Genomic DNA, 144,179 nt, shown 5'->3' with positions numbered 1-144,179 from the left:
AGAATCTTATATATTGCTGGTAAAACATGTTTTGGTTTAGTACTTTGTAACAAAATAGACTCAAACAAATTTAGATCTCTATCAAAAGATTGGTTTAAGGGAGTAGAGGACAGGAATGACATTACTTGCTGATATTCCAACCATTGCATAAGTGAGGGCTGTTGTGTAGAAATTAAATTCATTATGGATGGAAGTTTGCCCTGACAGAGAATCTGGCTCACTCTTTGGTGAGACTCCTTGTTCCATATTAAAAACTGTAACCGATCTACTGCAGGTGGAAATTGAGGATTGCCAAATAATGGTGTCATGGGTCCTACTTGCGAAGAAAGCCCTAACCTCGAAATCATTTAATACCAAATGCTTAATAAATGAGATATAAGAAAAGAAGAGAGCATGTCTTATTGAGTACCGCGGGAAGATAGGTTTAACCAAGGAAGTGCCTTAAGATCAAACTGATTCAACCCCTGTTCTATTGATACCTATTGTTTGGTATCTGAATGGTGAAACCAGTTCACTAATCTAGTCAGAACTGCCGCAACATAGTAATAATATAGATCCGGTACACCCGCTCCTCCTTTCACTTTAGGTAATGTTAATGTTTTCCTATTTAATCTAGGTCTCTTGTGCCCCCATATAAACTTTGTAAAAGCAGATTGTAAAATCGAAAAAAAAGATCTAGGAACAGGAACAGGGATAGTTTGAAAAAGGTACAGAAAGCGGGGTACTATGTCCATTTTCAGTGTGTTAATCCTCCCGAACCAGGAATATAGATTAGAATCATATTTTTTTAAGATCTTGAAGAGTACGTTGCATAAGAGGGATATAATTTGTCGAATATAAATGGGTCGGGTCTGAAGGAATATTAATTCCTAAATATTTTAATGTAGATGAGCAGAATCTAAACTAAAAATTATTCTTCATTGTTGTCACTTGGTGTGATGAAAGTGACACATTAAGAATTTCTGATTTTGATACATTTACCTTAAAATTTACCTTAAAATTACTCAGCACTCCAAAACGCTGAAAATCAGATAAAATAGAAGGAATAGAGATACGTGGGTTGGTAACGTAAAGTTATGCCCTGTACACGCGACCGGTTTTGCCGTCGGAATGAGCTCCGAAGGTTTCTCCGATGGAACTCTGACGGAATTCCATTCAAGCGGTTTTGCCTACACATAGTCAACCCAAATTCCGACCAAAGTCCGACCGTCCAGAGCGCAGTGACGTACAACACTTATGATGAGACTAGAAAAAGGAAGTTCAATAGCCAGTAGCCAATAGCTTCCGTCTCGTACTTGCTTCACAGCATGCGTCGTTTTTGGTCCGTTGGAACAGCATACAGACGAGTGGTTTTCCCGACAGGAATTGGTTCCATCGGAAAAATTTAGAACATGTTTCATTTCTAGGTCCGTCAGAATTTTCGAAAAAATCATCAGCGAACAGGACAAGTTTTATTTCCTGCTGATCTATCTTTATGCCAGTGATAGAAGGATTCTGTCTATTTTATTTTTTTTGCTTGCTATTGCTAAATGCTCCATTACTAGAACATAAAGCAAAGGAGGCAGAGGGCATCCCTGGCAAGTACCATTTTGTATAGAAAAACTTGTAGTCAATGATCCACTAATCCTTATTCTAGCCTTGGGTTTAGAATATAGCACTAAGATCTTATAAAGCAAATTTGGGCCCATCCCTATTTGCCTCAAGGAATGCTCGAGGAAAGACCATCTGACTCAATCAAAAGCCTTCTCTGTGTCAACCGAGAGAAGGCATGCTGGTATTCTAGCTGTTTGGGCATAGCCCATAAGCAAGAGCATTTTTATTGTGTTATCACGTGTTTCTCTTCCTTGAACAAATCCAGTTTGGTCTAGATTGGAGACGTGACGCAATCAGTTTGGCGTAAATTTTCATGTCTATTCCAATTAAAGATATTGGACGATAAGGCTTGAACATAGTGTCAAGTCTTTATCAGGTTTAGGAATCAAAGTAATATTTTTGAGTCGGAAATAGGTTAGTGGAGGAGATGCAATTAAATACCTGGAGCATAAATGGGGACAAATATTCTTTAAACGTTTTATAAAATTTTGAACTTGCACAATTTCAAACCAGCATTTCAGTCCGACTTCAGGGGGCGATTTGATAGACATCTGTGCAGGTTCATGCACAGATGTCTATTGAAATCGCCCCCGAAGTTGCCAAAAGTAGTACAAGAACTACTTTTGGGAATCGTTGCGGCACTGCAAAGTCGGCATCACACCAATATGGACGGTGCCGTTGCCGGTAATAGGCTCTGATTTGGATGCTATTTGACATGTCAGATTGCATGCCAAATCGGCCACTGTGTGAAAGAGGGCTTCTTGTCAAATCTTAATTGAAGAACCAATCCTTTGCCCCGTGGCTCTCGCGCAAACACAGGGGGTTGTCGGATGATACGTCCCCCTTGACGACCCACGCACTTAAGACTTAGGACCGCGTCAACCGGATGCGGGACCTGGCCCCCTCTTTGTCCCTGCTGGCGCCATTAGGTGGATTCCTCTGGTTCCCTCCAGGGGAACACATGGCTTTCTTTGGATCTTGGTTGGACGACGGGAATGCTAGCTGTGGGAAATTATCGAGGAATGGCAAACTGATACCCTTCAAGTCCCTGACTGCTAGATCCTGAGGACATCAAATGAACTTTTGGAGGTACAGGCAACTGCACCATTTTTTCGAGGTGCACGGCAGCTCCATAAGAGACATTACATCACTTACACACTTTGAAGGCCTATTCATAGCAGAAGAACCAATCCCACACATGGTCTCAGAACTTTACCAACTACTGGGGTCCACATCCTCGGCCTCCAAGCCCATATACATCCAGGCCTGGGAGACAGACCTAGGTCTGGAATTTACTAGGCCTCAGCTGACACACTTATACCCGCTTACCCATTTAAGCTCTGTAGACTCTAAAATACAAGAGACGAACTACAAGATACTGTCACGCTGGTACAGGGTGCCTACCGATCTGACATTCCCCTTTCCCCAGTCCATTTTCTCCTACACATTCCTCCCATGCCTATACGTCGCTATAAAAAGAGTGCGCTGCCCCACTTGTTGAATGCAGTCAAGAGACTATGATTTACTGGAAGAAAGCACAGGTTTTGAGCAGGGAGGAGTGGGTACGCAAAGTGAATGAAATCAGAGAGGCAGAGGATTGGATTGCTACGTGTAAGAGCACCAGAGATAAGTTTGATACCACGTGGTCCTTGTGGATGGACCATTTTTCTGGTCCCACCCACGTTCCTTCGAGCCTGGATATGGCACTGCTAGAACTAGTGGAGCCAGCTCTTGGCCACCGCGACCGACCACAGTAGTAGAGGAATGCATTCCCCCTAGACCTGAGCATTAACAAAGAACATTGTATATCCCTGTTTTGGTGAAATCCGCGGATGCCCGGCGGGTAGACGCCCGGTGCGAGTGCTGGAGACTCTCAAGAGCTTATAGGTATGATCCTGATCCCTCTCCTCTATCTATCCTCACTGCTTTCTCTTTTCTCCCCCCTTTATTTTCTCCTATCCCTCTCTTACTCTCCTCTCTAGCTCTGTGCTCTTTTTTTTTTCTTTTTTTTTTCTCTCTTCTCTAAATGGTAATATTGCATTGGGACCTGCATAGCATGCCCCCTTTGTTGTTGTTGTTATAGCTGATAAGAACTACCAAGTTTCCCTGCTGGACAGTGGGCTACCAAGTGGGTAGCAGTAGTGTTCCGCCCCCCACTGGAGTTCTGGAGGGGCTCAGACATGGTTTGGGCCTAGGCAAAATACTGGAGGAGGTCAGTTAGAGGTCCTGGTTACCCCCCTCTCCCGGTGTGGGGCTCGGGCTGGGCGGCGTCAGGGTCAACCCAGACCCCCTCATTAGCTGAGGCCAATATGGGGCAGGAGGGCGGTTCTGTGTTTGGCAGCCTGCCCTGTCGGCCAACACGTGGTTGTCGGTTGAAACCCTGAGCCTGCTATAAGCAACAGGCTGGTGACAACACAGGGGACATATACCCTCTAAATAAGAGAAACTCCCCTCATACTGTACCTATTTCTGTATGTTACCTTTTCTTTTTATTTTATAATGAAACGATAATATCTGTGTCACCATTACACTACTACTGCAAATGTAAGTCAAGATGTGACCAAACTTAATAAATAAACTTTATAAAAAAAAAAAAAAAAAAACTTAATTGAAGGAGTTGAAGTTAGAAGCTGAAAAGTTACTATTCACAGCTGCACCAGCCCAGATAGCATGGATAACTTGCCACAAATTTGTGGCAGTGTTGAATTGTTAGTCTTGTTATCTTACTGCACTTTAACACTGGCAAGTTGTACACTTGCAGAGCACTTGAAGCATAAGTTCTTGTTGACACTTTTCTAAACTGTAGTAAAATTCCAGAGGCAAGTCTCTAGCGAGAGCAAAGTTACAGTGATGAGTCTACAGCAAGAGCTTTGCAAATCTACAACATGAAAATTCAGCCACAGTGACCCCTGTGGTAGGATGACTATTGCACAACATAACAGAACTTGCAGCAGAATTGCAGAATGTTAGCAAAGAAAGTTGATCTGGAGTCATGCAATGTGAATTTGCTGCAATTGTGAAACAAACATGTAAAGCCTGGCAAGTGTAGCAATTGCTTGCTAGCTGGGAGATTTAGCATGCTCCAGTTTTTTTGGCCAAAACATGAATGAAACTGTAAAGCCTCCTACACACACTGCAATTGTTGGCGGGGGATTGTGTGATGACAGACTGTTGGCCTAAAAGCTGACTGTTAGTACGCTCCTTCAGACAATTGTTGTCCAACTTTCGGCCAACAAATGTTGTAAGGCAGGCTAGTACATTTTTCGGCGGGCAGCAGTCTGTTGTCAGATTTTCTTACCTTCTGTACACAAATCCGTCACAAAAAAGTCCAAAGTACAAACACGCATGCTCGGAATCAATGCTCACCAAACACGACATTAGCAGAAGGTGCCCAAATGGTGGCACTTAAGAGCTGAAATTCCACATAGTACGTCACTACGTTCGTGTTTGTTGGCTGACAATTATATGCCGTTAGTATGCAAAACAAGATCCAGGAACACGCTCTTTTGACAAAAGTCTGACGCTCGGTTGGCCAACAATACCGTCATGTGTACGAGGCTTAAGGGACACTTACAGTTTCATTCATTTTTTTGGTCCAAAAACTTTTTTTGATTCAAACATTCTGAAAACGACTATTAAACATACATCCATGAGCTATACTTGAAATATGTTTAGTATAACAAGCTACAAGATAATTATTTCATTTTTTCTAAACGTACTTCATCAGAACATTTCTGCCTTTTGAGGTTTAAATGCCCTGCTGAAATGTTCATGTTAGATTATCTCATATTTTTTAACTGACTGTCACTTTCTCATTAGGAAAATGTGAAATTAAAAATGAGAGTACTTGGAAAGCACTTTATCTTTATGGCTCTATGAAGTCTGCCAAGTACTAATTTGTCTTTCTTATGATTAACAGCAACGCACGAGCCACAAACCCAAGAACAGAGTTGGCTCTAGGACATTATGTAGATACTAAATAGTTAAAACAAATACTTTTCCATCAGTAGATCATATACATTTTTCTAATGCTAACTGAATATTTCAGTTGTCTCTTTAACTCATTGAAGATAAATAGAATGACAGAGAAAAATGTCTAAAAATAAAATGTCACTTAACACTAGAAACGTGTTAATGACCACAATGATGAAGTACTTCACTCTGAAACCAAGGATAAATCGTTTTAGATCTGGCACTGTCCTTTGTACAGCTGCCTTTACTATTACATGCTAATACCATGAAGAGAGGAGAGACATTTCCCTAATCAGGCAGCTAGTATGGCATCACGAAAAAAGGTTTTTAAGGTATTACTAAATACAAGCATTGATGAATATACTGTTTATGCTCAGTTCAGTACTCTGCATGCATCAGTGTAATTCCTTTTACTATTCAAGCATATGTAGTATTGTTGAAGGCAGTGTTAATTTAGTTGACAAAAATATTTTTGTCATCATTTTTCGGCAGATGAGTGGTTTCAGTGACGAAAACTAAGCGAATATAAAATTTGAGTTAAAGGGGTTGTAAAGGTAAAAATTTTTTCACCTTAATGCATTCTATGCATTAAGGTGAAAAAACTTCTGACAATACCGCCGCCCCCAGCCCCCCCGTTTTACTTACCTGACGCCTCGAAAGTCAGCTTCGCGTTCCCGACAGCTATTCCTCCGCTCACCCTGGCCGCTGATTGGCTACAGTGGATGGATTGGAAGCAGCGCAGCCATTGGCTCGCGCTGCTGTCAATCACATCCAATGACGCGGCGCGCTGGGGGGCGGGGCCGAGTGATACAGTGAGTGGCTATAGCCGCCGGCTGTATCACGGGAGCGCGCCCGCAAGCACTAACCACCATGCGAGGGAGCTCGCATTAAGGTGGTTAATGCTTGCGGGGAGGAGCTGAAACAGCCGCCGAGGGACCCCAGAAGACCAGGTTCGGGGCCACTCTGTGCAGAACGAGCTGCACAGTGAAGGTAAGTATAACATGTTTGTTATTTTAAAAAAAAAAAAATTTACCTTTACAACCCCTTTAAGTCAATTGACGAAAACTATGACAAAAATCAATTCCAATTTTCAAACAGAACAAAAATGTGACAAAGGGACATTTACCCACTTGAATGTGCCCTTTCCTCAGAGCTCTGCCTGTCCCCTGACAAGCTGACAGGCTCCCTCTGTCTGCCTGGCTGCTTGGGAGTTCTGGAACAATGCCCTGCAAACCACGTGGTGAGTGTTTCCCCTCCCAGCAAGGTAGTAGTGCTTAGCACTGTGTAAAATAACAGCCTCCCCAGACCAGTTCTCTGCCCTGTGTACTCCCTCACTCTCATTTACTTCCTTATCCCCACTACATGTTATTGGATTTTTACTCCAGGAGTAGATGAGTTTGTGAAATTCCAGAGAAAAAGTAGAACTATAGGCAAAATGTTTTTTTCATTTTTCATTTTGGATGCAATGCAGGGTTATAACCCCTTTTTTTTCATGGGGGAGATTTCCCTTCACATCCTGTCCCATAGCCAAACATGAAGTGAGAGGAAATCCCTGCACATTAAGGGAATTCCTTGGAGCCCCCCATGTCACCAGAACTAGTGTCCCCATTGGAATATTTCCCCTCTATTATTTTTCTGGGGACAACACAAAATTGTGAATTTTCTTTTACTTTCACTTTCAGTGATAATGGTAAACAAGACAAATAGAGACAGTGAAGCTACCTAATGTAATAAAAACCTGACCATTCTATCCAAAACTTAAAAAAAAAAAGTTTTGCCTTTAGTTATACTTTAACGGTGACGGTGGGGTGGTTCGGCTCTCGTTCTGGGACGCCCAACTCGTGGGGGCGCGCAGCGCAGTGATCGCGGCCACACCATGTTGCTAGGACACGGTGCGACCCCGATCTCTGTAAAGAGCCGCATGTGATCGGCTGTGTCCAATCACAGCTGGTCACATGTAAACACGGTGATGCCAGTAATCAGCTCTCCTCGCCTCACACTGACAGAGTGTGTGGCGAGGAGAGCCGATCAGCGGCATCTCCATGCAGGGGGACATCTACACATGTAATCAGGACACTGATCATCAGTGCTCTGATTACAATATAGTGTCAACAGTGTCACCAATCAGTGCCCACCATTGCCCACCAGTGCCAGCAATCAGTGCCCACCAGTGTCAGCAATCAGTGCCCACAACTGCCCACAAGTGCCACCAATCATTGCCCATTAGCGATTCCAGTCAGTGCTGGCTATCAGTGCTGCCCATCAATGTCCATCACTGCTGTCGATCAATGCCCATCAGTGTCGCTCATCAGTGTCACCCTTCAATGCCCATCAGTGCCCATCAATACCACCTATCCGTGCCTCCTATCAGTGCCCATCAGTGCCGCCTATTAGTTCCCATCAGTGCCACCTAACAGTGCCCATCAGTGCCGCCTATCAGTGCTCATCAGTGCCACATATCAGTGCCACCTATCAGTGCCCATAAGTGTGGCATATTAGTGCCTCCTCATCAGTGCCACCTAATCAGTGCTCATAAGTGCCACCTCATCAGTGCCCATAAGCAACACCTCATCAATGCCCACCAGTTCAGCCTATCAGTGCCCATCAGTGCCGCCTCATCAGTGCACATCAGTGAAGAAAAATTACTTAGTTACAAAATTTACTGACAGAAACTAAAGTAAAGAAATTTTTTTTTTCAAAACTTTTGGTCTTTTTTTTTTTTAGTAAAAAACAAAAAACCCAGCAGTGATTAAATACCACCAAAAGAAATCTCTATTTGTGTGAGGAAAATTATAAAAAAATTGTTTGGTTACAGTGTAGCATGACCGTGCAATTGTCATTCAAAGTGCGACAGCGCTGAAAGCTGAAAAATGACTTAGGCAGGAAGAGGGTGTAAGTGCCCTGAAAGCAAGTGTTTAAATAATGCATTAAAATTTAACAAAAATCATTCGATTTTAGTCAACTAAAATGTACTGGAGGTTTTAGTCGACTAAAATATGACTAAATCTAAAATAATTTGGATGACTAAAATACGGTTAAAACTAAAATGGCATTTTAGTCAAAAGACTATGACTAAAACTAAATCGAAATTTGACATCAAAATTAACACTGGTTGAAGGCACTGATAGTTTGCTGCTGAGCAGGAACATACCTGAACATGTTCATCAAACCCTGACATCTGAATTCTCAATAATATGAATGCAGCACTCAAGAAGCCAGCAATGAATACACCATGACCACAATTTTAGTTACACCTTCTCATTATCGCAAACAACCAAATAGTGAAAATCAATGCATTAGGCAAGCATGGGTGGCCAAATAAAGTTGTTCAACCAAATATTTTGAGGATGACAAAGCATGATCTACACACCAGGTTGCAATAAGGTTTGTGGGGGGCCCCTGAACAAAAAATATTGTGCGGAAGCCCCAACCCCTCTTGGATGGAGGGAAATGAAAAAAGGTAGGCTGATGAGGATAGAGCCAGTAATTAATATTCTTGTCGTAGGTACATGACCCTCTGTCCAATTTACTGAAATAGTTGAGACATCTTAAAACCTTGTGAGCTTGAGACTGTACAGGTGTGGAGCTTGCCTGGTTGAATTAGGAGAGTGGTCAGAAAATTTGTGTTTTTAAGGGCATGTTTTAATAGTGACCAGGGGGAGGGGACGACTTGTGATAAGATGCAACACACTGGCATTCATGGCATAAATAGGCAGCATGTTGGCAGTTGTGGCTATATGTGAGCAACACATTGGGAAAACATTTGCTGCATCCTATCAACCACAACACAACATTTGGAATACTATGTTTAACGCAACCCTAAAATATTTAGCAAGCTTGTGTTACAGTATATATACAATATGGTAAAATTCAGTTACACATGATATACATCATTTTGCTCAAAGTCACAACCTATCTAGGCAACTATAATAAAATACAAAAAGTAATACTACTAACTAAACTTAGTTTATTACAGTATAATTTATCAGAAATACATAAAATAGAACATTACGCAAGGTCACTTAGTTTGAAGTCCATGATGGCATTTTGTTCTCTCCTGCTCTGGCATTGATGCATAATTAAAAGCTCCTGTTATGCTTCCATTGCCAATTAAATCTCCCAGTCTCAGTGGCTTGCGGTTGACTTGCTGCTTACTCCCTGGCAAGACTCCAGAAGGGGGAGGAAAAGTCTATGTACAGGGTGGTTGTTGACAAAAATTAAAGGCATGAGTGTTGCTTGAGCTGGGCATCCAGGGCATGTGTCACACATTTGTCTGTGAGTGCCCTGGTTCCAATGCTGAAATCTACTGCTTCTGCCCTCACATGCTGGCCTGCCCGCCGCCTGTCAGAACTGTAGCACAGAGCTGAGGGAAGTGCTCTGAATCTCCTCCCATGCTCTCTGCTACAGGTCCGTGAGCCAGAGGGTGAGCCAGCAGCTGACAAAGCACACAAATAAAAGAAATAGATGCAGGGGGTTGCAGAGTCTAGGGATTTGTAATTTGTATTATTTGTAAGAGGACAAAAGGAGCAGTGTTGAAGAGAGCTGTAGGTGGATAAAAAGTGGAAGTACAGCGAGGAGCTGGGGGAGGACAATAGAAGTACAGAGAGGATCAGGAAAAGAGTAATAGTAGGGGTACAAAGAGGACCTTGGAGGGGGAATAGAGAAGCAATAAAGAAGGGTGCTAGTGAAGGAAAAGAGGAAGACAAGGTTTAGCTGGAGTATGGCAAGAGGAGACACAGGTGTGCGAGGGTTAGATAAGCAGAGGAGTACAGAAGGATATTACAGGCAGACAGGAGGAGAGATAGAGGAAGACAGGAGAAATAGTACAGTAGAGTGCTGAAGGAGCATATGAAGATAGGTGCAAAGGGAATCCAGAAGTGGACAAGAGCAGAAGTACAGAAAGTAGCTGGAGATTGATAAACGTAAAGTGGGGAGCTCGAAGAGGGCAATAGGAGGAGTACAGAGAAGAGTTGAAGAAGGAAAACAGGACGGGTACAGAGGGAAGCCATGATGGACAAAAAGGCCAGTACATAGGAGGCCTTGGAGGCTGATAAAAAGAGCAGTATGCACTCTGGAAGTGGATGTCAGAAACAGTAAAAGACACTGGAGGTAGTTCAGGGGAGCAGCATAGAGGGTAAGAAGAGCAGTACAGGTGAGTAGAGTGAGGCCATGTTAAAGGTGGATGAGAAGTTTGTGGGACTAGAAATAGCGTTGGCATTTCAGACAGGTGCAGTGCAGAGGTTGCAGAGAGTTTGGAGGGTGAGCAGGAGGTGGATGAGAGGAGGACTAGAGGAGATGCACTAGATGTACAGTATATGAGCGCAGCATACTTAAGTTGGATGTGAACAGCAGTACATGGGTAATGCTAATGATAGATTAAGAAAGCAATATATTACGGGTGTTGGAGGCACCCCCTTTCTCTAATTCAAAGAAAGGGAGTGAAAGATGGTTTAGCAGGTCAGCACCAGCACATTACCATATTATACACTGCCGGTCATAGTATATGACCAATTATACCAAGACAGATCACAATTCAGCCGGTTCTGCAGGCCCTTCACTATTACTAGTAAACATCATCTTTGTAATGTCACCCTTTCCTGGCTGGTTGGCTGTATTAGCAAGTGACACAAATATGGTAGTCCTTAGCAACGGCAATATAACTTCCTCTGGACATAATTCAGCTTGTTAGACTCTGTACTGTATCTTCTCTAACTTCAGTCCCCTAGTTGTAAGCCTTGCTCTTTTGATACGCCATGCATGCACTCCTTTAGAGTGACTTCAGACCAGGTAGTAGGACAAACCAATAAGGAGCTTTTACTGACATAGTAGCAAATATTATTATTATTATACAGGATTTATATAGTGCCAATAGTTTTCGCAACGTTTTACAACATGAGGGCAGACAGTACAGTTACATAACAATTCAATACAGGAGGAGTCAGAGGGCCCTGCTTGTTAGAGCTTACAATCTAAAAGAATTAACACTTAACAAATAACAATAACACACAGTCAGCGAGGGGAAATCTGACAGCAAGCAAGGGGAAATCTGCCCAACAGGCGCACAGATGGCAATAAAAACATGTTAGAAGTTGTATTCTGACTCTGTTCCATTCAAAACAAAATTAAAGGCTGGTTCATACCATGGCATTGCAGTAACCCACACTTTACCAGGTGCTTTACTAAAGCTAATAGCATAATCATTATTCACATTAAACGGCAGGTACCCACAAAAACTGTTTCAGTTACTGGCAGATGCTATAAAGTTAAAAAACCCAACAGTTTTATATCTCTCTGGACTCTTGATGAGGTCTTTGCACCTTTGTCTCTGGAGCTACACATCTGCAGTGGCAAACAAGAGAGGTTCCAGCACTTCCTGTTTGGTTCTCCATTTATTACTGTAAGTGGAAGGAACATCTTTGTCACATCCTAGCGCTTGCTTCTTAACTTTACACAATATTAATATTGTTAACTGTTAATTATTAACTCAGATCAGCAGCATTACTTAGGATAATTGGTTACTTTATTAATTAAATCCTAAGTTTGGGTAAAGTGATTGTAAATTAAATTTAAAAAAAATCAAAAATAAATAACAGGTTTATACTTACCTGCTCTGTGCAATGGAGATGCACAGAGCTACCCAAAAACTCCTGTAGCGCCCTGGTGTTTAGTAAGGGAGCTCCTTGCCAAATTCCTTTTCAGGAGTAGTTACAGTAGTTAATTATTAGAGATCCATTGACTTCTCCCTAAGTTTGGCCTGGTTGTACTTTCCTCTTCTACCACCAGGTGGCCGGGCACTTAGCTTGAGAAGGATGACTCAAGGTCAGGTTATGGTTATATGGGGTATCTCAGCCAGTGGGCAGGGATTTTGTTGAATCCTCTGGCCTGCTGGAAGAGCCTATATATTCGGGTGAGGTCAGGTGATCCAGGTTCTTGTGTGCCACCCAGACCGCCGTCTGGGTGGACGTGTGTCGTCTGTCCCGGGCTGCTAGCTCGGAGATTGGTCCTATCCGGGGGCATCAGGCTGCCAGGCTGAGGGCCTTTCCAGAAGTAAGAGGGCAGCGCGGAGTTGGGACTGCAGCTTGAAGTCCAACCAAAAGTGACAGTTCTGCCGGCCGGAGAACCTGTCGTGATCGGAGGTAGAAGGGAAGCTGTCGCCACTAAGGGACCAATCGCCTTTACCAGGGATCACAGTGAGTAACTGAAGCAAGTACAGGAGCAGTATTCTCACCAAACAGGCACAGTGGAGAATTGGAAACTTCAGGCGGTGATCAAGTCAGGGACCCAACCAGCAGAGGTGATGCTTGCAGAGCAGCCTTGTGTGTCAAGCTAGGGATGAAGCATGAAGGTATCTGAAGTGCCAAGCTAGGGACCCAGCAGGGAAGCGTGGGTGATGCTTAAGGGTGATACCACCTTAAAAGCCTTGAGGAGGTCACTGGATTCAGAGTCAGTGAATAAGAGGGTCTAGTGAGAGACTGGGAGCTCAAGGGGCTGAAGAACTACAAGGAGAAGTTGTAGTTCAGCTGAGAGAATTGTTACTTTGAGTTAGGAACTGTTTAAGTACTGGTGCCATAGGAGACAGCAATCTTGCATGTGCAGAAGTGGCCCCTTGCTGGGGCCTTTCCCTGTACAGCTGTCCTCCTGTGGGAGCCTCGGAGTCTGCCATTTGAAATACTTAAGGGTGTTCTGGCCTTAACCCTCTTTCCCTTGCAAAATATAAAAAGAACTGTCAAAGAAATAAAACCTCTTTTACATCCAAGAAGTGTCTGGCACCCAGTGATTTTTACCACCTTTGCACCCACTATACCTCACAACCTTCCACATATTGAAGGATGACAGCTATCTTTGGCCTTGAAGGTTTGCATTAGACTGGAAGAGGTCAGAGATTCTGCTACACTCCTCTTCTTGGGTCCCCCACCGGCGCTCCTGCCCTCCTCTTCCCTGTCTGCATCCTATGGGGGCACTCATGCAGCCTCGTTGCTGAGCCTCGCTACCTGCATCTATTCACACAGACAACGGGACTCGCCCCCATCCCCCACTTCCTTGTCACTAGCTTTGATTGACAGTGGCAGGAGCCAATGGCTCCTGCTGCCTCAGCAAAGTCTGAGAGGCCAGTAGGAGGAGACAAGAGCTGCAGACATGCACAGTGCTGAACCAAATGGGGGGGGGGGGTTGAAGGGGGATACTAAAGCCTAAACATTTTTTACCTTTACCTCCATTCATAGTTGGCTTTTTACTGATGGAAGCTATAGCACGACTGGCTTACTTGCCAGTGATGTCTGGCTAATTCTCCTCTCCATCCTTGGCTGACATAATCCAATGACATAAACATACACACTTAGGTAATCTGCTCTTCAAAAAATTGTAAACATTTTTTTTTTAATAATAAATATGTATTTACCTGCTCTGTGGAATGTTTTTTTTTTCAGAGCAGTCCCGATCTATCTTCTGTGGTCCTCTGCCAGGGCTCCTAGCTCCACCTCTTTGGCAAGTGCCCCCATAGGAGGCTATCTATGGGGACACTTGTGCATGCCCCATCCTGAGCTGTGCTGCCCACGTCTATAGACACAAATGCATAGTTCAGCTTCGACCCCCCGCTCTCTTGTTACAAGATTTGATTGATAGCAGCAGGAGCCAATGGCTCCTGCTGCTATCAATCTGCCCTGTGAGGAGGGAGCCGAGAAAACTGCTGCTCTCACGCACAGCGATGGATCGAGTTCGGGCTCAAGTAAGTATAAGGGAGGGGCTTGGGGGAATCCTGTGGTACAGAAGCTTTTTTTACCTTAATGCAGAAAATGTATTAAGGTAAAAAATCTTAAGCCTTTAGAATCACTTTAAGGCCGGGTTCACGCTGCCGTGCAGATCAGTTCACAGCAGGGGTCCGATGCGTCACTGTTCTCCGTTTCAGTGATGAATCAGGCCCAAATTTTTGGCTAGATTCAAACCTGAAACAGACCAGAAGACGCACAGGACTCTCCTGCAAACAGCTCCGCAGCTGCCCCGTAGCTGTGTGACCCGGCTCTATTGAAAGCCGGTCACAGTCTCCTGACATTCAAATTGGATGCGGTGAAACACACATCCAATTCGAACTAGTGTGAACCCAGCCTCAATGTTTATGCCAAAATATGCCAAAAAAAAACATCCTATGCAGTCAGATTGCATCTGTCTTTGACCTTTATTTTCTTTGTATTGCAGAGATCCATTTATGGTGTACACCACAATCCACTCTGCTGATAGCTGATTTGTATAAAATACATATACAAATGCTGCAAGTAAAATCGTATTAATGCATAAAACCCTTTACCCAGAAGAAGCCTTAGCAAATCACCATATTCCTAATATTAATGCTTCTGTAAAGCTTTCAGGGGTGCGTGACCTCTGATTCTGCCAAAAAGCTTTAATTTGGAAAAATGCCTGTCAGCGACAATATAAAATACTGCTGCTATGGTAACTTGAGTTAGCTCTAGTTATAAGTAGCAATAAAAATGATAATGAATATGCTATAACTCATTACTTGTATTATTTAATGAGATTTTGTATACTTGCCCTACAGACAAAATGGCCTTTTGTTAATGATAAAGCAGGGCAAGACAGACTGGCATCAGCCTAATGCAGGAATAAAATCATACATTGTGGGATCTGTAAAGTGTAAAGTTTCCAAAGTCTTCTGCAGTGTTCTATTAATATCCATCTACTGGCATTGATTCTAATGTGCACACTAATGGCTCACGCACACTGGGTGTCAAAAATGCCACTTTTGTAGATGTTTGATGATTTTTTTTCTGCCTCTAAACGCCCCTCTATGTTAGTCTATGTGTCTAAATGCTAGGTGTTAAAGCTTGATGCACCTGAACAGATGTGAATGCGCTTAAATAAGTTTGCAAAACATGGCTATAGGCGTGTTTTTAAAGGAGAAGTAAAGCCAAAACTGACATCACAGAGCTGGCCTAGGCTGGGGAAAGATTGCAACAATATGGTTGGGATCCGCCCACAACCCTGAACCGACACCTGGCTCAGTCGCTAACGCCCCCTCCACAGTCCGCTACTCAAGTGAGCATAGGGAGGAGGGGGGGCAGAGCATACAGTGGTGACCAACACCATCTTTCTACTACTCATGCAGCTCCAAGAAGCGATTGATCAACGGTGTTTGATTGCTCAGGTCTCAGTCTTATGCCCTGTACACATGGTCGGATTTTCCGATGGAAAATGTGTGATAGGACCTTGTTGTCGGAAATTCTGACCATGTGTAGGCTCCATCACACATTTTCCATCGGATTTTCCGACACACAAAGTTTGAGAGCAGGATATAAAATTTTCCGACAACAAAATGTCGGAAATTCCGATCGTGTGTACACAAATCCGACGGACAAAGTGCCACGCATGCTCAGAATAAAAAAAGAGATGAAAGCTATTGGCCACTGCCTCGTTTATAGTCCTGACATACGTGTTTTACGTCACCGCGTTTAGAACGATCGGATTTTCCGACAAATTTGTGTGACCGTGTGTATGCAAGACAAGTTTGAGCCAACATCCGTCGGAAAAAATCTATGGTCCGACTGTGTGTACGGGGCATTAGAGCCAGCGTGGAACAGATGCAGCATTGGACTGATGCTGCATCCATCTAGGTAAGTATGATTCTTGAAAAAAAAAATAACAAAAAAAGTCTCTTTTAAAGCTGTCCCCCCCAGACACCTAGCATCGTTTCAACGTTTTTTTTTTCAGCCAAAGTATACATGAAAAGTAAGCAACTGGAACCCCAGTAAAAAATGTAAATTTTACTTATCAATGGAAAACCTGAGCATGGGACAGTCCACACAACTGCCTTGATTAAATAAATTCACTTCAAAAGACCCCCACCACATCAGAGGTACCCCCATCTTGTCAGAGACCCCCTATTATGTCAGAGGCCCCTCCATCCATCCCCCTATAACATCAGAGTTCCCCAACACCATAGTTACAAATGATGCTGTGTTTACTGCCTTAGAGCAGTTGTTATAGAGCTGGTGGCGGACCTGCCTGCATCATGGCAGCTTGTGATTCTGATCCAGGGCAAACTCACACGCAGAACCCTGAATGAGAAACACTGCTCTAAGCCCCATAGCAGAGCATGTGTAACAGCACAGGGGCAGAGTATTGTCTGACTGTGCAGAAATGTATCCAGGCCATAGAATTTGCCAAATCAGGATAAAATGGAGAAAGGACTGGAAATGGATTCCAAGAAAAAGAATGATGTGGTGTTAGTAGGGCGCCGTGGAGAATGGTGCTGACAGTGGAAGGGGGTTAAAAAGTTATACTTAAATAGTGCAAATGCTGGAGCTCAACTGTACACTTCAAAATCCTTTATTGTTTAAGTTCATGTTTAAAGGGGTTGTAAAGGTATAAATTTTTTCACCTTAATGCATTCTATGCATTAAGGTGAAAAAACTTTTGAAAATACCGCCGCCCCCAGCCCCCCCGTTTAACTTACCTGACACCTTGAAACTCGGCCGCTCGCTCCCGACCTCCATTCAGTCGATCAGCCTGGTCGCTGATTGGCTATAGTGGATGGATTGAAAGCAGCGCAGCCAATGACGCGGCGTGCCGGGGGCGGGGCCGAGTGATACAGCGAGCGGCTATAGCCGCCGGCTGTATCACGGGAGCGCGCCCGCAATAACGAACCACCATGCGAGAGAGCTCTCATTAAGGTGGTTAGTTATTGCGGGGAGGAGCTGAGACAGCCACCGAGGGACCCCAGAAGAGCAGGTTCGGGGCCACTCTGTGCAGAACGAGCTGCACAGTGAAGGTAAGTATAACATGTTTCTTATTTTTTAAAAAAAAACAATTTACCTTTACAACCCCTTTAAGACGGTGGTACAAAAGTTAATGCATTTTGGCTAGGTAGCCTTATGCCGCGTACACACAAGTGGACTTTATGGCAGACTTTGTCCTGCAGACTTTTCGACGGACTTTATGACAGATTTTCCGAATGAACGGACTTGCCTACACACAATCAACCAAAGTCCGATGGATTCGTACGTGATGAAGTACGACTGGACTAAAACAAGGAAGTTCATAGCCAGTAGCCAATAGCTACCCTAGCGTCGGTTTTTGTCCGTCGGACTAGCATACAGACGAGCGGACTTTTCGACCGGACTCCAGTCCGTCAGACAGATTTGAAACATGTTTCATTTCTAGGTCCGTCAAACTTTTGAGAAAAAAAAGTCAGCTGGAGCCCACACACGATCGAATTGTCCGACGGACTCCGGTTCGCCGGACCAAGTATGCCGTAAAGTCCGGTCGTGTGTACGCGGCATTAGTTATACTTGGGCTGCTTAGTGAAAATGTGATAGCTATTGTACCACCATCTTAACCATGGACTTTTAGCAAGAAAGGATTTTGAAGTGTACAGTTGAGCTCCAACATTTGCACTATTTCAGTACGACTTTTTAAAAGTCTATGAAAGCCATTTATTTGCTGCAGTATTAGCTATTGTTTTAGCAGGACTTCCAATTTTAGAACTCGAGAAGGAGGGAGGATACCTTAGGGAGGAAGAAGACCACTGCAAAATGTAGGTGTGGTTAAATTACACTCAAATATGGGGCATGGCTTTGAGCCTGCGCACAGCAGATATCACACACCTATGCGGCATTCCTTGTACTCAGAAAGTATTCTTTATTTACAGTGGAACAAATAAGAATCTTACAGACCTACATTTTCTTTAGCACAAAGGAACGCTTTCATTACACATGCCTTTCTGTCTGACGGACAACTGACACTTTGATCCTACATTAAAGAAGAACTTAATTAAAATAGGTGGGGACTACATAGAAACCAGCAACTGTTCAGACAAAAACCACCATGGTCAGTACAGGAGTATGTAATGTGCAGCACATATTAAAGTGTGCAGCAGTCAGGACTATATAGCATAAATCACAAGACACACAGTGATCATAAGAAGAAGGTGTGTTATCAGTACAGATAAGCATATTTATGATACAACACAGGCACAAGGGAACTTATTGTTCTAATACAGAGTGGATGGGAGTATTTTATACAAGTGGCTTAACAACCACTTTAACTGAAACTGCCTATGGCTTCTTAGGTATGTTTCTGAATCATTGTGATAGACAGAGTATCTCAGTCCTATTGTTATTATCTCACATGCACAGTGCCACATAGCTAGGTCTGTGCTACTGGATCAGTGTGATCGCTTTCCAGTATATTAGTATATGAACCAGGTTAGGCATCCGATGGCCACTTCACTTTAGAGGGACAGAGTTCCAGTGCTGTAGAGGGACAGTGTTCCGTATGAGAAGCTGTGTTCCAAGCTGGTTGGACAACAGTTGAAGGGTCTCCCCATCACTGCTGATCTTGTCTTTAGGTCTCCGATACAAAGACGGACATAGCATTGTGATCACCCTCAGAAGCCTTTGTAACTGGACTTTGCTGCAACATTTATCTGGAGGTAGCTCTCTAAATAACAATATATACCTGGGTACACATGCACTATTCTATCAGGACTCTTATCAGGTCCTTTGCTGATAATACCTGTTTGTACAATGGATGTATGTGCTATTATTAATCGTTTTCTTATATAAAGCTTGTTTTATTCCCATACTGGAGTGCATATTTATACTTATGGTTAATGTTATATGCTGGTTGCAGAAGTTCCTCTGCTCCAAATGACTTTAATTAGGTTACTGGTTAATTTCCCAGGAAGGGAATCCCTTCTGTACACAGAGAACCTGTTCTGGGTGGAGGCACTGCCAACTTTATTGTAGTCAGGTGCTGCTTCAGCTGGCAAAGCGGCTGTACTGTGGGCTCTGCCACTGCAGAGAAGAGAGAGGCACAGCTGTGGGTTCTGTGTGAAGATCCACCACACTTACTTCTGCCCCCTCCCTCCCTCTTGGCAGCAGTGACTTGAGCCAGTCTTGGCAGAAAGAAGGCTCTGTGATGATAATACTGTTGCAATGTGAGCTGGGATTTGTAGTTATAAAGAGTTCTGCACAGTACAAATGGATGAGGGTTTGGACTTAATTAGCTAGACTTCCAGGTCAAGGCTGAGGAGGATGAACACAGGGCTTTCCCATGCAAATCAAGGAGAGATCGGGAAGAGAGCAGGACAGTGGAGGCAGAGCAAGGAGTGGAAGGTCGGTAGCTTGAGCCGGATGACAAAGAGAGAGTGAGGTGAGACTGAGCCACTATAAGGCCCTTTTTTCCCGTGTCAATATCTGAAAATTATAGAGCTATGACTTGTTTGCTGATGGACTGAGCCACCGCTAGAATACAGTCCATGATGTGCTAAGGACCAGACTCACCCCCAGACAACCTAGAGTGATCAGGCACCTAACCAGATGGATCACTGGCGCTGTGTCGCTGGGTCTAGTGAGAAGACATTTCAGCTATGACCCTATTGCTTGTAGAGACTGAGCCCTTAGGGACTAACTACTAAAAAATTCTTTATGGCTCTATTACTGCCTGTAGGCCTGTATGCCTAATTGTGACTGTTCTCATGTGCACAATGGAATAAAAAAATGGGGAAAAAATTGCGCAAAGATCAAGACTAAAGAGTGGTTGTGAAACTGATTTCCAACCACTCAATGGTTCGGGAGCTGCAATTATTGTGTACAACATCAATACAAGGAAATTAGTGGAAAAAATTAAAAAATCGCGCTACCCACATAAAGTTATATTAATCTTAAAAAACATAACATAAACAAAAATAAGAAATTGAAAAATAAAAAAATGCACCAGTGCACTGTGGAGTAAAGTCCATAAATTATAAAAATTGTTATCCTCAAAAATCTGTGGAAAAAGAAAAACTGTGTAGAATCCACCACCAATTTAGCAGGAATGCGCCCTTACCAGAACATCATGATCCCCCATTACAGAGGATCAGAGAGAGCATGTATTAGGCCATAAATAAGCTCCACGGGACAGCAGGCACAATCACAGATACTGGAACACCAAAGGGAATTGAGTTGGAGGGATCATCTACAGCTTCTATGCTTGCATGAGTTCATCCCCAAGAGGAGCCGCTTGGCATGACGGGTTCTCTGTTCTGCCTTGACTCTGAACGGCTCCATCCCCTCTGACACACCTAGTTAGATGGGATGCTGCAGACACCTTATTTTGAACTCATTACTAGGTCTTTGTGATTTTCTACAATTACGGCTGGTGGTGAGGGCTTAGCTTCCTTTCGCTGCTGTAGGTCTGCTGGTTCCACAAGCTTGTGCTCTGCTCTTGCTGCACTGACTTAGTAGCCATGCCATACTTTGAGCACTGTTTGCACTTTGATTACAAAAATATTGCATGTTGGTATTTTTCACTGTAGAGGATAGCACAACTATTGTTTCGCTGTTTTTTGTTTATTGATTGTGTTAACACAAGTTATAGCAGCAGCTTTACAATCATTTTGACTTTTTGATTTATTTTTCATCACTGTGGAAAAGCACTAATTGGAGGTGGCGCAGCTCATACATATTTTATATTGGCATATATAGTGTATATACTATGTAAAGCAGCAGCTTCCTCGTTTGGGATAGGATTGGTTTCAGTCATAGCACTGATATACTTGTTGGGAGCAATATGGAAATTTTTTATTTTATTAAAAATCGGAATAATAATTTAAAGGTATTGTTCAAAAAGCAATCACAATGAACCAAATATAGATTTGGAGCAAGGATTTAAACAACTGAAGTATGCTATGGAAAAACAGGTCAGAACTTGGTGGAATATTGCGGTCTTGGAGCAATGCATTCAGAGCAATATAACACCAAGAAAACTCAGATGAGACCCCCAAGGATGGTATGGACCAAAAGGATCTTATGGATGAATGGTACACACTTTTTACCCAAAGTGAACACAAACTGTTAGAAATTATCCTTCATAGAAGAAGAGTAAAACTGGCACTGTTGGAAAGCCACATTACAGAACTGAAATAAAAAAATTGTACCTTTCATAGACACCAAAGAATATAAAGATAATTCTAAACAATTGGAAGAATTTTTAACCAAAGTGGATGCAGAAACTAAAAATACAAAATTAAAGACATTTCAGAGAGATGTAAAAGATTACAAGGACAACAATGTGGCAGGATGAGCAGGAAACAGCCCCTCTAGAGAATTTTCCATCAATGTGGACACCAGACCCAGTACGGGTAAAGAAAAAACAAAGGAGGATTCAAAGGAAGTTAAATATAGAAATCAGGGGGCCCACAATGCCCCACACACCAATCACAACCCTATTTTTAACAAGAAAATAGAAATCCACAAGGTACATCCAATTATAGAGTACTGGTCCACAATAGATATTCATCATTGAGAAATACTGCACCAAGTACATACAGAGAAGAGAACCAGATGTACTATAACAACTATCCACCCAATAGACCCCCGAGAGGAAGACCGAGAGGAGAATATGGAGGATACAGAAATCCACCAAATCAGAGTCCCCCATACCAGGAGGTGGGAGGGTGGCAAAAGTGGAGAGAACCATATAGGATCTACCAGAACTCCAGGGGATACCCAAGGTATCCAGAAAACCAAGGAGGGAAAAAAAAAGGTAAAGGGAAGGTTAAGAGAGGGTGTTTTTAATCTTAGTAGTGACACACTCACACAAGAACTAGAGATCCCCCGATAAAATGTTAGATACATTTGAAACTTATATTGATTTGCAGAAATCCATACGTAAACTTAATTTAAAAAAGCATTTCTCCCTACAGAGGGAACAACTGCAAATATCAGTGGAAACACAATTTGTTCATACTGGCTAAAAAACAAGTCTACATTCAATCCCAAATCAAAAGGACACCAATACGTGGAGGTGTTTAAAAGTATGGTGGTACAGGACATTAGATTACAGAATATAAAAAAACCTAGACAAAATAATAATATAGAGAAAGGCATAAGAACATTAGCAAAAAGGAGGAAAGTTGTCATTTTGGACAAACAAGATTCTGATACAGAGATGATAAGAATTTTAGGGGAAGAAGGGACATATAAAAAATGAAAAGGGCATCCCAGTAAAAAGTTAAAAGAAAAACTAGTGTAATTGGTGAGGAGAGGAGAAACTAGTAAGGTCCTGAATAAAAAAGACGCAAAATATTTCACTCCTAAGGCCCCACGTATACCTACTATTTATCAAGTACCAAAGTAAGCCGCCAGGAAGACCAATTAGTGGAATAGATTCCTTATACACCTGAATAGGGGAGTATATTGATATTTAATTAAACCCCTGGTTAGGAATAGCCCCTCATGTATGAAAGATAGTAAAGACGTTATTGCTTAACTTCAGAATGTGTGCGTTAATAACAACAGTATATTGGTCAGTAGATATTGAATCCCTCTATACCAACAAAAACAAGAGGGTGCACTTAAAGCAGTAATATGGGCCTTCAAAGAACAATCGAAATCTTAAAAGAACTCAGAGGAAGCTTCTTATTGAGGCCTTGGATATGGGCATGGGCAACAATTACTTCTGGTAGTTGTCAAGGTCTCCCAGAACAGGGGATCGAGAGGTGAATTCACTTTTTTCAACATCGCATGTGACATTTGGATCAAATGAGTCACGTGATCCAAATATTGCATGCAATATTATTTAATGAATTGAGCTCTCTGTGAGTAGCAGGAGAAATTGGCTGTCAGTCAAATCCTGTGAGAAGAAGGTGGAGGTGTGTGGCCGAGCCGCACTGTGTGTGTCTCTGGAGTGCACCTGCATGGGTGCCCCCTTACCAGCAGAGAAGGAGGGGCAAAGAGCACCATCAGATACTCCAGGAGCTGAGATAACAAACCACTCTGTGCAATATCGCTGCACAGAGTAAGTAAGTACCATATAACATCTTTTTTTATTTTAGCTTAAAAAAAATTTAACTTTTAGTATCAGTTTAAGCATTATAACTGATGTAAAATTCTACCTTTTGATGGCTAATATATTTTGGGATGGAAGCTTTCCAAAATACTCTCCTTAAGAAAACTGGGTGTTTTTAAAGCTTACATCAAAAAAAATATTAATTTACTCAACAAAAATGAATGCCTTCATTTTTACATCACTGATAAAAAAATTTTCAGAAAATTAAATGACACTCTCACCCCATCTTAATCACCATATTATTTGATTTTGAGAGAAATACAAGCTTTCAGGTCCCAGTGTTTGATAACAGATTTTAGGATTTCTAGATGGGGGATGTCTTGTTTGCTGTTACTGGTTATATAACCTTTCATTACTCTGTCCAAAATGAAAAAAAAAAGTTCAGCCTTTAGTTCTACTTTAATGTCTAACATAGCAACTTACTTGGTGGTAGTAAAGCAATCTTAATTATAATATGCTATGCTGTTTCTTATGGTGTTAAGGGGAACCTCTCTGTGTTACTACATGGGTCCAGGACGAAATAGAAAGATACAATTTCACAATATTACAAAAACTCCCCTTTGTGATGTATTCCAGTCAAAAAGTAAAAATGATATTGGATTTTCACTTTGCCTGAAACTGCCTATAATTCTATTACAAGCCAGATTAACTCTGATAGAGAGTGCAATTCTTTTTTTTTTTTTTTTTTCACAAGAAAAAGAGAGTGCAATTCTAATTTCCAATACTTATCGGATATATCTTCCCTCTTGAAAAGCCGCCTTTGTGCTTAATGCTTGTTTGTACAAGAGAAGAGAATGATTGAACAGCTTTATGTGCACTACAGCTACAGACCTAGAAAATCAGAAGCACAGGTGGGCTGTTGCTGTTACCAGGTAAGACTGTTTATCTAATTCACTTTAAAAAGCTTAAGAAGACAACATTCAGTGCCACAAACTTAAACAAACTGAAACAGTTGGCTTCACAAACTCTTGTTTGCAAAGGATCAGAATGTTTTCCTGTAAACATAAATTCAAGTTTCACATTTGCGTATTAAATTTGGACATTTACTGGGAGCTATTGCAAGGCTTAAGGTGCAAACAAACCGCTTGGTGTGCATATATACAAGAACTAAAGTAACACGGTGTACAGATCACAACAAGGATCCTATAGATTAGAAATATAGAAGTTGCCATTGCTGAATTTTTTGAAGGTGCATTTTTAGGCTTTCAGATCCTTTTTTTTTTTTTTTTTTTTTTTTTTTACTGTTCTGAATACAGTCAATTGCTTTAAATAGGCCTGTACACAAGGGCACGGAAATGTCTGCAAACTAGCATCACATTTACAGTAAAAAAAAAAAAAATACAAAAATGTAAATAAGGTCTCATGTGCATGGGTTTAAAAAACCCATTTCAAAGCGTTTTTTTGTTTACAAATCTGAATGCAAGTGAGCAGGGCTCACAGGTCCTCTTCACATGGCCGATACTTGCAACCAGGACCCACCTACATACAGGGTCTTCAGGGCACCATGCATTGCTCTCCGCCCAAACCCACACTTTGTTCACATGCACAGATGCAGGTTCTAGACCTGCCCAGAGTGCTTCTCACATAGGCCTATGTTTTCTGTGGTCCAGATAGAGATTTCAGGAGTCCATCTGAACACCTAATGCCTGTGAAACATGGGGGGCTGGGTCACATAATGCATGGTATATGAGGGGGTTTTCTCTCACTGTCAGACGACGGACTCCTTTTCCACCATCATCACCCACTCCCGAGCTGACCAGGCTTGCACCAATAAATACACATACCATATATACTCGAGTATAAGCCGAGTTTTTCAGCACAATTTTTTGTGTTGAAAGTGCCCCCCTTGGCATATACTCGAGTCACTGTCGTCTGCCTACCTGATCAGCGTGTCATGCAGTCAGATGGCAGCCATTCCAGTGTACAAAAGCTGCGCCTCCTCCTCCTCCTCGTCTGTGATAGGGGAACACTCAGTTTCCCAGCAGTGAGTCAGTGTTCAGTGTTCCGCCTATCATGGACGTCCTCTCGTCCTCATCCCACGGACGAGGATGAGAGGATGTCCGTGATAGGAGGAACACTGAAAAATGACTGCTGGGAAACTGAGTGTTCCGCCTATCACGGACGAGGACAAGGAGGAGGCGCGGCTTTTGTACACTGGAATGGCCGCCGTCTGACTGCATGACACCGAGATCAGCTATGCAGATCAGCACAGGGAGGCTGCAATTAACACAGGGAGGCATGCAGATGCAGATCGGCACAGGGAGGCTGCAATTAACACAGGGAGGCATGCAGATGCAGATCGGCACAGGGAGGCTATGCATATCGGCACAGGGAGGCTGCAATGGACACAGGGGACACAGGTAGGCAATGCAGATCGGCACAGGGAGGCTGCAATGGACACAGGTAGGTGATGCAGATCAGCACAGGGAGGCTGCAATGGACACAGGTAGGCCATGCAGATCGGCACAGGTAGGCTGCAATGGACACAGTGAGGTAGGCAGATTGGCACAGGGAGGCATGCAATGGACACTGAGGTATGCAGTGGACACTGAGGTCTGCAATGGACACTAAGGCATGCAATGGACCCTGAGGTATGCAATGGGCACTGAGGTATGCAATGGACACTGAGGCATGCAATGGACACTGAGGCATGCAATGGACACTGGGGTATGCAATGGACACTGAGGTATGCAATGGACACTGAGGTATGCAGCTGCAGATGGGCATTGTTGACCCTCTTTTCCACTTACAGTAGTCGTTGCATTTCTCACCCTCGACTTATACTCAAGTCAATGTTTTCCCAGTTTTTTGTGGTAAATTAGGCGCCTCGGCTTATACTCGGGATGGCTTATACTCGAGTATATACGGTAACTCTTCTCCCCAGGAATTGGCTGTGCACTGTACACCATTCTACATTTTTTTTAGTAGAATATCGCATAGAGGCTTCTGGTTGTCAAAGTAACACCTTTACTTAATAAAATTAGTCATAAACATTTTGTCCTAATGGCATTGATAGTTTCCAGAAGCTGGCAAAAGTGTTCCATAGACCAGTCACATTATTTGGTGGAGGGAGGGAGTATTGCAGTACTTGCTTATATCATCAAAGTCCTTCTTTATGAGTGTAAACTACTGTATACTGCAAAAAGTGCATCTGGATATTGAAGGAAAAAAACCAGGAGGGTATAGAACTAAAATTGTAAGCATTTAAAAGGCAAGAATTTTACTGATCGATTATGCAGAAACTTTTGTGCCAGAAAAACCTTGCCTATATGATGAGTAAAATTCTTATGGCTGTGTGCATGTAGCCTCTCTGGTCAGTATTTGCTGAATTTTTTATACGCATATAAGTGTATGGAAGTTTCTGCATCTGTAGCACACTCTAGTGTGTGCTACTAGTGTTTAGAGCAGTGGCGGCCTGTCCATACGGGGCGCAGGGCCGCCACCCCCCTAATCCATGCACCCAGCCCCTAGTCTACATGCAGGGTACTAGACGCATGGATTCCAATGTTTTTTTTTTCCTTTTAAGCACATGTTGTGTGACAATAGAGAATTAATATTCGCTATTGTTCTGATTCTTCTCCCGGCCAATCAGGAAGCGGGTCCTGAGACCCGATCGTCCGGGAGTCCTAAATGGGTCTCGGAACCCACTTCCTGTTTGGCCAGGAGGAGAAGCAACAGCCCCGGAGCGAGGACTAGCTGGAGCACGGAGCAACAGCCCTACCCCGGATCCTGGTCATCTGCCTCCTAAGGTAAGGAGGCCTCTGATCATCTCCTTCCCAACTGTCTCCCACGGGGGGGGTGTTTGCAGCCTTCACATGCATCTCCTGCGGGGGGGGGTTATGGCGGCCTTCCTGTCTGCCTCCCATGGTGGGCTTGCTGCCTTCCTGTCCATCTCACATGGGGGGGTCGCCGCCTTCCCATCTTCTCGTCTGTCTTCTGGGGGGTGGGGGTAGGGTTGCGTTGGTTTGCGCCCCCCCAAATATTGAGCACCAGCCGCCACTGATTGAGAGTAGGAAAAAGAATATTCTGGCAAGAAATAGCCTATGTCATTGAATTTGGTCAGGGTTACAAGAAGCCAGGGCTGGAAGACTCATCCTGGCAGCTCTCTGGTGCCTCCCCTTGGTGTGTGGAAGGTTTGGGAACCTTCTAGAACTAGGGGGCGGGGATTAGGAGGAGCTGCCATGAATATTTCTGGGCCCTCAGCCAATCCCCAGAGATGGGCTGGCAGGGGCCTGAGACAACCTTATAAATAGACATGGGCCATTCCAGCAGGGAAGTCGGTGGAAGATGAAGAAGCAGATCTGAGAAGAGGCTATTATGGCCTTTGAGGGACCCCTTACCGAGGGGGGGGGGGGTCCTACATCGGGCCAGGTGCTCAGGAAAGCTGGCCTGGAAGGATCCTAATACAGGAGGCAGTGGAAGGATTCATGCCGGAGAGGCAGCAGGAAGGAGCAAAGACTGCGAGTAGATCAGCACGGTGCAGGGACAGACAAGGGGAGAGACTGCCCTCTGCAGAAGGCCTCTTATGAAGACCACTTAGTGCCAAGTCTTCATCTAACCTTTCCCTGGGAGGTCTCCATTTGTGTGAGCCAATAAAACTGAGGAAGATCAGCCAGGCATGGCTTGTGGCAGCCAGGTGGGTTAGCATTTTTCTGAAAGCAAGTCGAGCTGGAATCAGTGGCCACAGGGAAGCAGGGGGAATACCATGCTGGTCACTCACATTACTACTTTGTCAGTTGTGACAGTGACAGTTCCTGCCTGTAATGGGCCTTTGATGAACTAGTAACATCCTGTTTCTCGCAGGAGTGAACAGAAGGTGCTGTGCACTGGAAAACCAAGCTTGTGCAGGAGGAAAGGAAGAAGAGGACTTTTTGTAAATAGGGAGGAAGTGTCCCTTTGTTCATAGTTCTGGATATTTTTCAAGATGGGAAACCCATAATACCCTACCCCGTCCAAGTTATCAACCCCTAATAAAACATTAAAAACAAGCCCAGGGACTGTTTTCTTTGTTGGAATGTAAGAAGGAAATACTATGTGACTGGCTATGCACCAGTGGGGACCCGGGACATTAGCGACTCCTATACACATGTATAAGCACTCACTTATACAGACCATCATTTTTTTTCGCAGGAACATAATGCCGGAAAGATAAGGTGTTAATACATAAGTACCATGTGAAAGGATCCTTAAGGCAGTGTTCAAGCCCTCCCACTGGAAAAATTGAAATTCAGCAGATACACACTGTAGCTACTGAATTTTAATATTAGGACACTTACCTGTCCTGGAATCCAGCAATGTCGGCACCCCAGCCGATGTTTTCATCGGCTCTCGGGTGCTGACGCCGCCATAACCTGTAAGGGAAGCCTTTCTAGTTCACAGCCAATTCCATACAGCGCATGCGTGAAGTGCGCTGCGCTTTCTGAATAGCCCGGCGGTGGAGAAGGAGGATGGGGGCCGAACTTCTAACGTACCTCGCCGTGGCGAGGTCCGACAGAAGTGTGGATGGGTACCTGTCAAAAACAGGTACCCACTTTCCCCTGAAAGGTGCTAAATGTGGCACTGGACTGGAGGGGGGAGGAGACAGATAAGCGGAGCTTCCACTTTTGGTCGGAACTCTGCTTTAACTTTCCTGCTTCACATAATGAGCCACAGACTGAGAACAAAAATATACTGTATGTCAGGTGTCAGCTAGCTGAAAAAATAAAGCCTGAGTACATACAGTATAGATTGTGTCTGCAAGCTGGACTGTTTGTGTGTGAACAAACTGCAACTATATAGTTATGAAAATAGAAAACTGCTGTTTGCATAAATGCAAATCTCTTATGCTCTCCAGAAAATATTTATTCAGTTTGTTTTTTTACTGTGTTGGCTTTAATGACCATGAAGATATGGATGCATATACAGTTTGAGTCAGCAGGGAACAGCACGGTAGCCTACCCTTTGGAAAACAGCTATATCATACATCACTGCCTATTACTTTAATACCTTATCAGATCAGTCCAAATTATATCTCCTATTTACTTTATTTATCACATCTGCATTACTGTAGTAAGCTTTGTCCCCCCCCACACACACACTTTGTACTGCCCTACCATAAGTGTTAATTTTTTGTAATGTTATTTGTTGGTGCTACAGCCAAGTATTGTGTATTGCTTAACCACTTAAGCACCAAGCCTCTTTCTGAGATTTGGTGTTTACAAGTTAAAAACAATTTTTTTTGCTAGAAAATTACTTAGAACCCCCAAACATTATATATATTTTTTTCTAACACCCTAGAGAATAAAATGGCGGTCATTGCAATACTTTTTGTAAGACCATATTTGCACAGCGGTCTTACAAGCGCACTTTTTTTGGAAAAAATTCACTTTTTTGAATAAAAAAAATAAAACAGTAAAGTTAGCCCAATTTTTTTATATTGTGAAAGATAATGTTAAGCCGAGTAAATTGATACCAAACATGTCATGCTTCAAAGTTGCGCCCACTCGTTTTTCTGTTAAAAAAAAAAAAAAAGTTGCACCTGCTCGTGGAATGGTGACAAACTTTTACCCCTAAAAATCTCCATAGGCGACATTTAAAAAATTCTACAGGTTGCGTGTTTTAAATTACAGAGGAGGCCTAGGGCTAGAATTATTTCTCTCGCTCTAACGATCGCGGCGATACCTCACATGTGTGGTTTGAATATCGTTTTCATATGCGGGCGCTGCTCACGTATTGCGTTCGCTTCTGCACGCGGGACGGGGTGTGTTTAAAAATTTTAAAGAAAATTTTCTTATTTATTTTACCTTTTATTTTTAATTTTTACGCTGTACTTTTAACTATGAGATCTGGGGTCAAAAAGACCTCAGATCTCATATTTACACTAAAATGCAATACATTTTTTTTTATGTCATTTAAAAAAAATAAAATAAAAAATGTTCCTTTAAGAGCATTGGGCGGAAGTGATGTTTTGATGTCGCTTCTGCCCTGCAATGATATGGAGACGGGTGGGGGCCATCTTCCCCTCACTCATCTCCATGTCAGACTGGGGAGAGGATCCGATTGCCTCCACTGCTACCGATGGCTCCGGTAAGCAGCGGAGGGCACCGGAGAGAGAGCGGCGGGAGAGGGGCCCCTCTCCCGCCGATTAAAGTGATCTTGTGGTGAATCCGCCGCAGAGACCACTTTTATCTTGAAGCAGACTGCCCGCTGAAGAAGAGGATACCGGGGTTATGGCAGCTAGCTGCTACCATAACAACGGTGTTCCTCTTCAAAGTAGCAACGTAAAACTGTCCGGAAGTGGTTAATGACCTTCGGGGGTTAGTGGTTAGGTAGTTATATCAGCACATGCCCTAACCCCAAGGTGCTTAGGGCATGTGCAGACCAGCTGGGGAGTGGTCTTCAATGAATCTTTATCTTGAACCTGAGTCTACGAAAGGTTCCTGTGTTGTGGAAGATGTCCTGTCTTGTCCCTGTACTAAGATACCACGTCCTTGTGGCTCCAAGAATTATAGACCAGTGGCTTTGACCTCCCACATCATGAAGACCTTGGAGAGACTTATTTTATATCAGTTACGACCCATGGTTAGTAAATGTTTAGACCCTTTGCAGTTTGCATACCAGCCAAGACTAGGGGTTGAGGATGCTATCATTTTCATGGTAAATGTATGCACACCTGTATAAGTCAGCAAGCACTGTGAGGGTCATGTTTTTTTACTTCTCCAGTGCTTTTGATACTATCAGGCTGGATCTTTTGGGAGAGAAGCTGGCAGCAATACAGGTTGATGTTTCCCTTGTGTCATGGATTGTAGACCACCTGACAGGAAGACCACAGTATGTGCGTTTGTAAGACTGTGTGTCAGATAGAGTGAGCAGCAATATTTGGGTTCCACAGGGGACAGTTCTCTCTCCCTTTCTTTTTACTGTCTACACCACTGATTTCAGCTACCAGACAGAGTCTTGCCATCTTCAGAAGAGTTCTGATGACTCTGCGGTAGTGGGATGTATCAGGGATGTAGAAGAGACTGAGTATAGGACTGTGGTGGAGAACCTCATCACATGGTATGAGGGTTATCATCTGTATCTAAATGTAACAAAGACAAAGGAGCTGGTTGTGGATTTCAGAAAGAGGAAGCCACCAGTGACCCCAATCTCTATCCGATGAGTGGATGTGGAGGTAGTAGAGAGTTACAAGTATCTGGGGGTGCACATAGATAATAAGCTGGACTGGAGCAAGAACACTGAGGTGCTCTATAGGAAGAGTAAGAGCCTCCCCTACTTTTTGAGGAGACTGAGGTCCTTTAACATCTGCTGGACAATGCTGAAAATGTTTTATGAGTCTGTGGTGCCCAGCACTCTCCTGTATGCAGTGGCATGCTGGGGGAAGTAGGCTTAGGTGTCCGACACCAACAGACTGATTCGCAAGGTCAGTGATGTTGTTGGATTGGAATTGGAGTCTTTTACAACAGTGTTGGAGAGGAGAATGTTTTTCAAGTTACGTTCTATCTTGGACAACTCCTCCCACCCCTCCACAATACGCTGGTCAGACCGTGGAGTACCATTAGTGACAGAGTGTTACACCCACAATGCACCACAGAGCGACACAGGACATCATTTTTGCCTGTGGCGATCAAGATATATAATTCTTTTCTGTGAGGGCTGGAGGTGAAAATTTTATTATGGTTGTTTATGATCAAGATTTTGTGTTGTTTTTATAGTATATTGGTATTGTTTTGGTTATTATCTGGGGTGGTGTTAGAGAAAGTGGTGTTTTATTTGTATGTGGTAGTTTGCCTGTTATTTAAATCTGTTATTTATTTTATGTTGTATTTTAATTGTATAGATTTTTTATTTGTATTCTGTATTCTGTATCTACCTAGGACCTCGGACCCCAGAGATTTGAACTTGGACTTAAAAAAACCCCAGGTGTGTGGGCAACAGCCATCACCGTATGTTCCCAGATTATCATTGTATAACTGGTATATATTTTGCTTGTGCATTATAACCAGGGCTTTTTTATCAGCGGAAACGCGGGGAACGCAGTTCTGGCACCTTCACCACTGACTGTATGTAATGGCAAGTGCTGCTGGGGTGTGCTGCAGAGTCAGGGCTGCCGAATAGAGTATCTTCACCCAGTTAACAAACCTCTAACCCAAGCCAAAATGAGCCAGGATCTCCCAGAGGTAGGGCCACTCCACACTGTCAAAAGCCTTAGCAGCATCCAGAGACAAAATGGCCGCAATAAGCGTATATTGATTGGTTTGCGCAAAAGTTATAGACTCTACAAAATAGAGGATAGATTTATGGCATTTTTATTATTATAATTTTTTTACTAGTAATGGCGTGATCTGCGATTTTTATCGGGACTGCGACATTAGGGAGGACACATAGGACACTTTTGACACATTTTTGAAACCATTGACAATTATACAGCGATCAGTACTATAAAAACTCACTGATTACTTTGTAAATGTGGCTAGGAGGGGAGGGGTTAACACTAGAGGGCGATCAAGGGGTTAACTGTGTTCCCTGACTGTGTGTTCTAACTGTGGGGGGAGGGAACTGACTATAGGAGATGACAGATCGTGGTTCCTAACTATTAGGAACTCACGATCTGCCTCTCTTCTCCTCACAGAACAGGGATTTGTGTGTTTACACACACACATCCTTGTTCTGACTCTCGTGCCTGCAATCGCTCATGGCCAACGGTCATCGCGGCTGGCAGTCAGTGCGACCGTTAGCCACGACACCCCTGCAATGCAGCGGGCATGGTGCGCCTCCTATCCCACTTAAAGGAGCGACATACAGCTACGATGGTTTGTGGGATCTTGCCGACCTGCCGCAGTATAATGGCGGCAGCTGGTCGACAAGTGGTTAAAGGACTTTAACATTTACACAGCAAATGTGCAGAAACAGATTTTTTCTACAGTTCATCTTTAAAATCTACAGATTTTATTAAAATAAGGGTGTGGCCATGGGGGCAAAATTTGCCCCCAGTCTGGCCAACCTATTCATGGGTAAATGGGAGTAGGACATCATCTATGCCCAGCCAAGACTCTAGTTGGTCCTGTGGGCAAGATATATAGATGACATCCTCCTCCTATGGAATGGTACCCATGAATTTCTACATACATTCATGGAGAACCAGAATAATAATGACAGGGGTATTGAATTTAAATATGAAGCCAGTCAACATACATGTTAATTTTTTAGATCTTAAGATTTGGGGTGAGGGTGATTCTTTATTCACCTCCACCTATTTTAAGACCACAGATCATAACTCATTCATACCCCCTGACAGTTGTCATCACAAATCATGGCTTGACTCAGTCCCCAAAAGTCAATATATAAGAATGAGACGCAACTGTTCTAAAATTGCTGACTTTAAGGCTCAGACCAAAATCCTTACAGATAGATTTATAGAAAAGGGGTATAAGGCCCCTTTCCTGAATCAAAAACTCGATGAGGTAGAGCTGTTGGACTGCAAACACCTGCTTGCTGATAAAATTGTGGCAGATGGATGTGAGAACAACAGAAATTTCTCGTGTCCTTTTCTAACAGGGTACTCTCATCAACATTTTTCAGTAAAAAAAACGAAAACATAAGCATTGGCATATCGTCAAAAATGATTGGGTGCTTGGGTTCCTTCAATTAAAACACTTGTGGCTCCTAGTGTTTGTGACCCTCCCAATAACAGACCAATGTTTTTCCAAAACTTAGTGGACTACTACAGATGTAAAAATTGTGCGGTATGTTCCATTAATGCTATCAGAGATAAGAAGATCACACATTTCAATTTCCTCAGCACCTCTCGTGAGTTCCCAATAAAGTAATTCATCACCTGTTCCACCCCCAATGTCGTACACCTTCTGACCTGTCTATGTGGACTTCAATACGTGGGACGGACTCTTCAACTGTTACATATTAGATTGAATGAGCATATTGGGAACATCAGGAGAGGCTTTAAAGGGCACCCTGTTTCAAGACACTACCTAGAAGTACACAAACAGGACCCCAAAGGGACCTCGTTTGTTGGTATTGATAGATTAAAAATACCTTGGAGACGGGGACCCAAGCGACATGCCATCTCCAAGCTAGAAATTGGGTGGATTTATAAAATCAGATGTCTTAGGCCTCTTGAGCTAAATGTAGACATAGAGATCAATGCTTTTTTTGACAATGCTTAACGGTGTCATATTCTAATTGTGAGAATTGTGGTTTTAACATGTTTTGGAGAACCCCACCACGATATGATGCTAGTCATCTAGCATACCATTTATTTTTTATGTCAGCAGTATGGTATCCTTCTCATTTTATTTTAATTCATTTGTCTTAAATGCCCTTTTGACAGTCCGACTTGTTTTTGTCTTAAATTTGTATAATTTTTTTTTCTCGCACATTTAGATCTTTTATTTAGATCTTCTTTCTGTAATTAACATGGATGTTTGTATTATCGGCATGGGTGTTTGGATTGTGGTTTAATCCTATACACATCCAGATTTGCCGTTTAGATATATATTGTCCGATTTCCTCTTTTTCCTTTTTCACAGCGCTCTATGTGCGTGACATTTATCAGATCGAGGTCTGGTGTTCTCGTACGCAATGTTTTTACTTGTAAATCACGTGATGGCACTCATAACATAACGAGGTCTGGTTGCCGTCTGGTGGTAAAAAGGTGATGGTTTCAGTGCGTCGCCTGTGCCCCTTTGAAGACGTAATCTATGATGAAACATGTAGGGTGGTGCTACGCACTGACGCCTTCACGTCCCATCTGACCCTGGTACACGGGTGTTCATTTCGTTTTATCTTTTAAGCTTGCCGGCTAATTTTAATTGTGTTTTTGCGGCCAATGTGTGTTCCCGCCTGCTTTTTCTTGAGCAATAAAGGCTGTTTTATCTACTTTATTACACTATTGGAGTCTTTCCCTTTTTTGTACTCATGGCCCTCTCGGCCAATGAGTGACACTTTCATATTTGAAGTCCGGTCCTTTCGCCTTTGATCATCACGGAGATGCGAGACCACGGAGCCATAGGAGACCCATTCGTCCCTGCAGAGGGCTATATCTGCCTGCGATTAAGACCTTGCTATTTAGGGGGTCCACTGTCTCTGGTAAGGGCATTGATATACTAATTGGGACTCACTTCCAACTGATGACTTCTTCCATATCTTTTCCCCCTCCTTTCTTCTTCAGTGAAGGTGGATTAATCCTGGATGTTTGTTTTTTCTCATCGGATTGGTTTCCTTCCATCAGTGCTTTGTCTCTGATCTGTGTATGGACTTCCACTGGGTCTTTGTTTGATGTGTGTATGGATTCAACCCACTGCTCTTTTTGTTGTTATTATTATTTTTTAGTTGATTCACACATAATTTATATCACTCTTTTCAAATGTCATTTTCTATTTTGAGTGTATATATCACAATCTTTTTATTGCTATCATTATTTTTTAGTTGATTCATATATATTTTATATCACTCTTTTTAAATGTAATTTTCCATTTTGAGTGCATATATCACAAGCGCAACTTATGCCCATAAATATTCTGACGCCTGGCAGGAACAGGGCAGAGTACTTGGGTCCAGTACTTCAAGAGGAGACCCTTACGTGGGGGATCTGGCCCTGGGGCAGAGAAAGATGGAGAGTAAGCCAGAGGAGCCTTTGAAGACATCAAGGTCCCAGCTATGCTTGGCTGGGGGCCATGCTATGCTTGACTGAAGACAGCTGTATCCAGAGACTGAGCTGAGCCAGAAAGCAGTTAGTGGGAGGAAGCCCAACCATTGTTAGACTAAGTGAGTAACTGATCCTGCTATGCAGCGGAGAAGTGACTGCCCTAACCCCATATCCCCCATCTCCAAGCAAGTGCAGTGCAATACTGCTTTAAATTTTGCCCAGTACAGCCAGAAGTTGTACAAGTCAGCCAAGAGAGTACAGTGCAGCCAGAGGCTGTGCAATACATAGTAGGTAGGTAGGTGAGGTTGAAAAAAGACACAAGTCCATCAAGTCCAACCTATGTGTGATTATGTGTCAGTATTACATTGTATATCCCTGTATGTTGCAGTCATTCAGGTGCTTATCTAATAGTTTCTTAAAGCTATCGATGCTCCCCGCTGAGACCACCACCTGTGGAAAGGAATTCCACATCCTTGCCACTCTTACAGTAAAGAACCCTCTACGTAGTTTAAGGTTAAACCTCTTTTCTTCTAATTTTAATGAGTGGCCACGAGTCTTGTTATACTCTCTTCTGCGAAAAAGTTTTATTTCTATTGTAGGGTCACCAGTACGGTATTTGTATATTGAAATCATATCCCCTCTCAAGCGTCTCTTCTCCAGAGAGAATAAGTTCAGTGCTCGCAACCTTTCCTCATAACTAAGATCCTCCAGACCCTTTATTAGCTTTGTTGCCCTTCTTTGTACTCGCTCCATTTCCAGTACATCCTTCCTGAGGACTGGTGCCCAGAACTGGACAGCATACTCTAGGTGCGTCCGGACCAGAGTCTTGTGGAGTGGGAGAATTATCGTTTTATCTCTGGAGTTGATCCCCTTTTTAATGCATGCCAATATTCTGTTTGCTTTGTTAGCAGCAGCTTGGCATTGCATGCCATTGCTGAGCCTATCATCTACTAGGACCCCCAGGTCCTTTTCCATCCTAGATTCCCCCAGAGATTCTCCCCCCAGTGTATAGATTGCATTCATATTTTTGACACCCAAATGCATTATTTTACATTTTTCTACATTGAACCTCATTTGCCATGTAGTTGCTCACGCCATTAATTTGTTCAGATCTTTTTGCAAGGTTTCCACATCCTGCGGAGAAGTTATTGCCCTGCTTAGCTTAGTATGGTCTGCAAATACAGAGATTGAACTGTTTACCCCATCCTCCAGGTCGTTTATGAACAAATTAAATAGGATTGGTCCCAGCACAGAACCCTGGGGAACCCCACTACCCACCCCTGACCATTCCGAGTACTCCCCATTTATCACCACCCTCTGAACTTGCCCTTGTAGCCAGTTTTCAATCCATGTACTCACCCTATGGTCCATGCCAACGGACCTTATTTTGTACAGTTTATGGGGAACTGTGTCAATTGCTTTTGCAAAATCCAGATACACCACGTCTACGGGCCTTCCTTTATCTAGATGACAACTCACCTCTTTATCGAAGGTTAGTAGATTGGTTTGGCAAGAACGATTCTTCATGAATCCATGCTGATTACTGCTAATGATACCGTTCTCATTACTAAAATCTTGTATATAGTCCCTTATCATCCCCTCCAAGAGTTTACATACTATTGATGTTAGGCTAACTGGTCAGTAATTCCCAGGGATGTATTTTGGGCCATTTTTAAATATTGGTGCTACATTGGCTTTTTTCCAATCAGCTGGTACCATTCCAGTCAGTAGACTGTCTGTAAAAATTAGGAACAATGGTCTGGCAATCACTTGACTGAGTTCCCTAAGTACCCTCGGATGCAAGCCATCTGGTCCCGGTGATTTATTAATGTTAAGTTTCTCAAGTCTAATTTCAATTTTGTCCACTGTTAACCATGGAGGTACTTCCTGTGTTGTGTCATGAGGATAAACAGTGCAGTTTTGGTTACTGAAGCCCCCCGATTCACTCGTGAAGACTGAGGAGAAGAATATATTCAATACCTTTGCCATCTCCCCATCCTTTGTAACCAGATATCCTTCCTCATTCTTTATGGGGCCAATATGGTCTGTCCTTCCTTTTTTACTGTTTACATACTTAAAGAATTTCTTGGGATTTTTTTTGCTCTCCTCCGCTATGTGTCTTTCATGTTCTATCTTAGCCGTCCTAATTGTACCCTTACATTTCTTGTTGCATTCTTTATAAAGTCTGAATGCTGAGGATGATCCCTCAACCTTGTATTTTTTGAAGGCCTTCTCCTTTGCTTTTATATGCATTTTTACATTGGAGTTAAGCCATCCAGGACTTTTGTTTGCTCTTTTAAATTTATTACCCAATGGGATGCATTGGCTAATGCCCTTATTTAATATGCTCTTAAAGCAAACCCATCTCTCCTCCGTGTTCTTTGTTCCTAATATTTTATCCCAATTTATGTCTTTTAGCAAGGTTTGTAGTTTAGGGAAGTTGGCTCTTTTGAAATTCAGTGTCTTTGTATTCCCTTTATGTTTCCTATTTGTGTGATTTATACTGAAACTAATTGACCTGTGATCGCTGTTACCTAAATTGCCCCATATTTCTACATCCGTGATCAGGTCTGTATTGTTGGTAATCAGTAGATCCAGTAATGTTTTATTTCTAGTTGGTGCGTCTACCATCTGACCCATAAAATTGTCCTGCAAGACATTAAGGAACTGGCGAGCCTTAAATGAATGCGTGGTTCCCTCTGCCCAGTCTATGTCTGGATAATTAAAATCCCCCATTATGATAACACTTCCCATCCTTGCTGCTAATCCAAATTGTGATAGGAGATCTGTCTCCACTTCCTCCCTCAGGTTAGGGGGCCCATAGCATACTCTCAGTATTATTTTCCCCTTAGCTTCATCCCTTTGGAGCTCTACCCATAAGGATTCCACCTCCTCCCTAGCTCCCTCAGTGATATCATCTCTCACATTCACTTGTACATTATTCTTGATATATAGGCATACCCCTCCCCCTTTTTTACCCTCTCTATCCTTGCGGTAAAGGGTATACCCTTGAATGTTTGCCAGCCAATCATGAGAGCTGTTGAACCAGGTCTCTGAAATTCCCACAAAATCCAAAACCTCCTCGTACAACAGTATCTCTAGTTCACCCATCTTGTCCACCATGCTCCTGGCATTGGTGAACATGCCACATAGTTTAGACCAGTTGCATATTGTCCTCGTATTGGGTGTTTCGAGATTGCAACTAGGACTTGCTACTATACTTACCTACCACTAATGCCCCCAATAGGACCCTCTGGAATATCTTCTGCGTTGACTATCTCTACCTCTGGACCCTCCCCAACATCGCCTAGTTTAAAAACCCCTCTAACATTTTGGCCATCTTCATTCCCAGATCTGCATCCTCCTCATTAAGGTGCAGTCCGTCCCTTCTATAGTACCGGTTATCGACTGAGAAGTTGGCCCAGTCCTCCAGGAACCCAAACCACTCCTTACTACACCTGCACTTTTATACAGAGAAGCCAGGAGGATCTTAGCAGTCCTCAAGTGGTTCTACAGTTCCAGGATATCCTATGCTCCCCATCCCTAGCCAAGTTATTGTTCTAATAAAACCCTAAAAGAAACCCCTAGACTGATCTTTGAGTCAAAGGAAGACGAATGTTGAAAAAATGCTGTGTATGCTATGGGTGGGGGAGACAAGCCCAAATTATCAGCGGCTCCTGCGCTACAAGAGTGACAATGCTCTGTCCGTGTCTCCAATTTGTGTTCTTGCATTATTACTCTGTCACATGGGCTTACGAGTCAAGTCTTGCTACAGATTGTCAATTGGATTTAGGTGGAGTCATGGTGGTCATTTCAGCACACATTAAGTGGATTTTTCACTGTTGCCCCTTTCAGGAAATGCAGCCACAATGCTTGCGTGGTTGTCCCCAAATTGTGGTCCCCTAGGCCGAATACAACCCTTTGCTTGCCTTTATCCAGCCCTTGGGGTACTATTCCTCCCACTGACAATAACAGTGGGGCATATTTCCTTCCACTCACACCAACGATGAGGTACTGTTCCTCTCACTGACATCGGTGATGGGACACTATTCCTCCCATTGACACCAACGATGGGGCGCTATTTCTCTATTACCAAAAATTGGACATTGTTCACTCCCACTGATGCCATGACATTTTCTACTCCCACTGGCCACAGTCAAGCTCCTCTAGAGTCTGAAGGACAGTAAACTGGCCCTTTGTTTAGAATGTTTGGAGACCCCTGCTCTAGCACATGCATGTAGACCAAAAGTTTAGCAGCACTGAGACTGAGAATGAACAAGGGATGAAAGGATGTATATTTTATTTTTAAAAATGGTGGATATTTATGACATACACTACTTTAGCAAATTAAATGCCATTCAGTAAGGGTTCACATCATGATTTGTATATTCTAACTAAAAAAAGAAGAATCCTTAACAGTGGGATGTTTTATATCCAAGCAAGTAAAATAAAATCATCCTGGCATACTGAGCAGCAGCCTCAATAAGAGTGAATATTGTTTGTAAAATTCTTTATCTTTGTGCTGTAATGCTCTTTTATCTAATTTCCCCTGATATTAAAACTTTCATCTTCCAGTCTTATGAAAATGATGTTATCAATGGTTCAGCTTCTGTTTCTTGGTGTATGATAAAATAGTGTTGAGAAAGAGTTTGGCTTATCCTTATTTGGTTAAACCCTCTGTGCTGTCTCCATGTAAACGCCACCAAAGCAATTACAAGTGTCCTGCTTGTGATCCACAACCTGCTTAGTATTCTAACCTCCTGGATAATATTCTTCATTGCACTAACAGGCACTTATTAAATATACAGAAGGCTAAAAAGAATAGTAGAATAACTGATGTGATAAAACTAAAATTGTCTACCAGATTCAGAGGACATAAGACAAGAAAGATAATTTTGATGAGTTTTTAGTAGTTTTTTCTTTGCTCTAAAAGTAAAAGCATTTTGGTATCATACAGAGTGTTTTTTTATTATCTCTCCCTCTGGAATGACAAGAGGAGAATGAGCACATACGTTCCTGCATATTCAAAGGGATGAATATCCACTTTGCAGCCTTTGGAATATATATACTAAGTTTGTTAAAATCATTGCAAAGTGCATAGATCACCCAGAGGGGAACGTTTTTCTCTCAACAAAAGTGGAATTATTCTTAAAATTTTTGTGCATGCGCGGCTCAGCATACATTCTCGGCACAGTGCCAGTGTGGTTGAATGATTCCTGTTCACGTGTTGGGGAGTCACGTATCCCACTTGCCATTTAAGGGGCTGAAAACCAGGCAACTGGATGAAGCCCAGAGAGTGATCCAACAATCACTTTGCTGGAACGGAGGCAAGCGTTCTACAAGCTTAAAGTCAAACTTTACTCATAACAACTTGATAAAAAACAAATGTTCTTTAGCAAGGAACATGCATTCCACATTAATAATTATGCTACCAAAATTAGTGTGTGCTGTAAATTGCCTCCGGCATTGTTCCTGTTTCTTCTTGCTGGAGGCTGCCATTTTGCTGAAGCTTAGAGTCCCTGAACAGGAGGAAATCATAAAGCAGAACTAAACAAATCCATTTAACGGTTTCAAAAAACAGGTACATTCCTGGAATGCTGGGACTACTAATGGTCACATTTGCTTGTGTCCTCAACCAAACTGTCAAACCATCAAATGGCTGGTGTCATAATTGATCACATGTGCAGCACCATGACAGTTGAAGATCAAACAGTAACAGCTTCAGTGGCTGTAAAGGATAGGAGGGTTTAATTCCGCTTTAAGGCTCTCTACAAACTCGACAGTGCCTAAAAATAGAGAGCAACAGAGCATGTGCAGAGCAGGGCGAGACAGTGTATTACCGGATTTTAAACAGTATAGGCACTTATTTATAGACCCCTTTCACACTGGGGCAGCAGCCGCGTTCGCAGTAAAGCGCAGCACGTTTTAGCGGCGCTTTTCCGCTGTTTAAGCAAGGCTTTTTGGCTGCTAGCAGGAAGCTTTTAACCCCAAAGAAGGGGATAAAAACTCCCGTTTTGCGGCGCTTCTGAAACGCTTTTCAGGTGCTTCGGAAGCGCTACCCACTCATTCCAATGGGCAGGGCATTTTGGGAGCACTAAATACAGTGCTCTCCCAACCTGCCCCAAAGATGCTACTTGCAGGATTTTTCAGAACGTCCCACAAGTGCACCGCCCGAGTGTGAAAAGTCACACTTGAATGAATGGGAGGCGGTTTTCAGGCACTTAGCAGAGGCTATTTCCAGCGCTAAAGTGCCTGAAAACTGCCCCAGTGTGAAAGGGGACTTAATGTTTTGCATACCGGAGGAACATTTGCATTCATCAGCCAGGAAGCTCCGAGTGGGACGTACTTGGATGTTCCAACATGACAATGATCCAAAACACAAGGCCAAGTCGACCTGTTATTGGCTACAGCAGAATAAAGTGAAGGTTCTGGAGTGGCCATCTCAGTCTCCTGACTTCAATATCATTGAGCCACTCTGGGGAGATCTCAAACGTGCAGGTCATGCAAGACAGCCCAATAATTTACAGGAACTCGAGTCTTTTTGCCAAGAGGAATGGGCAGCTTTACCATCTGAGAAGATAAAGAGCCTCATTCACAAATACCACAAAAGACTTCAAGCTGTCATTGAAGTTAAAGGGGGCAATACACGGTATTAAGAACTGGGGTATGTAAACTTTTGATCAGGGTCCTTTGGGTAGTTTCTGCTGTGATTTTGATTTAAAAATTGTAAACACAGTTGATTGATAATAAATGGCTTCTGCCAAACACTAACCAGGAGTGAAAGAAAAGTTTTTGTGTTATTCATATTCTCTGAAAAATGGCCAAGAAATCATAAATTCTGCCAGGGTATGCAAACGTATGAGCACAACTGTAGCTATACCTGCAAAAGGAGCCAGCATGAAATGGTCTAGCAGGACTTCATTTTCTGACTAAAGTTCCACTCTAAATTTTGTCTTTCATATAATCAGAAAGTAGATCTGGTGAGAACATTCACCCCTCTGTGGGGTGGCCCATACTTACAAGATCTAGATTGCAAGTCAGATCTGACGTAAAGCCAAGCATCTTTGAAGACTACTGACTGCTTTGTGTTTATTAAATGCCACATCCTCTAAATGGATGTATTCAATGAAAGCAACAAAGCCAATGTGTGCTGCTAGCTGTGGTCAAGGATCAGGATGGGTTGGCACATTATTATATATTATTTAGGAATGAAGCCAATCTTCAGTTACCCTCGTCACAAACCTAGAGCAACAATTAAATACCTAGCTTTAACAATCTGATTTCCTCTGAACTGTCACAGCAGCAGTCATTGCTCTGCTCACTTTATGTTTAGTGAGTGCAAAGGTCTTTTCATGTGAGCATTGCACAATTGCTGTGTTGAAAATAATGGCTGTTCTTCCTTTCAGCAATATTATAAAAAGATTACAGTGAAAACAAGGCATCTAGGATGTACTTCAGAATACAGAGCATTTTGTGTGAAATACATTTGAAAATGTTCTCTCCATCCAATGTCTGCATTGCTCTGTATTATAAATCTGGTATATTTTATTTTTATTTCCCATAAATTTTTATTGATTGACATAAAAAAGAAAATAACTGATAAAAATACAATAATAGTAATATTCAGGTACAGTTTATTTTCTAACTCATGGGACATCTGTCCACCTTTCACTTTCGAACATATGGTACATTTGGAAGGGGTGATATGCGCTCTCAAAAAAATAAAAAAGACCAGGTTTTAGTTTTAGTTTAGTTTAACTTTTAACAAACATACCTTTTTTGTTTTTTTTATTTTATGTAGATTTACAAGCATGGGTTGATTTACTAAAAGGAGAAGTCCAGCCTGAGCTCCTTTGGCTGGGCTTCTCCTATGGGTCACAGGAGTGCAATTCGTTTTGCCCTTCTGTGACCCGTTTTCAGCAGAGAGCGGGCAGATATTGATACACAAATAAATTGAAGGCAAAATTTTTCTTTTGTTATAGGATGAAAGTTTTACATAGATAAATATAAGCTGATCATTTTAAGCCCCTCTGTCAGTGTTAAATGGGTTGTCTCAACTCTCTAACTGCCTCATTTGCAGGACAGCTTGTTCTGCTGAAAAATATCAAACTTACTGGTCAGGATTACTAGGGGAAAATAAAGGAAAAAAACAAACAAAAAAAAAAACAATGCAGCCATAAGAATTGGTAAGCCGTAATATATTACATGTTTGCTTTTGGGTTTAATACCACTTTAAGTAAATCAACTCCATTGTGTTTTTAGAAAACAAACAGAAAATCAAAGTAATATATACAAATGTTGAACATGCTGATGGGCTATGTACTACTACTGTCTGTAAACCAGGATGTGCATACTGCAGATTTTGAGGATTGAACAAGAGGGGTAACCTGAGTTCTCTGTGATGCTGCCTGAAGACTTCTTGGTAGATGACGGTACTCACAAGAACCTCCAATGGTAGTTACAGGAGAGATCTGCAGCTGGACTGAGCCTGTATCACAAGTTAGGTATCACAGCCTCCTTTTTTTTTTGCAGCCCAGTATTTATAACAGCATAGCAACTTTAAAGGACCCACGCTGCATTCATTCACATCTCTTTCAATTCAAACCAACATTTTCAGATGAGCTGAAATGCGCTCAGCACTTTAAAGCCTTAAAAAAACATGTTTGACAACCAAAGAAAATGCCAGCCAGTCAGTATGTCACTTTGAAGTATTTTATCTCAGCTGTATTTTCATATTTGAACATTCCAAACCATTTTTGCCTCTGCTTTTTGAAATGTCACCTCCTTTAAAGTTTCTAGGTTATCCAGTTTGTCCAGTCACTATTAGAGAGTATGACATTCAACATTACATACAGCTGTCTACATTGCTGGTAAGTATTTTAGGTAGTGTTAAAGGATAAGTTCACCTTTTATTAAAAAAATAATAATAATAATAAATGTGCATCTTTTTGCAGGTAAAAAAAGAGTGGATTTCTTTTTTTTTTTTTTACACTGGACCCTGTAAAGCATTGCACCCGTGATCAGAAGATCGCGAGATCAAAGCTGGGATCCTGCAGACCCTAAGTACACTGTCTGCCCATACCTCTAATACAGGGAGTTACCGAATTGCAGGAAGAATCAATGAACTATGAAAGCACTCACCAGTGCCCTCGCAGTTCATTGAGAACTACAAGACGTTGGCAGCGGTGGCCGACAGTACTTGTAGTTCATTCATAGTTACATAGTAGGTGAGGTTGAAAAAAGACACAAGTCCAACCTATGTGTGTGATTATGTGTCAGTATTACATTGTATATCCCTGTATGTTGCGGTCATTCAGGTGATTATCTAATAGTTTCTTGAAGCTATCAATGCTCCCCGCTGATACCACCGCCTGTGGAAGGGAATTCCACATCCTTGCCGCTCTTACAGTAAAGAACCCTCTACGTAGTTTAAGGTTAAACCTGTTTTCTTCTAATTGTAATGAGTGGCCACGAGTCTTGTGATACTCTCTTCTGCGAAAAAGTTTTATTTCTATTGTAGGGTCACCAGTACGGTATTTGTATATCGAAATCATATCCCCTCTCAAGCGTCTCTTCTCCAGAGAGAATAAGTTCAGTGCTCGCAACCTTTCCTCATAACTAAGATCCTCCAGACCCTTTATTAGCTTTGTTGCCCTTCTTTGTACTCGCTCCATTTCCAGTACATCCTTCCTGAGGACTGGTGCCCAGAACTGGACAGCATACTCCAGGTGCGGCCGGACCAGAGCCTTGTAGAGTGGGAGAATTATTGTTTTATCTCTGACGTTGATCCCCCTTTTAATGCATGCCAATATTCTGTTTGCTTTGTTAGCAGCAGCTTGGCATTGCATGCCATTGCTGAGCCTATCATCTACTAGGACCCCCAGGTCCTTTTCCATCCTAGATTATTAGATTGTAAGCTCTTCTGAGCAGGGCCCTCTTAATCCTATTGTATTGTATTATAACTGTATTGTCTCCCTTTTATATTGTAAAGCGCTGCGTAAACTGTTGGCGCTATATAAATCCTGAATAATAATAATAATAATTTTACATTTTTTTACATTGAACCTCATTTGCCATGTAGTCGCCCACCCCATTAATTTGTTTAGGTCTTTTTGCAAGGTTTCCACATCCTGCGGAGAAGTTATTGCCCTGCTTAGCTTAGTATCGTCTGCAAATACAGAGATTGAACTGTTTATCCCATCCTCCAGGTCGTTTATGAACAAATTAAATAGGATTGGTCCCAGCACAGAACCCTGGGGAACCCCACTACCCACCCCTGACCATTCTGAGTACTCCCCATTTATCACCACCCTCTGAACTCGCCCTTGTAGCCAGTTTTCAATCCATGTACTCACACTATGGTCCATGCCAATGGACCTTATTTTGTACAGTAAACGTTTATGGGGAACTGTGTCAAATGCTTTTGCAAAATCCAGATATACCACGTCTATGGGCCTTCCTTTATCTAGATGGCAACTCACCTCCTCATAGAAGGTTAATAGATTGGTTTGGCAAGAACGATTCTTCATGAATCCATGCTGATTACTGCTAATGATACCGTTCTCATTACTAAAATCTTGTATATAATCCCTTATCATCCCCTCCAAGAGTTTACATACTATTGATGTTAGGCTAACTGGTCTGTAATTCCCAGGGATGTATTTTGAGCCCTTTTTAAATATTGGTGTTACATTGGCTTTTCTCCAATCAGCTGGTACCATTCCAGTCAGTAGACCATCTGTAAAAATTAGGAACAACGGTCTGACAATCACTTGACTGAGTTCCCTAAGTACCCTCGGATGCAAGCCATCTGGTCCCGGTGATTTATTAATGTTAAGTTTCTCAAGTCTAATTTTAATTCTGTCCTCTGTTAACCATGGAGGTGCTTCCTGTGTTGTGTCATGAGGATAAACACTGCAGTTTTGGTTACTGAAGCCCCCCGATTCACTCGTGAAGACTAGGAGAAGAATAAATTCAATACCTTCGCCATCTCCCCATCCTTTGTAACCAGATGTCCTTCCTCATTCTTTATGGGGCCAATATGGTCTGTCCTCCCTTTTTTACTGTTTACATACTTAAAGAATTTCTTGGGATTTTTTTTGCTCTCCTCCGCTATGTGTCTTCCATGTTCTATCTTAGCCGTCCTAATTGCACCCTTACATTTCTTGTTGCATTCTTTATAAAGTATGAATTCTGAGGATGATCCCTCAACCTTGTATTTTTTGAAGGCCTTCTCCTTTGCTTTTATATGCATTTTTACATTGGAGTTAAGCCATCCAGGATTTTTGTTCGCTCTTTTAAATTTATTACCCAATGGGATACATTGGCTAATGCCCTTATTTAATATGCTCTTAAAGCAAACCCATCTCTCCTCCGTATTCTTTGTTCCTAATATTTTATCCCAATTTATGCCTTTTAGCAAGGTTTGTAGTTTAGGGAAGTTGGCTCTTTTGAAATTCAGTGTCTTTGTATTCCCTTTATGTTTTCTATTTGTGTGATTTATACTGAAACTAATTGACCTGTGATCGCTGTTACCTAAATTGCCCCGTATTTCCACATCCGCGATCAGGTCTGTATTGTTGGTAATCAGTAGATCCAGTAATGTTTTATTTCTAGTTGGTGCGTCTACCATCTGACCCATAAAATTGTCCTGCAAGACATTAAGGAACTGGCGAGCCTTAAATGAATGCGCGGTTCCCTCCGCCCAGTCTATGTCTGGATAATTAAAATCCCCCATTATGATAACACTTCCCATCCTTGCTGCTAATCCAGTTTGTGATAGGAGATCCGTCTCTACTTCCCCCCGCAGGTTAGGGGGCCTATAGCATACTCCCAGTATTATTTTCCCCTTAGCTTCATCCCTTTGGAGCTCTATCCATAAGGATTCCACCTCCTCTCTAGCTCCCTCAGTGATGTCATCTCTCACAATCACTTGTACATTATTCTTGATATATAGGCATACCCCTCCCCCTTTTTTACCCTCTCTATCCTTGCGGTATAGGGTATACCCTTGAATATTTGCCAGTCAATCATGAGAGCTGTTGAACCAGGTCTCTGAAATTCCCACAAAATCCAAATCCTCCTTGTACAACAGTATCTCTAGTTCACCCATCTTGTCCGCCATGCTCCTGGCATTGGTGAACATGCCACATAGTTTAGACCGGTTGCATATTGTCCTTGTATTGGGTGTTTCGAGATTGCAACTAGGACTTGCTACTATACTCACCTTGTGTTTTTGTGCTTTGGTTAACCTACCACTAATGCCCCCAATACTACCCTCTGGAATATCTTCCGCGCTGGCTATCTCTGTCTCTGGACCCTCCCCCCCATCGCCTAGTTTAAAAACCCCTCTAACTTTTTGGCCATCTTCATTCCCAGCAGATCTGCACCCATGCATTCATTCACAAAGGATTAGAGGGAGAGACGGCAGGAGCTGGAACATGTTACCCATAATACAGGTGGAACATGAAACATTTTCCAAAGATGAACTTAGCCTTTAAAACAAAAAAAGCACTCCACAGTTATTTGAGACACAGCCATACACAGTACTGCAAAGACGTGTGATCATTTTAGAAAAACAGTGTTACAGTTTTGTAAAGAGTAAGATTTGCCCAGAAGACAAATTTGTTGTATTTGTTGAAGTAGAACTATAGGCAAAAATGTTTTCTTCATTTTGGATACAGTTGGGGTTGGTTTTAAACCCTGGCAGATTGTTTTTTTTAAGTATGTGTCCTATTAGGAAGATTTCCCTTCACTTCCAGTTCCATAGCCAAAACAGGAGGTGAGAGAAAATCCCTGCAAATTAAGGCCCCTTTCACACAGGCGCCTCCATCTAGCAGATTCCACTTCCTCAGCGGGGGGATCGCTCCGCTGAACCCCACTGAACAGGTGGATGAGAGGTCTTGTCTGCTCCACTGTGCAGAGCGGACAGGAACACATCCCCTCTATGGGGAAGTCAAACGAATATGAACCACCTGTCAGTTTCCATCGAAACAGCCAGATGGATGGAAAATAGGACCACCATCCACCTGGTTTTTGCGGGCAGGATTGGAACTGATGGCGGCGGGTGTCAGCAGACTGCAGGGCCTGATCAGGTCCACCGAAAAAACTGACAGGTGGACCTGATCAGACAACCCATGTGAAAGGGCCTTAAAGGAATCTCTTGGGCCCCCCCATCCAGGTCACCACAACTAGTTTTCCCATTGTAAGATTTCTCCTCTATTACTTTTCTCAGGACAATTCAAAATTTGGGATTCTCTTTTTAGGCTTAATGTACACGGGACATTTTAAAACCTCTCCTGAACGATTTAACTTGACAGATAGTAATCGACGTTTAACAACGTTTATTTTGCCATGTTTACATACCGCGTTTAGCAGCGTTTTTTTTCAAATAGTCAAAAATGTATCTCCATTAAAAACGACTGTAAACAAAACGCAGCTATCAGCAGCAGTGTACATGAAGCCCTACTTTCACTTTTAATGATAATGGTAAATAGGACAAATAGATGGTGAATCTCCCTAACCGGGACACAGACAAAAATAAAATTCTGATAGGTGTTCAAATCCATCTTCACTCTGTCCAGAACTAAAAAAAGTTGTGCCTTTGGGTATACTTTATTTATTATTTATCGCACCCCTTTGCACCTGTGTTGCACGCTAGTGTTTGTTGCGATACGCCGTGGTACAAAAACATAGGGCATGCACATCCAAATGAACGGGCTGCTTTAACACAACGTGCCACAACAGTGTGAATCCTACTCTAGACAATTGTCACCAGAACAGGCGTCTCCACTGAAAGATTTCCCCACTGTTTCTGTTTGGGTGACAACCCAAAATCTTTTCCCCACTTTCAACCCCTGTGACAACAGTCACTAAAACTAATAGGGGGACTCTCCCCAGTGGGGACACTGATAGCAATAAAAACTAACCGTTGCAAACCTTTCCCTACTACAGTATCGCACAAAAGTGAGTACACCCCTCACATTTTTGTAAATATTTTATTATATATTTTCATGTGACAACACGAAATAACAAATAACACTTTGCTACAATGTAAAGTAGTGAGTGTACAGCTTGTATAACAGTGTAAATTTGCTGTCCCCTCAAAATAACTCAACACACAGCCATTAATGTCTAAAACGCTGGCAACAAAAGTGAGTACACCCCTAAGTGAAACTTTTTAAATTGGGCCCAGTTAGCCATCTTCCCTCCCCAGCGTCATGTGACTCGTTAGTGTTACAAGGTCTCAGGTGTGACTGGGGAGCAGGTGTGTTAAATTTGGTGTTATCGCTCTCATTCTCTCATACTGGTCACTGGAAGTTCAACATGCCACCTCATGGCAAAGAACTCTCTGAGGATCTGAAAAAAAGAATTGTTGCTCTAAATAAAGATGGCCTAGGCCAGGGGTCCTCAAACTACGGCCCGCGGGCCACATGCGGCCCGCCGAGGACATTTATCCGGCCCAACAGACCCAGGGCCGGATTCCTGACAATCCAGGCTCGGGCCGGGGCCAGGTCGGCTGGGCTTCGGCAGGGAGCATATCCGCTCCGCTCCGCCCAAGCCGCCTCCCCCACACCAGTAATGGAGGGCTCCGTGTGCTGCGCTGCATGCTGGGAAGTGTAGTTCCCAGCACAGTCCCGCACGCCGCACGGAGACAGGAGGCGCGAAGAGTGACAGAGAGCGGAGGCTTCAAGCAACAGCCTACGAACAGGTGAGCACCCCTCTGTCCCCCTGTCCACCCCTCTGTCCCCCTGTCCACCCCACTGTCCACCCCTCTGTCCACCCCACTGTCCCCCTGTCCACCCCACTGTCCCCCCTCTGTCCCTCTGTCCACCCCCCTGTCCACCCCTCTGTCCCCCTGTCCCCCCTCTGTCCCCCTGTCCACCCCACTGTCCACCCCACTGTCCCCCCTCTGTCCCCCTGTCCACCCCACTGTCCACCTGTCCACCCCACTGTCCACCCCACTGTCCACCCCACTGTCCCCCTGTCCCCCTGTCCACCCCACTGTCCCTCTGTCCCCCCTCTGTCCACCCCACTGTCCCCCTGTCCACCCCTCTGTCCACCCCTCTGTCCCCCTGTCCACCCCTCTGTCCCCCTGTCCCCCCCCTCTGTCCACCCCTCCCCCCTCTGTCCACCCCTCTGTCCCCCTGTCCACCCCTCTGTCCACCCCACTGTCCCCCCACTGTCCCCCCTCTGTCCACCCCACTGTCCCCCCACTGTCCCCCTGTCCACCCCACTGTCCCCCTGTCCACCCCACTGTCTCCCTGTCCCCCTGTCCACCCCACTGTCCCCCTGTCCACCCCCCGTCCACCCCTCTGTCCCCCTGTCCACCCCTCTGTCCACCCCACTGTCCCCCTGTCCCTCTGTCTACCCCCCGTCCACCCCTCTGTCCCCCTGTCCACCCCACTGTCCCCCTGTCCACCCCACTGTCCCCCTGTCCACCCCACTGTCCCCTGTCCCCCCTACTGTCCCCCTGTCCCCCCTACTGTCCACTCCTCTGTCCCCCTGTCCACCCCACTGTCCCCCTGTCCCCCCTCTGTCCACCCCTCTGTCCCCCTGTCCACCCCACTGTCCCCCTGTCCACCCCACTGTCCCCCTGTCCACCCCACTGTCCCCCTGTCCCCCCTCTGTCCACCCCACTGTCCCCCTGTCCACCCCACTGTCCACCCCTCTGTCCCTCTGTCCACCCCTCTGTCCCCCTGTCCACCCCTCTGTCCCCCTGTCCACCCCTCTGTCCTCCTGTCCACCCCTCTGTCCCCCCCACTGTCCACCCCACTGTCCCCCTGTCCACCCCTCTGTCCCCCTGTCCACCCCACTGTCCCCCTGTCCACCCCACTGTCCCCCTGTCCACCCCTCTGTCCCCCTGTCCACCTGTGCACCCCTCTGTCCCCCTGTCCAACCCTCTGTCCCCCTGTCCACCCCTCTGTCCACCCCACTGTCCCCCTGTCCCCCCTCTGTCCACCCCTCTGTCCACCCCTCTGTCCCCCTGTCCACCCCTCTGTCCCCCTGTCCACCCCACTGTCCCCCCTCTGTCCACCCCTCTGTCCCCCTGTCCACCCCACTGTCCCCCTGTCCACCCCTCTGTCCTCCTGTCCACCCCTCTGTCCTCCTGTCCACCCCACTGTCCCCCTGTCCACCCCACTGTCCCCCTGTCCACCCCACTGTCCCCCTGTCCACCCCTCTGTCCCCCTGTCCACCCCTCTGTCCCCCTGTCCATCCCCCTGTCCATCCCACTGTCCCCCTGTCCACCCCTCTGTCCCTCTGTCCACCCCTCTGTCCCTCTGTCCACCCCTCTGTCCCCCTGTCCACCCCTCTGTCCACCCCACTGTCCCCCCCTCTGTCCACCCCACTGTCCTCCTGTCCACCCCTCTGTCCTCCTGTCCACCCCTCTGTCCCCCTGTCCCCCCCACTGTCCCCCTGTCCACCCCACTGTCCCCCTGTCCACCCCACTGTCCCCCTGTCCACCCCTCTGTCCCCCTGTCCACCCCACTGTCCCTCTGTCCATCCCTCTGTCCCCCTGTCCATCCCCTATATATATATTATTATTTATTATTCATTCTTTTATTCTTTTGCACTACAAAAAAGATGTGTGCATAGGAATTTAGGAATTAGTTCATATTTTTTTTAAACTATAGTGCGGCCCCCCAACAGTCTGAGGGACCGTGAACTGGCCCCCTGTCTAAAAAGTTTGAGGACCCCTGGCCTAGGCTATAAGAAGATTGCCAAGACCCTGAAACTGAGCTTCAGCATGGTGGCCAAGACCATACAGCGGTTTAACAGGACAGGTTCCACTCAGAACAGGTCCCGCCATGGTCGACCAAAGCAGTTGAGTGCACATGTTCAGCGTTATATCCAGAGGTTGTCTTTGGGAAATAGACATATGAGTGCAGCCAGCATTGCTGCAGAGGTTGAAGGGGTGGGGGGTCAGCCTGCCAGACCATACGCTGAACACTGCATCAAATTGGTCTGTATGGCTGTCATCCCAGAAGGAAGCGTCTTCTAAAGATGATGCACAAGAAAGCCCGCAAACAGTTTGCTGAAGGCAAGCAGACTAAGGACATGGATTACTGGAACCATGCCCTGTGATCTGATGAGACCAAGGTAAACTTATTTGGTTCAGATGGTGTCAAGCATTTGTGGCGGTAACCAGGTGAGGAGTACAAAGACAAGTGTGTTTTGCCTACAGTCAAGCATAGTGTTGGGAATGTCATGGTCTGGGGCTGCATGAGTGCTGCCACCACTGGGGAGCTACAGTTCATTGAGGGAACCATGAATACCAACATGTGCTGTGACATACTGAAGCAGTGCATGATCCCCTCCCTGAACCCTATTGAGCATCTTTGGGGCATCCTCAAACGGAAGGTGGAGGAGCGCAAGGTCTCTAAAATCCACCAGCTCTGTGATGTCGTCATGGAGGAGGATTCTAGTGGCAAGAGGGTTAAGGCAGTGCTGGAAAATAATGGTGGCCACACAAAATAGACACTTTGGGCCCAATTTGGACATTTTCACTTAGGGGTGTACTTCACTTTTGTTGTCAGCGGTTTAGACATTAATAGCTGTGTGTTGAGTATTTTTGAGGGGACAGCAAATTTACACTGTTATGCAAGCTGTACACTCACTACTTTACATTGTAGCAAAGTGTCATTTATTCAGTGTTGTCACATGAAAAGATATAATAAAATATTTACAAAAATGTGAGGGGTGTACTCACTTTTGTGAGATATTGTATATCCAAAATATTTTTTTTCCAAAGTTTGGATTTTGAATACATTTAAAGGGCTCATTCACATGGCTTTTCTTGGCTGTTTACTGCCCAGATCAGCATATTTATGTAATGGGTATGGCTGGGTGCTAGCTATGACTGCTCAGCCTGTACAAAACAATGAGAGACTCTGGACCTGTCTGCATGTATTTGCACAAGAAGCGATCACCTGCGGTTAAAGACAGATGAATGAATGGCCTTAGACGCAAACAGCCTTTATACAAAGTTGCTCCTCTGCCCTTAGCCGCATATAATCACTGTTTGAGCGATTTACATGCTACCAGCTGCAGACGGTGTCAGCCTGTCCTTGAATTGTACAGGCATCCTGTCCCCAGCTAGTGGGAACTACCTGACCGTAACCTAGTTGTACTCATGATAAGTGATGGGAAAAGCCCATGGACCCCTTTAATACATCATTAATAAAAACATATTTGTAGCAGTCAGGCATCCAACACACTCTGAAGCCTGACAGATATTTGGGATTTTTTGACCATCATGGCTCTTCAAGAGAGTGAAGATCTGAGGCCTGTGTGGTGAGACAGGTATGTATTATACCTCTTCCTTTACAGGGTTTTTTTTTCAGGTTTGCTTCCTGGCTGTCTCTGGCTTCAATACATTGAAACACTAACCTCATACAAGAATGTACATGAGAAAAAGATTCAGGGTGAAAGGATAGGCCAAACGGAGGCGCTTGAATCTGCAAGTGGATCGTTTCTTCTTCTGTTCTTACTGCCAACCCGAAAAATTTTTGACAACTCTGGGCGATAGGGATGTGCAAGTATGCATCCTTCAGATCTATGGATGCCATATAGTAGTTTTGAGGAAGCAGCGCCTTTACTGAAAATATTGAGTCCATACGAAATCTTTTGTATGTTACTGACAGGTTTAGAGGCTTTAGATTTAGTATCAGTCTGAACTTTCCTAAAGGCTTTGGCACCAGGAAAACGTGAGAGTAAAAGCCCCTGCCTACTTCCTCCAACGGTTACTCGGCTTACAACATTTTGTTCCTTCAACTCCCGCAGCGCCTCCAGAAGACCCCTGGCCTTTCCTGGACCCCTCTGAAGTTCCGTGATGAAAAGTCTGTTTGGGGGAGGTTTTGAGACTTCTAGGTGATACCCCCTCCTTACAATTCTCAGACTAAATTGACTGGAGGAGATTGCTTTCCACTGTGGGAGGAAAGCCCCCAATCCTCCCCCCACCGCAGTCAGCTTGCCATTGAGTTTTACAGATTTAGTCAGGAGGGCGAAAAATTGCTGCTCCTTTGCCTCTCCCTCTGTCCCCAGGGCCTTTTTTTGGCGTTTGGCCCTAGGTGTCAGGAAGTGATTTTGTACCCATGACCTTTTCTTAGTTGGTTGCGGCAGCTTATGCTTAACTGGAAATGACTTTTTTCTGTCTGCTGTAAGATCTAGTACTGTATCTAGCCTGGGACAAAAAATTAAATCCCCTGTGACAGGGATACCGCATAACTTGGTTTTGGATGTGTCGCCCCCTGCCAAGTTTTAAGCCATAAAGCCCTTCTGACGGAATTGGCTGGAACCGAGGACCTTACAGCAATCAGGACTCAGCTGATGCGTCCGCGATGTAAGCAATGCCATGGAGGAGCATAGGGAAGGAAGATAGAACCGATTCCTTTGATGTCCTTTCTTCAATGTGGGCCTGTGATTGACTCAGCCACCATTGTGGGCCACCACTGTCACCATCATGGCCAGCTTCAAACTGCCCACAGTGGAATCCCAGGACTTTTTCAAAAGGGAATCCATTCTCGTGTCCACAGCATCTGACAAAACCCCCATATCCTCAAATGCTAGGTCAGTATGCCTAGATAGGGAGAAGGCTGCATCTAGTTTTGGATTTTTATTCCAAACTAACACTGGAACCTCTGAAAAGGGAAACCTGCGCTTCAGTGCCCTTTGAGAAGAAGGGTTTCCATTCAGGATCGTGCCATTCTTTTTTGATTGCCTCCACCAACACCTCATGGACTGGGAACATCCTTCTCTTCTGTTCCCCTAGGCCAGTGATGGTGAACCTTGGCACCCTAGATGTTTTGGGACTATATTTCCCATGGTGCTAATGCACTCTGCAATGTAGCTGAGCATCATGGGAAATGTAGTTCCAAAACATCTGGTGCCAAGGTTCAACATCACTGCCCTAGGCCCTGGCACATTTGGTCATGGAGTGATAAAGGTTTTTTATCTGCTTGGATCCACAAGGTAGTATAAATAAACCCTAAGAGACAAAAGCTGAATACAGTGGCTTAGTTTTAAGCACTTCTGCCTTGCAGTACTGGGGTCCTCAGTTTGAATTCCAGCCAGGACACCACCTGCATGGAGATTGCATGTTCTCCATGTGCTTGTGTGGATTTGCGCAGGGCACTTTTTTCCTGCACTCCAAAGACATGTTGATAGGTTAATTGGCTACTATCTAAATCGGCTCTAGTGTGTGTGTGTGTGTGTGTGTGTATGTGATACAAGGACCTTAGATTGTAAGTTCCTTGAGGACAGGGACCTATTGAATGTACAGTATATAAATTGCTGGTGCTATATATGCCTGTAACAAATATGTACCAAGGTGTACAGGCAAGAAGAGTAGCCATGCCAGGGTTACTGTTTGCTACATATGAGGTACCTACTTTCTACTAAAGTACATAATAGTTAAAGACCCTTTCATATATTGTTTTTAGCCATCTGAGTCCATTTGAGAGATCTCCATTTACAGCCTAGGACTAGGTCATGACAGTAGACATTACAGTAAGTGAGTGGAAATTTCTGCAATTGAGGAAAATCTCCTGTTGGGGCTCTTTCACATTAGATAGAGATACCATAGAAGCCTGTCTTGGTGCAGACCCATACCATAGAAGCCAGCCTTGGTGCAGACCCATACCATAGAAGCCAGCCTTGGTGCAGACCTCACCCGTACCATAGAAGTCAGCCTTGGTGCAGACCTCATCCGTACCATAGAAGCCAGCCTTGGTGCAGACCTCACCCGTACCATAGAAGCCAGCTTTGGCGCAGACCCATACCATAGAACACAGTCTTGGTGCAGACCCGTATCATAGAACACAGTCTTGGTGCAGACCCGTACCATAGAACACAGCCTTGGTGCAGACCCGTACCATAGAACACAGCCTTGGTGCAGACCCGTACCATAGAACACAGCCTTGGTGCAGACCCGTACCATAGAAGCCAGCCTTGGTGCAGACCCGTACCATAGAAGCCAGCCTTGGTGCAGACCCGTACCATAGAACACAGCCTTGGTGCAGACCCGTACCATAGAAGCCAGCCTTGGTGCAGACCTCACCTGTACCATAGAAGCCAGGCTTGGTGCAGACCAGTACCACAGAAGCCAGGCTTGGTGCAGACCAGTACCACAGAAGCCAGGCTTGGTGCAGACCAGTACCACAGAAGCCAGGCTTGGTGCAGACCAGTACCACAGAAGCCAGGCTTGGTGCAGACCAGTACCACAGAAGCCAGGCTTGGTGCAGACCAGTACCACAGAAGCCAGGCTTGGTGCAGACCAGGACCACAGAAGCCAGGCTTGGTGCAGACCAGGACCACAGAAGCCAGGCTTGGTGCAGACCAGGACCACAGAAGCCAGGCTTGGTGCAGACCAGGACCACAGAAGCCAGGCTTGGTGCAGACCAGTACCACAGAAGCCAGGCTTGGTGCAGACCCATATCATAGAAGCCAGCCTTGGTGCAGACCTGTACCATAGAACACAGCCTTGGTGCAGACCCGTACCATAGAACACAGCCTTGGTGCAGACCCGTACCATAGAACACAGCCTTGGTGCAGACCCGTACCATAGAACACAGTCTTGGTGCAGACCCGTACCATAGAACACAGCCTTGGTGCAGACCCGTACCATAGAACACAGTCTTGGTGCAGACCCGTACCATAGAACACAGCCTTGGTGCAGACCCGTACCATAGAACACAGTCTTGGTGCAGACCCGTACCATAGAACACAGCCTTGGTGCAGACCCGTACCATAGAAGCCAGCCTTGGTGCAGACCCGTACCATAGAACACAGCCTTGGTGCAGACCCGTACCATAGAACACAGCCTTGGTGCAGACCCGTACCATAGAACACAGCCTTGGTGCAGACCCGTACCATAGAACACAGCCTTGGTGCAGACCCGTACCATAGAACACAGCCTTGGTGCAGACCCGTACCATAGAACACAGCCTTGGTGCAGACCCGTACCATAGAACACAGCCTTGGTGCAGACCCGTACCATAGAACACAGCCTTGGTGCAGACCCGTACCATAGAACACAGCCTTGGTGCAGACCCGTACCATAGAACACAGCCTTGGTGCAGACCCGTACCATAGAAGCCAGCCTTGGTGCAGACCCGTACCATAGAAGCCAGACTTGGTGCAGACCCGTACCATAGAACACAGCCTTGGTGCAGACCCGTACCATAAAACACAGTCTTGGTGCAGACCCGTACCATAGAACACAGCCTTGGTGCAGACCCGTACCATAGAACACAGCCTTGGTGCAGACCCGTACCATAGAACACAGCCTTGGTGCAGACCCGTACCATAGAACACAGTCTTGGTGCAGACCCGTACCATAGAACACAGCCTTGGTGCAGACCCGTACCATAGAACACAGCCTTGGTGCAGACCCGTACCATAGAAGCCAGCCTTGGTGCAGACCCGTACCATAGAACACAGTCTTGGTGCAGACCCGTACCATAGAACACAGTCTTGGTGCAGACCCGTACCATAGAAGCCAGCCTTGGTGCAGACCCGTATCATAGAACACAGCCTTGGTGCAGACCCCTAACATAGAACACAGTCTTGGTGCAGACCCGTACCATAGAAGCCAGCCTTGGTGCAGACCCGTACCATAGAACACAGCCTTGGTGCAGACCCCTACCATAGAACACAGCCTTGGTGCAGACCCCTACCATAGAACACAGTCTTGGTGCAGACCCGTACCATAGAACACAGTCTTGGTGCAGACCCGTACCATAGAAGCCAGCCTTGGTGCAGACCCGTACCATAGAACACAGCCTTGGTGCAGACCCGTACCATAGAACACAGCCTTGGTGCAGACCCGTACCATAGAACACAGCCTTGGTGCAGACCCGTACCATAGAACACAGTCTTGGTGCAGACCCGTACCATAGAACACAGTCTTGGTGCAGACCCGTACCATAGAACACAGTCTTGGTGCAGACCCGTACCATAGAACACAGCCTTGGTGCAGACCCGTACCATAGAACACAGTCTTGGTGCAGACCCGTACCATAGAACACAGCCTTGGTGCAGACCCGTACCATAGAACACAGTCTTGGTGCAGACCCGTACCATAGAACACAGCCTTGGTGCAGACCCGTACCATAGAACACAGCCTTGGTGCAGACCCGTACCATAGAACACAGCCTTGGTGCAGACCCGTACCATAGAACACAGCCTTGGTGCAGACCCGTACCATAGAACACAGCCTTGGTGCAGACCCGTACCATAGAACACAGCCTTGGTGCAGACCCGTACCATAGAACACAGCCTTGGTGCAGACCCGTACCATAGAACACAGCCTTGGTGCAGACCCGTACCATAGAACACAGCCTTGGTGCAGACCCGTACCATAGAACACAGCCTTGGTGCAGACCCGTACCATAGAACACAGCCTTGGTGCAGACCCGTACCATAGAACACAGCCTTGGTGCAGACCCGTACCATAGAAGCCAGCCTTGGTGCAGACCCGTACCATAGAAGCCAGCCTTGGTGCAGACCCGTACCATAGAACACAGCCTTGGTGCAGACCCGTACCATAAAACACAGTCTTGGTGCAGACCCGTACCATAGAACACAGCCTTGGTGCAGACCCGTACCATAGAACACAGCCTTGGTGCAGACCCGTACCATAGAACACAGCCTTGGTGCAGACCCGTACCATAGAACACAGCCTTGGTGCAGACCCGTACCATAGAACACAGCCTTGGTGCAGACCCGTACCATAGAACACAGCCTTGGTGCAGACCCGTACCATAGAAGCCAGCCTTGGTGCAGACCCGTACCATAGAACACAGTCTTGGTGCAGACCCGTACCATAGAACACAGTCTTGGTGCAGACCCGTACCATAGAAGCCAGCCTTGGTGCAGACCCGTATCATAGAACACAGCCTTGGTGCAGACCCCTAACATAGAACACAGTCTTGGTGCAGACCCGTACCATAGAAGCCAGCCTTGGTGCAGACCCGTACCATAGAACACAGCCTTGGTGCAGACCCCTACCATAGAACACAGCCTTGGTGCAGACCCCTACCATAGAACACAGTCTTGGTGCAGACCCGTACCATAGAACACAGTCTTGGTGCAGACCCGTACCATAGAAGCCAGCCTTGGTGCAGACCCGTACCATAGAACACAGCCTTGGTGCAGACCCGTACCATAGAACACAGCCTTGGTGCAGACCCGTACCATAGAACACAGCCTTGGTGCAGACCCGTACCATAGAACACAGTCTTGGTGCAGACCCGTACCATAGAACACAGTCTTGGTGCAGACCCGTATCATAGAACACAGCCTTGGTGCAGACCCGTACCATAGAACACAGTCTTGGTGCAGACCCGTACCATAGAACACAGTCTTGGTGCAGACCCGTACCATAGAACACAGCCTTGGTGCAGACCCATACCATAGAAGCCAGCCTTGGTGCAGACCCGTACCATAGAACACAGCCTTGGTGCAGACCCGTACCATAGAAGCCAGCCTTGGTGCAGACCCGTACCATAGAACACAGCCTTGGTGCAGACCCGTACCATAGAACACAGCCTTGGTGCAGACCCGTACCATAGAAGCCAGCCTTGGTGCAGACCCGTACCACATAAGCCGGGTACATACTAGCAGCCGGCATGTCACGAACATGCAGCACATGAAGAGAACTCAGGCAATGCAGCGACAAGCAGCTCTCACAAACCCCGCCCCTCCAGCCTCAGCTGAGCGTAGGCCGAGCTCCCCCACTGGGACATTTCGAGCTACGTCACCGTGATCCTGGATCCTGCCGGGGAAAAGAGGCGTGGCCCGGTGACGCTCCTTGCCACCAATCAGAGTCGTCCACATGCAGCGACCGTGAGCCTGGGGCAGCCTCGGAATAAAATGCTATAGCGGCTGTGTCCTGCTGCCACACTAGAAGCAGGAGCTGCGCAGGAGGAGACGGCCAGGTGTGCGACACGGCACAGACACAAGAAAGCGAGGCCCGGAGACAACGCTTCATAGGACCGGGCGCTTGTGCCGTCTCTTATCTCTCTCTATATATTTGTGTGGGGGGAGCCAGCCTTGGTCAGTCCCGGCCGCTGAGGTGCATCCGGTCCCGGCAGAACGGTGTGGAAGGACCCGGCCTCGCCAGCTGTACAGGAATCCCTGGCGGTAGGAGAAGGCTCCATCCAGAGAAGGCTCCATCTCTATCCAGCGGTGAGGGGCTCCTCGTATGGACAGTGAGCTGTGAGGAGGACACGGCCCGGGCCTATTGTGTGGACTGATCACTAAGGAGGAGGAGGAGAGGCAGGAGCCGGCCATGGAGAACGCACACACCAAGACGGTGGAGGAGGTGCTGGCCCATTTCAACGTGAATGAGAGCACAGGGCTGGGCCTGGAGCAGGTCAAGAAGCAGAAGGAGAGATGGGGCCCCAATGGTACGTCAGCTCAGGGGCCCCTCCATCACCTGATACAAGGGGGGGGGGGGGGGGGGATGCTCAGGGTGTGATGGGCTCTGATCGCTTGCTGCCACCAATGGATGTCCCCATACATGTTGCAATCTCCTCTCTCTCTCTCTGATCATCCATACATGGACAGGGATTAGGATGATCTAAAGAGATTGTAATGTGTATGGAGAGGGTTAGAAGGGAACTTGCCAAAACTGGAGCAGCTGTGCATAGCAACCAATCCGCTTCTACCTTTCATTTTTTTTAGCTTGACTGAAAAGCCGGAAGTTAGAAGCTGATTGGCTGCCAAGCACAGCTGATCCAGTTTTGAAGAGTCCCCCACCCTGAGTGTTTGGTCTTTTAGGTGGTCACTCCATCTACCTAACTACCCAGGTTGCCAACTGTCAGTAAATATACGGGCAGTTTGTAAAATCCGTTAATTTTACATCTGTCCATCAGTGGTTGTAACAGATATGCAGTCTGCATGTCCCTAACGGACCTTCACGCACAGATGTAAAAATCACGGATTTTACAAGCTGTCCATGAATTTACTGACCGTTGGCAGCCCTGGTACCTACCTGTAGGAAAATGTAGGCCTCCATCACACAGCAGTTATAAAAAAGGCACTTACAAAGCGCTTTTTTTTATTAGTTACCAATCTGAACACTGTCACATTGTTTTCTATGGAAACAGTCACACGGGTGCGTAAAGGTGTACTGCGTTCAGATCCGTAACCAAAAATCTCGACTTGCGTAGGCCAGATGTGGGTATTGGAAATAAAAATCAGGACACATTCACACAAGTATTTACTGATCTTTTACATGTGTAATAAGGTCTGTTACATCTTTCCAGCCACGTGACTGTAGCTAGGTTGTAGTGTGTGTGATGGAGCAGCCAGGGCTAAATTACTGATGATTAAATCATCTTCTGCCCACCAGCTACAGGGAGAGATGGGGACAAAAGGGAAATTCATCCACACCTCATTACCAAAGATCTCTACACGCCAGTGGTGCTAATCAGCAGCTGTTTGTGGTGTTGCCAGGTGACTGATTAAAAGATCACACAACTTTATTTGTATACTAGGGATGGGCTGTTGTGTTTTATCCTTTGTGTGAGAGGGGGCTCAGGCTGCTCCAGGACACTGACGTGGTGCACCGGCTTCTCTGTGGGGGAAACGCATCAAAAGAGATAATGTCAGCACTTCCTGTAAGGGCCTATCCCGGCATCTCAATGGGAGCCTAGTATCACATCAGCAGAAGATGGCTGCCTGGATGGAACCTCGTGTGTGAGAGATCAAGTACCAGAACCGGTTTCACCACTTCTCTGACATCTGCCAATTGCTGATCTTGGCTTTAATCCCTGTGCCTTTTCTTAAGAGTTGCACAACATCCTGCCTCCTCTTTATGTAGGAGGTGAATGTAGAATTGGCAGACCCGGGTGAATAAGCGTATATACTTGTTAGCTAACATGCCAAATAAAGATAATGATTTTTTTTTTTTTTTTTGTTATTAGTACGGATTTTTGTTGGTCACTGTTGGAGGGATAACCTATTTTTTGTGTGTGTTGTATAATGTAGACAAAATATGTGGGTATGCCTGCAGGATTCTAGCAAAATTTATTTTTTAGGATTCCTTTGTGTACGTTTCATTGAGGTTGTCGTGTGTGTGTGTGTATATATGTGTATGTGTGTGTGTGTGTGTGTGTGTGTGTGTGTGTGTGTATATGTATGTATATATATATATATATATATATATATATATATATATATATTACACTCAATTTTTAATAAAACTACTGCAGGTACCAAAAAAAAAATGTATGAAGCCTCTAAAGCTACACTAAGACCTTGTTTGAACTAACTATATAGTATGTTTCTAAACTCACCGTACTAAGTTAGTAATGAAATACTTCTATTACCAGCTGAGGACATATAGTTGTAGCCTGGAAAAGAGCAGGCAAGTAGACATACCTGTTGAGGATCACCTGAGACTTTGCTCATTTACATAACTGACCTATGTCTCTTTGATTTTTAACTTTTTGTTTTTTGTTTCCCCCCCCCCCCTGTGCTCATTGAACCATTTCGGGAACAGAGCTACCTGCAGAGGAAGGTAGGTGTTTATTTATCAGCTTTGTTTTATTTGTGCTTTTGTGTTGTCCTTAAGTCATGGTGACAAGTGTTTATCTTTCTCCATAGGGAAAACATTATGGGAGTTGGTGATTGAACAGTTTGAAGATTTATTAGTTAGAATATTGCTACTCGCTGCCTGTATATCGTTTGTAAGTATATTGAGAAAATAAAATCTTGGCATCTAGTATTGTTAGATGTGCAGTGATGAGATACAAAGTTGCAACACTAGAACTGAAAAGCTAAATCTTTCCAGAATGTTCTAGAAATCCTGTGTGGTGTTCTCTTTTTTTTTTTTTTTTTTTCCCTCTTCTGGGAATGTTGATCAGTGTTCTAGGCTGAATGACGCTTGGTGGCAGGGTGGATGATTTGTTGACTAAGTCTAGCAACTGACCCCCCCCCCCCCCCCCTTTTTTTTATTTTATTTTATAATGAATTCATTTTGAGCCCAACCAGAATTACCACTAGAATGTGTACTCCTATAATTCCTTTTCCATGTATGCTTGTACTACAAATGAACAGAGAGGTTGTTTTAATGAATGATCAAGAGATAAATATAGCAGCTACAGGAAGTGTATTTTTTGTTTTCATTGGAAAGCTTTCTTAGGAGCCCTGGGCTTTTTGGGCTCATGCACGCCAACATTGTGCAGTACTCTTAGATTGCTGTGTAATATAGGCTTGTGCAAGATTATACAGTGTCTTGTATTCCGAATATTGGCTAAATTGGGAGTTTATTGGGATCTGTTCAATTGAGTAGGAATAATCTTGCTCATCAAGAACCCTCCTTCACCCACCATGCCATGTGTTGTGAAGCAGTATATAGTGGCATGGGTGTGGATGTATCCGCACAGATAAATTGAAGTTGGTGAAACACCTTCTGTTTCAGTAGGTCCCCATGTAGTTCCAATGCTAGTCTCCCTGTGTCAGTTTGATTGTAAGTGTCCTGTACACTGAGATTTACTATAGATTTTACCAAAACTGTATCATAAATGTAACAAAGAGAAATATCCTGCCTTAAGTGTATCATAAACCAATTTAAAATTTAGTGTTTAAGTAATCCCAATCAAAAGACAGTCTGTATCCCACATAGTAATACAAAATAGAGCAACACACACTTTTTTAGATAATCTAATAAAGTGCGTGTTGCGCTATTTTGTATTACTATGTGGGATACAGCAATTCATAACACAACTCATAGGGTAATAAAATACATACATAATTGGTGAATTGATAAACTTGTATGTAAATGTGTTTGGTGGGCAAAAAAGGTGCTCTACTTGTGCGCCAAAACATCAAAAATCTTCTGCTTCAAGTGATCACCAAGATGTTCTCCACAAAGAGGGATCTTGGAATCCTTCTTAGTGGCGTACATGTTGGTGATCACTTAAAGCACAAGATTTTTTATGTTTTTTGGCACACAAGTAGAGCACCTTCATTGTGACTGAATTTACACTGTTTTATGAACTTCATGAATTGGGGACTATTTATTTATCTTCCTGTATCAAGAATGATTGGTTTAAGGGCTTCAGTACTCCCGCTGTGCAGGCGGATGACAGGTCCGTCCCTGCTCACTGTGCATAGACAGACCTGTCAGAGCCCCGCTCTCCTCTATGGGAAGATCGGATGAAAACAGACCGCCTGTCCGATCCACCATACGGATGGAAAATAGGGTCTCTGTCTGGATTTCACGGACAGGATCGGATAGCAGTGGGTGTCACATCCGCTGCTTCATAGGGGTGAATGGGGGCTTCCGATCAGGTCCATCTGAAAAACTGACGGGCAGACCTGATCGGAAAGCCTGTGTGAAAGGGGCCTTACTAAAACTGGAGGGTGCAAAATCTGGTGCAGCTGTGCATGGTAGCCAATTGGCTTCTAACTTCAGCTTTCAATTAAGCCTTGACACCTAAATCTTAGAAGCTGATTGGTTTCTATGCAGAGATGCACCAGATTTTGCACTCTCTAGTTTTAGTAAATCAACCCCAGTGTGTCTATTTTTTTACGGGGACCTATGTAAGATTCAAACATTAGTTGCTTCACAGATTGCAAGGGCAGTTTGCTGCCATTTGTTACAAAACTTGGGATAAATGCCTAGTTACAACCATTTTTAATTGTGTAGTTGGTGCAAGTTTGCTTAAGACAGAGCTAGTATGTTTTATGTTTTTGCGTATCGATCTTAATCTGGGTTTACCTACTAAAGTTAGGTTCACACTATTGCAGGTTTTGCGTGCGTGTGCATGGGAACAACAGCCCATTCATTTGTTTGTGACGCTGTACATGTAGGGAAATGGTCCCAGACCTTTTTTCCAAAACTGATCCGTGGGGCAGCTGCACAGAACCACATGATCTGTGGCATCATGTAAATTTTAACCCCCAAAAACGCTGCATTTTCACGTGTGTGTGTGTGTTTGTGTGTGTGTGCCATTTTAGAATTAATGGCAGGTAATATTCACAAGAAAGGGCGACCGCACTCCAGACTTAAGAGAAACTGAGCTTTATTGTGTAAAATCAACAAACTACATTACACTCCCACGATACACAAGGATAGCAGCATGGTTGACACCTTTTACGGAAAAAAAATTTGCTTAATCATCTATAATAGCATTTATAACAAAGCGATTTTTTTTTTTTTTTGTGAAACGCGTCAACCATGCTGCTATCCTTCTGTATCATGGGAGTGTGATGTTTGTTGATTTTACACAATAAAGCTCAGTTTCTCTGAAGTCTGGAGTGCATTCGCCCTTTCCTGTGAATATTGCCTGTCACGCCCATAGCACGGACTGGACCAGCACCTTGTTCTTCAGAGAGGAGATTGTCTCCCCTGGAGCGGTGTTGCTCTCTCATTACTGCCAGAATTATAAGCACCCCCACGCATCTGCTAAGTTGTAGCCTAGTTTGTCCGCGGGTACTTGTGTGTTTTACATGTGCTTTGGCATTCGCAAGGGTGTGAACCTAGGCTAAGAATAGGTTTTGTTACGGTAACCATTTAATCCTACTTGTACAGTTTTGTAAACTGGGGTTACCATACTTTGAAGGAAAATAAATGTTATAATCCTGTGCTATACTTAAAAAGTTACATTTCGGGATGCTTACCCACAGCTTGTCGCAGCTGGGGCTCCTGTTCTCTGATTTCTAGAAGCAATACTAGTCGCCACGCATAGTACATCTCTGCAGGATCAAAGACCACAATCTGTTTACACCCCAAGCTTGCACTTCTACAAGGCCATTGCAGTCCCCAGTGCTAGATGTTAGCATTGGATATGCAGGTTTACGTGTGTGTGTGTGTGTGTGTGTGTGTGTGGTGTGTGTGGTGTGTGGTTTTTTTTTTTTTTTTTTTTTTTTTATGCTTTCCTGTAAACCGTTTCTAAATTTTATGTCTACTTTCATAAAACTGGTTTAATTTTCTCAGTTAAATCCAACCTGCTATAGCTTAGGTTGCTACACACTTCCTTTTTAAAGGAGGTTTTTTTTTTTTTTTTTTTTTTTTTTTTTTTTTTTTTTCTTTTGTTGTTTTTTATCCCTGTAGCCATTTTGCTTTCAAAGGGATAGCTAATTTTAAAGGAAAGTATCGCCAAAGCTTGATTGCACTCCTGTGACCCATAGTCAGCAGACGGTGAGCTAAAATCCGCTGTCAGCTGATGTCACTTGATGTATTTCGACAATAATGTCTGGATCCTCCTAGATGCCTGACCAGCAGCTGGCCCAGCCTCTTGGTGCACCACTGAGAGCCTGAGCCAGCTGCTCCCGCCACCTCCGCAGCCTGGCGCTCCAGTGAGCATTGGAAGAACAGAGCAGATTGCTGGTGACTGACAGTCACCATTCTAGGCTTTGAGTGGGTCTGAGAAATCAGCGGTCACATGATCGTTCAGTTCTCAGGCTTATAGCCAGCAAGGGACGGCTGCAGCATCATACCAATGCTGCAGCCATATACTGTAGTTTAGTATGTGTGCTTTGTTTGTTTTTTTCACTTGCTGCGTTTCTGCTTTAAAAGAATATTAGTCGTCGTGCTTTTTATTGCTGGACTGCAATTATATATTGCATGACTCCACTGCAACTGCAGTCCCATTTTATCTCAGTGGGCAAGTTTGAAAGGGGTGCCACTTGTCAGTGTGGCTCAGCTGTCTGTTTTTTAAAATCTCTCTAGCAGTGGCGGTGCGTCCATAAGGGCACATGGTCGTCACCCCCTCTATAACCAGTGGATAGATTCATGCATTGCATGAATCCTTACATGGCTGCTGCTGCCACCCCCTATTCAGGCACCCGGCCCATTTTCGGGAGCCTGAAGTACAGCTGCGAGGTTACTTTTTGAAGCACCTGATTAGAGCCACTGGCGCTCGCAGTTCACCCAGCTGTGTTAAAAAAGCGAATGAATATTCTCTTTCCTAACACTGAACTGCCTCTCCACCAATCAGGTGCTCGGGTCTGTTACCCATCACCTGATTGGCTGAAACTACAGGCGCTGTGATTGGACGCCTATCAGGCATCCAATCATAGGAGAGGACAAGAGAGGAAGACATCAAAAACCATGGGGGAGCATGGAGTACACCGCCTGTCGCCCCACCGAGACAGGGTAAGTGCCGGGCAGACAGTGGGCGGGCACAGTGGCTGCGTTTGATGGGGTTTTTTTTATTTTCTGAATTTTTCAGTTTGTTTGAGCCCCTCTCAAAAATTTTGAGCACCTGCCACCACTGCTCCCTAGCCATCAGTGTGAAAGAGCCCATAAACTTTGCAGTGCAGACTAGAATGGTGTATTTTTATGGAACCAATAAATTTTAATGTGAGGGTTCATGGTTTTAACCTGATCTACTAGATCTTCAGGTTTTGGTGCACTTATTTGGAGCATAGTTTGGTAGGTCTTTTTGATCAGCTCAGCAAGTGTGGTTGTTTTTATTGATTAATTTACATCCACAGCTATATGTGTTAATCTTAAAGTAGCAGTAATTGAATGGAGAAATAATATAGCCAATAGGCATGTTTTTTATACAATGGTATGAGTACTGTATAGAGAATAATGTAAGTGAAAACCTGTTTGTAGTAGGTAAGGAGAAACAAACTGCCACAATCATCTCTATCCTGCCCTGTGGTATGATAAAATAGTTGTCACATTTTTAAAGAAAATACATTTTGTAACTAATTTTATTACCTTGCATGTTTGTTCTGTTTAACTATATTTTGTTCCTTTTATGACTAGAATGGTTCTTGTCAGATGGCTTTAGCTATGTTGATCATGTAACCTTCTGTGGACTGTTATACAGTATATGTTAAAAAAAAAAAAAAATAAAATAAACATCCATGACCTGATATGCATTAGAATGTTATACCATGTCTAACTACAGCAAAAAGTGTTTTGGATAGCGGGAAAGGGTTAGAGCCTCCTGTAATGTTTTGATTGCTCTGTATCAAAGGGACCGGAAGTGATGAAGAAATCTAACTAGGACAATGACTGTAAAAAAATCTATCTATTTTTAGCTTGGTGGGAGTGACAGCGCTCTAGCCCTATGCACACTGGAATTTTAATTCTTGTGCGTCAAATTTCAAAGGCTGTGACAGGTTGACATGTGCTGTGATTTGATGCACAGGGGATAAACATCCAGTATACATGAAGCCACCTCACTCTATTTCAATATATATATATTTTTTTTTAAATTGCCTGGAATCCACAAACATTTATGCGGCAAATGCTACAATGAATGGTGTGTGTGTTTGTGTGTGTGTGTGTGTGTGTGTGTGTGTGTTTTTCAGGAAAAACAAAAAAAAAAACCTGTAGTTGGACAGATGTTGAGCTGCATATTTAATCTAGGTGTTAAAAAGCTTTGTACAGTCTTGTACTTGCATAGTTTTTATTCCCAGTGTTCTAACTGATTTGTAAAGTGACTAATCTGATTGTTCTATGCCCTCTGACAGCTCTGTTCTATTTAAGAATATGGCATTAATGATGTCTTCTGCTTGTTAGAAGGTCTGAAAATCGAGTGCAAAATAAAATGGGCACTAACAGTATCATAAATATCCCACAGTTTAAACAATGCCAACAAATTCTAATGCCTTAAAAGCTAGCAAAGACAATGCCTGCTGCACTTTTGATTTTGTGCTAATCTTTTTCTGTCTTTATTTCAGGTGTTGGCATGGTTTGAGGAAGGTGAAGAAACCATAACAGCCTTTGTAGAACCTTTTGTAATTTTACTTATTTTAGTAGCAAACGCCATTGTGGGAGTGTGGCAGGTAAGAAAATATTTGTTAAAAAAAAAAAAAAAGCATAAACTTTCTGTTTTTTTGCATCCTGTTGTCTTTTGAAAAATGAGTATTATATCGGATTCCAGGCCTAAACAAGGCACTCAACCGAATTAAAAAAAAAAAAAAAAATGTATGTATGTATGTGTGTGTGTATATGTCTGTTAAAGACCATTCACTTAGAGTGGAACTAAAGGCAAAAAGTTAGAAATTGTGCGCAAGCTTTATTGCAGAAAAGACATGCAATGTCTCCTCTGCCAAAAATACACTTGCCTGCCTGTTCATAATCCCCTGAATAATGTACACTGAACTGCATGATGCTTGCTTTAAGATGAATGTGTGACTTTCTTAGACAAGCATGCAGGATGGGAATGAAGATTTTGTTGGTTGCGTGCTTGTCCTAAGTTAGTGACTTTCTAAGTTGTAACACAAATGGAACGGAAAACTTGTGGCATGAAAATCTAAAATCGACAGCAGTACTAGCTTCCATTTCTCTTAAATATAGTTTTAAGGTATAAAGCTAACAGAATCAAGCACATGTAAAGGATTATCAGTTCAGAAGTCAGAACAAAGTTTTTCAGTGTAGTGCTTACAATGACAGCTACTTTCTGTTGATCTTACATTTTCCATCAAATGATGTAACTTCCTCATACTAAATTGTTTTGCAATCGCCTATGTTATAAAACAGTTTTTTTTTTTTTTCTGTCTCTCATGGTGCCCCCCTCTTAATGAACATACAGTATATTGTAATAAAGTTTACTTATTGCATGTTAACCCCCCTTTCCCCAGATGAAGATTTGTCCAAAAAGGATTAACAGAAAAAGAGTAGTCTGTATTTTCAAGTCTTGTGTTAGGTGGCTTAGCAGCCATTCACTAAACCTATTGTGGTTAGCTACGTCACACTGCATAAACATTTGCCAAAGGGCAACTCATACCTATTTCAAGAGAGAATCTGCTAGAATCATTTGTATTTGAGTGGAAAATACAATATTATGATTATCCTACTGTAGTTTGGCTCAGAGTGACAAAGTTTTACATGATTGGTCACATAGTCTTGACACAATGTAAATTAAAATGAAGCTGTTAACTCCACAAATGTGTATGACTATAATTACAGATAACAACATTCAGGTACCTTTTTACTTTTCTTTATATTGTTCTCTAGGGAGTACCCTGGGTCCTAAACCCAGGCTAAATGCATAATCTTGACTTTCCTCTAAGTTGAGATGTTAAACCACTTTACTGCTTGCCCCATCAGCAAACCATTTGTACTCTTCCCCCTTGCTTCCAAACCGCTCTGTTCAAAGAAACCCAGTACTTCCAGGAATTGGGCAGCTTTTGACTCACTCTTCTTCCTCCCATGTAACAGCACTGGTGCTTCACACTTGGCCATTCAGGTACCCAGCTTGCTGTCACATAGGACAGGGTCCTCTAGCCCTGTATAAGCTGAAACTTGCAGCTTATACATAATTCCTCTTTTCACTTTTGGTGGCTAAACAGATCAGCAGAAGAGCAAAGGAAAACGTACATGTGTGCAGCTAGTCGGGCAAGTATTAAATTAAAATTGCATATACAAAACACTGGACTCACTTTAGATCCTGCCACCTGTCATTGGACAGACTGGTGCCAGAACGCCAGTGGTGAGCACATGTGACTGTTGACTGACAGATGGTGGGGCTAAAGCCTGAGAGCAGTGGATCTTAAGAGGAGTTGAGAATTAATTAAAAAAAAAAAAAAAAAAAAGTCTGTCACCTAGGTCGATGCAGCATTGGTCCCCCGCCCCCTCTAAGACCAAGAATTGAGCGCTCAAAGACCACCGATTGCTCAGTTCTTGGTCTTCACTAAGCAGAGAGCCTGTGACTGTCAGTCACTGGCTGTCTGCTCTGCCCCTCCAGCGCTTGCAGTGCAGGGGGCAGGAGCAGCTGGCTCCAGGGTCTCAGCAGCTAGCTGTGGATCCTGACATTAAAGTTAGGATCTCTCCAGGGTCTGGACTAGCTGCGTAACACCCGCTGTGAACTGAATATGAGTCACAGGAGTGCAGAACGAAGTGCACACCTGTGATCCCTAGGAGAAGTAAGGCCAAAAGAGCTTTGGCTCTACTTCTCCTCCTTTTTTAAAGTGGTTCTAAAACCTAAACTTTTTTTTACCTTAATGCATTCCCTGCATTAAGGTAAAAAATATTTAGGTAGCAGAATTGCAAGAATTAGGATGGGGCACTTGAGGAGAGGAGGATCCAGAAACGCTGGCAAGGGACCCGAGAAGAGGATGTTCTGGGAAGCTCTGTGCACTTCCATTGCACAGAGAAGGTAAGTATGAACCTGTTTGTTATTTAAAAAAAAACAAAACTTTAAAACCACTTTAATCTCAACCTGTAATGGAAGAGATCCCTATATACAACTTGGACTTCAGAACCTCTCAAGGCACAAAGGGAGCCTTTTTTTTTTTTTGGAAGATGGGGATACATATACACCTTGTATGATGTTCCACTGATGCCTAACCTGTGGCTTTGGGGCCCCAAGCAGCCTCTTGTGAGTTTTTCCTTCGTATGTGTTCTCATGCCAGTGAAGGAAAAACACTAGTAAGTTTGGGTTTTGCTAGTTAAACTGTTTTGATATCTTCTTCCACACTTCCTTTTTTTTTTTTCATTGTTTTTAAAGTGGATGGAAACCCAATTAATGAAATTTGAACTGGGCACATATATCTGCAGTGTTTTCTTATCTCTCTACAAAGCACTATGTCCTGGAGCTGTCTCTTGCTCTGTTATCAGCCTGATGACTTCTCACACGCTCTCCGAGATGGGAGATAGAAGTGTGTGTCGGGGGAGGTTGCTATAAATTAGCAGTCAGCTTGCCATCTAAGAGCAGACCTCTGCACATTCCTTTCTTCCTTTTTCATATGAGGAGAGAGGGTGTGTGCCTTTCCTCCAATCAGCTTTCTTGGCTATATGCCAATAATCCACTCCCAGTGCTAACCAGGAAGAGAAAAACTTTAACACAAAGAGCACTTTCTAAAGGATATATACAGATGAAGACAGCAGATATACATGTAAAAAATGTTTATATAGGGAGATTTGTTTCATCTTTAGAACAGTCTTGTGTAAAATATGCTCAGTCTGTTTGCATACATTTTACAGCAGTGCTGGGAACGTTCTGGATGTCCAGTCTTGGTAGTAATATAGTGAGGGGGGGGGGAAGTATTTGATCCCCTGCTGATCTTGTAAGTTTGCCCACTAACAAAAAAATGATCGGTCTATAATTTTAATGGTAGGTTTATTTTAACAGTGAGACAGAATAACAAAAAAAATCCAGAAAAACGCATTTCAAAAGTTAAAAATCGATTTACATTTTAATGAGTGAAATAAGTATTTGATCCCCTATCAATCAGCAAGATTTCTGGATCCCAGATGTTTTTTATACAGGTAACAAGCTGAGATTAGGAGCACTCTTAAAGGGAGTGCTCCTAATCTCAGCTTGTTACCTGTAGAAAAGACACATGTCCACAGAATCCAATCAGATTCCAATCTCTCCACCATGGCCAAGACCAAAGAGCTGTCCAAGAATGTCAGGGACAATATCGTAGACCTACACAAAGCTCAAATGGGCTACAAGACCATCGCCAAGCAGCTTGGTGAGAGGGTGACCAGAGTTGGTGCGATTATTCGCAAATGGAAGAAACACAAAATACATGTCAATCTTCCTCGGTCTGGGGCTCCATGCAAGATCTCTCCTCGTGGAGTTTCAATGATCATGAGAATGGTGAGGAATTGGCCCAGGACTACAAGGGAGAATCTTGGCAATGATATCAAGGCAGCTGGGACCATAGTCACTAAGAAAATTGCTAACACCCTATGTCGTGAAGGACTGAAATCCTGCAGCGCCCACAAGGTACCCCTGCTCCAAAAAGCACATGTACAGGCCCGTCTGAAGTTTGCTAATGAACATCTGAATGATTCAGAGAATTGGGTGAAGTGTTTTGGTCAGATGGGACCAAAATCAAGCTGTTTGGGGGAGGAGGAATGCTGCCTATGACCCCAAGAAGACCATCCCCACCATAAAACATGGAGGTAGAAACATTATGCTTTGAGGGCGTTTGTCTGCTAAGGGGAATAGGACAACTTCACTGCATCAAAGGGACGGTGGACGGGACCATGTATCATCAAATCTTGAGTGAGTACCTCCTTCCCTTAGCCAGAGCATTGAAAATGGGTCGTGGATGGGTATTCCAGCATGACACGGATCCAAAAGACACGGCCAAGGCTACAAAGGAGTGGCTCAAGAAGAAGCACATTAAGGTCATGGAGTGGCCTAGCCAGTCTCCAGACCTCAATCCCATAGAAAATATTTAGCGGGTGCTGAAGGTTCCCATTACCAAATGCCAGCCTTGAAACCTTAATGACTTGGAGAGGATCTGCAAAGAGGAGTGGGACAAAATCCCTCCTGAGTTGTGTGCAGAACTGGTGGCCAACTACAAGAAACCAAGAAACGTCTGACCTCTGTGATTGCCAACAAGGGTTTTGCCACCAGGGGTCAAATACTTATTTCGCTCTAAACTTTGAAATGCGTTTTTCTGGATTTTTTTTCTCTTCATTCTCTCACTGCTTAAATAAACCTACCATTAAAATTATAGACTTATCATTTCTTTGTCAGAGGACAAATGTATCAAATCAGCAGGGGTTCAAATAGTTTTTTTTTTTTTTTTTTTCCCTCACTGTACATGCACTGAAAATTGTGTGATGTTCATGGCCTCCTTTGAAGATCCCCTTTATCTTAGTTGACCCCGAATGGTTTATACACTTTGGGCAAAGCATGTTCTCTTTAACATAATAGTAGGATGCCCATTGGATTTCATGTAAAAATATTTTCTTTCAGGAAAGAAATGCTGAAAATGCTATTGAAGCACTCAAGGAATATGAGCCTGAAATGGGTAAAGTGTACCGACAGGACCGAAAAAGTGTCCAGAGGATTAAAGCCAGAGATCTTGTTCCTGGGGACATTGTTGAAGTTGCAGGTGAGGTTTCACTTTGGTAAAGGTAGGCATTGCACCTAAAAAGGCTTGTTAGTAAGAGCTTCTCAAGTAATAAACTGCATCATTACACTGCAGTTTGTTTTTGCAAACAAAACAAACTGCTTTAGTATTTTTTGTTAGCTGAATTGCATGTTTTCCTGTATATTACTTCATCTTCATTGCTTATATTTAGAACTGACTGTTTTGGTGCTCTGATCCCTATGTACACTTTGAATTTGGTGAATTTATTGCTTGACGCTAAGCATTCTGCATGCTTGAAGCTTTAATATGTCTATAAATGTCAGATTGCTTTTAAGAGCAGACGTTGCTACGATTTATTTAATGTCTGCCGCACTCACGTTAAGTTGCTGATGTATGTGGAGTGTGTTGCTAATACCTTTTATGCTTAGTATTGTATGGACTTTGCCATAGAATTTGTGGAGAGATGTCCATGTAGGGAAATGGAGCACCTCACACAGGGATGCATATCTTGAAATGAAATTCTAGGCCGTATGCCAATGACATTTGTATGTCGAAACCTGTTTGCCTTCTGTGACAGTGGTGAAAATGACTGACTGATGGTCATAGATTTGTTCTATGATCACAAGAAGCTCTTTGGGTGTCGCATGTGTGTGGAGGTTTAAAAAAAAAAAAACTTTAATATAAACTAGTCATATTAAGTAATTTACTGTAGTCCTGAACACACACATAGCTAAAGCCAAAAAAACACTATTCTGTAATACTAGCCTTTATAAGAAGGTTGCTTTGTAAATGTAAAAAAGTGCTCTAGGAATTGTTTAGTTGGTAGCATTTAAAGCTGAACTCCTGGTTAATCAAATATTGTCTAAATTTGTTGTGTGTAGTCTTCCTCAAATCCTGGTGTGTTTTTGTGTAATTCTTCCAGACCTGTGCAGTATTCCAGAGTAAAACTTTGCCTCTCTGTAGGAGCTTCCTGTAATAAAGCCTGATTGCTGCTGTCTCTCTATCCTTGTGCAGGGTGACTGGTGTTGTCCCTGCCCTTCCTGTAGTTTTCTGTAGGCAGCCTGTAGTGGGTGGGGTCAGCTGGGTCCCTCCCATTGTTCTGCTCCCTGCACATGCTATGTACAACACAGTGATTATGTCACTGTTATATGAGGTGATCACGGAATTTGTAAAGTTATTTTGTGCACACAAAGTAAATGTATTTAAATACTTTTATTTGTGCCCGGAGTTCAGCTTTAAATCCAGCATGCAAGACTGTCATTTTTATTTTACAGTTTGTTTTTATCATTGGACATCCCTCCTCTGCATAGGCAGCTTTTTGGTAAAGATGAGCTATGCCTTTTTAGGCTCGGTTCACACCTAAACCGGTCACGGATCACACAGCAACGCTGTTCGTCCCTGTTCTCCGTTTCAGGGACAAGTCAGGGCAGAATCTTTGCCTGAATTCGGCCCTGAAACATGGGCAAAGACACAGAGCATTTCTGTGCAGTGCGCTCCGCAGGCGCCCTTGGGACATGTGAACTGATTCCAAAGAGGGCCGGTCACATTCTCCTCCTATGCGAATTGGATGTGGGAAACCTCGCATCCAGTTCGCATAGGTGTGAGCCCAGCCTAAAAGTTGAAGGTTGCTAAAATATCGATTTGCTGTCAGATGCCTGATTTCCCATGAAGTTCCTGGTTCATGGTTGGTCAATTTTATTACTGTTGTTGACCTCTGGGCACTGTCAAAAAAATCCCAAACCGCACTCCCTACAGTGTCATTATTGAGGATTTTACTTTTTCTTAGTTTGCCTAGGAAGGTAGCTGGTCTGTAATATTAACATCGGAGGCTGAAAAATCCTGTAGTTATGAGAGCTAAGAGTAGGGGGCCATGGATGTGTGTAGGCAGTGACTGGGTACTACATTTTGTCTCTACACAATTTCAGATTCCTCTATTCATGTGGTGTCTGCACTGGCATTTGCAGGAAATTGCTTCCCTGTACTATTGTGAAGGCTGCAATACAGAAATGATTACCTTTTTTTTTTTTTTTTACGGGGCAAGGTGCAAAGGAAAGAGTTGTATATGATATGTGTTACCAGTAATTTTGTTATGAGTTCTGAGCCTTGGTACTTGGTGCCTGAGGAAAGAACTGGCTCTAGCTGCTGGTACTGCCAAAATGCAACCAGCCTGCTGACTGTTCATTACAGGTTTGAATCTTAGGCTTGGTACATTGCGTTTTTAGGTACTTGTAAATGGGTTTACATTGAGTTTAAAGTGGTATTCCTAGTTATTTGTGAAATATTCTGAAATATACTATACGTATTAAGTAGCCGATAGATGGATAGAATTTTTTTTTTTTTTTTAATTTTATTTATTTGTTATGTGTGTTTGGGAGTTACCTGTTGATTCTGCCTAGCCTTCATTTTCTCTGCCAGGCTGGCCCTTGTTGCCTCTGCAGCATAAAGGGTAGCCGTTTAAGGGTGGTAAAAATGGACCAGCGCAGGGTTTTACCACCCCCAGTCGCAAGTGTAAACAAGCCCTAGGGGGAAGGTTCTAGCCCCTGTCAAGTTGGGTTGTGGGTGTTTTTTTTTTTTTTTTTTTTTTTCTTCTTCCATCCCATTAGGAGGGATATTCCCTCACTTCCTATCCCATAGCCAAAAAAGACATGAGAGGAACTCCCTCCAAGGTAAAGGAACCACTAGCTGTCACTAGAGTTGGTGTCCCCATTGGAAGATTTCTATTCAATTCAAGCTCTGGTGACAACTCAAAATTTGGCCTTTACTTTAACTTCTTCTCCAGGAATAATGGTAGATGGGACGAATGCAGAGAGTGAATCCCTTAATGGGGGCACAGACAACTAAAAAAACCTTAACAATGTGCTTCTCCACTCAATTTTAGGGCTCATGCACGCAGGACATTTTAAAAATGTCCACTCTAAAAACGCCCTTTTTTTTTTTTTTGTGTTGCGCGTTTTCCCTTGTTTTTTGACGTTGGCATTTTTGGCCTTTTTTTCGTAAACACTCCCTATAACGTAAAAACGTTAAACGCGGCTTAATGCCTTTAGCCGCGTTTTTTTTTTTTTTTTTTTTTTTTTTTTTTTTTTTTTTTTTTTTTTTTTTTGTGTTCCGTTTTTACTGCTCCTGGAAGCACAGGCTGTTGTTGTTTTTATCTACTGCCCCTAAACGCTTATGCCTTAATGCCTCTGACCATTTGTGTGCATGGGCGCATAGCCTAACATGGAGGGGCTTTTAGAGGCAGTTTAAAAAAAAAAATCAAATGCCCCTTACAGCAGCTGTAAAAACGTCCTGTGCACAAGCCCTAAAAAGATAAACTTCACCGTAAGTTTATTAGCACTTTTGTATTTAATCGGGCACATAAACAGAATATTTCTGCTTGTTGACCCTAGTGAGCCTATTATATTCAGTTATACTTTTGAAGGTGCCAGTCTGTAGTTTGACCAAATGTTAGGCTTGTAGGATTTTTTTTTTTTCTTCTTCTTTTAAAAAAATGGGTACATTTTTGTTTCTGTGCATCCATACTAATGTGGGCCCTAAGGTATTTATTTTACAAATATGCAGGTTACAAAAATGTAGCTAGACAGGTTTTGGTGGGGAGACTAAAAGGAACCAAAAGGACCTCTACTAAATCAGTGTGAAGTACAGTAAAACCTTCCTAAAATGGGAGGTATCTAAAGGGTTTATTCCATATTGTGGTATAGTTGTTGGACCCATGTAAATTATTCCTTTTTATTCCTCTTTGGCAGCTGTATACCCAGAACCACTGGTCTGCAGCACAGGTGGAGCCTAATATTCCAGATAAACCTGGACTGAGAAATAACTCTGCAATTGCTGACCTTTCATTAAAGAGGAGCTCCAGGCTCCTTCAGAAAAAAAATAAGTCAGCAGCTGCTAATATTATTGTAGCTGCTGACTTTTAATATAAGGACACATGCATGTCAAGGGATCCTGCAATGTCCTCACGCAAGCTGATTCTTCAATCTGCTTCGGGTGCAGGCGCCGGCATCTGCCTTAAGGGAAACCGTAAGTAAAGCCTTGCAGCTACGCTTCCTTCTGCGTATGCGCGAGTCGTGCTGCACCTTGTGAATAGTCCCATAGTCTTCTGGGACCTTAATTTTAATATAAGGACACTTTCCTGTCCTGAGATCCCCCAATGTACCCACCCAAACTGATTCTTCAAACACCTTTGGGTGCAGGCACCGGCATCTCTAGTAAGGGAAACAGGCTGTGAAGCTTTCTAGCTTCACAGCCTGTTTCCTACTGCGCATGCGCAAGTTGCACTGTGCTTTGTGAAAGGTTCTGTAGTCTTCTGGGAACTGTAACGTGTCCCAGAAGACTGCTGGGGAAGGAGTGGGTGGGTGGAGCAAATTTCCAACTCAGTTCACCGTGGCAATCCTAAGCCAGAAGTGGAGCTGGTACCTATCAAAACCAGGTAGGTTATACTGCTAGTCGACTGCTTGTGTAATCCCTGTTCCTGACATATATAACAAGCATTCAGATTAGGAATTCTTAATTAAAGCAGAATGTTACTGTATCTGAGCACCACAAGCAGAAAATGCTATTTCAAGTGGTATTAAACCCAAAACCAAAAATGTATATATATTTCAGCTTATCCTTAGATGTGATGGCTTTTTCCTTCTGTTTTCACCTGGTTATTAGTAACCCCTCTCCTGTATTACAGTGCCCCCACTCAGGATGAATGAGCACAGGGAGCATCTCTGGACAGCAGCACTGTTAGTCTGAGGGAAGAGCAGTGTAGGATCCTAGTACAAACCCATGTGAGCAGGCCCTCCAGGAAACTCACCTGTACTGGACTAATCATCTGCAGCCAATGGGCATGCATACATGTGGCTGCAGGAGAGGAAATGCCTCAGACACAGGTGAATGGCCCAGTACAGTGATCGCTTCCTAATCACCAGGACTAATTTTTAAGGTGGAACTAAACCCTCCTGTCCTTTTCAGTCAAGGGTGCTGCCATCCTACCTCTGTTTCATTTGTAACAGCCTTCTTGCTGCACATGTGATCAGTTATGACACCAGCCATTTATTGGTTTGGCCTTTTGGTTGCAAGCAAGCAAAAATGACAGTTGGCATTCCCGGCATGCCAGGAATTAACTGTTTTTGAAACTGTTAAATTGATGGGTTTAGGTCTGCTTTAAAGAAGAAAAAAACCTGATTGGGAACTAAAACACGCCACTGTATAAAAAGTTATTGAAGAATTTGGCAAGTAGAATTTTTGTTGGCTGTAGGGTATGGCCTACTTTGATACTGTGCCATAGAGGTCAGACAAATACAGACTTTTGCAAGTGATGGGGTATCTACATTATATGCATTGCCTGAGATAATTGGGCATATCTTGGTAATGACCTTTGTGTGACTTGTTGGTTATTGCTGACATTGTAATGGGTAAAATGTGCCGATGGGATTGGAAAGAATACAATTTGGATAACGCACTGAACTCTCATCTTTTTACATCACTGAGGCCCCGTCTAGTGGGAAAATGCACCACGTGTTCATTTTTAATGGCACTGAAAGTGGTGCGGTTGCCGCGTAATTGCATTGCGCGAAGCTTGTCGCCCAAAAAAGGTGCAGGAGCTTCTTTTGGGCAACAAGCTTCGTGTAATGCAGTTTGCTGCGATTGCCACGCAATTTTATCGTGCAAAATCACAACATGTTTAGGTGCCATTAAAAATAAATGCACATGGTGTGTTTTGCCACTAGTGCAATGCGATTTGGAATTGTGGGCAGAACTGCAACCATTCTGCAGGTGATCCCAACCACGAGATTTGAACAGGACCTGAAGACAAGCTTTCCTGTCTTTAGGCACTCTAAGCAAAAACTTTCTTGTGTGGTTATCAAGAGGAAGCTGAGTGTGTGCAGCAAAACCTCTTCATTCAAAATTTTGTTCATAAGGGTATAACATGGTTAGAAAGAAACAGCAGAAACCTACATGTGTGATTATAGCGCTAGTGAAGACCAAAGCTGAGAAACGCTCAACTATTTTAAACCGCGGGGTCGCTTTCACTCTACACTGGCTGCATAAAGCTGTATTGCAAATCTTGAATCAGCAAGTTTACATTTTTGCTCTTTGCGTTACATAAATAGTGTGTCCAGTTTAGTCAAATATAATAGGCCTTTGTTACAAGCTTTTCATTTAAATATTTGCTAGAGGGTTTGTGATTTATAGATATTCATGGAGTTGAGTTGAAGAAAAAAACATAGTTACAGTGAAGGAAAAAAGTATTTGATCCCCTGCTGATTTTGTATGTTTGCCCACTGACAAAGAAATGATCAGTCTATAATTTTAATGGTTTATTTTCTGTTTCAGTATTTTTATTGAGATTTTCACAAAACTGAATACAAACTTTATTAGGAACTAGTAGAGTATAAAATATATACTAAATCTATGGATATCCAAATAATTTGCAAACGTGTAGATACACCTACAGTGTGCGTTCTTTTAAGTATAGATCTTTACTGTCTATAAAAATCATACTAGCCTAGTCCCTATGAGGTCACTTCTGAAGTTGTGACCTAAATATAATACATAGCATCTTCTATATACTGTTGGAGATGGAGCCTCTACGTTTTGCAATTTTAAAAGTGACCTTCCGCTTGTGACTCTTTGTATGTTGTAGATGCACTTATTGTCCACTGTATGTATTAACCAAAGGGGTGAACATCTGCATATTGAGGATACCATGTCCCGGCTCCCTGAGACCAGAATTAATTCAGAAGAAGTAGTCGCTGTTCAGGGGTTATAGAGAATATCCAGGCGACACTCATAAAACTACAGCAAAGACCAAGAGAAAAAAAACAAAAAAAAGTGGGAAGAGGGAGAGAAAGGAAAGGTTGAAAGGAAAGTAGAGAAGTAGAAAATTACCCCGTGCTCCGATTCCTACCATCCAGAAACGGCTCTGATCGGGTATAGATGGGGGATCTCCCGTCAAATATTTGACCCATGGGTCCTAGACTTTCTGGAACATCTGCATTTTATCTTGTAAAATGTCTGTCATGCGCATATTAAGCATAATCCAGGAAATTTTGTGCTTTAGTAGTGTGAATGGCAAGGCAGCCCTTTTCCAGGATTTTGCAATAATAATTTCTGCTGATATAAATATAAATGTTATGAGACGTCACTGGGATTTCGACGCTGTCTCCACCTTATTGCCCAGCAGTGCCTGTCTCGGGGATTTAACGAGGTTCACTTGGGTGAGGGTGTAGATGAAATTTATACACCCTAATTTAATAGAGCCTTACCTTAGGGCACTGCCACGACGCATGGTACATGGTTCCTTCCTGTCCGCATCCGCGGAAACACAAAGGGAATGCTGCTGGCACATAAGTTACCAGCCTGGCTGGAACCATGTACCATCTCAGAAGCACTTTATAATTGGCTTCTATGATTGAAGTATTTATAAGCGACCTCAAGGCCCCTTGGGCTATAATATGCCATTCATCTAGTTAAGTAGTCTCCTAGAGGTCCGCCTCCCATTTTTCCATGTAGCCCTGTTTAATAGAGGAATTAGTCAAGATAGTATACATTTCTGAAATATGTCCTCGGATTTTATCGAAATTCTGACACTGGTATTCCATCGGGGACATAGTTGCTATATCAGAATTTCGTGATATAGTGCTTAAAAAGTGCATTATCTGTGTTTATCGGAAGTATTCCGAGACCGGAATTTGATATTTCTCCATTAAAACCTTTTCTTGTTAATATTCCCTTATGATTGCATAGGTCAGCTATACATAGGAGTCCTTTTGTTGGTCCACTAATCAAATGTTCTGGGGGTGAGGCCTGGGGTGAAATTCCTATTTCCAAGAATAGGGGCCAGTGGGGTATGCTGGGATTTAATGTTATTAGATTTTGTTAACCTATCCCAAATATTCAAGGAGGAGGAGAGTGCTGGGCATAGATTTGGGAGCCGTTCCTTAGGTGATAACCATAGGATATGCAATATTGGCCTTTCCCTGCATGCATAGGCCTCCACCTGCATCCATATAGGGTGGGACTGAGTAGAGTGAAACCTGGCTAATTGGACCAACTGTGCCACGTAATAGTATTTTTGCAAACCCGGGGGGCCCGAACCCACCTTTCCTCTTAGGGGTGAATAATATACGCTTGTTCACCCTTGGCCCCTTATCCCCCCAGATAAAAGATACAAGTTTATTCTGGAATGCCAACCATTCCGATCGGATAATTGCTACTGGTAGTGTACAAAATAAGTACAATATTTTCGGAAGAACATTAATCTTTACAGAATGCAGTCTGCCAAACCACGACGGTGGGTGAAGCAGCCATCTGGCTAAATCAGGTGTTAACCGTTGGAATAGTGCAGGGTAATTTTTAGCGTATAAAGTGCGTAATGTCTGAATGAGATTAATGCCCAAATATGGGACGGCCTCTGTTTGCCATATGAAATTATAAGATTGTTTAAGGGTTGAGAGCATACTTTTCCTTTAGAGAGATGTTCATGGCCTGTGACTTGTCATGATTTAAGACCCGAGGTTGCTGTAAATGGTTTGAGTATTGCATATAAGTTGGGGAGGGTGGTGACCGGCAACGAGACATCAAGATGTCCGCAAAAAGGACACATTTATGTTTACAATTGCCACATATGATGCCTTGAATGTTAATGGAGGTGCATACTTTTATAGCGAGCGGTTCTTTAGCTAAAACAAAGTATCGGGGGGTCAGTGGTTGCTCAGGTGTGTGGTGGATTATTCCTGCTTCGCCTAGAGCGCTGGGTAGTCCAAATTGGGGACAGGGGATGATCCAATTTGGTCAAATGAAGAGGGGGCCGGCCGATCTCTGGAAATGATACCTGGCTGTAGCAGCAAATCTTCCCCATCATGGTAGGTTGAAAAGGAGTGGGATATCAAGAAAGTTATTATTAATTTTATATTAAAACAATATTGCTGTACCGGTCAGTTGAGACAGTTTTATGTTTTCTACTCTTCGTAGCTAATCGGATAGCTCACATGTTACATTATATTGTCTATCATAACAGCAGTTGTTCTGTACTCTTTCTGTATTTCTGTGTTGAAAAAACTTAATAAAACCAATATTTGAAAAAAAAAAAAAAAAAAAGAAAAGGAGTTGGATTTGCACTGATTAGTAACGGATAGCTGAAATTGGAAAGACCACCGTTTTATTTTTATCTGACGGTTCAGTAGCTGCTGTAAGAGAGGTTTCATATTTCGGCGTTTTTGCACTGTGGAAGGGGCAAGATCTGCAAACAGCTGAATGGGAGTCCCAAATAGTGTCAGATCCTGGCGATTCCTTGAGGACATCATTTAATTTCTCTTTTAACGTTGTAGTAAGTAGTGCGGCTTCATTATTTTCTTGCAGAAGTCCACCTGACCTGGGGGCAGTCAGGGCCCTATGGACCCCATCCATCTCCAACTGATGAGGTGAGATGTCTGGGATAATTTCTTTCACGAGAGCGTGCATAGCTCCTTCCAGGTCTGTGTGGGTTTCTGGTAGACCTCGGACATATAGTGTCCCAATAGTGTCTAATCTGAGACCAAAACTCTGTATATCCTGTTTAATGTCAGTAGTTATGATAGAGCAGGCTTTAGATAGTGTCTGCTGCAGCATTGTAGAGAAGCGGGCAAGCAACAGTCTCCTACATAGGGAACAGGTTGGGGTGAGGATCCCCATGAGCAGGACTAGATTGGCTGAAGATTAAGTCAGCTAGCTCTGCCATTTTTTTTTTTTGTCCGTGGAGGAGCCTGGAGAGCCTGCATGCTCTGATAGCTCCTGGGGCGTTTTGGGGGACGAAGGCAAGGAGAGGGTCTCACCACGAGGGTCCCCATCCTGATCCCCTGAGGAATGAGAGGAAAATGGGTCTCGTATGTCCTCCCTGGGAGAAATATCTGCAGCCTGTGATGAGCGGGGCTATCTGCTGTGCTTGGCCGCGTGTGTCTGGCTTACCCAGCACCATCTTGGGTGAAGGAGTCTGCTCAGGGGGAGGGGGCCGAACTGGTTTGCCCCGAGGTCCAACACTGCATGGCAGTCTGGTGACCCGCTGCTCGTCTTGGGATGTCTCCTGTTCCTCCTAATTTTTAGCTTCAGTTTGGCCGGTGATGTGCGGAGCTTGGTCACAGCATGACTGTTCCCGTGGCTGCGCGCATGCACGTTTTTTGGTAGGTTTATTTTAACATTGAGTGACAGAATAACAAAAATATCCCAAAAAATCTATTTAAAAAAGTTATAAATTGATTTGCATTTTAGTGAGTGAAATAAGTATTTGATCCTCTATCAATTGGCAAGATTCCTGGCTACCAGGTGTCTTCTATACAGGTAACGAGCTGAGATTGGAGCACTCCCCTTAGGCTCGGTTCACACTAGGACGACTTGTCAGGCGACCTAGGTCGCCTGACAAGTAGCGTCCCGTTCAGTACAATGGAACCGTTCTAAGGGGAGCGACGCAAGTCGCTCCGACTTAGAAAAAGGTTCCTGTACGACTTTGGGGGCGACTTGGGGCGACTTGCATAGACTTCTATACAGAAGTCGTTTTGCAAGTTGCCCGGGCAGTCGTGTGCAGGTCGCCTCGGTGAGGCGACCTGCAAGTCGTGCCGCCTCTGGTGTGAACCAAGGCTTAAGAGAGTGCTCCTAATCTCAGTATAAAAGACACCTGTCCACAGAAGGAATCCATCAGATTCCAATCTCTCCACAATGGCCAAGACCAAAGAGCTGTCCAAGGATGTCAGGGACAAGATTGTAGGCCTATACAAGGCTGGAATGGGCTAAAAGATTATCACCAAGCAGCTTGGTGAGAGGGTGACAACAGTTGGTGTGATTATGAGCAAATGGAAGAAACAAAAAATAACTCAATTTTTCTCCGTCTGGTGCTCCATGCAAGATCTCAACTTGTGGAGTTTCAATGATCATGAGGGCAGTAAGGAATCGGTCCAGAACTACACGGGAGAATCTTGTCAATGATCTCAAGGCAGCTGAGACCATGGTCTCCAAGAAAATAATTGGTAACATACTACGCCGTGAAGGACTGAAATCCAGCAGGTCCCCCTGCTCAGGAAAGCACATGTACAGGCCCATCTGAAGTTTGCTAATGAACATTTGAATAATTCAGAGGAGAACTGGGTGAAAATGTTGTGGTCTGAGCTCTTTGGCATCAACTCAACTCGCTATGTTTGGAGATGAAGGAATGCTGCCTATGACCCCAAGAACACCATCCCCACCGTCAATTACGGAGGTGGAAACCTTATGCTTTGGGGGTGTTTTTCTGCTAAGGGGAAAGGACAACTTCACCACATCAGAGGGACAATGGATGGGGCCATGTACTATCATATCTTGGATGAGAACCTCCTTCCCTCAGCCTGGGCATTAAAAATAGGTCGTGGGTGGGTATTCCAGCATGACAATGACACTAAACACACAGCCAAGGCAACAAAGGAGTGGCTCAAGAAGAAGCACATTCAGGTCCTGGAGTGGCCTAGCCAGTTACCAGACCTAAATCCCATAGAAAATATGTGGAGGAAGCTGAAGGTGGTTGCCAAATGTCAACCTCGAAACCTTAATGACTTGGAGAGGATCTGCAAAAAGGAGTGGGACAAAATCCTGATGTGTGCAAACCTGGTGGCCAAGTACAAAAATGTATGACCTCTGTGATTGCCAACAAGGGTTTTGCCACCCAGTACTAAGTCATGTTTTACAAAGGGATCAAATACTTATTTCACTCATTAAAATGCAAAACAATTTATAACTTTTTTTTAATCGTTTTTCTGGATTTTTTTTTTTTTTTTATTCTGTCTCTCACTGTTAAAGTGTAGTTCCACCCATTTAAAAGTCAACAGCTACAAAAAGTGCAGCTGCTGACCTTTTAATAATCATACACTCACCTGTCCCACGGGCCAGTGATGCAGGCACACAGTCTTGCTTCTCTCCATGGCGCCGGCTGTGGCATGCACTGCGTGCTGTGAATGGCCGGGCAATCTTCTTGGACCTGTGACGTGTCCCAGAAGATTGCAGGGAGGGATGGGGGGAGAGGGGGAACTTCCTTCCGGAGCCAGAGGAGGAAGTGGGAGCTTGGTGCCCTTAAAAAAGGGGTACCCGCTCCCCCCCCCCCCCCCCCCCCCCAAAAAAAAAAAACATGCCAAATGTGGCATGCCAGGGGGTCACCATCACTTAAAGTGGGAGTTTTTGGGTGGATCTCCACTTTAAAATAAACCTACCATTTAAAATTATAGACTGATCATTTATTTGTCAGTGGTCAAACGTTCAATATTAGCAGGGGATCAAATACTTTTTTTCCCCTCACTAAGTATTGACAAGGTTTTGTTTTTTTCCTTTATTGGCAACTCATTGTAAATAAAGGGGGGGGGGACCCTGCAAGACAAAGGCATAATGAGCTAGTATGCATCTCATACTAGTTTATTAAGAAATACTTGCCTAAGATCAAAGCCCCCTGCAGCGGTCCCCTCACACCACTGTGACCGGCAACATGTCTCCCGGAGTTATTTTCGGGTTTGCGGGCTCCGGCGCTGTGATTGGCCGGAGCCGCGATAACGTCACTCCCACGGGAGCTGCCGGTTACGGCATGGCTACTGAAGAAACTGCGCGAGTGTGCTGTTTCTTCAGTGCGTTTGTGCTGATGACGTCTTCACAAGCGGATACAGTGAATATCTCCTAAACTGCAAGTTTAGGAGATATTCACAGTACCTACAACCTTATTATAGGCTTACCTGTAGGTAAAAGTGGTGTAACGTGGTTTACAACCACTTTAAGAATGCAAATGTCAAAACAAGCTATTACTTGTAATTGCATAAGGACTCCCTAGGGACTGCTTATACTACGGGGACACAGTGTAGAGAAGTTCGCTTTTAATGTGGGGTCATTCATCTCTCTCATATAGTAGAGAAGTGTTGGGTTTTTTTTTTTTTTGTAGGTATTTATTTTTTGATTTATGGTATTACAAAATTTAGACTGGTTCTGTTTCAAAAGTGGTGCGAAGTAAAAAGTCTTGGATTCTTGGGCAACTTATTTATTGCTTGCAGAAAGGAAGTGGTTGGATGATTTGATTAGTATGAGTAAATTGCAAGGAAACAAACAACAAACATTTGCAGTACTAATGCTGTATGTAGCTCACATTTTTCTGTGGTTTTTATACATGCTGTGCCAGAATTCTTTAGATAACCCTCTAAATCTACAACATCCCCAGCATGTCCGTTTCAGAGAACGAAAAAATTACACCTGCCCGGGGCAAAGCAGAGGGATCCTAGAAATCAGATTTTACTGGCGTGAGGCATGGCTGTAACCTTCTTGATGGTTACAAATGACAGCTGCAGTACAGTGTAAATAAAGGCACCCATAGAAGGCTAGAATTTTGTTCAGTTCCTACAGAGTTGGCCAAATCCACTCATTCATTTCTGATCAGTCATTTAATTTGGAGTGTTGGAAGAATAGCAGATTATCTCTGTAGGAAGTGATCTGGTTAGTAGGCTTAGGGGTTTATTCACTAAAGCCAAGTAAACTCTGCAATGCAGTTGCTCCAGACTTAAATGAGGTAAAGCTCCACTTTGCAAAGCATACCCAATCACGTGCCAGGAAAATAGAAAAACAGCATTTTTGCTTGCACATGATTGGATGATTAAAGTCAGCAAAGCTTCTGCTCATTTACTAAGCTCTGGAGCAACTGCACTTGCAGAGCGCACAGTCTATTTGCCTTTAGTAAATCAACTCCAATGCCTTTTACTTCTATTAGGCAAAACAAGGCTCCCAGTGAACTATTTTTAAATCTCTCTACATTGTCCTTTTTAATGTTTACAACGTTTCTTTACTTGCAAACCTGATGCTGCTGGTCTGCGGAGTTGTTGTGCTCAGACCTCTATTGACCGCTGTGATGCTTTGAGACTCCTTCGAAGCAGCATGTTGCTTTCGACTGCCTTAAAAATGCCCACATTGGAAACCAGTAGTTTTGTAAAAGTGGACTGATATTTGAAGAGAGCTTTTCTGCTGATCTACGGTAGGATGCAAACATAGATGTTTCTTGTTTCTCTTAAAGACTTACATTTTTGGGCCCACTGGCTTGCAGCCCAAGTTAGTGACTTGTTGCTACTAACCTAAAATGTTGCGTGACTGTTCATTTTCCTGTTTTATGGAGTTGGGGATCAGGCGTGAACGATAAACCTCAACAATACATAATGCATAAAAGATAAAATCCATTGGTGTGTATGGGCTTAGAAGTTGAGGACCTTGACAAAAATTGTTCTTGCACTTTTTTTCATTGATGTGTTTAGTATGGGCTTCCTTAACTTGTCAGCGCACTGCAACAGTGCGAACCCAATCTAATGCTGGCCATACACTATAAGAAAAATCGGCCGAAATTCGGTCATTTGGCCAGTTCGTTCGTTTTTCGGCCAGTTAATGGGCACAAAATCGGTAATCATTGGGACGTTTTTGAGTTGAAAAAAAACGAAGGACACATTTTTTGGAAATTTTCCGCTAAACGAATGATAAATTGAAAGGTTAATGTGTTTCCCGTTCGAACTATTTGCACTAGGTATATGTAAAAGCAAAAATGGATTCATTTATGTCCACTGAACGATTTATTGGTCATTACATGATGGTACTATCGTTTGCTCTCACGGCCGAATGTTCGTTTTTCGAAAATGGGTTCGGCTGAATTTTCGTATAGTGTATGGCCAGCATTACTCTCTAAAAATATTTTTTGTTTATATATTTGCAGTGCAAAAAAAATAAAGATTCAAAAGGACAAATTTTGCTAAAGTGCGGAAATTTCAAAAAATATGAATTGAAAGGTTGAAGTAAAATGACAGGAGTTAGTAATCAGTGTGTGATATTAAAGTCTACCATCCTAGAGGCAATTAGATTGCCAGGCAAGTGAAAAAAATAATCACTAAAGAGGTTCACAGAAGAGGTAAATAAGATAGTAAAAGGGGGGGGGGGGGAGAATGTTGTTATTATTCAGGATTTATATAGCGTCAGCAGTTTGCGCAGCACTTTACAACATGAGGGCAGACAGTACAATTCAATATAGGAGGCATCAGAGGGCCCTGCTCATTAGAGCTTACAATTAAGGATGGGCTCGGGTGCACACATGCAGAGCCCGCCAGGAAGTCGGCACGGCGCTGCGCTAATCACAGGCAGTAAGACATTTTCCTGATGCGCGGCTGCAGAGATTGGGAAATGTCTCACTGCCTGTGATTAGCGCAGCACCGTGCCGACTTCCTGGCGGACTCTGCATGTGGAGTGTGCGAACACGCCCAAGCCCATCCTTACTTACAATCTAGGAGGGAGGGTCAAGTGATACAAAAGGTAATAGTTGTGGGGGGATGATCTGATGGAGAAAGTAAAAGTACAGTTGTTAGGTGGGGGCCAGATAGGCTTCTCTGAAGAGAACGGTTTTCAGGGATTGCCTAAAAGCAACCAGAGTAGGAGATAAGTCAGACAGATTGGGGTAGGGAGTTCCAGAGGATGGTAGAGGCTCGGGAAAAGTCCTGGAGGCGAGCATGGGAGGAGGCGACGAGGGAACTAGAGAGCAGGAGGTCTTGGGAGGAACAAAGGGAATGAGTAGGTTGGTGTTTTGAGACTAGGTCAGTGATGTAGCTGGGGGCTAAGTTGTAGATGGCTTTGTAAGTGATTAGAATTTTGAATTTAATTTGTTGGGCGGGTGGAAGCCAGTGGAGGGATTGACAAAGAGGGGTAGCAGACACTGAGCGGTTGGTAAGGTGGATAGACCTGGCAGCAGCATTCATAATGGACTGAAGGGGGATAGCCTATGTAAAGGTAATCCCATGAGGAGAGCATTGCAGTAGTCGAGGTGGGAGATGACCAGGGAGTGAACTAGGAGATTTGTGGTGTCATTGGTTAGGAAGGGACATATTTTGGAGATGTGGAGGTTGAGACGGCAAGATTTGGAAAGTGTTTGGATGTGGGGCCAAAAGGATAGTTCAAAGTCCAGGGTTATACCTAGAACCTTGGCATGTGGGGATTGGCTGATAGTGCTATTCATTTTGACAGAGAGATCAGGGGCAGAGGCACGTGGGGGAGGAATAATCATGAACTCAGTTTTGGATAGATTTAGTTTGAGGAAGTGGTGTGACATCCAGGCTGATATGTCTGTTAGGAAATTAGTCATACGTGAGGAGACTGAATGAGTGTGCTGAGGGGTAGAGAGAGAGATTTGGGTGTCGTCAGCATAGAGATGTAATTGGAAGCCATGGGAGGCTATTACCTGACCCAGAGAGGAGATGTAGATGGAGAATAGGAGAGGTTCAAAAACGGAACCTTGGGGGACCCTGACAAAGGGAGAGGAGGCAGAAGAGTTGTAAGTGACATTAAAGGTGTGGTTGGATAAATAGGATGAGAACCAGCGAAGAGTACAGTCATGGAGACCAAAGGCGTAGTTTTTTGAGGAGGAGAAACAGGCGTTGTAGCTGACAGAGAAGAGTATAAAAATAGACCAAAGGAGGCCAAACGCATCAGTGCTGCCAAAGCGCAGAAAGAGATTAGTGATGTAAGGAAAAAAATACAATGAGATCACTAAAATAAAAACTGGGCACAACACCTGTTGAGGGAGACCTGGATGTAGCAAACCATTACTTCTGCTCTGTTCAGTCTTCTCAGAAATAAATTTTACGAACAATAACAAGTTGGGGAATTGTATTGGTTCTGTGGGACTGTTCATTTTTTAGGCTTTCTGGAGCCAGAGGTAGCAGAGGAACTGGCTCAATTAAAGCTTAGAAAAAGTAATAGGTCCGGAATGATATTAATCTCAGAGTTCTAAGAGAACTTTGAGATATTGTTGTTGAACAATTAGATCTTTTTACTCAATCTCTTCTAACGGGAGAAGTTCCCTATAACTAGCAGACAGCTAATATTGTACCTATCTACAACTAGGGCAGCAAGGTAGAACCTGACAATTACAGGCCAGTGAGTTGAACATCAGTTGTAGGCAAGTTAATGGAATTACCGTATTTATCGACGTATAACGCACACTTTTTTCCCCTGAAAACCGAGGACAAACGGTGCCTGCGTGTTATAAGCCGATATCTTTCTTTTACCAACTGGGGGGCGGGGAATGGGTGGGGATGTCATGCTGGCCATCCCGCCTCTCCTGGCCCTGGGACAGCCTGCCAATGTATTCTAAAGATAAAAAAAAAAAAAATCACTGCCAGTCCCTTCACATAGATCCTTTTGCAATGTCATAGTAAGTGTTATAGTAAACCGAAGTCCACAAATACCTCATTCTCCCTATTTCTTTCCGGCCGCTCTCCTCCTCCGATGAGTTTAGCTTTAGATTGGAGGAGGAGAGCAGTCATGTGACCAGCCGGAAAGAATGCAGCTAATGAGGTATTTGCTGCAGGCTTTGGTTTACAATGACAGTAACAGTGTAGGAAGAATCTATGAGCAGGGACTGGCAGTGATTTTTCTTTAAACTTTAGAGTACGCTGGCAGTGCTGTCTTAGAAGATTGGGGTCTCCTGGGAGTGCAAGGGGGCTGTATGTAAAGGAGCTGTGTACTGTGCAGGGGGGGGCTACGTAATGTGCGGGGGGGGGGGGGGGGGGTTTTGTTTTTTTTTTTTTTCCTGAAGCTTCCCTCAAAATTTTCCTCAAAATTAGGGTGCATGTTATATGCCGATTTTAAATATGGTCATTTATTACTTTAGTTAAATAAAGGTTTGTTGGGCAAACTGTTTTTTTGCTGCTAATGCAAAGGTGTATAATATGGTTGCCATCCCTGGAGGTGTCTGTAACCTGGAACATGATTTGGCATTACTGGAAGATTGGTCAAAGCAGTGTAGACTGCAGTTCAATGTTTCTAAATGTAAAATAATGCACCTAGAGGAAAAAAGAATCCCTTGAGAGAGTACAACATTGGGGGTACAGTGTTCTCCAGCACTACAGAGGAAAAGATTTGCGGGTACTTATTTTAGATTGCAAAATGAGCAAACACTGACCAGGCAGTGGGAAAAGTGAATAGAATTCTAGGATGCATTAATAGAGGGATCACCAGCAGGAGGAAAGAGGTCCTGATTCCCCAATATAGATCTTTAACAAGAAAACCCTATATAGATCTTTAATGAGGCCTCCATTTAGAATACAGCGTTCAGTTCTGAAGACCTCGCTTGCATAACGTTATTGATAAAATAGAACGAGTCCAGAGATGGGTAACAAAAATGGGTAAAGGTTTGGGGGGTGAAAACGCATTGAGAGCGACTTCAGAAAAATAGGTACAAGTCTGGAGGAAAGAAGGGAAAGGGGAGATGTGATTAAAACCTTTTAAATACATCAAGGGGGTGAATAAGGTTCAGGAGGGCGGGTTTTTTTGTTTGTTTTTTTTTAAATTAATTTATTTTCAATTTTGAAACCATAATCAAGAACATTGGGACATGACCTCTAACTGGAGGAAAGTTCAAAACTAATCTTGGGAAATATTATTTTACTGAAAGTGTAGTTGATGCTTAGAATGAACTACTAACAGAGGTAGTAAGACAGCTGACAGTAAATGGCTTTAAACATGCTTGGGACAAACCTAGATCTATACTTGGACAAAAAAGTTAACGAAAAAACAAAACAAAAGGCAGATTTTTTTTTTAACCTAGGTAACCCCCAAGACAATGCAGTCTTGGGGGTTACTTTTTAATTTCACATTTCTGCATGAATTCTGCCATGTTACAACAGTATCAAAATTGGTTTTATAATGGTGCTTTTTTTATCATTAAAAATCAGTCCTTGACCTCCAGTAAATTGACTTTACCCTAGGCTAAGATGATACTATTAGTATGCTGCAAACAGGAGGAAGCATTTACCAATGCTCCTCTCTCCTAGTAAACGGACTGCAGTATTGTACCTGTGCAGCAAGGATTGTTTAATTTATATCAAAGCCATGTCCCTCAGTGGACATACAAAAATAAAAACATTTTTACGTATATGTTGTAAATTTATGAAATGCAATTCAAATGATTTGTTAAATTCTTTAATTTTTTTTTTCCTCCCTCTCCTCTTTTTTTAGTTGGTGATAAAGTCCCGGCAGACATAAGGCTAACTTCTATCAAGTCTACAACTTTAAGAGTAGATCAATCAATCCTAACTGGTATGTAGGATGTGTGTGTGTGTGTGTGTGTGTGTGTGTGTGTGCGTGTGTTTGTTTGTGTCAGCAAGCTACCACTGAAGAAAAAACAAAGTATTTGCTTTTGCCTTAAACCTATAAGCAAAAACCAGTGTAGCGCTGTCCTATTATAAATCAATTCCAAACTGATATCCATATATAAATAAGTGAATAACCAAATCAAAATACAGTGTCACAGTATGATACAATAACCATTAAAAAAAAAAACAAACATATTTCATCATATGTCAGTGTACTTATTTAAATTTCACACTCAAAGGTTTTCACTCTTCACCCAGCGCAACTTCGATCCAGCTCTAAAAGTGCTCCTTGAAAATTGCCTCAACATTATCAGATCCATGTAGAGAAAAGAACTCTTCATGTTCACTGAATGGCTTTAGATTTATGTTTAAAAAAAAAAAAAAAAAACAAACAAAAAACTCCTAAAGCTTGTGCAGAAATGGTGCAATCTGTCCAGGCCAGACATATCACAGGAGAATGCAGAGACACTCCTCCAGCTTTAATAAAAAAAAAAAAAAAATATATAATTTTTTTTTTTTAGGGAATGGAAAGCTAGTTACTAGAGGTAAAAGGTGTCATGTGCATTTCTGCATTCCTTTGAAGTCCCAAAGTGCTTGAAGATTGTGTACTTTTTCAAGCTTCAAGTCATGCTGCTCAGATGTGAACAGGCAAAAATGAAAACCATGGGATATATTTTTTTTTTTTATGTTGAGTGTTTTGGAGCTTCAAGCTATAAAGCACCCAGGTATGAAGGGGACTCAACACAAGAAATGTACTGATTCAAAAGATACTAGCTTTTGTGGAAGAAATCTTGTATTAATAATTTCTTTGGGTGATTGAAAATGTTCCCTTGTGTTCTAGGCGAGTCTGTGTCTGTTATCAAACACACTGACCCTGTCCCTGATCCACGTGCCGTTAATCAGGACAAAAAGAACATGCTCTTTTCGGTAAGTACATAGAGCTGTTGTCCTCCGTAGATAAACGTGAACCTCCTAAACTTCTTCAGGTGAAATATGTTCTTATTTTTAAGTCCATCACCCCATTTACTGCACGTTTTTATAATTTTTTCTTTTTTCTTCTCAGGGTACAAATATTGCTGCTGGCAAAGCAATTGGAGTAGTTATAGCAACAGGAGTCAACACTGAAATTGGGAAGATTCGAGATGAAATGGTAGCAACTGAGCAAGAGAGGACTCCATTGCAGCAGAAGTTGGATGAATTTGGGGAACAGCTCTCCAAAGTTATCTCTCTAATTTGTATCGCTGTCTGGATGATCAATATTGGACACTTTAATGATCCAGTTCATGGAGGCTCTTGGATCAGAGGAGCCATCTACTACTTCAAAATTGCAGTTGCCCTTGCTGTTGCTGCTATCCCTGAAGGTTTGCCTGCGGTTATTACTACTTGTTTGGCTCTGGGTACTAGAAGAATGGCCAAGAAAAATGCTATTGTCAGAAGCTTGCCATCTGTTGAAACCTTAGGTTGTACATCGGTCATCTGCTCTGACAAGACAGGAACTCTAACCACTAACCAGATGTCTGTGTGTAGGGTAAGAGAACATCCATATAATATTAAACCTCAATGTATGTGATTGTGATGGTGTTGTGTCTGCACTTTCTATGTACTGTGATATTTTGGGGGGAAAATGTGTTGGCATTACTATGAATGCGACACTGGCATGATTTTGCCTGCACTGTCAAGGTCACCTTGAATGTAAGCTGTATTTCTTAGGTGGGGGGGATTGAGAGAGAAAAAAAAAAATCCAATCGTACTGTGCCAATCAGCCAAGCCTGTGGTGCATTGTCTTGTTAAGTGAGTCATGGATGACTGGTCAATTTTATGGTTCTATCCCTCACAGCATTCTAAATAGATGAGGATGTGACCAAGCTATTGTGAGACACATAGCATTTAACATTTTTTTATGCTTAGAGGGGCAAACCCTGGCAGAATAGTTGGAAATAATGGATGTGATTTTAGCTTCTATTCAATGCTCTGCTTTTATACTCTGGCTCAGAACTTTGATCATAAACAAGAAATGTTTAGCGTAGTAGGTTACATAATTGCATTTCAATTCTTCATGAAACCATGAGTAACTGATGTACTGTTTTGTTTGACTTAATCCATCGTAGGCAAAAAGGTTACCTTTCTTCTCACAAGAGTAAATGCTGATCAGTATTCAAGAAGAGACTAGTTGCAGTGTTTCATAACTGCTGTAGTCAGACTTACAGGGCTCTGTGTTTCCGAGGAATGAAGCCAAGAGACCTTGGCAATTAAGTATTAGATCCTGTCGGGCTTAATTTGTGTCTATTGCTGTTAAAGGAGTAGGCTGCATACTTTGGTGAAGAAAAAAAATATTCATGTTTTTGAGAAATACTGTTTTTGAATTGCTTTGGGATTGTTGGTGAAAACGACTTTATTCACTTTCTTCTAGAAAATCACGTCTTTACTAGCACAGAGTTAAGTCTTTTGGGAATTTATGCAGTTATATATGTTGGATTTATCAAGAATCTTGGAGATTGGCATTATTTAAGACTTCTAAAGACTTTTGGTGTACTTTACATTTGCTGATCACTGTCTGATGCTAGCAACAGTTTGACCACTTCAGCCCCGGAAGGATTTGCCCCCTTAATGACCTATGCTATACGGCACTGCGTCGCTTTACCTGACAATTGTGCAGTCATGCAACGCTGTACCCAAACTAAATTGACGTCCTTCTTTCTTTTTTTTCTTTTTTTTTTTTTTTTTTCTTTGGTGGAATTTGATCACCTCTGTGGTTTTATTTTTTGCGCTATAAACAAAAAAGAGTGACAATTTTTTTTGCTTTCTGCTATAATACATATCCAAAAAAAAAAATCTAAAAGAACTAAATTATTCATCAGTTTATGCTGATGATATATATTCTTCTACATATTTTTGGTAAAAAAATTGCATTTGGCTTATATTGATTAGTTTGCGCAAAAGTTATCGCGTCTACAAACTACTGGATAGATTTAGGGACTTTCATTTTTTTTTTTATCAAGTTTGTTTTAATCGCTTTTGGAGTTAAAAAAAAAAAAATCTATCTAAAGATATATTTCTGTTTTAAGATGCATTAATAATTTAGTTTATTCAGCATAAAATGGAGCTTGGTTATGTGGCACGAGGCTGTATATTCTGCAATATTTACATTTTTGGTAAACTCCTTCAATGAATCCAAGCTCTGCTAGCTGAGATACCATGCACTGGCAATGTTGTTGTTTTAAATAAATAAAATTTGAGCAGTTCTCCAACTATGTGTAATTATCCTTTTATTAAAGCGGAGTTCCACACAAAAATGGAACTTCCGCTTTTTGGAACCCCCCCCCCCCTCCGGTGTCACATTTGGCACCTTTCAGGGGGGTGCAGATACCTTTCTAAGACGGGTATTTGCACCCACTTCCTGGCATAGACTTCCACGGAAGTCTACGCCTCTTCCCGTCCCTCTTCGCTGTCTCCTGGGAAACACACAGGTCCCAGGAGATAGCAGGGACCAGTTACGACACGCAGCGCGACATGCGCAGTAGGGAACCGGGAAGTGAAGCCGCAACGCTTCACTTCCTGATCCCTCACCTAGAATGGCAGCGACAGCTGCCGAGAGTCGAGCGAGTAATCGGTGTTGACATCGCTGGACCCTGGGACAGGTAAGTGTCCATTTATTAAAAGTCAGCAGCTGCAGTATTTGTAGCTGCTGGCTTCTAATAAATAAATAAATAAATATATATATATATATATATATATATATATATATATATATATATATATATATATATATATATATATATATATATATATATATTTTAGGTGGACTCCCACTTTAACCTAAAATCGATTCTGCTATCGCTGTTTCACTAACCTGAGGGCTTATTATTCTAAATAGTAAACCTTAATTTTGTTTGAAAATATTAAAGATTCTAACTAACAGCAAGAATTAGTCCTTGCATTTAAAGAGCACCTGTCATTTCAGATCCATCATGACAGCGCAGCGCCTGTTAGCGGACATCCACTCACCTGCTGCTGCCACGTCCCTCTCTTCTTTTATGTGTTACTGCCGCATCACCAGCCGTCCCATTAAAGTGTATGGGACTGTCGGTGAATCAACAGCGGGTCAAAGGAGGAGCCACAGCGGCACAGAGATGACATTTGCTCTTTAAAAATTATGATTTAAATCAAGCCTTTTTACTAGTGATTTAAATTGAATTAATTTAAGTCAAATTCACCCTGTCTGGTTCTCTTTTTGGATAATAATGTATAACTAAAGGCCACACTTCTTTTTATTTTTGGATAGAGTGGAGCTGGATTTGAAGCTCTGTTGGGTTTTTATTGATGTCTGTGTCCCCATTAGGAAGATTTACCCTCTCTATTTGTCCTGTTTACCCTTACCATTGAAAGTAAGAGCGAAAAAAATCCCAAATTTTGAATTGTCCCCAGAACTGAGAGCTAGGAAATCTTGCAGTGGGGACACTAGATCTGGTAAACTTAGTGACAACAAGGTATTTCTATCTGCTTCCTGTTTTGGTTATTAGACAGGAAGTGAATGGAAATGTCTCCAATGAGATGCAGGTGGCAAAGAAAAAAACTGGCAGAGGATATAACCCTCCATTACTCTGTCCAAAATGAAAAACAAAATTGCCTTTTCTACTTTAATTTTTTACATTACCTTTTACTGAAAATATTTTTGTCCTAGAACAGCACTGTATGTCCAATATAAAAAAAAAAAATACCAGATTTTTTTTTTTCTTTTGCGTCTACTGCAGTAGCATGTGGTTCGGTGCAGCATGTTTTTGAAAAGAGTGCATGCGCTACTTTTTCCACATTTCGGAGCCCTTTGTAGCTTCAAAATTGCTCCGTGCAGGAAATGCACAGGAACACATCCCTTTGCAATTCTGGTGTTAACTGGCCCTGAGATTTGAAATCTATATGAAAGGTTCTTCTGTGTTAAAGTGGAATTAAACTTAAATTTAACTTTGCTTAAATGGTTACATTCAAGGCATACCTTGAATAAACTGTCGGTTACAAGTGTGCTTATGTTGGCTCTCAATGGGGCTGTTATTCTATCGAATGGCTGGTGTCGTTGATCACATGTGCAGCACCATGGCACCGCAGATCAATCGGAGGCTAAGATGGCAACTTCTTTTGGCTGTAAAGGATAGGAGGGCTTCGCTCCCCTTTAAGGCTGAGAGGCTGCAGTACAGTACATGGGGATTTGTTGCATCCATTCAAATGTCTTTGACCAAATATAGAACTTGTATATTCCTGCCAACAACAACCCAAATAGAGGAAGTGTTTGTCTAAAGCTACTACTCTGTGCCAATAACTAATAGGTTTTTGTTTTTTTTTCTGCATGGGCACATTTAAGCTATTGTATTTGAGTCTGAGTTAGACATTCAGTATTTATATTCTAAATGATTATTTTCAGGTTTAAAATTAAATTTGTACACAATAATGCACTTGCCTTTAACAGGTCAGTTGAAAATTTAAGGCCCATTTACACTGTAGCATTTTAAGGCAGGCGTAGCGACGCACGTGCCCAATTTGCCCATAACAAAAATGTGTGCCCATATTTGCGATGCAGTACGTCCTGAAGAATTGAATATTTCTGTTTTTAGTATATCAAAGACCCATAAGGCAATGGCAACCTATTAAAATGCACACATTGTGTGTTTTTAGATGCCATTAGCAACATGTATTAACAAGCTTTGGTCAATAGCTGTTAACTCTATCCACTCAAAATCCTACACAAAAACACATTGGGAATGCATGTGCATGACAATGTACCTGCATAGACCTAAATGGGCCCTTAAAGGAGAAATCAAGCTTGAGCTTTTTAGGCTTGGCTTCTCCTCTGGGTCACAGGAGTGCAATTAGTTTTGCACTCCTGTGACCCTTTTCAGCGGAGAGCGGTCTGGAGTACTCTCTCCACTGATGTCACTGCCATCAGACGAGGCAGTGCGTCATCCCGACTTCCAAGTCTGGATCCGCCAGCTGCCTTGATTGATGGCAGCCTCGCCGAGCCGCTGGGACAGCCTCTCCCTGCCCCTCCACAGCTCAGCGCTCCAGTGAGCATGGAGGATCAGAGAGGAGAGACACTGACTGACAGTCAGCAGCTTTCCTCTCGGGGATCTGTGAGAACAAAGCCATCGGCGATGTTTGGTGGCTTGGTTCTTAGTACAGGGACACCGGGGGACAGCTGCAGCTTAAGTCTGATGCTGCATCCACATAGGCCAAGTATGAATCAAAAAAAAAAAATAAAACCCATAATTCTCTTTTTAAAGCAGTATTAAACCCAAAAGCAAACCTTTATTTTATTGCACTTTACCAATGCTTAGTTGTAATGGCTGCATTAGATTTATTTCTTTTAGACTTTGTTTCGTCTATTTTCATCTGGTGATCCAGCCAGCAAGTCTGTTTTTTTTCAAAAGCACAAGCTCTCCAGCAGAATGTATCAGTTTACATGGATGAGACAAACCACTTAACACTGGTAAAGGGAATTAAAATCATAAGCTTTTATTATTGCAATACCTTTTATCCCAAAAGGAAAAACAAAAGTTTGCTGTAACGGATTACAAAGTGTGAACTGGAGTTTGTCTTCAATTTGTTAGTGTATCTAAATCTGCTAATACATATAACGCCTATCCCCCACCCTGTTCTTAACCACTTCGTATCTGGGCTAACTCTAACACTTTGCTCCTACATGTAAAAATCTACCTTTAAAAAGTTACTTAGAACCCCTAAATAGAATAAAATGGTGGGTGTTGCAATTTTTTGTCACACAGTATATTGCGCAGTTTTTGGGGAAATTATACACTTTTTAATGAATTAAAGAAAAAAAACCCGTAGAATTAGCCCAATTTTTTTGGTAAATAGGGAAAAATGTTCTGCAGAGTAAATGGATACGGAACATGTCACGCTTTGAAATTGTCTGCCCGTGGAATGGTGGCAAAATTCTCCATAGGTGACGCTTTAAATGCCTTCACAGGTTACCAGTTTAGAGTTGCACAGAAGGTCTGGTGCTAGAATGATTGCTCTCACTCTGACGGTAGCAACAATACCTCACGTGGTGCAATAACTGTTTTACTTATGCGTGCGGGAGTAATGTATGCGTTTGCTCCTAAGCACAGTGGGACAGGGACGCTTTGAATTTATATTTTTTTGGGATTTGCATCCCTTGTGACGGCATGAGCCATGACAGGTCCTCTATTAGACTCAATCTCTTCTCTAGCCTCCCATGCAGCCGATCAGACACAGATCGGTCTGATCGACTGTAAAGCAAGAGGTGGAACCGGAAGTGGCGAATTACTCGTCACTCCCGATTTTCCGGGGTTACAGAGGGAGAAATGGCGCCAGTTCCTCTCTGTTCAGTGCAGCAATCACCGGGACAGTAGAGCCTAGGAAAGGCAGCAGGAGGGGGGGTGGAACCCCTTTCTGCCACCCGCAGAAGTGATCAAGTGGTTAATTAGCCAGTTGAATCACTTTTGCTACAAAGGGAATCGCAGGTTGAAAAGATGCATCCTGGGATGATGCCTGTAGGGTGCAGGCATCATCCCGGTATAACTACTGAAACCTGAGAAATCGCTGCTGTGACTCAAGCATTTCTGAGGAAATTTTAGTTTAATTTATAAGACTCTGTAAACGGGAGCTTTTACAGCAGGACACAAGGAGAAACTGGGCGATCTGAACGAAAGTGGGATTGGGCACCTGTCAAAACTAGGTACCTGTCCCCCCCCCAAACAAAAGTAAAACGGAGAATAGGGAGAAAATCTCTTTAATGGAGCCCTGGATAGGTTTTTACTACTAACAGGTGTTCTAGCCCTTCTCTGTTCTATCCGAAACATAAATAATTTTGGGTATAGATATAGGTATAGATACTTCTAAGTTACTTCCTTTTTAACCTGTTCTGAAAGACTGAGTAAATAAGTTGTCACTGTCTTTAAAGCAGAGTTCCACCTGCTTTAAAGTGTAGCTGCTGACTTTTAATAAACAGCCTTTTACCTGTCCCACGGTCCAGCGATGCGGGCGCCCAGAGCCTCGCTCCTCTCCCCCTGCTCTCTGCAGTGCCATCATGGCAACTGTGGTCACCCGGCCGTGACAGCTTACGGCTTCACGGCCGGGCATGCACTGCGCATGCGCGAGTTGTACTGCTATTGGCCAGCCAATCTTCTGGGACCTGTGATGTGTCCCAGAAGATTGCTGGCAGGGAGGGACCGCCTAGGGGAAGAAGAGGAGTTGCCTAGGCGGCCGAGAAGATGAAGTGGGACTGGAAGTCCCTCTAAAAAGAAGATACCCACTCCCCTACCCCCCGCCCCCCAAAAAAATGACATGCCACTTTTGGGTGGAACTCCGCTTTAAACTTGAATCTGCAATAGGCAAGCAGCTTGGTGTGAAGAAATCAACTGTGGTAGTAATAATTAGAAAATGGAAGACATACAAGACCACCGATAATCTCCCTCGATCTGGGACTCCACGCAAGATCTCCCCCCCGTGGGGTCAAAATGATCACAAGAACGGTGAGCAAAAATCCCAGAACCACACGGGGGGGGGGGGGACCTAGTGAAAGACCTGCAGAGAGCTGGGACCAACGTAACAAAGGCTACAATCGGTAACGCACTACGCCGCCAGGGACTCAGATCCTGCAGTGCCAGACATGTCCCCCTGCTTAAGCCAGTACATGTCCGGGCCCGTCTGAGGTTTTCTAGAGAGCATTTGGATGATCCAGAAGGGGATTGGGAGAATGTCATACGGTCAGATGAAATCAAAGTAGAACTGTTTGGTAGAAACACAGAGGAGGAGAGAGAATGCTGAGTTGCAACCAAAGAACACCATACCTATTGTGAAGCATGGGGGTGGCAACATCATTCTTTGGGGCTGTTTCTCTGCAAAGGGAACAGGACGACTGATCCGTGTACATGAAAGAATGAATGGGGCCATGTATCGTGAGATTTTAAATGCAAACCTCCTCCCATCAGCAAGGGCATTGAAGATGAAACATGGCTGGGTCTTTCAGCATGACAATGATCCCAAACACACCACTCGGGCAACGAAGGAGTGGCTTCGTAAGAAGCATTTCAAGGTCCTGGCGTGGCCTAGCCAGTCTCCAGATCTCAACCTCATAGAAAACCTTTGGAGGGAGTTGAAAGTCCGTGTTGCTCAGCGACAGCCCCAAAACATCACTGCTCTAGAGGAGATCTGCATGGAGAAATGGGCCAACATACCAGCAACAGTGTGTGACAACCTTGTGAAGACTTACAGAAAACGTTTGACCTCTGTCATTGCCAACAAAGGATATATAACAAAGTATTGAGATGAACTTTTGATATTGACAAAATACTTATTTTCCACCATAATTTGCAAATTAAATTATTTCCAAATCAGACAATGTGATTGTCTGTCTGGATTTGTTTCCACATTTTGTCTCTTAGTTGAGGTATACCTATGATGACAATTACAGGCCTCTCTCATTTTTTGGGAGGGAGAAAAAAAAAAAAACTCCAGACAAAATGACTAAATACACAGTTGAAACCAGATTACTATTTTTTCTGACAGTGAAGATTTGTAATTCTGTACAGCTGGACAGGTGACCTGCTATTAATCCTGGGTAAGCAGTTTCTCTGCCAGGTGGTCTGGATCCCCCTACGTGCCCCCTCCCCCAAAATCTGTGACAGGTTAACCGCTTGCCGACCGGCTCACACCCATATGCATTGGCAGAGAAGCGGCTTGTGTGCGCGGCGGCGCGCACCTCTGCCGCTAGCTCGGTGGGAGTAATCGCGGGTCCCGCGGACTCTATGTCCGCGGGCATACCCGCGATCGTCTCATGGAGAGGAAGAACGGGGAAATGCTGATGTAAACAAGCATTTGCCCGTTCTGCCTGGTGACACTGATCACCGCTCCCTGTAATCGGAAGCAGTGATCAGTGTCGTGTCACACATAGCCCATCCACCCCACAGTTAGAATCACTCCCTTGGACACACTTAACCCACCTAGTGGTTAACCCCTTCACTGCCAGTCACATTTACACAGTAATCCATGCATTTTTAATCGCACTGATCGCTATATAAATGTGGTCCCAAAATAGCTCCAAAAGTGTCTGATGTGTCCGCCATAATGTCGCAGTCACGATAAAAATCGTTGATCACCACCATTACTAGTAAAAAAAAAAAATTAATAAAAATGCCATAAAACTATGCCCTATTTTGTAGACGCTATAACTTTTGCGCAAACCAATCAAACGCTTATTGCGATTTATTTTTATTTTTTTTTACCAAAATATGTAGACCTAAACTGAGAAAAAAAATGTTTTATATATTTTTTGTGGGATGTTTACTATAGCAAAAAGTGAAAAAATGTGTTTTTTTTTTTTTTTTTTTTTTTTTCAAAATCGTCCCTATTTTTTTGTTTGTAGCGCAAAAAATAACCGCAGAGGTGATCAAATACCACCAAAAGAAAGCTCTATTTGTGGGGAAAAAAGAACGTCAATTTTGTTTGGGAGCCACGTCGCACGGCCGCGCAATTGTCAGTTAAAGCGACGCAGTGCCGAATCACAAAAAGTGCTCTGGTCTTTTACTAGCCAAATGGTGCGGGGCTGAAGTGGTTAAAGGGCAAGATCACCTTTTAGGGCACTTTCACACTGAGGCGCTGGCCACTTCTAACACTCGCTAGCAGCCGAAAAAAGGTGCAAAGTGCCACTGCCGAAGCTCTTTGCAGGCACTTTGGCAGCGCTGGCCATTGATTTCAAGGGGAGGTTTAGAAGCGCTAAATACAGCGCTCTCACACCGCCTCAAAGATGCTGCTTGTAGGACTTTTTTTTTTTTTTTCCCTGTACTGCAAACGCACCGTCCCAGTGTGAAAGCCCTCGGCTTTCACACTGGGGCTGCAGAAGAGTCAGTTTTTACAGGTGCTTTTCAGGCGCTATTTTTAGCGCAAAAGCGTCTGTAAAACGCCTCAGTGTGAAAGTGGCCTTAATAACATTTTTACACCCATTTCCAGGATGTAACCTGTTACTAAATGAGTAGCCCCAGCACCCCCTAGTTCCCGTTGTGACAGGGGACCATGGATCTTCTCCCTGCACTTGCTGTAAAAAAACAAAAAAAAAAAAAAAAACATGCGATAATCCACCCACTTGGCAGCATCATTCATTCACAGATTTCTGTGAATCGGAGAACTACTTTTAGCCATTGCGGCTGGTGGCTTGTAGTTCTCAGTGAACTTCCAGGGCACTCATGAGCACTCAAGGTAGTTCATTGATGCTTCCTGTCATTCAGTAAGGAGATGAGATGGGAGATGAAGTGTAAATTGTAAAAAAATATATATATATATATATGTACTTGATGTCATGGGTATTTTCAATTTTGTTTCATCCTGTTATTAGCATTTCTCAAGCGGCATTATTTTTCTAAGACAAACTGAAGTAAAATTTTGGAACTAAATATAAGTACATTTATTCTTAAAAGGTGAATCAACTGATTTTTTTTCTTTCTTCCTACAGATGTTTATTGTTGATAGAGTTGAAGGTGATAATTGCTTTCTGAATGAGTTTTCTGTAACAGGCTCCACTTATGCTCCCATGGGAGAAGTGTAAGTCCCTTTAAATCTTTTTTTACTTTCAAGTTGATTAGTTTGCCTACTTACACCTGAAAATAGTTTAATGTAATTTCTTGCTGTTATTTTGAGAGCAGCTGTGGTGGTGGGGTAGTAGGAGGTGGATGGAAGGCGCGTGATCAGATGCTTACATCAAGACATGTATGGTTTAATCATGTATAAGGAATACAAACATATAAATATTGAATCATACAAATACTACGTTGAATAAAAACAGGTAACAAAATAGGCACTAAAAAGTTAAGATTGGGGTATGCCCATGTTGAGGTAGGTATTTAGAAAAGGCTGACGTGTTTCGAGGGTAACCTCTTCATCAGAGCCAGGAGAACCGGAGCACAGTCTGTATGGGCCGGTAGGTCGACATGGGTACATGGGAAGGAGTGGCTAGTAGGAGGGGTATGTCCTGTGATGGATAATTAATTATTCCAAGTTCCATACTAGTCCACATCTAGGTGGAATACAGATCGGAACAGTATATACCGTACACTACAGACTACGAATGTAATTAGAATGTATTTGTATTTTCCTTTGCGGTGGTGCTTGGCTGTCAGATGTGGCTGTCTCCAGTAGGTATGTAGGAGCGGCTGCAGTCTGTAAAGGTCCTTCGGGGTGGAGAGCCGTGTGATCCTGGAAGTTGGAGGGGGGAGGAGGTGTCCTTGAGGTAGCTGTAGTGGTGGTGGGGTACTCTCCTATTAAAGCAGTAATAAACCCAAAAGCAATGTATTATATTGCAGCTTACCTCTTGGATGTGATGGCTGCATTTGTTTTTCTTTTTTCGACTTTGTTTTCCTTATTTTCACCTGTGATCTGGCCAGCAAATCTATTGTTTTTCAAAAGCACAAGCTTTTACAAATGTAGCAGTTACAGGATTGAGACAAACCATTTACAGCTGACGGGGGTGGTTTTAGTTATTTAAAAAATATCGTAAAAGGAAAGAAACTGTTGCTTTAACTGCTTATAAAGTATTAGTTTGACTTCAACTTGTTAGTGTAGCTAAATCTAACTAGTTCATCAAACGCCATGCACAACAGACTGATGATGCTGCTGTCCAAAACCGCCCCTGTGCTCCTTCATCCCGAATGGAGGTAGTCTAATACAGGAGGTGTGTTACTGGCCAGATTACTAGAATAGGAGTTAGGAGGTGGGTAGGAGCCGTTTTAAGCTTAGTTAGATCCTGACATTCCCTTTTTATCTACACTTGTTCATGTCTTATATCAATGTGTCTGAAATGAGAACTGTCTGTGTTAATCCAGAGAAAAGTAGATTTTAAACTGTTTTCAGCATACTTGTTGCTGTTGAATACTAGATGTGTTGGAAAATAAGGCCTGTGGGTGATTCAGCCGTAATTTGCTTTTTGCTAGCTTAGTGTGTGTGTGTGCCTTGCATTCTGTGTTAACGGTACCTTATGCACTGTTTAGTTTGTAAACACAAGGCCTTGTGTAGAGCTACCCAGAAATTAAGTTTGAACAAATTAACTTACTTTTTTTTTTTTTTACATTCATGCTGATATGCAGTTGGTAATATGGAGAATTTTGTGTTTTTGTTTATATTTTTCCATGTTAATTAATAGGCTGAAAGATGACAAACTAGTGAAATGTCACCAGTATGACGGCCTGATAGAGCTTGCCACCATCTGTGCACTTTGTAACGATTCATCTTTGGACTTCAATGAGGTTTGTATGATATATTGTATACCTTTTTGAGTTGTGTATGCACATTTTGAGTCTATGCAAGATGTAAAGTATTACATAATTTGTAACTTCTGCATTGCTGTTGATTTCAAATAAAACAAAGATAAAATGCAGTTTTTACCATGCTGTAATGCAGCGAGTGGTTCTTTACTTAAGCCAGGTACACACGAACAGCGGGTTGCACAAAAAAAAAAAAACTGACCGCTCCGGTCGGAGCCACTGTACTAACCACGCTGAACTGTTGTGTTCTGACAGGGGGGCTGCCATTGGCTGAGAGCACTGATTGGGAGTCAGTCGGCTGCTGGTTTTCCAGCATGCACCTCTGACAAACACACAGGCCAAATGGTCAGCCGTTTTTTTTTTTTTTTTTTTTTTTGTTTTGTTTTTTTAACCGGCCGTTGCCTTCCGACATTTGGCCCGTGTGTACGGAGCTTTAGGCAACCAAAGATTATGCCATTTTTTTTCTTTCCTGCAACAAAGAAAAACCCGCAGCACTATTGTCTTCTGCCAGCGGCAGGAGAACACAATGCCCACTGTTGATGGCTATAGCCACTGACAGTAATCGCATGCAAAAAATCCTATAGGCTGGTTATGCTGAAGGAGATCGATAGATCGACTTCTGTACAGCAAACCTGTACATAGATGAATTGAATCTCGGTTGATCATTGCTGAACTGACTGATTCGATCCATTTATGGCCGACCTTACTATTTAAGGACATGCTCTCCTTACCAACTGGCAATTGATTTAAAAGGATATCCGTGTAAATGTCAATTATATTGTGAGTTTTGAATATGCCTGACCTTTTTTAGAATGCTGCAATTTTTTACATCTATTTTTATATATATATATAACCAATTATCGTCATTTTGTTTTCTATTAAATGTAGGCAAAGGGCGTTTATGAGAAAGTTGGAGAAGCTACAGAGACTGCTCTTACCTGCCTGGTTGAAAAAATGAATGTATTTGACACAGAACTAAAGGGACTCTCAAAAATAGAGCGTGCCAATGCTTGCAACTCGGTTAGTCGTGTGTGTGTGTGTGTGTGTGTGTGTGGGTTTTTTTTTTTTTTGTTCTTTATAGGTTTATAACTGCAAATCACAGAGCCCCGTAACAAAAGGTTACTGTTACTGGTGGTTAGTGTGTCTTTTTGCTTCTACAAATAACTTGTTTGTTTTATAGGTTATTAAACAGCTGATGAAGAAGGAATTTACATTGGAGTTCTCAAGAGATAGGAAATCTATGTCTGTTTACTGCACGCCAAACAAACCAAGTCGCACTAACATTAACAAAATGTTTGTCAAGGTAAATCTCCTTTTATACAATAAATTATTACCATATTTCTATTTGCAATATTTTTGTTTTGTGTTTTTAATGCTTGTTATACTGTCAATACTTTATTTATTTTTTATAGGGTGCTCCTGAGGGTTTAATAGATCGTTGTACTCATATCCGTGTTGGAAGCACAAAAGTACAATTAACACCTGGAATTAAACAGAAGATTACGAGTGTGATCAGAGAGTGGGGTTCAGGCCGAGACACTCTGCGCTGCTTGGCTCTGGCAACTCATGATAACCCCCCACGGAAAGAAGATATGAATCTTGAGGAATCTTCCAATTTCATTAATTATGAGGTAAAGTATTAAATGCATGCTTTTTTTTTTTTTTTTTTTTTTTTTTTTTTAGGGGTCGACCGATTTTATTGTTTGTTGTGTTTTTTTAGTTTGTTTTTTTTTCAGGGCCAATAACTTCTTTCAGCCACCTTTCATGCCTGATAACAAGTGCCGATATTCTGTACATTTAAAGTTTTTAAAAATAAACCATTTCTACACAAATCCGGTATAAACTGAACATGTTTATTAAATTTTAAACCTTAAAAGTAAACCGGGAAGAATAAAGTGCTTGAAAAATAATGGCTTGCCAAAAAATGGCATAAATACCTATAAACTGCTCAGTGAGCAATATCCGTAACCGATTATTTAAAAATTTGAGAAGTGATTGTAAACTCTAAATGATTTATAAATAATGAGCATCTCATACTTACCTGCTCTGTGCAATACTTTTGCACAGAGCAGCCCGCTTCTGTGGTCCCTCGCAGATACTACTGGCTCCATCACCACCCCTCCGCCAAGTGCCCACATAGCAAGCTACTCGTGCGGGCTCGATCATGAGCAGCGCGCTGTTTGTCCATAGACACTCAGCACGGCTCCCACCCACCCTCGCTCTCTCCTCACAGGCTGTTATGGACAGCAGTAGGAGCCAATGGTTCCTACTGCTGCCTCCATGTCCAGTGACGAGAGAGGATGAAGAGAGTCGCTGCTCTCTAGGGAGTGATCTGTGATCCTAATCTTCTACCTTTTAATACCACTTTAAATCATGCTGCAAGAAGTAAAGAAAACTTATGTAGTGTTATACCAGTGATCGTATTTTGATATTGAGTGAAAACATTTTGAGATCAATACCAAAATCTGATGTGTGTGTGTGTGTGTGTGTGTGTGTGTGTGTGTGTGTGTGTGTGTGTGTGTGTGTAGTTTTGCCTGTGTAAATTACCATATAGTTCGAAGGATCCAATTACCTTATGAGTATGGTTGAGGGGTAATATGTGAGCTGGATCTAGAAGGTATTGTCTTGTAATCAAGGGTTAAGAGTATGTGGTATCAGGATAGGGATATCCGAGTAAAACAGGGGGAGGGGGCATTTGGGGAAAGGGAGAATGCGGGTGGGAAGATAAAGTGATGTCATTGTCCTGCCTTTTCACCTTGTCCAATTAGAGAACACTTTGCATTTATTCAGAAGATGCAAAGTATTCTCTAAATGGCACCTGTGTGGGCCAGGAAGTGGCTATCACTGAAATGGTGTTTACTTCATTGATTCTCCAGGGACATCAGCCAGGTAAGGTGTATACATAGTTATGCTGGTCCAAGCTTGGCCAGTGTAGTTATGTATAATATAGCCATGCCTGGCTTTATTTTTAATAAAGCAAATTTTATGTGTTACTTTTTTTAAGTATTTCTGTGCTCTGGTTGAAAGTAATTTTCTTCTTTCTTTTTTCTTCCACCTCCAGACCAATCTGACTTTTGTTGGCTGTGTTGGCATGCTGGACCCACCTAGAACCGAAGTTGCTGCATCAGTGAAAATGTGTCGACAGGCTGGAATCCGCGTGATTATGATTACTGGTGATAACAAAGGCACAGCAATTGCAATTTGTCGACGTGTTGGTATCTTCCGTGAAGATGAGGATGTTTCTCAGAAGGCTTTCACAGGTCGCGAGTTTGATGAGTTGTCTCCCGCTGCACAAAGGGACGCTTGCATGAATGCACGCTGCTTTGCTCGCGTAGAACCTTCACACAAGTCCAAAATTGTTGAGTTTCTGCAGTCTTTTGATGAGATCACAGCCATGGTAAGTTAATGAACATTAGAAAATACTATTTTATAGGGTCATAAATCTTTCTTGATTCTATTACAGCTGTGAAATATTAGTAAGCGTTCTGATATGAAGTGTTTACGATTTGTTTCATTTGTCTAATAAAGATTCCCAAATCGCATTCTGTTTCACCAAAATCTGTAACCTCAAATACATTGTGACTGTTTTTGGTTTTAGACTGGAGATGGTGTCAATGATGCCCCTGCCTTGAAGAAAGCAGAGATTGGAATAGCTATGGGATCTGGGACTGCAGTGGCCAAAACGGCTTCAGAAATGGTGCTGGCCGATGATAACTTCTCTACAATTGTGGCTGCTGTTGAGGAAGGGCGAGCCATTTACAACAACATGAAGCAGTTCATTCGTTACCTCATCTCTTCAAATGTCGGAGAAGTGGTTTGGTATGCATCAGCCGAAGCTGCTGTTTTGTTGGCACAGTTTGCATGGGTTTATTTTAGTTGGCTAACTTTTCCTGAAACGCTGTCCTTTTTATATTCACCCTGCTCTTTATCTGTAGCTCTCTGGATTGGTATAGATATCGGTCTTGCGGTACAAGACCGATATCAAAAAGTTTCAGGGCAGGTTTAAAAACGCAAATATACCCAGCCACTGTATAGACTTTTCAGAATGGTGTGTGCGGTGTTGTGTTGTGTGGTGTTTTTTTTTTTTTTTTTTTTTTTAAGTTTTCTTTTTATAGCAGATATTATACTATATGCTTTTTTTGTCCCATGTAGCATTTTCCTGACAGCTGCCCTTGGATTTCCTGAGGCATTAATTCCTGTCCAGCTGCTGTGGGTTAACTTGGTGACTGATGGTCTTCCTGCAACTGCACTGGGTTTCAATCCACCAGATCTGGACATCATGAACAAGCCACCCCGTAATCCTAAGGAACCACTCATAAGTGGTTGGCTCTTCTTCCGGTATCTTACTATTGGATGTGAGTGTTTTCTTTTCTTCGGGGGGGGGGGGGGGGGGGCATGGCATTTGTTTATTTAGACTTTTTTGGCTTCACTGTTCTATGTAAAGGCTTCTCCGCCTCTTGCCATTTGTTTTTACAGGGTGCATTTCTCCTCCTGTATTTTTTCATTTTGTACAAATTAATTTTGAATCTTATTGAATTAAGTCAATAGGGATTCTGTCAGTATTATCTAATCACATAACTAGTAGTAGTTGATCACATTCAGCTAGACTTTGTTTGACTTTGCTTAGTAATGTTGAGGACGTTTTGTAGGTTGTTCAAGCCGCTTAAAGAGGCGCTTCAGTCTGATATGCCAAAAACTGTAGCTGCTAACTCGAACATGCACTTATCTGTCCAAGGATTCAGCACTGTCCACACCCATAGTTCCTTTGCCGGTCTTCAGGTCCCCAGTTCCGGTGCTTTAATTGTGGGCAGCTGGCTGTGGCTTCACAGCCAGCTGCCCACTACGCATGCACGAGGGGTGCTGAGCTTCATGCAGAGTCCTGCACCCTTTTGGGACCTGTGCCAGATGGCTGTGGGCAGAGAGGGGGAAGGAGAGCTGCTGCTCACATCACCAGGACAATCCGAGTGGGAGTGGGTACCTGTCAAAACTGTCAACCCCCCCCCCAAAAAAAAGCAGACGAATAGCAGAACTTCCCTTTTTATGGGTGAATTTTGGCTTTCAGTTGCAAAGTGTTAGGAAAATAGTCCAGCATTTTATATCCAAACCTTGATCCAGTTATGGAAAGGCAAATGTTGTTGTCTAGGGAATAGATGGACGGTGTAGAATTTTCCCTGTGTTGGTTACACAGTCCCATCCTTTATCACGAATGCTTCATATGCAATTTTTATTTTTTTACATGAATGAAGGTAGGAAATATCAGAACACCACTGTAGAGATGTTAAAAACATTTATATGTGGAAGAGATCACTCCCCTGTGTTCAGTAATGATTGTTCCAGTTGGATGTGTAGTGGCTCTTGACTTCAGAAAAGTGGCTTGGATAAGCTTCAAAATACAGAAAATTACAGAACAAGTCTGGTTGAATGTCACCAAATACTACTAGATATGTCATGACTTGGATAAATGAGAACCTTTGCAAACATTATCAAATCACAGTAAAAGGTCGCTGATGGCTTAGTTTGCAGTCTCAAAAAAGATGCTATGATCTTTGTCTACCTGTGAATTGTGAGTTTTTGACCTAATTGGAGACTGCATTGATTTTTTTTTTTTTTTTTTTTTTTTTTATTCAATTAGACCTTACCCATAAAAAGAACAGCATAAAGCAAAGCCTACTTATGTAACGAGCAAATATCACTACACCCATGTCCTTTGTACATATGTATTTTTATACCTGCAAAAACAAATTTTCACATGTAAATCCCTTTTTAGGATTTACAGCTATGGGCTGTCTTTAAATCTTGCAATGTATACTGACTTAACAACAACTTTTGCTTGTTCCCCTTTCTGTTTGGACTTAGGCTATGTTGGTGCCGCTACAGTTGGTGCTGCTGCCTGGTGGTTTATTGCTGCTGATGATGGACCAAGAATCACTTTCTATCAACTGGTACTAAATATAATTTTAGTTTAGCGGAGGAAGATTTTAATCTTTTGCATGTAGATATTGTATGCTTTTTAGTACTAAACAAGTACCTATAAGAATGCTTTTTGTAAAGTGATCCCTCATAATCCTGTGGTGTATTTACTTTTTTTTTTTTTAATCTATTTTGGTATGATTTGTATTCTTAAAGCTGGCCATACAGCAGTAGAATTTTTTGTTTGAAAATGTTTGTTTTCAGAACGTTTGATATTCTAAAAGTGTGGTCAAATTGATTGTTTTTGTAGTGACAAAAAATTTGAAGCAGAAGGTAAACTTTTTCTTGGATAAAAGTTTATCTTGCTGTCAGTTTATGCAGTCTCAATCCTCATCCTTTTTGGAACCAGCAATATACTGTAACCCGTTTCTCAGTCATTCCACTATTTTATTACAGGTATTGCTATAACACCGACAATTTATGCAGCACTTTACATATAGTATATTGTACATTCACATCAGTCCCCTGTCTTAAGGAACTTACAATCTAAGGTCCCTAACTCGCATTCATACATACCTAGGGTCTTTGGGGTGTGGGAGGAAACCCATTGCACACTTCCTGAAATTTCTTTAGGCCATTCCTGCCACATTATCTTATTAGTTTGTAAATCTATAGGCCTCTGTGTGCTTGAATGTGCCCCCATGACACTGGTTGCTATAGCTCAGCAACAAATTACTATTTTGCTCATATCTGTACACCTTTCTAAACACTGCCTTTTTATCTTAAACATCTTTAATAAAAACTTACTGTGAGTAAAAATTTATGAATAATTTGTCTAGCGATTGTGTCTGCTAATTCAGGTTCTTTTTCTTTCCAGAGCCATTTTCTTCAGTGCAAAGAGGACAACCCAGAATATGAGAACGTTCAGTGTGAAATCTTTGAGTCTCCTTACCCAATGACGATGGCGCTGTCGGTCCTTGTCACTATTGAAATGTGTAATGCCTTGAACAGGTAAACTTAACTGAACATTGATGGTTATCTCTGGTCTATTATTTACAGCCAGCATCCTGACAGTGCCTCTGAAACCTCTCTCTGAAATTCAAGCACAAGACAAGCTTTCTGAAGGTCCATATTTGTTAAGGCTTGCAACCCCTACCTTCTTCCTCCTAGGCTACAAGCCTAGTGATGAGTCCATAGGGCACAAGCTTATGTGGGATGGACTGCAACCATAGATGGAGGATGCATCAGCCTAGTACATTATCCTCTAAAATTAGAAAATGTATAATATACTCACAACGTGTGTATAAGCTCATCAGAATAGATCAATGTACTGAATGCCAGGGTTCTTGCATATCATCTCAACATATCACAAGGAAAAATGGTATAAGTCCAGAAGGCTAACACGTTTTGGGGAACTTGTCCTCTTCATCAGGGCTTTCGGCATTCAGTATCTTGATCTGTTCTGATGAGCTTGTTTGTGAGTATATTATACATTTTCTGATAATGCAATAGCCTGGTGTGCCCTCTGTATATTTATGGTTGCAGTTGTCCAGACTTGTAAGATTTGTAGAAGGAAACTAAATGCCTTTTAATGAGTACCACATTCAAGAGTGGGAGGCTTTTTTGTCTACTTGTTATCTTGTGGGATTGGCATGAAAATGTGTCCACTACCCCAGTAAGGTCAGTAAAGATGTTGGTTGTGACTAGAGGCACGTCCTGGAACTTTATGGTGCCTTCTGTCCATACAGTATCCTTGTTCAGTGTTGCTTTTGCCATTTTGGTTTCACTTTGAAGTGTCATTAATACAAAATTTCAGTTAATGGAGATGCACTTCCTATGTGGAAAACGGATGACTGAGGAAATTTGCAGGTTTTCTTTGGATACTGACCTGATGCAGTGGTACATGTGGTCCCACAATGATTTACTGTATGCTCAGTTTGTCTCTCACTGTATATGGAAATTGGGCTTCAAGGATAAGTTCACCTTTTGTAACATGTTACACCCTTATTCAGGGTGTAACATGTTACTGTTGCAGCAGCCCCTGTACCCCCCACCTAATCCCCTGTTGTGTCACATCGTTTATTCATAAAATTCTGTGAATGGGAGAACTACAAGTGCGGTTTATAATTCTCAATGAAATACCAGTGACCTGATGAGCGCTTTAGGTAGTTCATTGATGCTTCCTGTCGTGTAATTGCCTGCCCATACGAGGTCCAAGCAGACAGCTTACACTGACAGTTTGCAGGAGCCTTGCATTGCACCTGATATCTGCTGGGGAGTTTAACAGGTGGAGAAAATATACCATTTTAGGAAAAGAAAATAAGGTCATTTTGAAATTGATGGCAGCAACATGTCTCAAAAAGGTTGGTACAGGGCAACAAAAATTTGGCAAAGTGGTAATAACAAGGAAGAGTTGGAAGAACATTTTGCAACTAATTGGGTTAATTGACAACAGGACAGTAACGTAATTGGGTAAAAAAAGAGCTTAGAGTGTCAGAGTGACTCGGAAGTAAAGATGGGCAGAAGTTCACCAAACTGAAAAGCTGCATCTATAAATTGTCGAACAATTGCAGAATAATGTTTCTTAACGTAAAATTGCAAAGACCTTTAACCACTTGCCTACCAGGCCAATTCTGACATTTCTCTCCTACATGTAAAAATCATCATTTTTTTGCTAGAAAATTACATAGAACCCCCAAACATTTATGTTTTTTTTAGCAAAGACCCTAGAGAATACAAGGGCGGTCATTGCAACGTTTTACCTCGCATGGTATTTGTGCAGCAATTTTTCAAATGCGTTTTTTTTTTTTGGGAAAAAAACAAAACAGGTTTTTGTGCTTTTAAAAAAAAAAACTAAACAGTAAAGTTAGCCAATGTTTTTGCATAATGTGAAAGATGAAGTTACACCGAGTAAATGGATACCTAACATGTCACGCTTCAAAATTGCACACGCTTGTGGAATGGCGCCAAAGTTCGCTACTTAAAAATCCCCTTAGGCGACGAGTTAAAAATGTTTACTGGTTACATGTTTTGCGTTACAGAGGAGGTCTAGGACCAAAATTATTGCTCTCGCTCTAACGTTCGCGGCGATACCTCACGTGTGGTTTGAACACCATTTTCATATGTGGGTGGGACTTACGTATGCGTTCGCTTCTGCGTGCGAGCTCACGGGGACAGGGGCGCTTTCAAATTTTTTTATTTTTTTTTTTTATTGTTAGTTTTACTTTATTTTAGCTTGACACTTTTTTTTCCCCCAAAAATTTTTTTGATCACTTTTATTTCTATTACAAGGAATGTAAACATCCCTTGTAATAGGAATATGGCATGACAGGTCCTCTTTACAGTGAGATATGGGGTCAATAAGACCCTGCATCTCACCTCAAGGCTGGGAAGCCTGAAATCCAAAAAAAAAATCACCCCTTCCCACCGATCGTAACGGTGAGTCGGTAGAAGCACCGGAGGACGGCGGGAGGGGGGACGTCGCCTCTCTCCTCCCATAAGAACGATCAAGTGGCGGAACAGCCGCTATGATCGTTCTTATGGTGCACAGATTCGCCGGCTCTAAAAGACAATATCTGAATGATGCCTGTAGCTACAGGCATCATTCAGCTATCCCCGCTCAAAGCCGAGGACGTCATTTGGCGTACGGTGGGAAGTGGTTAAATATATCATCAGCTACTGTACATAATATTAAACGATTCAGAAAATCTGGAGAAATCTGTGTGCAAGGGACAAGACTGGATGCAATATTGAATGCCCGTGATCTTGGGGGGCCTTAGATGGCACCACATTAAAAATGGGCATGATTCTCTGATGAACTCAGGAATACTTCCGAAAGTCACTGTCTCTGAACACCGTTTGTCATGCCATCCAAAAGTGCAGGGTGAATCTCTATCATGCAGAGAAGGGGCCATATCTAAACATGATCCACAAACTGCACCGTATTGTCTGTTGCAAAGTGCAAAACTGTTCTGTGGCCAGTCGAGTCTAAATTGGACGTTCTTTTTGGCAACCATTGACCCTTTTCACTAGTGACTTTTCACTACTTTTTGTGTTTGAAACCGCTTCAGCATTCCTGTAATATATATTGCAAAGCACTGTTACTCTAGAAAACCTGTGGTCTTGTATTGCAGTCCGTTATACATATTCCTTGTTCATTATATGTAATTTGTACTTCTGATAAGGTATACATTTCTCGCAAAACTAACTTTTATACTCAAAAAAATTAATGGAATTATCTGACATCCACATAATGGTTGTTAGATTTTTTTTTAATAAGAGTGTGGATCTTCGTTCGGAATTGTGTGTTTTGCTTTATTACTGTATTTGAATGATTTTAATGTGCAGTAAACAGAGGATTAAGATCCCTTCTTACAATTATTTATTTCTCAGCTTGTCTGAAAACCAGTCTCTTCTGAGAATGCCTCCATGGGAAAACGTGTGGCTTCTGGGCTCGATTTGCTTATCCATGTCCCTCCATTTCCTAATTCTTTATGTTGAACCATTACCTGTGAGTATACCTGCCTTTTGCAGCATTTGTCCTTATCTTGCACATTGCAGAAATGTTCTCACTGACTGTTTTAATTTTGTTCTCCATTTTTCTATAGCTCATCTTCCAAATCACTCCATTGAACCTGACTCAGTGGTTGATGGTGCTGAAATTCTCATTACCGGTCATTCTTCTGGATGAGACACTTAAATTTATTGCCCGTAACTACTTGGAACCCGGTAAAGAGTGTGAAAAGCCTGACGCCAAACCGTGCACTTTTTCAGCATGCACTGAGGGAATTTCTTGGCCGTTTGTGTTTATTACCTTACCTCTGGTTACATGGCTTTACAGCACCGACACTAACATTACTGAGATGTTTTGGTCTTGACTGACGTTTTTTATGGAATGGAAATGTTTAACTTAACCAATTCATTTTTTGTTTTTTTTTATTGTTTAAAGCAACTGTCTATTTCTGCTGAAATTTCACATGAACATAGTGCTGGTGAAGGCAAGGTTTTGTTTCTCATACTAGGTCTGTTTTTGCTTCCCCCAAACACACACACCTCTTGACTCAATTCTGGATAAGAGGTGCCTCACTTTAGTTTTTTTTTTTTTTTTTTTTTTTTTTATCTTGTTTTATACATATACAGTTAGTGTTCATGTACAGAGAATTAACACTATTTTATGCAAATATTTTTTGTAGATGGGGAAAAAGCATGTACAGTGTTCTGTTTCATAATATTCATTCTCATTTAAAAAAAAAAGAAAAAAAAACACCCAAACATAAGGAAGTGAAAAGGAACTTTAATTTGATTAAATGGACATTATCTGCAGAAAATTAGTAGCAGATTTAGGGAAAGTGATTAAATGTCTAAAAATACAAAGCATGATCTGTCTTTCTGCATGGTCATTTGGATTTGGTTTGATATCATTAATGCTGTCTTCTTTAATGGGCTTTTTATATAGCCATAAGCCATTTTTTCCTGCACAAAGCAGATAACTGCTACCTCAGTCAGTATTTTTGTTTTCTAGACTCTCATTTCATAATTTTTTTTTTTTTTTTTTTTTTTCGTTTTTGTCTGTTTACACTGTTTTCCATAAGAGGTATGCCTGTTGCTTGTGCAGCTCATTCTACACCCATCTAGTTCAAATAAAGTTTCTCCCATAGATTTTTAAGTTTATTTATTTAAATGTCTAATGTATTTTATTGTAAGACATTTTCATTTTGCCAGTGTTGCCCATATCATGGGCTATACTTCTCATCCTAGACAAAAATAAAAACCATTTTAATGGACAGAGAAACCAATGTCTTGTCTTGAAAACTGCTTTATCACCCAAGTTCCTTATCCTTTTTTTTTTCTGCATTAGAACATACTGTGTGAATGTGATCAAATAATTTGCACTGCAAAGATAAAGTTGGATCTTATTTCATTTGTTGGCACACAAGCATCCACCTGTTATCATTGCAGGTTATTCTGCTAACTTGTATTACCAGAGTTGGGGAGTGTAACTTTGTGTATTTAATTTTTTTTAACTTGTAAATAGAACATGACCAAATGAACATATTGTATAGATCTATTTTTATTTGAAAGTGACACTAATGACCATCGTTTAACTGTTAGAGCATGTTTTCAGGTTGATTTCCGTCAGCCTCCAAAGTTCAGATCATTAATCGTCCTAATTGTGGTGTTTTTTTCCAAATGCATTCCAACACTCATCAACTAAAGTGAGTATTTATTGCCTTTTAAACACTTCGTCGTAGCCAGTTCATGTAACTTTGCCAGAAATAACAGTCTGTATTGTTGCTAAAGAATAAAAGTGGTTACGTTTCCCATTGCTTTGAGTCTGTCCTCAACATTTCATACACATGCATTTAACAGGCCAATCACCTTTGTTGTCTCAACACCCAGTTGTCAGAATAAGAGTGCAGTTCTGTATGATCCAACAGTAATTTTATTATGGGTCTTCTAAACATCCAAGCCAGTATTTCCAGTGTTTGGCTACTTTTTCTTTTCTTTCTTTCACCAAATAATTAAAACTGATACGGAGGTACTTTTCTAGGGCCAGTTCTTCTTTTAGATTCTCTGCTGTTCTTGAAGAAACTTTCACTTGTTCACAACATGAAGACATTTTCTGTATACTGTTCTAGACTTTCAGGTACAATTTTTAAAATGAAATCTACTTTCGGTTTAATGTCTGGGATTTTCTTTAGCACTGATACGGTGCGGTTTGACCTGCATGCAGGATTTTCAGTGCGCTTACAGAAAGCGCTACAAAACCAATGGACGTAGAACTCCGTGGGGAAGCTCAGCTAACCTGCACCAAACTTGCAGGTACTGTGTGCTACATCTGCAGTGTGGTCAAACCGCAACACGTCAGTGTGAAAGCTTGCAAATATAGCTTGCAAAATCGTGACCGAATTGATTGTCACATCTCAGCGTGGAAGTCAATAGGAAATGTTACAATCCAGTAATGAATAAAGAAATTCCTATGGGAAGATCTCTTCATCTGCCTACAGAAATGAAGAAAGCAGACAGATTTTGCTATAGGTAGATACAAGAAAAGTGTGTTCCCCACCACTTTAAAGCGGTTGTATACCTTTATTTTTAACTTTTACCTACAGGTAAGCCTATAATAAGGCTTACCTGTAGGTAAAAAAAATATCTCCTAAACCTGTAAGGTTTAGGAGATATTCCCCTCGCAATGAGCCGCTGACTGCAGCATGCGCACAGGGGATTCTCGGCTGACAGCCCGGCAAACTCCGGAGCTTGCCGGGCAGGAGTCTCCCGGCGCATGTGCGGGAGTGACGACATCGCGGCTCCTGCCACTCACAGCGCCGGAGCCGCGATACCCGGAAGACACGCCGAGGAGGAGATGTCAGCTCCCTCGGCGTGGACCAGGTGAGATGCCGGCGCCTCGTTCTAAGGTAAGTATCTCATAATGAGCTAGTATGCGGTACATACTAGCTCATTATGCCTTTTCCCTTGCAGGTGTAGGAAAAAAAAAAAAAAAAAGACAGCGGGTATACAACCGCTTTAAAAGTCTGCAAATAAGATAATGGTAGTATATCAGTGAGCATATAGCAGTTCTAGTTTAGTTCACTATACTGTGGGTGAATAAAGGCAGTTAAAGTGGAGCTAAATCCCCCACCCCCTATCCTTTTCAGCCAAGGAAGCTGCCATTTTAACCTGTTTGATCTGCAACTGCCATGGTGCTGCACATGTGATCAGTTATAACTCCAGCCATTTGATGCTTTGACAGTCATATGTTTGACATTGTGACAGTTACATTCCCGGCATGCCAGGGATGCTAACTGTTTTTTTTAACTGTTAAATCGGTGGGTTTTGTTCGTTCTGCTTTAAAATGAAATTTTCCTTCTGCATGGGGCCAAAGGATTCAAAATGTAAATCCTTTTATGTTCATCAGGCATAACTCATTTTCTTATTCCTTGATCATTTGACATGGATGCTGCATCCTCTGGTTAATTAGAGTTGCTCATTTGGGCCTCATTTACACAACCACTCTGGTGTAACATGAGTTGGTGTGATGCAGTGATATTCAATGGCACCCTAATAAACCTTGCCATTGGACATGCACTGCAGGGCGCCACAAAGCATGGCAAGACATTGCAGATCAGTATGTTACAAAAGAATAAATAGTACATGCACCAAGGCACGGAACATGTGTGTGTGCACTGGTGCAGCACAACGATGTGAATGGGGCCTTATATTATATACACTATATTGTCAAAAGTTTTGAGACGCCTGCCTTTACATGCACGTGAACTTTAAAGGCATCGCAGTCTTGGTCCATAGGGTTCAATATTGAGTCTTCTGGGAAGGCTGTCCACAAGGTTTAGGAGTGTGTCTATGGGAATGTTTGACCATTCTTCCAGAAGCACATTTGTGAGGTCAGGCTTTGATGTTGGACGAGAAGGCCTGGCATACCAAAGATATTCTGTCAGGTTGAGGTCAGGACTCTGCAGGTCAGTCAAGTTCCCATACCCCAAACTCGCTCATCTATGTCTTTATGGACCTTGCTTTGTGCACTGGTCCAAATCATTTGGTGGAGGGGGGATTATGGTGTGGGGTGGTTGTTCAGGAGTTGGGCTTGGTCCTTTAGTTCCAGTGAAGGGAACTCTTAAGGTGTCAGCATACCAAGACATTTTGGACAATTTCATGCTCCCAACTTTGTGGGAACAGTTTGGGGATGGCGCCTTCCTGTTCACCAGTGCACAAAGCAAGGTCTATAAAGACATGGATGAGTGAGTTTTTTTGGTGGAGGAACTTGACTGGCCTGTACAGAGTCCTAACCTCAACCCGATCGAACACCTTTTAGATGCATTAGAGCGGAAACTGCAAGCCAAGCCTTCTCGTCCACAGGCCTGACCTCACAAATGCGCTTCTGGAAGAATGCTCAAACCTTCCCATAGACGCTCTTAAACCTTGTGAGCAGCCTTCCCAGAAGAGTTGAAATTGTTATAGCTGCAAAGGGTGGGCCAAATCAAAACTGAATCCTTTGGGCTAAGTCTGGGATGCCATTAAAGTGCATGTGTGTAAAGGCAGGCGTCTTAATACTTTTGACAATATAGTGTAGCTAAAGAGTCGCTCCACCTTCCTAATCTTCCTCCATTCAGTTTCACTCGAGTGATATAGGTGCACTTGTCAATTCTGATGTTTTAGCAGTATGTTAACATTGTATGTTATTGTGACTCTGTTGAACATGGCTCATAATACAGGATTGGCTCCTCCACTCTAATGCCGCGTACACACGAGCGGACTTTACGGCAGACTTTGCCAGGCGGACTGGATTTCGTCAGAAAATTTGATCGTGTGTGGGCTCCAGCGGACTTTGTTTTCTCAAAAGTTGGATGGACTTAGATTTGAAACATGTTTTAAATTAATCCATCGAAATAGAGTCCAGTCAAAAAGTCCGCTCGTCTGTATGCTAGTTCGACGGACAAAAAGCCACGCTAGGGCAGCTATTGGCTACTGGCTATGAACTTCCTTGTTTTAGTCCGGTCGTACGTCATCACATACGAATTCGACAGACTTTGGTGGACTGTGTGTAGGCAAGTCCGTTCATTCAGAAAGTCCGTCGTAAAGTACGTCAAAGTCCGCCGGGCAAAGTCTGACGTAAAGTCCAACCGTGTGTACGCGGCATTAGCTTCTTAAGATGTTGGTTCATTGTTGCATTCAGAAAAAATAACATGCTTTTATATAACGTGAAAAAAAAATTATCTATATATGGACCAGGTCAGTAGTCCTAAGCACGGGGCTCTATTTAATGACCTCAACAGGATGACTCTAAATGTGAGATGGTTCTTCACAGACACGTTAGTGTGCAAATTTACAGCTTTCAGTGGCTGTACATTAAAAGCTGATTTAAACAAGATGGCTACAATCTGATAATGAATTTTAGTAATGTTTTCAATCACCAGTCTAGTGTTCTCATGCATTGTGGGCAATACTTGGCAAGGCTCAGAATGTATGGGCATAAATGTCTTATGAGAGAATAATATACCTTCTTTAGGGTCCTTTCACACTGGGGTGGGGCCAGCGTTAGCAGTAAAGCCCCGCAAGCTTTAGCGGTGCTTTATAGCTGTTAAAGCGGCGCTTTTCGGCAGCTATTGGGGCACTTTTAACCCCTGCTAGCGTCCAAAGAAAGGGTTAAAAGTTGTGCTGTCGAAGCGCTGCCCATTCATTTCAGTGGGCATGGAGTTTTGGGAGCCTTGTATACACCACTCCCGCACTGCCCCAAAGATGCTTCTTGCAGGACTTTTTTTCCCCATACTGCAAGCGCACCGCCTCAGTGTGAAAGCATTTGGGCTTTCACACTGGGGTGGCTTGAGAGGCACTTTTTCAGGTGCTATTTTTAGCACTAAAATGGCTGAAAAGCGCCACAGTGTGAAAGGGATCTTATTCTTTACAGTGGTGGATTATGGAAGGAGTGTTTTATTTAACTCCAAAGACCTGTCTTCTTTTTTTTAGGCTGCAGTGGCTGTTTTTGGAAGAGCATTATTGTGATTGGATGATGCTTGTAAAAAACACATGCTTTGTTAGTTAACAGGAAGATGAGACTTTAATTCCAATAATGAAGAAAAAAAAAAAATTTTTTTTAAGGGTACTCAAAATACTTGTGACTATAAGAGCAGAATCCATCAGTAAAAACAGTTAATGTGCAAGTGTAGTAACCACTTCCATACCGGGCCAATTCTGGCCTTCTTCTCCTACATGTAAAAATCCAAAATTTTTTTTTTTGCTAGAAAATTACTTGGAACCCCAAACATCATATATATATTTTTTTTTTTTAGCAGAGACCCTAGGGAATAAAGTGGCAATCGTTGCTATTTGTGCAGGAATTTTTCAAACACGACTTTTGGGGGGGTGTTATGAATTTAACCCAAAACACTAAAGTTGGCCCATTTTTTTTTTTTTTTTAATATAACGTGAAAGATGATGTTACACCGAGTAAATAGATAACGAACATGTCACGCTTTAAATTGGCGCACACTCGTGGAATGGCACCAAACTTCGGTACTTAAAAATCTCCGTAGGCGACACTTTTTTTTTTTTTTTTTTTTACAGGTTAGCAGTTTAAAGATGCAGAGGAGGTCTTGCACTAGAATTAATGCTCTCATGCTAACGTTTGTGGCGATGCCTCACGTGTGGTTTGAACGCTGTTTACATATGCAGGCACAACTTTCCCTTTAATTTATTCATTTTATTTTATTTTTTTATCACTTTTATTCCTATTACAAGGAATGCAAACATTCCTTGTAATGGGAATAGGGTATGACAGGTCCCCTTTACCGAGAGATGTGGGGTCTATAAGTCCACACATCTCTCCTCCTAGGCTGGAAAGCCTGAGCGCAAACAAAAAAAAAAAAAAAAAAAATCTGTCTTTCCAGCAAAAAAAACAAAACACAAAACACCCATGTCACGTCCAGTCTCCGAGGGTCATAGAGATGGCCGGGGACCATATGGTCTGCGGTAACCTCTATGGTAAACTGCCACCACTGGTGGTTTTATTCTCTGCCTGCCGATCGTCAATCAAGCCGCTATGAGGGCTTTTACTTTGCAGGGAATCGCCTGCTGAAAAAAACAGGCTGCAGGCATCTTTCAAATATCTCCACTCACAGTCCAGGACATTATATGATGGCCTACAGGCTGGAAGTGGTTAAATCACATATTCTTAAACCAGGCATTTTTAATCATTAAGAGTAATAAGACGCCTCTTGCTGCCTTTGTTGCTGCTCTTCACAAGATTGGGGAAATGTACAAATGACAGAATGGAAAGAGTGCACACAAAGTGCAGTAGAGTTAAAGCTTTAATATTAAAATCAAATACAAAATTGGCGACTCACAAAATTAAAATGGCTTGTACTTAACCCAGCATGAGCACCACTTTGTTTTCTCACTTGTAGTCCTGGATAGCAGCACTATCCGATGGAAGACTCTACAGCTGAAGGATAGACCAGTGCTCTGTACACAGGCATGGCGTGTTGCAGGAAATTTCCTGGACAATGTCACGTGGGCAGTGTGGTGGGCATAGCCATACCCACACCCACCACACTGCCCGTATGTTTCGTCACCCAGGAGATTCAATGCAACATGCTGTGCCTGTGTACAGCGCTCTGGTCTGCCCTTCAGCTGCAGCCATTCTTCTACTGACAGTAATGTTTAATTCCAATAAAGCTCATATCACATATCACGGTTGTGTTTTTTTTTTTTTTGTTTTTTTTTTTTGTTTTGTTTTTTTTAACTCGAAATGGCTAAACACACAGAACAATAGTTTGCTCTCTGTAACACAGAATCAGTTTCCAGTAATGCTTTATCTTTTGGATGACTGCAGCTTGACTGCATAAACACATTCCACTTTTTAGCAGCAAGCCTAAATCTAATTTCAGATAGTTAAAAAGGTGAACTTATATTTAAGCAGATAGAAAGTCTGGGTAGTGCTCAAGGCTTGCGATTTATAAGTGGTCAGAACATGATGACTGCCACTGATTATTGTGATTATAACACACAAAACTTTGCGTTATAATCAGTGGTGGTCATCATATTCTGACCATTTATATCGCTAGCCTTGAGCGCTGCCCAGACTTTCTATCTGCTTCATCACTGCTCCCCAGTTTTTGTGACAGCAGCTCAGGCTATTTTTCACTGATTCAATCATGCCTGTGTGAGACTCTGGCTATAGTGCTTGGAATATAAATGTGTGTATGTGGTGTTTTTTTTTTTTTTTTTTTTTTTTTTTTTTTTTTTTTGTGAACTTCTATTTAAATGGCTTGTAATATACAATAGCTTGTACTTTTGGCGTTTGTAGCCTTTGCTTTGACACACATGTATATTCTTTCCTGGTTAAAAAAGGTATTGTGCATCTCTAAGGAACACTAAGGCAGATGTGTGAAGGTTTCTTGGAAAGTCCTTGTTTAATTTCCAAACCCTTAACTGCACAATTACCGTAGGAATGTAATTGATAGCTATGGGCAGCAAACAATTTTTCCTGTAGCACAGGTAAGACGCTAGGCCTTCAAAAAAACTGCCCCAACTTGGAAAACATGTTTTATTTTATGCAGCTGGATCAAAGAAAACCATCATATTGTCCATAGCAACCATGAAGAGGTCATTTTCTATTCACAAATTACTAACACCTACACTCTTCTTTGTTCTCTTGTATTAATAATCAAAGCCTCGTCTCTAAATGAAAAATAAAAAAGCCCTAATGTGCTTCTGCACAATGGTTCTGCAGATGTTCTGAAAAATCTGTATTCAACTTTAATAGAACACCAGAATGTGCTGCAGATAATTGTGCTGATTTTATAAAGAAGTTGAAAATCTTCACACAATACATGAAACCGTCATATATGTTTATGGAAATATCTGAGTAGTCTGAACTTCCAATCCCTATCCTACATCTGTCTGATCAATAGGCTCCCAGACAGTGCTGTTTAATCTGCTATATTGTAGTTCATGCTAAACGTTTCAGCGGTTCGCAAACCCATTTCATTACTGCTGCTTGGAGTCCAGATTTGTTGATTGTGCGTACTGAAGTTATCCTTTTATGAGCCTGTTTTATGGCAACTTGAATTTCAGGATAATTATGCCTTTAAATATTCAGTCCTCCCAAAAGTTATTTGTTTGTAAAGTCCTGGTAGGCTAAGTCAGCTGCTGACTTTAAACCTTGTTCCCAACTTTTTTTCTCCACATACTCTTACATTATGGGTGTTCAAACACTCCTTTCGATTAGCTATAATTTTAAATATTTTATTTGGTTAAGGAGGAGTATGCACAGAACCCACAAGTCTCAAATTGGTGTAATTCTCCACCATCTAGATCTCAAATCTCCCAAAAACTAAACTGCAATAAAAGGACTGAGCTTCTGGATGTAAAGAGTGCTGAATGGAGCTGATCTTTATTTTGGCCCTATAACCCTAATGCAGCCTTAAAGTGTATGTAAACCCAAATTCTAATGTTGTTGTGCAAATATCTCCCATTTTGCCTTGTTAAAGTGGTATTAAAGCTTTTTAAAAAAAATAAAAAAATAACAAACGTTCTACTTGCCTGCTCTGTGCAATGATTTTGCACAGAGCAGCTCCGATCCTTTTATTTTCAGGTGCTCCTGGCTCCTCCCCCTAGAGCAGTGCCCCCTCAAGAAAGCCACTTGCCCTGGGGGCACCACTGCGTGCTTGCTCCCAAGCCTCTGCTCTAGAGCTGTACAAAATTACAGATTTACTGCCAGGATCAACAGGATGTTAAGGGTATTGATAAACTGCATCATATATGTATTTTGTTTTGCCCAGAGTTTCTTCAAATTCTTCCCGACCTTCCTCCTTTAATGCACTACGTCAAGGTGGCTCGTTCCCACAAATTGCTGTAGATGGAACTCACTTATGTGGGCGCGCGCTCCCATTGGCCAGCAGGGGGAGCCAATCAGCTGGTCCGGCAGACTCTATGTCAGTTGGCAACCCGTGATCGTTCCCCGCAGCGACAGAAGAATGGGGATCTGCCTGTGTAAACAAGGCAGATCTCCGTTCTGACAGGGGAGATCACACAGATCCTGTCTTCCTGCTATGCAGGAAGACAGATCTGTGTTTTTCCCCGTCACAGTCCCCCATACAGTTTAAAAAAACACAAACTGGGAACACATTTAACCCCTTGATCGCTCATGATGTTAACCCCTTCCCTGCCAGTGTCAGTACAATAACAGTGCATATTTTTAGCACTGATTACTGTAATAATGTCACTGGTTCCACAAAAAGTGTCAAATGTCTGATCTGTTCACCGCAATGTCGCAGTCCCGCTAAAAATCGCTGATCGGCTCCATTACTGGTAAAAAAGATAAAATAATAAATGCCATAAATCTATCCCATATTTTTTAGACGTGATAACGTTTGCGGAAACCAATCAATATACGCTTATTGTAATTTTATTTATTTTTTCCCCCAACAATATGTAGCAGAAAACATATCCTAAACTGATGAATACATTTTTTGTTTTTACTTTTTTTTTTTTTTTCCTTGGAAATGTTTTATAGCAGAAAGTAAAAATAGTGTTTTTATTTATTCATTAATTTTTTTTCTTAATTGTCGCTCCATTTTATTGAGTATAATGTCGCACGACCGCGCAATTTTCAGTTAAAGCGAGGCAGTGCCATATCGCAAAAAATGGCCTGGTTAGGAAGTGGGTAAATTCTTCCGGGGCTGAAGTGGTTATTATGGCAATATTCCACAAATCTTTTGGTTGATCTAGGCACCTTTTTAACAGTAAATTATCCTTTTTTAAATCGAAAGCTGGTTGAAAATTAGTAATGTTTCTGGAACAAATCTTAGCTGTGTCCTAACACAGAATTCAGATATTTAAATTTAGGTACTGCCACAGATGTTGTGCACATGGGCTTTTTGGAAGGACATTTATGGTGCTTACTGCAGTTCATCACACGAGTGTGGGTTGTGTGTGTGTTTTGTTTTTTTTGTTTTTTGTTTTTATGAGCTACTGGACTTCTACTACAATGTTCTGTTGCCGGAGAAGAAATGTTGGAGGGGGGGGGGGGGGGGGGGTCGTCTTGTACTACTACAAAAACAAAAACTTAAGGTTCCAAACCTTTACCACCTTCCATACTTCGAAAGTGAAGTATGGCTAAAGCTTTTTTTTTGGCTATACTTCTATTCTGGGTCACAGGAGTGAACTTACTCCTAAAGACCCTGTCAGCTGATGTCACAGGGCGGATCCAGTCTCTCAAAGGACCCCAACCATATTGTTGGGATCCACCCAACTGCCTATTTGACAGCAGGCTCCAGCTCTGAGTGCTCAGGTGAGAGCCGGAGCCAGCTGCATCACCCCTCTCCTGCCTGGTGACCGTCAATACTCTCTGCTCTAAAGCCCCATACACACTATTAGATTTTCTGCACGTTTTTGTCTTCCGATTTACCAAAATCATATAATATGAGGTCAAACCTTAAGGCTGCTTTCACACTGAGGTGCTTTACAGGTGCTATAGTGCCTGCAAACCGCCTCTCACTCCATCCAGTGTGAAAGCCCGAGTGCTTTGTGCGTCGGAATTGTGTACACATGATCGGAATTTACAACAAGCTCCCATCGAACATTTCCCGCCGAAGAATCCGACCGTGTGTACGCGGCATAAGAGTTTCAATTTGTATGTATTTAGGCAGGCCCTTGCACTACATGGTTTTGGTAGATTTGAAGACAAAAATCTGCAGAAAATCGAATAGTGTGTATGGGGCTTAAGATTGAGAACTGAACAAACGGCAGTCATGTGATCCCTTAGTTCTCAGTCTTGGAGACCAATGTAGGACAGCTGCAACAAAGAAGTGAGTATGTATGTGTTGTGTGTTTGTTTTTTTTTTTTTTTTTTTTTTTTTTAATAACCCCAAGCTTCTTTTAATTATCTGTTCCCTTGCTGTAGAAATTCTACAAACTTCCTGTCCTAGTTACACAACTGAAAAGCGAGTCAGCAAAGAAACATTGGAAATTCAATTTTTTATTTTAAATATTTATTAAGGATTTAACCATTTGCCACCAGGCAACATACCATTTGTGGGACTTTATGTGGTTAGACCTGGATGATGCCTCCCCGTGCTGGTGCGCAAAGGCGAACGCACATGTCTGTCCTTCATCGGTATGTATATAGTGATCGCACCACGAACGTCAGATTGAAAGCAATAATTCTATCATCAGACCTCATTTGTACATCTAAAGTGGTAAGCTGTAAAGGCTTTAAAGCATCGCATATGAATAATATAATGTACATAGGTTGTCGCTGTTCCACAGGTGTGCGCAAGAGTGACATGTTTGGTATCTATTTACTCGAAGTAGCATCATCTTTTATATTTTATCAAACATTTGGGTATTAGAGTGTGCTTTTATGTATTAAAATTCATTAAAGTGTGTGTGTTTTTTTTTTTTTTCCAAAAAATTATTGCAACACCCACCCACCAAAAAAAACCAAAACATAACGGTTGTGGGTTCTAAGTAATTTTCATGCAAAAAATACAGATTTTTACATGTATGTAAGAAGTGTCAGATAAAGGCCTGATCTTCAAGTGGTTAAGATACAATATATAGTAGAAATATCCAGTGCAAGAAAATAACACTGACAAACACTGTTAATATCAGTACACCAATTATTTGTTATGAACCCAGCACTAATATCAAAATAGCTTGTGGGAAATTCAAATTTTACACTATTCTGTCTTTAACTAGTTCCAGACTTTGGGCATGCTAGACACTCCCAAAAAACACCATTGTATACAGGACTTGTGTAGCAAGTCAAGTGTTGCTGCCCTGCTGCTGGGAACCCCCCCCCCCCCCCCCCCCCCATATATAGCAATTGTCTGCTTTGATCAAAGCCAGGATTACTGTGCACTCTGCAAAAGTGTCAGCAGCTGCAGATGTAAAAAAAAAAAGCAGTCCAAATCCGTGTTTATAAATACTGCTCCAGATATGGAAAGATACAAAGTAACAATGCTGCTTTTGTATCATTTCGTTAATTTGGCTGCAGATCAAAGGGATGTACTTCGATCTGCAAATTATATCTGTTAAAGCAAACTGACAAGTAAAAGAGTGATTTTAAAGAACGGGTTCACTTTTTGGGAAAAAATAATAAATGCACCTCCTTTTGTAGGCAAAAAAAAAATGTGCATTTATTATTTTATAGGCTGTAAAGCATTGCACCAGCGATCAGTAGATTGCTGGAGCCATGCAGGTCTCCAGCAGATCTGCCAGTGTATCTGCTTGCCCATACATCCCGTACAGGTAAGCAGATATAATTTGACAGGAAGCATGAATGAACTACCTTGGCGCTCCACAGCGCCGTGGTAGTTCATTGAAACCTACAAATCGACAGCCACAAAGGCTGCTGGAAATTGTACTTTTCCATGCACAGAGCCCTGTCAATCAGTACTGCGGCTGGGCAGACGGAGCCCTGCTCGGCCACATTTTTTCCAAAACTGTGACAGCTAGTGGGGCAGGAGAAGAACCCCGCTAGCTGCCACAGCTGGGATCTGGGAGGTGCGGGGGCTGGCATGTTCATAACATGTTACACCCTGAAACATGTTACGAAATGTGAATGCATCCTTTAACCCTTTGTTTACTTCAAACTCTTTATTGTCCTCCTACAGTTAATAATTTTTCTGCTTTTTTTTCTCCCTATTTTATTACTGTTAATATTTAAACTTTTTAATTTTTTTTATATTTTGTCCCATTTTTAAAAGTGCACAACATTAAAAAAACCAAAAAATGTATTTAGGAAGCATTGCAAAATAATTTACAATCGGAATCCTAATTTTAGCGTAATTTTAAACAGGACAGAATAAAGTGCATACTTTTTTTTTTCTGTGCAGTAACACATTTTATTTTTAAATGAACACTTCTCACAAAATGTGTTTTTATTTAGTTTCATGCATTTTTAATGTCTATACAATATCATAAAAAAGCCTTATTTATCCGTAAACAATTATATGTATTACCATGTTCTCTTTAGTTATGACCAAGAGATTGCTGAATAAACAATAAACCGGTCCATAGCAGAAAATGTAAAAAAAATTGCTCTGGTCTATAGAGGCTGAACAGGTGTGCCAGGCGAAGTTGTGGCTGGAGTTCAGTTTTACTCACTCTTCTTTTAAACATGTGCTTGACTTGAACTTGTGGTTTAAGATGTATTTATGTTGTAAGCCACAGAACATTAAATGGTCCTAAAAGCAGATATCCAATTTTTACTGCTCATTCTGGTAATTGTAGGATATTAAACCATTCACAATTTAGGAAACTTAATGTTCAGTTTTGGGAAAAGAGTATCAGTTTCTTAGGCAAAAAGTGCATCTACAGGTACAAGTCATTTTAGCTCTTTTTTGCTCCATCTGGAATCTTTTTTTTTTTTTTTTTTTTTGGTGAACTTTAAGCTGCACCGCTGTTTCCTAATGCATTTAGTTACAGATGCTGGTACAGCTAGCTGCCTTCTTTAGAAGTGCAAGTGAAAGCGTTTTTGCTAGAAAGAGGTTCAAGCCTACTATGTCCATAAATGGTTAGAGTAAAAGCAAGCATTCCTAGTGACCAAGCTGTGTTTAACTGCACAGTCTGATACATTTAAGCTGCCAGGAAAGTCTTGTATGACTTTTTCCATTGCATTTCATCAATCTTTCATACTATTTTACCTAATTGCCTCCATTTTAAGTAAGAAAAAATGCATTTTAATTTGAGACCTATTTTAAAAGTTCTCTTTAATGTTTCCATTAAACTTTAAAGACAGAGTAAACAAGTTGATAACATTCCTTAGAGATGAACCATAATTCTTTCATAATGGGATTTAGGTATCAAATTAGTACTAAACTGTGGTGGAAACTATTGTAGATACACAGTCAAAAAGGCCAAGGTAAATGTAAGTCATGATCCTAATAATGTGCACTAGATTAGGCCATTGACTTGCAGCAGTAGCCTCTGGAATAGCAGTAATACCATCCTGGTTCGATTTGCAGTCCCCTTATGCAAAGCAGTGTGTTATAAGGCACAGGAAGGAACTATATTCAGGCTTATTAGGCAATACCTTTTTGCCTAAATGCTGCTAACTGTACTAGTGATGAGTCACTGTTTTTTAAGAATTATAAAACCTTTTTTAACACAGTGTATAAAGAAAAATAAGGTAATTTAAAGGGACTACTTTTTTTATTGATTTTTTTTTTTTTTTAGTGGTGATTGGAATTTTATACGCTTACTGTTCCATATCTTTATGGCCATGTTTCTTATACATGTGTGTGTTCTACCGTGGTCGTCTATATAGCAGCCTGTCCCTCTTCTATAACTACTCTAGAGATTATTAAAAAAAAGGATAAGCCACTTTTTTTCAGTTCATTAGCTTGAATATGTAATGAGCAGTTATGTATTTTTTTTTTTTTTTTTAACTCATGTATGGAAACTTATGAGATTGGTTTTCTTGTTGAACTTTAGATGTTAAAACTGACGCCTGGTTAGTTGTTATATGCAACAGAGATGCTTTTCCTTTCACCAGTTTTTATTGCAGTGGTCTGCTTGATAAATAGCTAGATTTCCTGTGGATAGCTAAAAGAAAGCAATATGTTCAAACACTGATATGTTTGGTGAAGTCCATCTCACATATTTCAACAAGAGGCAAACTGCCCTATTGGCAACTGTTAACAAATAGCTGGTTTAGCCCTGGTTCGCACCAGTGCCATTTGACAGTTCAAAATCGTACGACAAGTAGCACCCCATTGCCGGCAATAGAACCGTTCAAATCGTTGCAACTCAAGTCGCAACGACTTTGAAAAAGGTTCCTACGCTACTTTTTCTTTTTTTTTTTGAGGCCCTCTTAAGCCCTCTTAGTCTCATAAAACGTAAAGGGAAATATCTATCCTGTGCACGTGGCATTATGGTGTCACATGACTCTGACATTTTGAATACAATCAAATATTTAACATTCATCACGCAAAGCGAACTAGTGGAAATTGGTCTATTCTGACACCAGAAAGGTCTAATTTTCAGTAGTGTCATTTGTAATTGTTTGTGGAGCCAAACACAAATTGACCATGATATGCACCTCTTTCTTAGATATGAAGTACTGGTTCTTTGTCTGGTAAAAGTCCTGTGATTGTGTTATGCCATTCAAGCACAATGCGTTTTTGTGAGTGTATGTAACTAGGAGTCGACCGATATAGTTTTTTCAGGGCCTATACCGATCTTTCGGCTGCCTTTTTTATCAGGTGCTGATATTACATAGTTACATATTGGGTAAGGTTGAATAAAAAGGAAGAAAAGAACAGCTGCACACCACAGGAACGTTCCAATGACTTTATTCCAAAAAATGGCAATAAACAGCCAACAAAGACAGTGTCCGAACCCAGGAGGTGACGCGTGCGTTTCACAATGACCTCAGTGCTTCTTCAAAGAACTGAAGAAGCACTGAGGTCAGTGTGAAAAGCACACGTCACCTCCTGGGTCCGGACAATGTCTTTGTTGGCTGTTTATTGCTATTTTTGGGATAAAATCATTGGAACGTCCCTGTGGTGTACAGCCATTCTTTTCTTCCTATTGATCATCGGTGGCGGGCCGTGGCTTGCACCCAGCGCATTCGGACTGTAGTGACTGCTCGCCTGGAGCGGCGCCTTCCTTGTTTGAAAGGTTGAATAGTAATGATAATAGTCCATCCAGTTCAACCTGTGTGGGTGCACATGTGTCAGTGTCTATAATTATTTCTCATATCCCTGTCTGTTGTGCTCTTTAAGATGCACATCCAAGAATCTCTTAAAAATATCCATACTCCCATTGAAACCACCACCAATTGTGGAAGAGTTCCATATCCTTATTGCCCTGACAGTGAAAAACCCCCTGCGTAGTTTAAGTTTAAACCGCTTCTCCAATCTCATTGTGTGCAATCTTACACTACTTGAGACTGAATCGTTTTTTTCCTATGCTGGGATTGCCATTGAGGTATTTGTAAATCACTATCATGTCCACTCTTAAGCATTTTCTCCAGGGAGAATAGATTGTTTGCAGTCGTTCCTCATAATGGAGGTCCTCCAGTCCCCTTAATAGTTTTGTTGCCCTTCTTTGGACTCTCTCCAGTTCCAGCACATCCCTTTTGTGGGCTGGAACCAGAACTGGACAGAATACTCCAGATGTGGCCTAACCAGAGTTTTATAAAGTAGCAGGATTAAAATTTTGATCCCTTGAGTATATCCACTTTTTATGCATGCTAATATTCTGCTGGCTTTGGTAGCTGCAGGTTGACATGGCAAGCTATTACTCAATCTGTCATCTACTAGGACCCCCAGATCTTTATCCATCCTTGATTCCCCCAGCTGTTCTCCCCCTAATGAGTAGTTTGCATTTGTTTTTTGCCCCCAAGTGCATTACTTTACATTTTTCCACATTATACCTCATTTGCCATGTATTCGCCCACTCCATTATTTTGTTCAGGTCTTTCTGTAAAATTTCTATCTCCTGATGTGAAGTTATTGCCCTGCTTATTTTTGTGTCATCCGCAAAAACTAAGATTAAGCTATTTATCCCATCCTCTATATCATTTATGAATAAAATTGGTCCCAAGGCAGAACCTTGGGGCACCCCACTTACCATTCCAGAACAGTCTGAGTACATGTTATTTATCACCACCCTTTGGACAAGCCCCTGTAACCAGTTTTTTTACCCAAGAATAGACCTTATGGTCCACGCCTGCGGACCTCAGCTTGTAGATTACGCCCTTCTGGGGAACTGCAGCGAATGCCTTTGCAAAATCCAGGTCCACAGGCCTCCCCCTATCTAGGAACCTCTATTCCTCTTAGAATATTAGCAGATTGGTCTGGCAGGAATGACCTTTTGTAAACCCATGCTGATTATTACTTACTTTTTTCCCTCAGTAAATTTAAGGATATAGTGCCTTATACCCTTCAATAATTTACCAACGACTGATGTTAGGATGACTGGTCTGTATTTTCCAGGGGATTTTTCTGTCCTTTTTTAAATATTGGTACCACATTGGCTTTTCTCCAATCAGCTGGTACCAGTCCTGTCAGTATGCTGTCCACAAAGATTAGGAACAATGGTCTGGCTATAACCTGACTGAGTTCTCTGAGGACTCTCAGGTGTAAGCCATCTGGTCTTGGCTATTTATTTGTATTAAGTTTATCTAGTCTTTCGCTCCGGCCTCTGTTAGCCACGAGGGTATGCCCTGTGATGTGTCACTAACAGTACTGTCGCGGTCAGTATACTCCTCCTCCTTTTCCTTTGTAAAGTGTAAAGACTGAACAGAAGGCATTTAGGACAGTTGCTTTCTCTGTGTCATCCATACCCATCCTCGTCTTTTATGTGGGCAATGTGCTCTGATTTTGCCTTTTTACTGTTAATATATCTAAAAAATTTCTTTGGATTTTTTTTTGCTCTCCTCTGTTTCTCGTAGTCTTTTTTGGCACCCTGATTGCGTTCTTGCACCTCTTATTGCATTCCTTGTAGTGTTGGAATGCTGATAGTGACCCATCCCCTTTATATTGTTTAACCACTTCAATACCTTAGGGCGTCATGACGTCCTTGACTTTGTGAGGGGATATCTGAATGATATAGCTACAGGCATCATTCAGATATCATTCTTTCCAGCTGGCGATTCTGTGCACGATAAGAACGATCATAGCGTCAGTTCCGCCGCTTGATCGTTCTTATAGGCGACGGGAGGGGATGCACCCCGCATCTCTCTCATAAAGAGGACCTGTCACAATAGATTCCTATTACAAGGGATGTTTACATTCCTTGTAATAGGAATAAAAGTGATTAAAAAAAAAATGTAAAAAAAAGTGTAAAAAAAATTTAAAACGCCTCTGTCCCCGGTTGCTCGCGTTCAGAAGCGAAACACATGTAAGTCCTGCCCACATATGTAAACGCTGTTCAAACCACACATATATACCATGCAAGATAAAAGGTTGCAATGACCGACATTTTATTCCCTAGGGTGTCTGCTAAAAAAAATATATAATGTTTGGGGGTTCTGAGTAATTTTCTAGCAAAAAAATGATTTTTACATGTAGGAGAGAAGTGCCAGAATAGGCCCGGTATTGAAGTGGTTAAAGGCCATTTTTTTCTTTAATGAGGCTTTTACATTACGGTTTAGCCACCCAGGTTTCACCTTCGCTCTGCTATATTTATTGCCCATTGGAATGCACTGTGTGATACATTTTTGTTTTAATATGCTCCTAAAGCGTTCCCATTTTTCTTCCGTGTTTTAATGTATCTAGGATTTGGTCCCAATTGATGTCATGTAGTAATGGCCGCAGTTCAGAAAAACTGGCTTGTTTGGAATTTAGTGTTCTTGTGCTACCTATGTCCCTCCTTTTTCTATGTTTTACGTTAAATGTGATAATCCAGTGATTGCTAGATCCCATATTATCCCATATTTACACATCTGAGATCAGATTAGGATTGTTCATAATTAATTAATCTAGCGAAGCATTCTTTCTTGTTGGGGAATCCACCAATTGAGCCATGAAGTTGTCCTGTAAGACATTCATGGAATGATGGGCCTTTAATGAGTGAGCTGTCCCCTCTGACCAGTCAGTATCGGGATAATTGAAGTCCCCCATTATGATGACATTTCCCTGCCTCGCTGCCATTTCTAACTGTGATGGTAGGTCCTGCTCCTCCTCCCCCAGTTTGGGGGGCCTATAACATACCCCCCATTATTAATTTCCCACTTCTCTTTGAAGTTCTACCCATACTGATTTCACCCCTCGTGCCATTCACAATGTCGCTCCTCTCTACCACCTTTGCATAATTTTTAACATTATAGACACACCCCTCGCCCTTTTTCTACCTTCCCTGTCTTTCCGATGCAACGAATATCCCTGGATATTTGCCAGCCACTCATGTGAGCTATCAAACCAAGTTTCCGTTATACCCACAAAGTCTAAGTCCTCCTCAAAGCAGCTCCAGTGCCTCCATTTTCTTAGCTAGGCTCCTAGCATTTGTGTATGCGCCTCTCAGTGCTGTATGGGTGCATATTACCCCCTTGCCGACCAGCGCACGACAATATATGTCGGCACAATGGCACGGCTGGGCAAATGGGTGTACAGGTACGTCCCCTTTAAATTGCGGCATAGTGGCCGCGTACTCTGTGAGCGTGACCCGTGGAGTCTATGTCCACCGAGGCCTGTGATTGTGTCACAGAGCGGCAGAACGGGGCGATGCCTATGTAAACAGGGCATTTCCCTGTTCTGCCTAGCAACATGACAGAGATCTATTGTTCCCTGTCATCGGGAGCAATGATCTCTGTCATGTTCTAGTGAGACAATCCCCTCTACAGTTAGAATCATTCCCTAGGACACGCTTAACCCCTTGATCGCCCCCTAGTGTTTAACCCCTTCCTAGCACTGATCGCTGTATAAATGACAATGGTCCCAAAATGTGTCAAAAGTGTCCAATGTATCTGCCGTAATGTCGCAGTCATGATAAAAATCGCAAATAGCCGCCCTTACTGATAAAAAAAATAATAAAAATACTACCATAAATCTATCCCCTGTTTTGTAGACGCTATAACTTTTGTGCAAACCAATCAATATATGCTTATTGTTATTTGTTAAATTTTTTTATTTATTTAACCAAAAATATGTAGAAGAATACATATCGACCTAAACTGAGAAAGAAATTTTTTTTTTTTAATATATATATATTTTTTGAGGATATTTATTATAGCAAAAAGTAAAAAAATGTTGCTTTTTTTTTTTCAAAATTTACACTCTTTTTTTGTTTTATAGCGCAAAAATAAAAACCGCAGAGGTGACCAAATACCACCAAAAGAAAGCTCTATGTGTGGACGTACATGTGTTTTTTTTTTTTTTTTTTTTTTTTTGGGTGCAACGTCGCACGACCGTGCAATTGTCAGTTAAAGCAACGCAGTGCCATATCGCATAAAAGTGCTCTGGTCAGGAAAGGGGGTAAATCCTTCTGGGACTGAAGTGGTTAACTTCACCTTAGTTTTACTCGGGCTTTGTTTTCAAATGATCCTTGCATTCACCCCAGGATTGGAAGTGACAGCTGTATTATCACTACTGACTCCACTATTACCCTCTGTCCTAGGCTCACTGCCGGCTATTGCTTCCTCTGACCCCCTCCCCAATACCTAGTTTAAAAGACCCTCCAACTTTGTTGATATCTTTCTTCCCAATATGACTGTACCATCCCCATTAAGGTGCAGTCCGTCCTTACTAAAGAACTGGTAACTGACTCAGAAGTCAGCCCAGTTTTCCAGGAACCCGAACCCCTCTTCCCTACACCAATTTCTCAGCCACTTGTTCAGTTCCCTAAGCTCCTGCTGTGTCTTGAGGTACAGGAAGTATATTTAAAAGTTTTTATTTTTACACTGTCCATTTTACATTTTTTTTTTATCACTTTAATTGCTGTCACAAGTAAACATCCCTTGTGACAGTAATAGGCAGTGACAGGTACTCTTTATGGAGGAATTTGGGTCTATAAGACCCCAAACCCCTCCACTGCACTTAAAGCGTGAGTCCGGCGACCAATCCTTTTTTTTTTTTTTTTTTTTTTTTAGGTCATTGAGACACTTTGCTAATCCCAAAATAATACTCAGTTTGGGTGTAATATTTCCGCCTCTGTCTGTTTTCGTACTGAAGAATAACTTAAAAAATGTGATGCTGGCTGTTTCCATCTTGCTTGTGGGCATGTGAAGCCCACAAGCATTGATTTCCGGGATGCGGTGAATGCTGTTCATTCACAGCTTGTTCACGTGCATGAGCATTGTTTCCCCACTGAATCTTGGGAAGCCTGACACTAAGCTCCCAGGAGACAGTGCGGCGTCGGGGAAAGGCAATAAACACGCCTACTCCCATGGGAGGAGAGACAGGAAGTGCCACAATAAAGTACAATATAAAGGTAATTACAGCGATAAAAAATGTTTTCGTGTGACATTTGAACATCTATGCAATTAACTGAAGGGGGTAAGATTAAGTTAAAAATTTGAGTGGAACCCCACTTTAAGTATTCGAAATGCCAAGATCAGCGTTTTTGAATACTTTCTATTTTTTAAAACTGGAGCCTATAGGATGAGAGTAATCCGGAAGTGATGTCATGACATTGCTTCCGGGTTACTAGATCCGAGGCCTGAACAAACAAATCAGCTTTGTTCGGGTCTCTGGCCGGCCAGCGGAGGTGCCGGCTGGTCGTTTGGGCCTCCCCGTGGGACGGGAGACCCAGGCTGAGCGGCAGAAGGGGGGGGCATTCCCTCCCGCTACTTGTGATAACGGCCAAGTGGCTACTTGGCTGTACTGGTTGTTATTAGAAAGCCGACCATCCGCTATAAAGAATGGTCCCGGGGTAATGTCTGCAGGTGCAGGTATCACCCCGGTACAACCACTTGAAGCAATGACGGTAAGTTTGTTACCAATACCAATTCTTCAAAAAAGTGAATATCGGTCACCTATAATCGGTCGACCCCTATATGTAACTAGTCAGTCCAGAGCTTAATGGTTTTTGTACACAACCTCAGTCATGATGGACATTATTTACCAGTATATCACTTATTAGCAGGATAGTAATGTTACTCATATTATCCAACTTCATAGCTTATCCGGGAATTTTAATTAATGGCCTGACTCCAGAAGTTGTGCTTATCGAATGTAGGTTGTAATCCGAGTTGCATGATTTTCAGTAAATCCAGCTTTATGCTGTACTAATTATAAAATAATCACTATGTGCTTCACTGGCTTTTGAGCGGATAACGGATAAAATACATCTCTTGTATTAAATCTAGTTTGGCTCACAATGCTGAGATTGGTGTTTTTAAACATTTTGAGGTAAAAAAATTGAGCTTTTGTCCACAACCAATTTCATATGTCATTTTTCTTTTGTGAGTTAAATATGTGCAATGCCTCCAACTGGCATACATCTGATTCCTATATGACTAAGGTCACCATGTCTCACCTGTGATCATATCAAAGAGATCCTGAGAACCTACCACTTGCTAATAATCTGAACAAATGCCATAACAACGTGTGATAAATTACCCATTCACTTATTTTCATTCTTAACATCGCACACCTCTACTGTTCAAACTGGGAAAATTAACACACTTTTTCACCTACACATTGACTAATGAAAATGTTTGCCATTTTGAAATTCACTGTGCACCTGAATGCTATTAACCTTGGTGGTGGTGTATATTTAAGATTACACAACATTACTGTTACGTTTTTAAATCAAGAAAATCATTGTGTTCTAAGAAATACTAGAATAGAATTTTAGGGGTATATTTTTACTTTTTTCAATATACAATATTCACTATATAGTATTTTTTGGACTCGCTTGCTGGAGAGTTAAATTTACGCCATCTATAATAGCACAATGTCATAAAATTCCATATTTACATGGACAACAGGAGCTGAACCAGAATCCCAAGTTTCCTTTCCTTTTTTAAATAGTTTTTTTTGGCCAGCTTTGCTCAAACAAATTATTTACATGGCAGAGCAGTCTGGCTGCTGGGGATTCTGTATCTTTGCTACATACTGTAAGTGACATGGTCTTCCTGCACTGATACAAGCAACTTCCCCTCTGCTGCTGGACAGAAATAGGGTCTGTATGGCATCTCTGCCATTTAGGAAATGCCTTTATTAATTATTAATAGAACAAAGCGTTCTTTGAATGGCTGAGGTGTTGAAGCAGACAGATGACATCACCATATTTACCTTGGTCAATCTTCTATTCGTTCATTCAAAAAAAAAAAAAAAAAAATACAAGGTTGTTCTTGAAAAGTGCTAATGCCATACAAGCGACACTCTTTCTAACAGCAGAGGGGAGGTTGCTTGTACCAGTGCAGGAAGACAACCATGCTTTTACTGTGTGTGGGAAAACCTAATAAAATCTATTACAGCATCCTCAGCCACTAGAGCAGGGGTCTCAAACTGACGGCCCTCCAGCTGTTGCAAAACTACAAGTCCCATCATGCCTCTGCCTGTGGAAGTCATGCTTGTAACTGTCAGCCTTGCAATGCCTCATGGGACTTGTAGTTTTGCAACAGCTGGAGGGCCGCCAGTTTGAGACCCCTGCACTAGAGCGTTCTGCCAAGCTGCCCCAAATTAACTATTTAATGTGAAAGGAAACCTGGAGTTCTGGTATATGTGGTCTTTGTACCCATTACTGTTGCATCTTAATACCATCTTGAGGGAGCACATTCATGGAGAACCCATTTCTGCATGTGTTTAAAAAGAAATTCAGGTTACAGGTGGAAAAGGGTGCAGGGCAGCATACCATAATTTTTTCTTGTCTATCTGGCTGTAGTTCAGCAATCTGTTTTAAAAGCACCCTGTAAATTACTTCAAGTGTGCCTGCGTGGTCTTGAGTGTCCAAAGACTCCTCCCAGGCTTCTTTTAATGACATGCAAAACAGAAGCCAAAAGAACTTGAGGAGGAAAGCATTTGGGCCTTTGCAAAAACTGGATTATGTTTTTGGCAGATTTTTATCTGCTCTTCTGTACATATCTTAGACACTCCTGTAGCCTGAAGTTCTCTAATAAAACACTTCTATCTGGGTGTCTACTGAAGGCATCCTTTGAAACTCTAGTTACGTTTTGTCATAATTTGCCTTTTACATTTTACTATTACATTTGTTTGCTAAAAACAAACCTAAAGTGATGGTATATTGTTCCCATAGCTGTCAAGTTTATCAAAATGTAGATATTTCTACTGTAATGATGAAGGCTCCTTCCTCTCCATATTATCTTGCATACTACAGGTAGGTCAAGGATTAGTAGATGGTAGTGTGCACCCAAATTACTCCTACAAATGTAATCATATTTTCCTCTTAAGGGGAAGTATCCACTTTACTTACTGTAGGAAAACCCATGTAAAAAAACATTCATGGCAGTTTTGATACATTATATACAATTACATACTATGATACTTCCCTTTTTAATGTAGTATAGAAAAGGTTACAGATTAGCTTTAAAACTTCAAATAGTGCTTATAGATCATAGGCCTCTAAGCTCAGCAATATGATTTTCTGTTGTACAATTGAAACCGTCATTCTACAGCCTTCTAAACGCTGATATGCTATTTCTTTTTCCTTTTCAGAACAACTGGAGTAATCCCCTCCTTAAACAATTGTGCAGAGATGTAAGATTGCTTTGTTGCGTGCATGTGTGTGTTTAGAGGCAGTTAATGGGTACAGGAAAAGGCATGTCTATTGGGCTTTGAAAATTTGCTAAACTGAAAAAAATACACAGCAGCAGAATTGGAAGATTCTGTGAATTTGATTTATTCAATGCACAGTGAAGATGCAACATATATTGAATGCATATTAATCTTTTTTGCTGTTTTGAGGGGCACCAGATTCCTATGAGGTATTTGGACCCTCTAACATCAAATGGACAAAGAAGAAATCTTGAGCAGCCACGTTTGTGTTTCGCCATGTAAGATGTCATTGATTCATGTACAATATCATTGTAGTGCATGCTTTCAGTTGTAAGTAGCCAAATGTCTGTATTGTATCATTTCCTTTATAAACAGCATGTACAATATGCACTTGTTCTATTTATAAACTCAATCAAAAGGTACAGATGTTGAATGTTTAAAATGTAAATCTCCAAATCACCATTTCATAAGTTTTAGGTTTTTTTAAACTTGTTTTAAGTGTGCAAATATCATTTTTACACTGTAATAATGTAACTTATTAAATTATAAAGCAGATAACATTTTGGTGCAATACGACTTATTGTGATGCTTCTGTTACAAGAAAACAATGTCAGTTACTGCAAACGCATGTTTGGCCTTTAGGCAATTGTAAATAAATTCAGTTGTTGCTGACATGAGCATCATACAGACATCATGGTTTCAGGTAAATAAAAGTTTGTTCTACTATAGACTTTTATGACTGAGTTGTCTTTCTTGCACAATTGGGTTTTAATGTGTTTCTATAGTATCTCAGAGCTGGCCTAGTGCACATTTTATAACCTGTGCCATATACATGGGATGGCATTCCACAACCAAATTTTAATGGCCAATTGAAGTCCTCCCTCATCTCCTTATAGCCCCCTACCCCAACATGTTATCGTTTTTGCTTGGAAATGCCTTTTTATATGCATTTCTTTTTCGTCCATTGAGGGGCGCACAACTGTAGGATAGTATGACATTTAGGTTATACCGCCATCTACAGTTGTTTTGGACACTGACAAGGCAAAAACATTACGCCAGCTCCTGAATACTCCTGCATCCAACTGTCATACATCAGTCTTTTTCTGGTCTTGAGAGGATTGACACATTTTTCTCAGCTCAGCTGTGGAATCCTTAAAGTATAACTAAAGGCAAAACTTTTTTTTTCGTTTTGGATAGAGTGGAGAGGTATAAAAAGCTTCTCAGTTTTTATTGCTGTCTGTGCCCCCCATTAAGGAAATTGACCTTCTCTAATTATGCTGTTTACCATTATCATTGAAAGGAAAAGAAAATTCCAAATTTAGCGTTGTCCCCAGAAAAGTAATAGAGGGGAAATCTTCCAATTGGCACACTAGTTCTGGTGACCTGGGTGTCCCCAAGAAAT

At 42.3% G+C, this 144,179-nt stretch overlaps 1 protein-coding gene across 2 annotated transcripts; it reads left to right on the top strand.

Moving 5' to 3' along the window:
• Positions 1-60,844: 60,844 nt before the first annotated feature.
• ATP2A2 (ATPase sarcoplasmic/endoplasmic reticulum Ca2+ transporting 2) lies at positions 60,845-143,505 on the top strand. 2 transcript variants are annotated; one of them, XM_073626468.1, is made up of 21 exons: positions 60,845-61,461; positions 63,561-63,578; positions 63,665-63,747; positions 69,707-69,811; positions 74,689-74,827; positions 93,806-93,886; positions 94,784-94,869; positions 95,006-95,470; positions 105,419-105,507; positions 107,102-107,204; positions 108,111-108,242; positions 108,403-108,525; positions 108,635-108,853; positions 110,284-110,619; positions 110,821-111,041; positions 111,375-111,577; positions 113,079-113,164; positions 114,010-114,143; positions 117,525-117,642; positions 117,740-117,860; positions 142,718-143,505. In XM_073626468.1, the coding sequence occupies exons 1-21, from the start codon at positions 61,344-61,346 to the stop codon at positions 142,729-142,731; spliced, it is 2,994 nt and encodes a 997-aa protein (XP_073482569.1). In that variant the 5' UTR covers positions 60,845-61,343; the 3' UTR covers positions 142,732-143,505. The 2 variants fall into 2 exon arrangements, with proteins under 2 accessions (XP_073482569.1, XP_073482558.1); XM_073626457.1 differs by lacking the exon at positions 142,718-143,505 and having other exon boundaries at positions 60,846-61,461; positions 117,740-119,347.
• The last annotated feature ends 674 nt before the right edge of the window (positions 143,506-144,179 follow it).

This window comes from Aquarana catesbeiana, linkage group LG01, assembly GCF_042186555.1.
Source record: "Aquarana catesbeiana isolate 2022-GZ linkage group LG01, ASM4218655v1, whole genome shotgun sequence".
Taxonomy (NCBI): domain Eukaryota; kingdom Metazoa; phylum Chordata; class Amphibia; order Anura; family Ranidae; genus Aquarana; species Aquarana catesbeiana.
Note: the sequence above shows the minus strand (reverse complement) of the source record. Positions and strands in the feature narration are given on the sequence as shown.

Excerpts from the sequence above, each read along its gene's own strand:
- ATP2A2 (XM_073626457.1), top strand. The coding sequence starts at position 61,344 with ATGGAGAACGCACACACCAAGACGGTGGAGGAGGTGCTGGCCCATTTC. Across the intron at positions 69,812-74,688 it reads CCATTGTGGGAGTGTGGCAG|GAAAGAAATGCTGAAAATGC; the intron begins GTAAGAAAATAT and ends ATTTTCTTTCAG. Across the intron at positions 111,578-113,078 it reads CCGGTATCTTACTATTGGAT|GCTATGTTGGTGCCGCTACA; the intron begins GTGAGTGTTTTC and ends GTTTGGACTTAG.